General features: G+C 41.1%; 1 protein-coding gene across 1 annotated transcript; it reads left to right on the top strand.

Annotated features, from left to right (window-relative positions):
• The first annotated feature begins 52,502 nt into the window (after window positions 1–52,502).
• Window positions 52,503–133,757, top strand: znf385c (zinc finger protein 385C). Its single transcript, XM_062439159.1, has 9 exons — window positions 52,503–52,830; window positions 109,782–109,924; window positions 117,030–117,140; window positions 121,676–121,895; window positions 129,412–129,780; window positions 129,924–130,111; window positions 131,472–131,570; window positions 132,138–132,227; window positions 133,527–133,757. The coding sequence occupies exons 1-9, from the start codon at window positions 52,503–52,505 to the stop codon at window positions 133,755–133,757; spliced, it is 1,779 nt and encodes a 592-aa protein (XP_062295143.1).
• Window positions 133,758–136,086: the final 2,329 nt, after the last annotated feature.

Here is a 136,086-nt window from a genome sequence, read left to right as displayed (position 1 = left end):
TAAGAGAGAAACAACACTGAGTAAACCTTAGATAAATTAGCTTGAATGGATCCCAAAGTAATTTTTTTATCTGGACCATTCAATTATGTTTTTGTGTGCATCATTTCCCTGTTATTTCTTCCCCAACACACAAGCATGTGTACTTTTGCAGTCACATTCATTGCAGAACACGTGGTCAGGCTGTGGCATGAATCAATATGTTTTGTCAGTGTGAATACTAGTAGAAAACATACAAGGCTATGAAAAATGGTATTTTCAGTCTTTGGCGTGGCCTTGACACCCGTGATGTTTTATGTGAAGAGGGTAAGTTGTCTATTTTCAGGTATCATGCTGTACCTGTAATCCTTACATTTTGCTACGCTTTCCTCTCTTGAGTTTCAAGGCAGCGTGCACATGCCATCTGAACAGCTTTTCTTTGACTTTCTCAAAAAGAAAACGCTGAGAAAATGGAACCTCTGTGACAAGTGCACTGAAAGATGATGAGTTGTCCAAATACTGAGCAAGAATTGTGTGTGAATGATTTTTTTCTTTCCTCTTTTTTTTCTTTTTTTCCCGCTGATGCAAGCTATCAAACCCCTCATGTAGGCCTTTGATGTAGCTCTCCATTGTCTTGCAGAGCTGCAGGAAATTGAAAGGGAAGATCAGGGGACTGTAGGGGGAGTAGAGGTGGAGGACGGGAGTGACGCGCAGCACGTCAGGGTTTTCTGGGACACAGCACACGGAAATGAACTAGCCTTGCATGACCTGCAAGAGCTCGCTCTCAAAATGTGAAAATATACAGGGCAGAGACGCATGAAGAGTTGTTTTAGCAAACATAAGAGATCAAATAAGTGATTTTTAAAAAAAAATTCACATAGAAAGACTTGGAGAAGATATCCAGATTTATTATTTCTATAATATCCTTCCAAGCCCACGCTGCCTCTCACCACTGCATCCAAAGCTGTATTCTAATCCAGAGAAAACATTAAACCTTTGGAGAATTGCACAAAACACACTCACTCAGCCTTAAAAGAGCATCAGTCCCTTGAGTTTTAAGAGTAAAGTTTTAATGGAACCAAAAATGTATTTGAAGCTTTCGGTGGCATGAAGGAAGGAAAGAATCTTTTTTCTTTTTTTTTTACGCTGGCTCTTATTCTCCTCCTCACTGTAAGTGCTTTCTATGTGTCTGTCAATGAACGCACATTTTCAAATATTTCTACCTGGGCTGATAAATTATAATGACAGTATGAACCGCCTGTTTCAGGTTAGGGAATTGAAAGTGGTTTTAGGCAAGGTTAATAAGTCCATTTCTGCTCTTTTGTGAGACCTGAAAAGTGGAATTAGCATTTTATTTTAAACATGGCGGTTGCATATTTCTGTGAATATATTTGAATAATTCAACCATATTTCAAGGCGTGATTAATAGTAGCTTGGTCACCCATTAGAGGCTGTAAATACAGAACATTACAAGTCGCACAGTTTTCGTCTTGCTTTCATAGGTAATATATTTAATTAGCCTATTCAACTTCAGATGAAATTTCTGTCCTAATTAGTATTAGTATAGGCTAATCAGTACAGGAATGAGAGCAGTTTCATTTGAATTTATGTAGCGCAGCTTTAACCATCTGAGTGTAGGTTGTTTAAATGGAGAACATGGGGGAGATGAGTACAGAGGACAGTGGCAGAAGTCAGTTATATTAAAATGACGGACGCTCAGGTAGTGTAGAGAAGGAGTGGGAAGTGTGGTGTGCAACGTGGCAGGTCAGACCCGGGAAAGTGGGTTTGCTCTGGCGGGAAATGGCTATTTACGTAGCTAGAAAATGGAGTGGGCCTTTCTGACATTTTCATAGCCCTGCAGGCAAGAGTAACCTTCAGCAGAAAACAGAACGTTTAAAGAAAAGGGAGGGGGAGAGGCAGAGCAAGAGGTGGGGCAGAAAGCAGGGGATGTGATTGCATGGGAAAAATGAAAAATGACAGGAAACTGAGTTTGGGAGAAGGGACGGGAGAGAGAATAAAGATGGGTAGAATTACACTAAAATGGTTTGGAGGTCATGGAAAAGTGTGAGAGGAGAATGACAATATAAACAGTGATTGACAATAGAAAATAATGGGAATTATGGAGTTAAATGCTGGACAAGGGTAACAAAATATTAACATCTCATCTACAAGATTACAATAAACAACATGTATTTCAGCCTTTTTATAACAGCTTCACACCTTTTTTGCAACTCTTAATCACTGCTATCTAACCATGCAAATCATTCAACCGTGAAACTTCAACTGATGTGACATGTCAGAGAAATGATGCACATATAAATCCTAATAGCCTTGAGCAACAGCCTCAATTAATACTTCAGTCTTCAATAAATTTGACATGATAATGTGTACCATAAAGTGTCCTCTTCCCTGTTATTGTCTTGTGCGACTGAACAAGTGAATGCAACCAGTTATCTCCATCAATTACTTGCATCACTGGGCTGCACCAAGATTTTCAATCACAGGTGCTGTCAAGGATCGCGTATTTCTGTGGCACAAACTGAAAATGAAATATATTACAATAAAGCCACGTGAGATAGGAATCTTTAGGTGTGTCTCAAACAGAACCATAAAAATGACCACCTAGATGTATAAGTTATGATTGGTTTTCTATCTTTCACTCCCTAAGTAAAATGTTGAAAGCAACAATAAACAATATTATATAAGTAAAATACCCCCCCCCCCCCCCCCTCTAAATCAATGCTATTGGTCGCCCTTTATGTCTGTCTGCAGGTTTTACAAATATTTAACCAATGAAAAGTTTTAAAAATAGCTTGTGACTAAATCTTATTGCTCCATTGGATCCATTCGATTTCGTTTACTGAGAAGTAACAGTTTTGAACATACAAGGTTTGCGCTTGACAGCAATGCTATATTACATGTTCAGAATAATTATTTAAGCTCTCAGAACCAAATGCTATACCTGCTTTTTCCCTCTCAGGGACATGAAGGCTGATTTCTATCCTAGCATACAGTCAATGGAAAGCAAGGTTACACCATTGGCAGGTTGCTTGTCAATCACAGGACCTCCAATTAGACATATTTCACATTCACACCTACAGGCAATTTAGAGTTTTTACCTAATTGGGCCTGCATGTCCACAGACTGTGGAAGAAAATCCAAGCATAAAAGCACAAGTGTAACAACATCTATAAACCAGGCGAACTCCAGTCAGAAAGAACAAAAATATTCCAATTCTATTAAATGATAGGAACTCCAATTAAAGGCAGCATGCAGGGGTTTCTTTTTATGTTCTTTAGGCTTTCTATCTCTCATACATCTCCTCTGCTGATACAGTAGCTAGTTTCCTGATGAAAATTGTAACAATTATTACTGTACTATAATATATATGGCTGTGTCGCTTATCAGAGGGTCATCAGACGGGAAAAATTCAGGAGAAAGTACATTTTTTCCATGTGATTGTGTTGCCAAGGAGGGATGATTATATCAGTAGATGCAGCTAATAGACCCTGATTATGAGCAGTTTCATTTCCTATAAATGACTCATTTGCTTAACCACGAGGAGAGTGGGAATATATTATTTTATTATAGTCACTCTTTCTTTCACAGCATAACAATGATACTGTATTGAGAGACCTGGAAAAGACACACATTCAACTAATCTCTGCATTTTCCTTCCTATAACTTTGTCTCTCTGGTGTAATTAAGTGAGGCGGTGGGCTCGTGAGCTCTAACTTTTTCATTACTTTTGAATAGGTGAAGCTGTGCTGATATTGATGGGAATAAGATATCAGTGTGTCCACTGTTACTCAAGTCTTTATTCATTTTATTCTACCATTCACTTCATCCTTCACCTTCAGTATCCTCCCAAGGCTATGCAGAGATAGAAAATATTTTTACGTGACTATCATTTGGCGGAGCTTTGGTTTATCTAAAGCTCTATAGCCAGGTATGCATTTTCTGTTGGATTAAAATAAATATACATGTATCATCATATTGAAATCAATATACAGTGATCTAATAACGACGGAGCACAAATACAAACTTTTGATGGTATATTGGTCCAGAGTGAAGGCTAAAATTCTGAATTTCTTCCTCTCAGTGCTGCAGAAAGCTTCAGACAAGAGGTGTATGGATGGTTCCTGCATGTCACTTTAACAATTAATCCATCTGAGACCTGGTAGGCAATCATCTATGATAATTTTGGTTCAAGAGTAAAAAAGCCTCAGTTTCAACACAGTGAAGTGCTTTTCTGGACTCTCAGGCAGGGTTATTCCCGAGACCCAACAGATGAGAAATTCTTTGCTGCATTTAAATTATTATTCTCAGCAGACTGTGTACAATAAACTATTTTTAGAGGTTGCCCATAGAAATATACTCACATAAGTTATACATGCCAGAGGGTGAGCGTCCTGGTAAACTGACAGTGGTTCAACTCAGCGGCAGATTCCTCTGTGTAAAAGGTGGGGAATAGGCATTTCTACTTATTAATATGTATAGCTTTTTCTTCCTCGTCCTCCCTGTGGAATAAAAATCTGATGGTGTGTGGTAGTGTGAGAGCTGGGAGGCTTTGTTCCTCAGCTGGTGCTGTGTCTCCTTCACAGGGAAAAATGCCATGAAAGTCACTAACAGCCCTGGGAGGCTAATTGCAATGTTATAATAACACAGAACTGTTAGATTATTGATGTTGTTAGCATATTGCTACAGTTACTTGGGTTTTGGCTAAAAACTCTCCTGCTGTATGCCCAGTTTGCCGTTAAATAGCACAATATTAATGTCCCTTTTGATTTGTAATATTCCAGGTAAACAGAAGTTGCATGTCACAACAAGTACTGAAGACATTTTTTGTTGAGTCATTTTAATCACAATGTGACCCTCATCTGACGTGTGAAGGTTTGCACTGTGCATACTAATCCAATCAGTGCACATTTTGATTGGTGTTCAAAGATTTAATCAAGTGATTTCAATCACACTCATTCCAAAACATTGTTGAGTTTGCGAAAGGTGCTCATCACAAATTCATTACGTGACATTTCAGAAATGTTGAGTCACTCTATCAGAAAAAAATGAAACTCTGTGTATAGAAACCATTAATAACTGATGCATCATTCTTTTTGTTCATCATGTGTCACTAAGACAAGCAGTTGTTACCCACAATAACTGTTTAATGCTAGGAAAAATGTTGGCTGACATTGCCTTCAAATTATGTCTTCATTTATAAAAACATCAATTGAAATAAAAATAAAATTCACACTTGCTGACCCATTTGATATTTTCTGATAGGCCAACAGTGACCTAATATCACCATAACTAGTAATGTAGATCTAACCATTTATATTATGCTGCACTCTTCATCTTTAGCAAAGATTCTTCCTTTAGTAACTGACAGTCACATATGAATCCGTCCCAGTGTGATCATCAGGAAAATTGATTGAGCTACGATGGGAAACCAAAGTCTGACTGACAGTGTCTGTGGTGCAGATTATTAAGCAATGTGTCTCTCTCAGGAAGTCCATAAATGTCTGAGAAAATGCCAACGCAGGGTCTTCTCCACTGAAACTTATGAGTTGTGATGTGCCTTTGCCTTATATACCCTCACCTAAGTCAATGTGCTGCCCTCTAATTTGTACCAGCCATTTGCCATTAGTGCCTAGATGGCCGGCCAGCATAATTAGCTCTATGGTTATCCCATTGGGCCGTTCTAATTATAAGCAACGCCAAGGGCAAGTGACCACAGACGGGGCAGCAACGTGCCCCCGCTGTGGAGAAGCAGTGCAAGTAAACCAAAACTCATGTTGCACTGGGTTATGGGATTTTAAGTGGCATCCTATTTCTTTTATACAGGGCACATTAAAACTATGACTTATTTCCCGGGGAGCGCAGTGTCATTACAGTGCAGCAGCTAGGTATACAACAGTCACACTGAAGTGTGAACAAAATCATGAAATATCATTGAGAAATGCCTTCATTTACAAGATTGAAAAATTAAATGTGTTAAAAAAAAGTTCCTTACAGTGGAGCGTCTTTGAAAGCAAAGATATTTCATTATGAAAAAAAAAAGAAAATCCATCCTTAGATACTGTCAAAAGAAAGCACATAACACAGTGTGAAATGATCCCTGAGTGAACTTATGCTTAAAAATTCATGAATGAACAAAATGAGCTTTGAAACTGGAGTTTGTATTCCTTTCATACTTAAAGATGACAAAAACCATCTCTAACAGAATATGTATATATTTTTGTGCAACCTTTTCAGAGCTACATATTGTGTTGGAGAGCGACAGGTGTTATGGATTGTGAACACAAATGTCCATGAAAAGACTCGAAATGGAACCACTCAGGAGACTTTTCATGCATTGCTCTCTTGTCAGCACCCTTTTAAAACCTTTTTTTAATTTCTTTACTCTTCTTTTTTTTTCTCCTTCATACTCATACTTCATACTCAGCTGCACTGAAGCTGAAGTTAATCAACTGCCTGAAGTGCCATCGCTCCTTTACCCACCCTCCTCTTGTTTTGCTCGTTTCCGACTCCACTCTCTCTGGTCCATCAAAGGGTCCATTTAAAGATGGGTTTTTTAAAGTTCACGTTGGATGGACACAGCTTGCCACTGTGGTTGCTGTGGAAACCAGGTTGACGCATGGACAGGTTCTTGAGTGTGAGTCTGAGAGGCTATAGATGCCTGTCAAGATTTATGGATTGTACTGTACAGTTCAACATTAGCGATTTATCCACTAGGAGGAGAAATATTTCACAATTGCATGCAGATAAAAGAAGAAATAGAAGTCCAGAGAAAATACATTTAATAATAGGGAATCAGTTAATCTTAGTTTAGTGTACAGAATAGACTGATTTACCTTTTTATTCTGATATAAATCTTGATGACAGAATTTTTATTTGTGTAATTATTTTCCAATATGGAATTTTGTGGCATAAATTAAAAGAACATAGCTGTGATTTTGCATTTTTAAGTGTAATAACTACTATCCACTTATACCTCCTGTTAGTTCCAATGATTTACAAAAATATACAGCTATATCTTAGCTTTAAGTTCTGTGCTTCATCTTACAAAATTAAAACAAAAAGACAAATTATTAGCATTCTCTGTTGAGTGTTCAAACATCATAGCTTTTGAATGCAATGCTATGTTTCAGCTGAATGGAGAGGTTCTGTTATCAGACTTTCATTACAAAACTTGAATGCACCACCGGGAAGAATTCACGGATCACTCGTTTTAAACGTTAAATCACTTTAACACTATACAAATTGTAAAATTAAGAAATTTGAAAGGAAACCAGGGCGGATGTGTGTTTCATTATGTTTCATTAGTTATGTTGAGTAAGTTTCAAGTCTCTGAGAACTGATTTTGATAGTATACCAAAATGAACAGAAACCAGTGGACCCCTGGAAGGAAGGAAAAGCTCTTAAAAAATTACACAGTCACATTCATAATTTGGGAAATGGCTATTGGTAAAAGGTAAGTTATAAGCCCAAAGAATTTACTGAGCTGAACTGCAAAACCGCTTGAATGGTCCTTTTAATGCTTATCTTATTATTATTTCTCTTTATATTAGACAGTGTTCTTTAATGATGACCACCAAACAAAGGTCACAGTTTACCCACCTCTAGTCTATAATCGGTACTGTCAGCATGGAAAGGGCAAGTTGCACCAATAGTGTGGTCTGGGGCCTCGTGAGGCAGGTGCATACTGGTTTGATGGGGTGCAGGGTTTGGACAGTGACTTGTCAGATACCTCTTGAGGCTCTGAATTTGGCTTACATCCTGCTCTGTGTGCAGGTGGACGGGACTAATACTGGGGCCATGAGAAATGAGCCATGCTGTTGGCACATGTGATCCTTTTGAAGGCAGAACACCACTGTAAAACTGACACACACAAAAAAAACTACAATTGATGGATTGAAGACATCTTGTTTTGGACATGGTTCTTTGTAGTGTTAGGCGTCAGCGGGGAGAGACAGCGGTGTAGTGTTTCACTCACACCGTGGTCCCCATGTTCTTGCCTGTGGGTTATTTTTGTGATCACTACTTGTTTGAGTGCCAGGACATTTGCATGAAGAAGGACATATCTAGTGCTCATAAATAGGAGAGCCGAAAGTATCCATCACCTCACTGCTGACAACCCCTTCTTTGCATCTCTCTGTTAGAGTCACGCTAGTGTAAAGGAACCCAGCACATGTTATTCAGGGCAGTTGGCCTCTCTGATAATCACAACATGTGAGATTATAATCAGTATGCAAGCCAGTAGGAAAATAGAATTTAGTGGAACAAATGAACAATAAAAAGGCCCTAAAAGTGGTGAGTATTTAAATCACATCTTCAGCAAACTCAGCAAACTAAACAATGTTTTCTTTGGATGAGAGGAACAAGGCTGGCACTATGGGGTATTTATTGTTCCTGCAGTCACTATTTTTGAGTCTAGGAAACTGTTCAAAACTGCCAGAATAAACACTTCATTGAATAGACTATACACAGTCGGTCACATTAGATTTGACCGATAGCACTTTTGAAGCAGATCAACATGAAAGTACGGTATGGTGTCAAACGGTGACATTAACAGTCTGTGAGGGGCAGCGACATGAATGGGGATGACTTAAGTAACATAATACTGATGAATCTCTGTGGCTCATATTTAACTATTCATTTGTGGTGGCAAATATTAAAGTCATATTACATTAAAGTGACTAATATGATGGCATAAACCAGCACACAAATCCACACAAGAGTCTGGAGAGAAATAGAGAGACTTCTTTTGATGCTAAAAATGTAATAATATAGATGTTGTCATTGGTAAAATCACAAGTGAAACTAACAGTTCGGATCCACGGTGGGTCGATGCACCGTTGGGTCAGTGTGAACTTAGAATCAAGCAGAGTCAAGATATACTCAGAAACAGTGTTGCCAGATGGGAAATGTTGAAAATGATCATATTTTGAAGAAAATTATCATATGTAAGTCATAGCCAAGAGAACAAATAGGTGTAAATATTTAATTTTAGAAAACATATTTATTGAAACAAACAACTTTTTGGCACCGCCTACAAATCTTACAAAGCCACGTTTAAAAAAAAAAAAAAAATACTGAAGTAATCATATGATGAGTGAAAAGTCTCTCAGGACTCACTCATATAAAAATGTCCCAACATTGAAAATAAAAATCATAGCAAAAGTAACACATTTTTGCATCAGAAAGACAGCTGTGCTCGTGAGTCACGATCATCACAGCAAGCATGATTGGCTGGAAAGATATAATGTGAGAAGAGATGCGTAAACACCATTGACTGCATATAAATATGGCCGTTATGACAGCTCCCCAAAAATGAAGCCAAAACATATCGATCGCCCCCTGGTGGCTGGCTGCAGTATAGGTCATACATTCCGTCGCCTCCATGTTAGCAGATTGGACATAAAAAAAAACGTCAAAGCACTTTCTTACTGATTTCTGTCATTTTAGGTAGTTATTATCATGCTGATGTTTGTCCAAGTGTTCATGTTTCTAATACGTTTGTTTTTAATGAATACATAAAGGTTAAAAATAGTTTTCTCACATTTCCAGTGTCAGAAAAAAACAACGAAAGCCTTCAGTCAGACCTTTTTATGTATTTGGTGTAGTCTGAAGTATGTCTGGCCTCCAATGTTGAGTGTCTATGTAATCAAATAATATAATCATGATCATCATCATAGCCATCCAGGAAGTGAGTGAAACTAAGCCAAGGGTGGTGAAGGGGCAGTGGGGGTAGGGGTGGGGGGGTGCCTTTTTCCAAACTTTGTCTGAGGGGAGGCCCGCAGTGTCAGACTTTGAAATCCCCTTGCCTAGACTGATCACAACTACCAAGTGTCACAAAATGATCAAATTATCATTCATTATGGTAATTTTGACATTATTGATTGTGCAAAAAGATCATACAAATAGGCTATAATTATTGTACATTTGGCCATATATTTCAAAATGAAAGTCTGATTTTGGGTTATAAAGTAGACTCATTTCAAAAAGTCAACAAAGCATGTTTTCTGACCTACTTTTGACCTTGGTATGGTTTACTCAAGGGTACCAGAAACTCAAACTGAGCTTCTAGGCATTTATAGAGCAGTGGTTCTTAAGTGAGGTCTGGGGACCCCCAGGGGGACTTATTGGTTCCAGAGGGTCCCCAGCAGAAAGGGGAATAATTTATTTCCACTGTAATTCCCTCCATAACTAACACAATGACAGAATGTAGGACTGGTTTGGACATGGGTCTCATACACTTTTTGTGATAAAACATCTAAAAGCAAAAATCAGATGGGGGGACCCTGGGAAAAAATCTTACCAGATGGGAGTCCGTGGTTTAATTTGTGTCAGTTTAGGGGTCCTTGACGTGAAAAAGATTAAGTCCACTGACATGTGCAGCTGTGCAGCCACGTTTTACTCTTTTATTATGAAGGGGCACTTCCAGCAGTATCCAGCCTGTCTGTGTCTGAGCTGACAAACCGCTGCACAGGAGAGCTCTGCTTTTTTGCGTTGGCAGCCAGTATTTACCAATCTGTTTCCACTGTTGCTGGGCACGGACGAGCGCCGGGAAAGTCGGAAACGGAACAGGACCGGTAAGACGAAGCGCTTTCAGAGGTTTTGATTTGGCTTGATAAATGAATGTGGATATAGTTTGACGCGTACAGTTGTGTTGACAGGCTGGAGTATTTAAAACATGCGGTGCTGTAAAGTTTTATTTCGCTCATCGCTTTCGCTGGATTTGTGGATTAACTGTATGGTTCAGATAAAGACTAATTGCGCATCAGCAGCACCAGACGTCTAATCCCGTTTTTTCACACTTGTCACCCCATAGGAACAATAGGCTACTGTAAAGTGTTTCATGAGTCAGAAAGTAAACTAATATCACAAAAAGATAAATGAATGAAAGCCAAATAACACAATAGAATAGCTTTGAAACAACAAAGTGGGATAGATCTTAAATAGAGGTGCTGTATCATTGTAACATGGATTTATGGATTTTCCTTTTGGACATTGATAGTAATACTCTTACCAAAGAAAAGGTTGGATATGAAAATTGTATAGTCAGCTGCAAGTCGATACTGGCAATATTTCCTTTACTCATGTCTTCCTCTGTACCCAACATTATGCCCCCATCCCAATTTATGACTTAATAGTATTTTTCCACTGAAAATGGTCAATAAGTTCCTTGTTATGCACTTTCTGCTCTGCTGCAACCATGATATTACATTTTGTGTAAATATGGCAAATAGAATATTCACTTTACTCTAAAGGGAAATGACTTTAATGTGCTGACATTTTTTTTTACACTTACATTACATATGGAACTTATTAATGAAAATGACAGTGCCCTTATCAGACTTTGCAGTGTTTCTCTCACATTTGCTAGCAGGAGGTAGTGCTGAGGAGATTATATTAAATTAAGACATTCAGCTTTACTTTAATAATCATTGTCAAATGTCCCATTACATCGTCATACTGATGAGCGTAAAGTTACATTTTTATAACAGACTGGACACTGCAGGGTTCATTACCTTTGAAGTAGGCATACATTGTACTTTGCATGTAAGACATGTTTCCACTATTAGTATTAATTCTGCACACACGCACACTCTGAATCAGATCTGGTCTACTGGGACCAATATTGACAGATTTAACAGCCTTCTGCTCATGGAGGAATTCTTGAAGTTTGACATCAATGCTGGCAGTGCTCTCGTGAAAAAAAAAAACAGCCAGTAAGTACATATTATAATTATAACTATATAGAGAGAAGGATGTTGGAATGGACTTCAGGCTTCCTAAAGAAAGGCTCAGAGTGTGTGAAACTGTCACTTTAGTATGTTGAATTTCTACTGAACACCACTTTTGCTGTAGTGTTGGTGCTCAGTAGTGGTTGTAACAAGAAAGAGCTCTGATAAATCAAGTCAAATATCACAGGGTTGATTTAGAGAAAGTACGGCTGCTCTATACAGACTTTATTTATGGACGGCACATTTTGAGTTGGCTTCTCCTGCTGAATGGCCCTGGCTGATAAATGCTGCAATCTGTCTTGCTGTTATGATAAAGTGTGCTGTAAGTTTCTCATAGTCATTTGTGTTTTACTGTTTTGTATTGTTTGCTGCAGGGAAATTTGTATTTTGAGACCTTTTTTTTTAACCCAGACTACATGAAGTAGAGCAACAGATCCTTGTATTTAATGTTACATATTGGTAACGAGCTGCTCCGTACAAGACCTTTGCTTCCAGGGATACAGTATAGTAATTACAGTCTGGGTGGATATGTGGTGCATAAATTCAAAAGTGCAAATTCAATGCTGAAATCTTTGGCATTGTATCAGTTGTTGGCTGTTAGATAAACCATACTAGTTAGGTTTACCCATGTACACAATTATGGTGAACACAAATGAAAAACCAAAGATGGAACAGCTCCCAGAACACTTAGATCCCCTGTTATCACTGTTGTTAACACTGAGTAGTAGTGCAGATGAAAACTGTGCTTCAACATTTTCATGGAGAACATGAAATGCTCAAGCTTTACTCTCATGCTCATTAGGGCTGATTCTCACTGTGCACGATGTTTCAGTAGTGACATACATATTTCCTTTCTTTACTGACTGTATCCAAAAGTTTGAGTGCCTTAAATTTTTGGTGCATCACTAACACGCTGTAGAAAAAGCTCAACTCGCACTACAAATTCATGTTTAGTAGGCTACTTCTTCACAAGGGGGAGCTGTTAGCTGTCAAGTTTGTTTTTCTTTGCATTACTTGCGTCATTAGCTACAAACATAAGAAGAAGAAAAACCAGCCACGCAATTCCAGGGTAATTTGCAGTAACTGATTGCATTTACTGTATACCAAATGGGTAACCTTGCATGTGTTTTTCCACCGCAGTGGAAAACAAATATTTGTTGTTTACAGAGTGTACAGGTATATCCTCACTTCCTTGATTTGTAACTTGAAATTGGGTGATGTGGATTCTTTTTGCAGGAGTGTGTACAGTAAAAAGTTTCATATACATTAACTATTCTACATTTTCCATTATATTGTAGAGTGTCATCTCTCAATAATATTATGTATATAATATTTATGGTTATTTTCAATTAACAATTTCACTAAAGAATAATTTCAGTTGCTTCAGGAATTCAGTTTGTGTGTGACAGAGATAGAGAGACAGAAAAGGAAGTGTTGGCACTCATGATAAACCACAGTGAGGACAGGTGAAGCACTGACAGAATAACACTACTAGGGTTATGCAAACCTTTCGTCAAGTCTTTTGCTGAACCATGATAATATTCCACCTACGTGCGCCTATGTAGATGACCACATTCACAGCAACAGGGTAGGATGTGGCCATGTTACACCACAAATTATGGCCCATGAGCTACTGTCTAAATGTATCTCTCCATATTATACAGAAAACATATCGAAATGCAAAATCATATTGAAGGGCGAGTTTTGCGTTCTGTTACACCCCGAGGAGTTGTAGGTTGTATGTGTGTGAGTCAGTGTTATTGCTTAGGTTTAAATCATTTAATGCTGGCAGCAGGGAGGCAGAGTGGCAAGGAACCAACAGCTTGTCTGCTACTATGTAATGTTAGAAGCGGATACTTGTGTTAACTTCCACCTCAGAAAGCCCACACTGAAGCATGTCCTGGTAGATGCATTAAAATGGCTTCATCCTCAGTAGTGCTCAATGCTGAAGACACTCATTCATCTCACAGGGTTATTTGAGGGTGAGCATTAATGTTAGATGTGAGACCGGTTGTACTGGGGAGAAGCACTTCTGCCAATACTGTCAAACTTGGGATATTGAAGGGAACAGTTCTTTTCTGGAGACTGGTAGTGTTACTTAATGGAGAAGATGGTGTTGGAGTGCACCAAACAAGGAGAAGGAAATGTAAACATTGTTAATTATTCAAGTTACTAGAGAGACAGAATAGGATTTATCTTAAAGAGAGAATCATCCCAGCCCTCATATCTTGATGAAGACAAGTTTAAATTGTTTCTGACAGACCGAGTGAAAGAGTCATCATAACGCTGAGTGGTTTACAGTCACATTCTCATTATGACCACAATGCAAGGCGAAGCAGAGTGTTACCGTCTGGGTGTCTTGACCTCAGAGCCTTCCAGCCTTCCCCTCCTCACCCACAGATGGATTACTTGGGCATCAGGCTGGCTCGTGGCTCACACACATATCTCCATGTATGAGCACAAACTCACTATTTGTATGCTAAGGATGTTACTTGCACTGTTTGCGAAGGCTTTCTTCATAAATATACCCACGTGCAAGGCAGCCTTATTCAAACATATTTAACTGCTATGTATGTTTATCCTTTCAGAGCAGGATAGAGCTTTTTTTATGAAATATATTTACAGGGTTTTTCTGTCTATCATTTGCACTTATATTGCTGCCTCTCACCTTGTAATCTGTGATTTTGCTCATCTGCAGTTGAAATGGCCTCTCGCTATTTTGCTTTGACCTTCTGTTGATCCTCCTCCTTACTGCTGTTATCTATGGTATCATCACCTGCTGAGCCAAGGTGACCAGCCCGTTCACACTGATCAAAACACACAGCTTGAGCCTGCAATGTCCAAGACTGAATTTAGAGACTTTTGGATGTTTATTGACCTCTTTCTCTTTCTCTCTCTCTGTCTTTCATTCTCTTTCTCTCTGTGTGACTGCTACTCTTGATTTCATCCTAGCACAGTGACCTTCAGTTGGAATCCATGAAAAGTTTTGTGCTAAAATGGTGACGTACTTGCTGGTCTCTTTTCCAATTGCCAATACAAATATACAGTTAATTCCCAATTAGCCAGAGAAAGCTTGGCACCAGAGCACATTGCTGTCCTGTCATGGCTAGGCAGAGCGGCATTTTCTTACTGCACAATAGCTGATAGTTGCTCATGTGAAACACACACACACACGCGCACACACACACACACACACACACACACACACACACACACACACACAAACACGAAATTCCAAGTGATATCAAAACATGGCTTCACATGTTTTACAATGATTTTGAGATATCACTTGGGAACTGATCTGGATAAACTGGGGATAAATCCATTCCCACATATCATATTTATACAGATTACAGTTGCGTCACAAATTACTTTAACAAAAAAGTTTGATAAATTATAAATTCCCTCATTACACCACACTCCAGGGGTTGGTTGAGGAGAGAGGCCAGATAACATGCTGTGATTTTCTGGGCTTTGCATGACAGGTGAAATAAAAAGGAAAACTCTCTAAAAGGCATTAACACCGACCCTTCTAGCCATGCTGTCTCTCTCTGCTAGAAGGAGCAGTGGAGTTGTGGTACCCTTCCACCCCTGAGTCCCTCCGTTGGCCAGGGTTGGTGCCCTGTGTGAGCCTGGAGGTGGCAACGACAGGGTGGGGGTCAGAGATTCTGACAGCTGCACAGAGTCTGCCTCGGGGCATGCAGGCTGCCCTTTTCCCGTTGTTAGCCCCCTCCCTCCCTTAGCCCCCTGCCTGGCTGACTGGCAGGTCCGACCAGAGGTGCGCAGCCTGGAGATAGACTCAGCAGAGGCTGCCTTACGCCTCAGCGGGGAGCTGGAGAACCGACACTGTTGACCCCAAGGGAGGCCAGGCTTAGGTTTCAATTTCTCCCTGTCTGTGTCTCTATGTAATCCCCCTCACCCATCCTCTCTTGGCACCTTTCACACCTCAACCTCCCCTCTTAGCCCGGTGCCCAAACAGGAGGTAATCTGGCAGCAAGAGGTTATAACAGAGAAGAACAGAGAATGGTGGGTTGTAGGGGAGGAGGGGTAGTCAGTTTTTTCACCTACAGTAGAAGCGGGGGGCAGAATCCCCTCTGTGGCACATTCAGCGTCTGTGTTGAACTTCATTTGATCTCGTTTGATTCGTTGTTATGAAATCATTATCCTCATTAACAGAAAGCACCAGAAGTCTGCCTCACTGCCACGAGCCATAGATGAATGCACACGCACACTCGCACATGTGTAACGACTCGCGTGGACAGTGGCCCCAGTGTTAGAGCGGCGCATTCATTTAGACAAACACATGCACACACACAGTGGTGCGTTTATGCTGCTGAGCTTCTGGTGAGTGACGGTGCTCTGGGGTTGAACACTGGCTCAGTGTGTTGGGCCAGGTAAACCTCCTCAACTACTCTGCACAACAACAAACACTAAATAGACCTCTTGTTTGGGTCCAGCTGCACTCAGCAGGAAGGGTGTCGGCTAAAATCATTTGATCAGAAATATTATTATAGGTTGCTTTCATGAATATGCAGTGTGTGTGGGTGTGGGTGTGGGTGTGTGTGTGTGTGTGTGTGTGTGTGTTTGTGTGTGTGTGTGTGTGTGTGTGTGTGTGTGTGTGTGTGTGTGGGTGTGGGTGTGTGTGTGTGTGTGTGTGTGTGTGTGTGTGTGTGTGTGTGTGTGTGTGTGTGTGTGTTGTGTGTGTGTGTGTGTGTGTGTGTGTGTGTGTGTGTGTGTGTGTGTGTGTGTGTGTGTGTGTGTGTGTGTGTGCTATCTGGTATTGAATTTTTAACATTTATTTATGTAGGAATGGCTTGATGAGCATGCATGGCTTTTTTCAACAACGCTCCGCTTCATACAGTTATTCATTCAGTTACACACATTCACACCTGGTGGCTGCCCAGTACAACCAGTCTTTCACACACTGGTGTTCTGCTGATGCTGCCGTGGGTTAATTGCCTTGCTCAAGGGCATAATCGTCATCAATACTGACAGAAGGGAAAGTATTACTTGTTTGCTTTCCCTGCCAAGAATTATTTATAGCTGAAAGAAGACTAGTTTTTCAGTCTTGATGGTGTGTGTTGAGCCCTTGTCCTCATAGCTTTGCAGACTTTCCGCCGTCAGGATTATGATACTGTAGCAACATTCATGAAGGCTTTTCATGTGGTATGTTTCGATAGAAAGTTTACTTTACTGAGACATCGCAGCCACTGCCGCAGAAAAAAATAATAATGATTTTCTCACAGGCTTTTTTTGTTTTTTTTGGTGACTAAATCTGAATGAATAAAATGCATTATTTTAAGTAAAAGATACTCAACTGCCAGGGATTACTCAGAGGCTAAATTTTCGAATAGCTCTGCACTCTAAAAGATTTAAAAAACATAATATTATTTTGATGCCACAATACTGTATCTGTCATTTAATGGTGGGGTGGGAATTCTCAAGTTTAATCAGGTATGCTGAGGTTTGCACTGACTTTACTGTCACTCTGGCTTAAACAAAATCTAGTTTAGTATCATAATAATTATGAATAATAGTCTGTCGTTTGTTTGAATATGCTCTCACTAGCTTGCTCCATTTCTTCACACTGAAATGGGTATTTGCTGTCATTGGAAATATTCAGATGTAGTTTGGAATAGAAGCAATATAAACATAGCATATTGTAACATTAATGTATGAGCAAGGTAAAATATTTGAGGAAAATAATATCTGAAAAGACACATTTTTTAACAGCAGGTCTATGACATTTTGCAGTCACTGCTGTCACCCGAATGTGAAATACTGGCAAATGATGAATATGTAACTCTAGCAGCCGTCAGGTAAGACTAGCATCCCGCAGATATTTGGATCAGCATCTATTTGGATCAGCATCTATTTTGAATTCAGCTATCAGAGCAGCTTGGGGTGAAATTAACATTTTGTTCTAACTAGTGAGCCTTGTCATTCGATCACAGTGACAACTGTGTTTAACAATATGTACTATTTATGAAATACTGTTGAAAAAGAAAACAAGCCCACAGTATTTTTCATGAGTATGAAATGTTAACAGGTTCTATTTTCAAGTATTTGCTCTGAAAATGACATGACTAATAAGTTAGAAGAGCTTGTTGTTATGCAGAAAAGCTTCATAGCTTTGTTAATGAAGCAGATGTGTGATTTTTGTGTGTCACACTCAGATTCCACTTGACCCGAGTCTTTTTGATTAAACACAGTGAGCTCCGGAGAAAATTATGCCTGACAAAAATCTGTTACATTGCTGATGATCTAAATTCATTTTTTATTTGCGTTTGAAAATAATACTTAAAAATTTTTTTTTTTCACTTCATCATTTATATATATTACAGTGCTTTCACTAATCTAACTACATAATCTGGCACCATGTGTGTATGAATGAGAGACTGTGTTGCTGTGGTTTTTCTGCTTACATTCAAACGCTTGTCCTTTGAGAGCAGCATTTGTTTTATCTCCTGCACAGCAAACAGCTTCTCTTCTGCCTGCCACAGCTACAGATATCAGCTATCAGAGTCATTACTGCCCGCAGGAGGTGGTACCAAAGCTTCCTCCACCCCACAAAGCCACCAACCCCCCACCTCCATCTCTCATTGATCAAGCTGGAAAGACATCTAATCCATGCTGATCACAGTAACATCCACAGTCTGTGGCACACACTCTTGTCTTACTGTGTCTCTTATTGAACCGTGCAGGCTGTGAGGAGAGGAGGCTGGATATTGATGGGTGTGGCTCAGGTCGCCTCAGATAGCCTGCATCCGTGATGCTGAAGATAGGCCTGTGATGCCACCATTGACGTAGCGGCTGACTCAGAATTGCTTATATCATGCAGGTCTGCCGGCTTCTTAGAATGAAGTGCGGCTTAGCAAACCTATCACTGTTGTCCTGGCCTTTGATTAAAAGTCAGATTATCACCCCCTTACCATTTGTTGACTAAGCAGCTCTAGGAAACTGAGCTTGTTTATGTATCTGAATTCTTTCCACAGTATTTCTTCACATTTTTCAGTTAGTTTAGCTTTCTTTATCTCCATCCTCTCATTTATAGCTGAGGTGTTTTTCATTTCTGTGTAGCACAAGTCTGTGTGGGTGATGTGCTTTTGCACTCTGCTTGGGGCCTCTTATCATCTGTGTGAAACTGGTGGGCTGAGAGTAGATGAAGAAAGCAAGGCCACCTCTCTACTCTTCAAATCCCACATTAACTCCACTTCCTCCAGTTTAAAATCCCTCTTAGCCCTGCAGCAGTAGCCGAGACATCAGCTCTTAACTCACACGGCTGACGCACACATTGACTCACTGATCCGCTAAATCACTTCTGTTAACTGCATTGATTCAGTGTGTGTCTGTCCATTCCTTACCTGTTCAGTGAGTCAGTGCTTTTACAGTACATCCGGCATATCCTGAGTCGACTGGCTAAGTTGAATAAGACTGCTCGGACCTGAGATTCATTGCATATTTTTCACAGTTTCAATTTATTAATTTCTCCTTTTGTTTGCCAGTCTGACTTTTAAACAAAGTTGTGTTGAATGAGGCAGGAAAAGCTGAACCCACAAAGAGCTCCTTTTGTACTACATAATAAACGGCTTGACTTTATCTTCCCCTAGCTCAGTTCAAGCCATCACAAACTCATACTGGCCTGACAGACCCTGTAATTGAACCATATATTTTTTTCCTCTCAGTAAAAAGAAGAAGGAGCATATTTCAGTGCTCGGCTCCTGGGAGCGTTTTTGCTGACAGAACGGGCTGCTGGGATTGGGTTAACAATCGTAACGACGCTGCTATCACAGAAGGAGCACAGCGAAAGATAAAGGGTGGAGAAATGGATGCACCTGCTCTCTGGAAGAGCCTCATATAGCCAACATTTAGTTTGTTCAGCCAAACCTTGAGACACAGGGCAGAGAGGAAAGTATAGAAAGCAACTTTAAAAGGCTTCCTGAAACAACAATATTGTATTAGAAAATGCTTTCAGATAGACCACCTCCACTTTGCACTAATAACTGTCTGCTGCACTCTTGGACAAAAGCATAATGCCGCCATTTCTTTACGATAATGGACATGATTTGGAAACCTTGAACCAGACTATCTTTAAAATGAAAGTTCTCATATAAAGCTTTTTATTGTTAGTGTATCGGGGTTGTTTCACCCAATTTTTGTCAGCAACGTTCTTCCAGATATTGTTCTTGTATACATAATGCAACATCTGTTTGATATATTTACATACTTTATATTAAGAAGATTATGTACTTACTGCTCAAAGTACAAGTTTTTCTTATCTGTAGTTCTTACAGTTAACAGACTGACATACAGTATACTGAAAAGTCTAGAGGAACCTGAGTGGGGAGCTTATTGCGTCTTAATTCTCCTTTTGGTGTGAACAGGGTGGTGCAAGATCTGCCATCCAGGTACGCCTCAGTAACTCTGTTCTAAGAAACAAGGCACAAGGCACTCTCTCATAATCAAAACAAGGCACTCTTCTTCTTCAAAGCCAAATTGAACTACAAAAGTCTGCAGGAAATCAATCACTGTACTGAAAGAGAACACGCTCGCTCTGGGCTCTGCTAATGTTTTCTGACGGTAAAGAAAACACAGGAGGGGAATGTCTGTCTGAACAGGAGGATGTGAGAGAACCTTTCATGCTCCACTTTTCTCTTTTTCTCTTTTTCTCTCACATATATATATATATTTATATACAGTAGATGCACATACAGTATATCCCCAGACATATGGAGTTGTGTGGGGCATGAACATACACACATAATACGCTGAATTTAGTCGACGTTGCACATTCTGGCGTAAGGAATTGAAATAAATGCCAGTGGAATTTCTTCAGTGAGGTGGTCAAAATTAAATCTCACATGTAGTATGTAGATTGCTTGTCACCTGTGTATCCTCATGTTGCCAGAAAAAAAAAATACATTCTGTGTTTCGATAGAGGAGACATCAATTATTAAAATAAAATAGTGTAAATGCCATCTGAGGTAGGAAGCAGCAATGAAATGCTGTGTTGTAGCAGAGTTACAGCTGCTTGTTTGATTACATCACCTTGTTACATCCTCTTGAGCACATTTACATGCCTCCTACTGATGTAAACACACACTTACTCACATTTTACTTTGCTGATTTTTTTTTTTTTCAAGCACATTTGGGTGGAAACATAAGTTGGACTGTGTACACTTTGCTTTGCCTAACCCTACAGTATATTGCCAAGCACTTTTCCTCGGATATCTCCAGACACTGAAAACTATGCTAGCATTATAGCTGACAAAAAAGGACAATTAATACCAATGATACCAATAAATTCTCCAAAGATTTCTCCCTGCATGTTTTGTACTGAAGCCATGTTGAATAGAGGAATGATATTTCGCTTAAATTCCTCTTCACAGCAGGATGGAAACGTGTAGTAGAGTTCAAGGAATTTGTTTAATATTCGTAACACTGTGCTCAGTCATTGCCTCTGCTGGATCTCGACAGCCTGCCCACTTCACAGCCTGTATCAAGGTACTCCTCCTTGAATGTAAACTTTTCTGTGGCACATGAACACACAGCCCTCCTCGCCCCGGGCTCACATCTAACCCCAAAAGCACACAGTAAACGCTGCTTACAGGGAGACTGACCCCTCACAAGATACAGAAAACACAGAGAGCAGCCCTGTTCCCCCTCTGGCCAGGGACATAGGGGCACACTGGAGCCTTTAGATGGATGAAGGCAGAAGGACAGCACTTGTAGGAAGGACATATATTGGAGCACTGTATTTCTGTATTTAATTTCTTCCTCCACCTCTGGCACAGCCCTTTCCGCCCCGTCCAATTTCCCTTCTGTCCACACATACGCTTTTGAGACACCCTGCCCCAGTGTAGAGTCTGATTTTGGCGGCTGCTATACCTTCTGCTTTCTTGCCTGTTTTTCTTGTCTGCTCTGTGATCTCCCAAGCCCATAAATCCCAGCCAGGTTAATCCAACTCCCTCAGTACCAGCTAGCAAAAGTCTTCCTAACAGCCTGGACATACAGTGATGTATACCATAGAGAGAGAGTGAGACATGAGAGGGAAGCCTGTCTCTCAAAGAGAGGAGTAATGGGCTCTGAGGGCACTTCTCAGCTCCCATGTAAGCCCGCTGGCCCTTGTTTTTTCTACATGCCAAGAGAGGTGTTACATAAATGACAGAATATCCTCGATGGCCACTTTTTGTATGCTAAAAGCCTTCTCCCAGGTTGGTGTTTATGTTAATGACTTTAGTCAGGGTTTTGAAGTGCCTGGATGATGAGCATCTAGCCTAGAAACGAAGGAGTGCCTCTGACCTTGGCCCACTTCAGGGAAACGCTCCGGTTTCTGACTAATAGACTATGCCCTATTCTTTCTCCCACAACATGCACTCAGAATAGCTCTGGCATGCCCCATTAAGCAGCATTTTAATTGTTAACACGGCATACTCTGTCCTTGGCACACATTAACTACTTCATTTAAATGTCAATCCCAATTAAAGAGGGACTGTGGAGACGATCATTTAACCAGGAATAAGCATGGCGCAATAGCCATTATCAGCTTTTAATGGTGTTTGGGTGCAACCTCAAATATTAGCCATCAGCTTTTTGGTCCTTACCTGATGACTGACAGATCACTAGAGGGAGTCAATCATGAAATAGATAAATATAGAGGAACTCTGCATATTTTACAAATTCAGATCAGTTTAATACTCTGCAAAACACTTTTTTTAAGTCTTTTGAGGTTGAGAAAATATATCAGCTGTAGGACTTCAAGACTTACTGACCCTGCTTACACCACAAGTGGACAGCCAAGACATATTGCCGTTCACACCTGTCTTTATAATGCATCTCGAGCTGTCCAGGTTTTGTTTCTGCCCATGTCACTTCTGCTAGAAGGTCAAAAGGCCCTGCTCATAGTTAATACGCCCGTCAGACAAGCGTCAGATTTGTTTTTAGAGCGAGTGTTTCATGAACTAAAATATACATGCACTGGTTATTCAAGGCCCTTCCTGTTCAGATTACTCCAGCCACGTACATCTGTGCTCATCTCCATTTTTATTCAACCATTGTCACGTTTCTACCAAAACAACTGCCACGTCCTGCAGTGAGGACATATTTTACTGTTATGTATAAGGACACAGGAAGTAACATTTACGCTACAAAATATATGTGGTCAAATGTGTCTCACACTATGTCAGCAAGTTGTTTGAGTGATTGGATCACAATGCGTCTTGGTGGTTGTTTACACTTGTATTTAGCGCTGATGTCCACTAGTGATCAGATCACCTAAGACACATGTTAATGCCGGGTGCAAACAAGGTAATTGTAATGGAAAGACAACAGAAATACTGTATTACAACCTCGGGGATGGGAGTTTGAAAGACATATGAATTTACCAGGTAAAGAAGGTTTAACGAAGAGGAACTATTATTATTTTTATACATCATGGGAATTATAGGATCCAGTCAGTTTGACTGAAGCCTTGGCAAATATCTTTTTTGACCATTGAAGGTCTTTGTTTTGTTTGCGTCATGCACCAGCACAACAATGCTCATGTAATCATACGTGCATGCGGTACCAATTATTTCAAACTATTCCACCGATCTACAGGTCGCTGAAATGTGCTAAGAAATACAGCAATGCACCAACAAAGGCAGAGGAGAAAAAAAACTAAAAAACATGCAAATATTTTATCAGGAAGGGAATGAATTCAACATTTTACTCAAGTTATGGTGAGTATTATAATTTGTTTGTTTACAAGAAAACCCCACAGGGCACCATTAAAATCTGTCTCTTTTAAGTCCCCCTACTTAATAGAAGTGCAATATTAAATGGCTGGAGTACTCTTTTAAATGAAACAGGGGTTAATGGGGTAAATGTTATTCATGTCATCACTTAGTCCCAGACTTCTGCGCTGCATGGCTATAGAGGAGTAGTTTCTTATTTGTCGTAATGCAGTGACTAAGCAGAAGCCTGTGACGGATGTTTGTTTCCCAGTGTGTACAGTTCCTCCCTTCCTTCCTCTTACTGTTGCCCTAGGACCTACCCTCAGTGAAAACGTCTGTGGTTGGCAACCCCCTCTTTCAACCCTCCAGCCTTACCCCTCATGGTCTACCCCCACCCCCTTCAGCCGCCAGCCTGCTCAGCTGTGCTGGGACACAAACCCCTTTTACCCTGGAGAGCAATAATGCTAGCATTAGGTTCTGCACAGAGTGGTGCCAGCCCAGGGCCCTGGCATGCAATCGTCCACTGCTGCAAACAGAAGCACACATCCACTGAATCCATTCCCAGCACTGCAGTACCAGATGGATGGCAAACAGGGATGCTCCCAGGTCCAAATCACCTCCTGCAGCTGGGTGATAGAGTCCCACATAAGGGAGATGGGGTAGGCAGGGATTGGGACCTATTGAGTCTGTATCTGCTGTTTTGTTGTCGCACTCCCATTGGCTGCCATGTAGGTCTTTAAATTTTGGATCATCACCACAGTGTTGTGATTGTTTCAGAGTGTATTTGTATTGCTTTGTTGTTTTTGGTGCGTATTTTTTTCAATGAGGGACTAGCTGCTTGTTATGCACCATCTGATAATGGCTAATGCATCGGTGGCTGCCTGCCTAATGAGTTAGATAGGTAGAGGTGCTCATATTGGCAAGCAAGCGTAGTGTTGTCATGGGGATGATGTGTGGGCCTCTTCTCCTCTACTGGAGTGAACCGGTGAGCGGTACTTGACCACCCACCACCAAAAGGCACAAAAAAAGGCTAATACACACATGCTTGCACACACAAGTACACATGTAGAAGCACCAACATTGCAGTACTAGCAAAGTGGATGAATCAGTGAGTTCTCTAGTGTCTCAAAGTGGAGGAGGTGGTGGTGGAGGAGGAAGAGGAGGAGGAGGAAGGGTTGTCTAGGTTGATCTCGTCACATAGTGCGAGCAACAATGAATCACAGTGTTACCTTCGTGTTAATCAACACACTTAGGCTACAAATGACTCACTTGTGGAAACACGCATCATTTGCATTGCTGGTTGTTTGCTATTTTAATGCTAATGTGTTCTCCAGTGCCCACCAGCCTACTTGAACACACTTCATCATTCAGTCTTTCTTTTTATAGCATAACTCTTTTCTATATCTGTCTATCTCTTGCGCTATCAACCCCTCCACCCACTCATCTATTCCTTTCCTGTCCCACAGTCCCCCATTTCTGTCTGCTGCCATGCTCACATATCTCCCATTAGGAAAGGAAATGAGGCGAGGTACCGATGCAAATATCTTGGACCCCTTGCTGCTCCCTGACTCATCATCCACAGACAGAAACAAGGATGGAGTGAGGAAGACAGCAGGAAAATGGATGGAGGAAGAGGTGGAAGGGGGCACGCCGATTAGACAGAGGAAAAAGAGGGACACAAAACATGCAGATGATACAGAATGGAAAAACGGGGGAAGGGGTGGCTCTCTGTGAAGGAGTTTATTATCATGCAGAAAGGTTTCTCCAGCAAATACAAGGAAGAGAACATAAACTACCAAACACGCTGCAATATTTCTCTCTTTCTCTATCCCTCCTTCTTCTTTTGTGGTGTGGCTATTCTATCATTGAGCCTGCACTGCTATTTCAGCAGTTCTAAGAGGTCATTTCTTCTCGCTGCCTCTTGCCTTGTCTATATCTCTAGCTTGCTAGATTGTTTTGCAGATTGTATTGTGGAGTGCTCAGCAATGAAGGCTTTCCTGTTGAGAGCACAGTTTTGCTATTTATTAGGATCTTACTTTGTTTTATGGCCAGAGGAGGTCAAAAGAAGGGCATATTAAGATTATGCATTAGTGATAGACAGAGTAATAGGGAGGAAAATAATGTAATGAATTAGACAAAAGAGTGTGGGACATAAAAATGTATTAATGTCACAATTGGCACAGAGCTGGCAGCCTACGCAAACTCCAAAAAGTGCTGTCAGTCTGGGCTCCACTAACCAGCTGTAGGTGGAACACTGTTCAGCACAATAACTGTGTGGTTATAAGAAACTGCTATTGTAACAATGTTCAGTCAGGATGTGAAATCTGTCATGCTCTTCTCAGGGATATCAATCACCTTCCTTATCTGTAGGATTATGGAAATGTAGGTATTGCCGTGTCATATCACATTCACAATCACAATATGTAACTGTAAAAATAAATATGAGGTTTTACTTGCCCCAAATAGACATCAGTATTTTCACTACAGTAAACTAAAATATTTGTAAAGTGACTGCTACAGCTGTATTTTTGGTTTGATCTCAGTGATATTTGTGGATACAGGAACAACAGTGAAAAATGTTCAGTGAATTACACGAGGCAGGTTGGAAATAAATCCTCAATGTGCCCCAAACATAATGCTTCCAAAGCGTTATGGTTGGAATTGAAACTGAATATGAAATCAAAAGTTATCACCAAACCAAATGAATATTTATTACATTTCGTAGCTCTGCTTCATCGTTCAACTTTGATCTCCATACTAGCTCAGTGTTGTGCATACAGACATGTTTTAGTACTGTAATGAGCATATTGGGGGTGTGTTCATTTCCATTTTCACCTTATTAATAATAAATATAGGGTTTGTCCTATATTAGATGATAAGTGGTCTATTGCAATGTTGTTCAGTCCTCAAATATCAGAAGTTAGTCAGTAACATGTTATCACTTTGCATAAGAAATATAACATTACAAAATCAAAACACAACACTACAAAAGTAGGACTGAGTTTGTAAGTAAAATTGGAATTATTCTTTAAGCTTTTTTTTGTTGTTGTTGTTTTTTGTTCCATCAGTAAAATGAGACAATGCTCTGCCATGTGAAGACATTTGTCCCAGCTGGATGGCTGGCCCACAAGGCTTGACCATGCTTCCAGCATGACAGTTTTGCTATAATGGCATGGGGTGCCCAATGATTTGAAGAGAGCGCAGTGGAATCCTAATGAGTGTAATGATTATCTCTGTGGCCAGCTGAGCCATTTGCCCGGCTGGACTCTGGCTTTGCTGGATCTCCTGCGCCATCCATGCTGTTTGACAAGTTATATGTGAACAGAGAAAACAGCATTTCTCTTTGTCCTTAAAGGGAAAATATATATCATCCAGACAAGAGCTGAAGGGAAGAACACTCATCTTTTCATTCCAGTGCCTCCTGGTAGTCCAAGCTTTGTGTGTGTTTGTTTGTGTGTGTCTGTGTGTGTACTTTTGTGTGGTTACCCATGCTGTGTAGACTGCAATACACTTTATCTCAAGTGTCAACTCCAGCTATGTTGTTACCTGGTCATACATTTTGTGAGAATGCTCTCTCTCTCTGTGTGTGTGTTTGACACTTCTAATATTAGTTAGGTCTAATTGCTGTGTTGAGTGCTAACTAAGAAGTTAATTAGGCAGTGATCTCTGGTCAAGGAGGAGGAGGAGGAAAGTGAAGAGAGAGTTGTTATTAAGAGGATTCTCCACTTAGACTCTGACAGGGTGTTTTTTGACCTCATACTTATTGCTACAACCAAATTATCACAGGAAAAGATTTTTTGTTTTCTCAACAATTTATTGGATTAATTGTTTGATCTCTTTCGCACCCACACATAGAAATGTTGGCTCAGTCAGTACATTATTGTGACTGTCAAAGTTGCACTCAAGCAATTTGGAAAAAGTTGCCACAGAGAGATTGGTTGAAGAGTGTATTCCACAGTAACAGCAACAGCAACATTTCCACTACAATGTATTCCAATTAAATTTAAACTTCTGCCTGTAAACTCTTTTCGTTTGCTGAGGAGTTATCTCTGCCTCCATTTCAAACATGTTCCCTGAATCTGCAGGCATAGTGTGCTCAGTATGGTGTGTATGAGTGTGTTTCCAGGTAAATTGAACCGAGGAACAAGAGGACTAATTAGCTCCAGAGTATGGAGGTGTCACTGCCAGTCTGCATGTATAAAAATGATGTGTGATATCTTAACCCACTCATACCTCACACTGAAAGTGAATGCAATAAAAATGTAATGGATTTTCATAACCATTGTCAAAAAAAAATATAAATCTTGTTAAGATCATATCTGCCTTGACCTTTTGTTAGTTCATGAATGTTCCTCCCTGCTTTCTCTCCTTTTTTTTTTTTTTTTTTTTAAAGTACAGGCAACGTGAACAAATTAAGACCTAGCTTATTAAACAAGTGAGCCTTTAAATTACAACAGACTGGCCTTGCATGCATGGGTGAGTGTCAAAGCCCTTTCCCCTCCACCTCCAGCGAAAAACAAACACAACAGGGAGGGGCTGTGCTTCTCTGTCCCTTATGTTATGTCCATTCTCAGAGAGTGGCCTGATCTAACACTAATGTTTTTTAGGGTGCTGTAAGGGTGATTTAACATGATGTTGATGAACCGAGTGTATGAGTGTTTGTGTGTGTGTGTGTTTGTTTGTTTGTGTGTGTGTGTGTGTGTGCGTGTGTGTGTGCTTGCATGCCTCCTGTTTTTTTTTGTTTTGGGGGGGGGGGGGGGGGGGGGGTTGTCTTTTTCATAAGAGAGAGGGTAATGAAGCTAAATGTTGATGCAATCTCAAAAGCCTTCCTTCATGCAGGGGAAAGTAGTTTTTGTTTGGCTTGATTGAGTTTGAATCCTGACAAAATCTTGATGCTCAGTTCGGTCTTTCCTAAGTAGCTGATTGCTGTTGATGTTGAACACATATTATGTCTTGGTCTGTGTATTGCAAGGATGTTTTTGAATGTGGAAAGAAGATATATATTGTTTTATTTTGAACACCAGGCTCAGAGGATGTGGCTGTAGTTGCAGAGATTTGTCTTTTCTGACTACTATATGGTTTAATGTAGTGACTGAGTCTTGTGTATATTTTGTCTCAATGAGCCTTTTATATGGGACATTATATTCTTATTCTCCTTTTCATGTGTATACTTCAACATTTCCTACTTTCGTGTATGACTGTGCGGATGTGATATTCACACTGCTAAATCACTGTAAACACCTTAATTGTGTTTTCATAATCAAGACAAGCAGTTCAGTTAAAGCTGAGATAGTGTATTTGCAGCGTGAAAAAACAATTTACGCTACAGCTAAAAGGGGTTTAGAGAATGATGTGAAGACTTTTATCACAAAGCACTGACTGTATTTAATAGCTAAGAATAAGTTGGAGCAATTAGGCTTTGGGTTTGAGTGTAGAAGAAGCAACATTGACTCAGATATATATCCTTCTTTATTAGTAGTGACTGGAAATACTTTGAGGTGTCTTTTTCAGGAGTGCACACCCTTAGCATTTCTTAAAGCTGAATGAGTAACACATTTACTTCACACTTAAAAATAGAGTCTTTTGCCAGAAGATATTATAGAAATAAATTCAGGGGAGCATACAAACATCATTAATCCCAACATTATGTATACAAGTATGGAAAGGTGTGTGACTATTAACCCCTTCACCCTCAATCCCCCTCCTTCAAGGGTTTATGCCTCCAATAACTGGTGAATAAGACAGGTTTTGTCATGGAAATGCTGTTGTCACATTTTGCTGCCTCTGTGTACAACATGTATTTGGCTGAGCATCCAAGTACATTTTGGTATCTGTTATAAAAGCGTGACTTTCTTTCTCAGTTACACCATGATACGGCCCGACCAACGTTGGATTTTTGGGTCCGATGCCGATACTGATATTATTGAGAAAAAAAATTCAGATATTGTATATATTGGCCGATAATGTTATATTTACAGATTTCTTTTTGTTGTTTTGTTGCAATGATCCCTCAAATGTAGTTATCAAACACTTGTGACAAAGATAGGTAACGGAGGCATCATATTTCCCAGTTTAGCAATAAACTTTATTCTATAAAATGACATCAATGCAGCGAAACAGTAAACTTATAGAGGCACATATAAGACAACATATACTACAATACCAGTATATCTGAGAAAGGTCGGGCTCTACACCGTGACTTCTCCACATCTTTAAATTTGCTTTTAAAAACTCCTTACAATATAATGGTGACATGTCTTTTGAGGTACCAGGTCACAGAGCTAAAAAAAATGTCTTTGATGTAATCTGTTGCCTCTGTCTCAATCCTGCAGTATTTGTGAAGAGTAGTATGCTTCTTACAAAACTCACCTTGGACAGAAAAAAAAAAAAGATTTGTATGAATGTTCTGACTTTCACTTCGAGGACCGTAGAAGGGGTTTGAAACACTCGCCTTTGACAGCAGAGTGTGGGTTGACTCGGCGAAGTGTTACTGTCTAATTTGAAAAGGAGAAGGAGGCACAAGAGGAAAATTAGTGTGAGAGGTGTAAAACCAGCTCTCAGGTATGTGCTGGGGTTGGGATCAGCAGTTTAATGATGTGTATTAAACATGCAATTAAATCAATTACCTTTGCAAGTTTACTTTTGTAACAAATTCATATAACCGACTCTTTGTAAGGCACATAGACTGAGAACACAATTCTGAGAGGCAACCGAGCATTGATTGTGCTAATCAGTTGTGTTAAATCACATATCAGCTACTGACATCTAAAAACACAGTGCTGGTGTTTGCCAAAATCTTGTAGCAGATTAATCGTAAAGCATAATATAAATGCAGACAATATGTTTTATTGAGATAAAACGTTCTAGATTGAGATGTTTGTGAACTGTAATATTCTCTGCACCATCTTCCAGACACATTCATGTCTAAATGTTAAGATTTGACGTGCTTGTCATGTTGTTACAGCTACTGTCGCCAGATTCCTGCCATAATACAACCAGTTGCCTTTTGACCTTTTTATTGTTGCCATCTTTCCTTATGTGAAATGACTATTATCTGATGGGGGTCATACAGCCCCAGCTGCAGCCCTAAGCCCTTTATACTGAAGATGAAAAGTAAGCTGAAGCCGTGGAGACATATTGGAGGAGGCTCTGTCTGTGCACAATTTCCCAGAAAGTCCTTCCCATCTTGTATGAAAGATAATCACTGGCTCTGGTATGTATATATAGAGACCATTCGTGTAATAAAACCAGAAAAATGACTTCCTAAAATATAGTCAGACTCATCCAGGGATGTCAGCAGGCTTGCAGAGTCTGACATTGTACTTTGATTTGATCTGATTTTGCCACATTCTCAGACTGTAATAACTGAAAACGATTGGAGTGACGCACTCCTTATTTAATCCCTTGTGTGCGTTTGTGTGTGTGCGTGCGTGTGCGTGTGTGTGCGTGTGTGTGTGCGTGTGTGTGCGTGTGTGTGTGTGTGTGTGTGTGTGTGTGTGTGTGTGTGTGTGTGTGTGTGTGTGTAAAAAAACAACTAAATAATCCACCAGTAAATGCTTGGCTGCAGGGGTTTGAAGGTGTGGAGGAGTTGAGAGCAACCATGAGGCACAGATGTTGTTGGGATGTAGGTGGGACATAGAAAAGTGTGAATAAATACTCAGTATTTTATCCCTTACAGTTGTGTGATTTAGTCTGCTGGTGTGTTAAAATGAGAAAGGCATAAAGAACATGATAAAGGGCATACTGTATATAGTAAATTCATTTTCTGGCATAAGATACTGTTCCTCAGATGTGGCAAACCCTTGTATGTGTGCGTGTGTGTGTGTCACTGTTTATTTCCGATCAGCATCCCTCCACACTGACGGCCTAGTCAGTACAGCAGGTGCCCTCTCCATTGACTGGCATGTTAATCAGGTGGGATTAGGCCACAAGAGAGTACAAATGTGATGGAAAATGGTTTGAATTACATGCTAAACCCCGACTGGCCTGTAATCCACCACCCCTTCACTTGGAAAAGTCATACACCGTGTGTGTGTGTGTGTGTGAATGTCCACGTGCAACCATGTACCTCTGTGCCACACACTCTCTCATGATACAGCCTCACATGAACCAAATACTAATTAATTACACTCTTAGCAAAGTTTGTGCCCTGGCAGTGACATCATCTGTTTTTTCTGGCTCTCCTGAACAGACACATTAGTTAATAAGAAGGCATGTAACTGATGTGTGCAGGGGATGGAGGGAGTGAGAGAAGAGGAAAAACATGGAGGCAGGGATGGCCTGACAGGCTCAAGTGAGACATCCCCTGTTTTTTTTGGAGCGACATCTAATCAACGTGTTTGTCCCCCCTGAGCCACAGAAGGTCTGGATTGAGATAGTCTTGCCAGCAAAGCAATAGATCAGTATCTCAAGGACAGTTTACCCCCATCACACAGTAAATAGGGCATTGGCTTTGGGACAGTTGTGTTTACCCTTTTCCTGTCACTCAGACCTCATACCACCTCTTAACCCTCTCCAAAACAGCGTGGTGAAAAATCTATCTGACCCTCCCCCCTTGTTGCTTATTGCCTCTCTGCCAGGTGGTCGAGGTTACATTATCATCATGATTAACAGATGGTAAATAATCTGCGCAGAGAGGACTAAAATCCCTTCAGTGGATGGGAGAAAGGTGAAATCTTTCAAAGGCAGCACAGTCCAAGAACAGTTTGTGCTTGGAAGGTGAGCGTAAGTAAATTAAATGAGGAACATTGCAACAGCTGTCATTGAGATGCCTTTGAGGAAGATACTGATTCCATATAGCTGCTCAAATGATGTTGGTAAATATAGTTTGACAGAAATGTTGCTGTTGCCAGAAACTAGGTAGCTTACCTTAGCACAAAGACAGGAAACAGAGGGAAACAGCTAGCCCAGTTCTCTGAGCACTATCAATCTACTCATGTACCTCTTCACAAAGTAGCAAATACACACATTTTCCAAAATGATAAACTATTCCTTTAAAGGTCAGTTCACCCAAACTATGAAAAACATAGTCCCCCCCAGTGGCAATTTAGCCATTAAGCTAGTTTCAGATATCATTGCCAAAAGTTTGGAGACAGTTTCCCATTCCCTTGAATAAATGTGTCTTTTAACTGGTACTGTATGTGCTGTAACATTTCACACAGGATGTGTATGTTTTTTTATTTACCTCCATTATATTGTGATTTATGTGTATATATGTTGAAAAAATCTAATATTCTAATCATCCACACTTTCTACTGAAACTCACTATTTCTGTCAAGAGATTTTGCCTTTGAATTTTTCTGCCATTTTTAATACAAAAAATAAAAACTGTTAACCTCTCAAAGATCAATCTTGAAACGTGCAAATATGAACAAAGCTGCATGTGGAAATGAGTAAATATAGTCTTTTATAATTTGGGTGAACTGAAAAAGAGTAACTGTGCATAGTTGACATTCCTTTACTTAATAAAGGTCAAAATATTTTTTTTTCACAAGCTAAGATACAGATCTTTATTGCTGTGTGTGTGTGTGTGTGTGTGTGTGTGTGTGTGTGTGGGGGGGGGGGTGGGTGGAGTCATTCATGGGCTGTTCACCCTAGAGATGCATCAAGGCAGATACGAGCACAAAGGGACCTGAACACACACACACACACACACACACACACACACACACACACACACACACACACACACACACACACACACACACACACACACACACACACACACACAGATGCCTCATGAATAGATAGTAGGGTCATTTGAAATAAGTGTTGTCCATGCGACAAGCAGAGTGACTGTCCTCTGTGGAGGAGAGGGGTAATTCTCTTTCACGCATTATTAGCTCTCATCATCTGTGTGTGTGTGTGTGTGTGTGTGTGTGTGTGTGTGTGTTCAGCATCTGCCACAGCCAATCAGAGCTGCTCATCAGTCTTGGACCACTCCAACTCCAAATTACTCTATGATGGCATCTTGTTTCTGTCTCATCTATTCCAGGGACCGGCCCTCATTTCTTCATTTTTCTCTCTCTCTTTATGTAGCTTTCTCTTTTCCTTCTCCCGTTCTCCCTCATTGTCTCTTTTTCCGCCTCTTTTTCTCAGTGATGGAGAGACACAATCAGAGTTGCTCCTGGTTTTAGCTGACAGTCCATTTAGTGTTGGAAAAGTGATTTCATTTCGCTCCTCGCATTCAGCAACCTTCGCCGTTGTTATCATTTGTAGTGCAAAATAGGTTGTAATGGCTGCACACTGCCATTCTCCTACCTGGGATAATAATTGAATGGGATCATAAGTAATGGGGTGATAATGGCATAATTGGTTGACAAAAATTTGCATGTGCTCACTTTTTTTGCACAGATTTTTTGTGAGCGAGGTAGTTGTGGTGAACACGTGGACATCTTTTCATTTCTATTTGGCTGTAGAGGTGCCGAGAGCAGGGGGGGCTTCCAAGATGGCTACAGACTAAGGTTGATATTGCCGAGCTCCTGCATTAAAATGTATTAAAACAGTGAAAGGTCCTCCATTTGACTAATTTTGATGACAGTTGCACAAGCTTCTTCGTTGAAAGCAACCGAATGTTGAGTTGTGAATGAAAAATAATACAAAAGAGCAAAAATCAACCTCCTTGTGCCATGATTATGCTAGCATTATATCAACAGTCGCAGTCTCTATGTCAGAGGAAGAATTTCATCCGCTACCTTTGACTTTGTGTAAATCCCTTGCTGCAAAACAAGGCTCTTTATGGGATGGAGCATGAGCCCACATCCAAAAAAAAACACATCGACGTGTCTACTCTCTCTCAGCTCATAAATGAGTGAGCAGAATCTACTGAAAAGTTAAAAACTCCTTGAAAAAGCACAGAAGCAAATGGAGAAAAAGCTTGCTAAAGTTTGTATTAAAGAGGAAGAACACAAAATGTACCACTTCAAGTGTTCAAGAAAATCGGAGAAAAAGGACAAGCTTCCAGATGCTATTGAGGTTGTACATGTGGGCACTGTGGACCAGCTTGGGTTAACTTGGTCTATCCAATGTGCTCGTTTGATGGCTGGGATGGGAGCGAGAGTATCACTTAACTAAAGTGGCTAATGTGAACCATTTTCCCTTTTTTAATTTACTGTAGGTCAAGCTGTCTTCAATCTGTTAGCAAACCTATAAGACGATGTGTCCTCACAGTGTGGATTGTACGTTCTGCACAACCAAATTACTCTTCGTATTTTTTATGTGCTTCATTTGGGGAAGTGCATGAGGGATTTGTGGGAGGTGTTAAGATGTCTTATCTTTAATCAGTGGCTTTTACGCAACTTATCTTTGAGAGGCAGGATTTTATTCTCAAAGGCCGAAGGAATATCTACAATATCTACACTGTTGCTATATGTAGATTATCACGCGTGTAAAAGGAAAAGTTTGATATTGTGTGGAAAAACAGCTGATTATCTAAAATAATCTGTTTTGTTGATGAGCAAGTTACGTAAAGGTCTTGATTTTCTAAACTAAACACTAAATTACACCTTCAAAATTAATTTGATCAGGTGTTACTTCAACAGTCTATGTCCTCTCCTCAGTTGGGGGTTTTAAGTTTATGTTGTTATAACATTGAGAACATTTCTCTCAAACTTTCTTTATTCCATAAACAAATGCTATTGGCATGGTGTTTAATTGACAAGCATAACTTAACTCCTCACAGTATTTTTTTTCTTTTTCTGGAAGAATAACCCATAGTTTGTATAAAAGTAAATATTTTTTCAACAGTGGTTTAGTAATAATATTTTACTGTTAGGTCAGTCAATTAAATCAACATGGTGAACTCGATAATGTTGAATTTCTTCAACACTATGGAATCCCTATTTTACCAAAGGACCTCCCAGTTGTTTTTGCTGTCCCTTTGAGTATTATTTCACTTTTTTAAGGTTATATGGAAATGACAATCACACTGTACTGTCAGATACAACTGAAACAACTAGTCATTATTTGAAGAAACTCAAGAAAGACATTGATGTAAGTTGTACCTTTTATGGGAAGCTCAGAGAAATGCTGGTACATTTATTTTGGTCTTGCCTATAAACAAAACAACTGTGGAGTAAATTGTCACGATTTATTGCTGATCATATCTACTCTCAAGTCAAATTGCTTTAGAAAATGTATTGTTTGCATTCACTAAATATCTGTTTTCTTACTATTTTGACCAAATTTTGTATTCACAAATCCACATTCTTATGCAAAAACCAAAGTTTTCAGAGCTGACTGTCCATATCAAACAATATCTGAATGTACAAACAAAAAAGCTCTTAAAACATATAACCATTGTAAGCTTTACAAGATATTAAACTTTTTTTTGTTTTATTATTACAGCCTTTAGTCCACCTGGCGTGTTTGTGATTGTAGACTCAAGTTGTAAACACCAGGTGCTGTAAACCTGATGTATACTCCTCCACAGTCATCATCATCATTATTCTGCTAGTTGTATATCAATAGTCACGCTCCATAACCTTCCCCCGTCTTTTCTTTGGGATCTATGTAACTGTATTGATCAACACTGATATGTTGATCATTAAAGCTGTGGATAAATCGAGTGAAGGCAGCGAGCCAGCTCTGGTAAACACCTTTCGTCAGACGCAGCGTATTAAGTCATATTTTGACAGAATAATGACTTTGTTTGGGACACTTCCAATGTTCAGCGACATCAGACAGAACAGAGCTTTTACTGTAAAAATATCACAAATCACATCTAAACGTCCATTTTGGAAATTTCCTTTAGAAGACTTTAGAATATTATCAAGTTGATCACAAAAGTCCATTCTTCATTTGAAACTTTGATTATAAACTTTGATTATAGAAGATACAATCAGGGAAGTTTTTGCTTTTTCTTTGCAAAAAAAATTGATTCATTTTCTGTCAATCTACTAATCAATTTGTTGACTAGTTAATTCAGCTTTACACGTTTTAATAAAATATTGGTGGCTGATTTATAGTATATATATAGTAGTAGTTTAAGTTTAAGATGGAAAAGTCTAAAATATGATACTGTAGGTCCAAAGTTCCCACCTTTTTCTAATGCATGTTTTTCTGTAGTTTACCCTTGATAACACTAATACAAGAACAAGGAATATCAAAGTTGTCATCTCTGAGATGAAAATTATTGGGCAGAAAGATCATTACAGTCTCTGGAGTCTCTTTTACCAGCGTGTATTCAGACAGGTTAAGATTATCCTCTGTGATCAATCCCATTTTCTGTAGTCTGAGTATGAGCTGTTACCATCAGGCAGAAGATGCAGAGGTGTGAGCTGATGGAATAGAAGTTGGAATATTAAATAATAGCCTAAAATAAGTAGAGGTTACAGAAAGGGTGGCTGACAGTTCAATGTTGTTTGTCTCCTTTCAGGCGGAATCATGCCATGATGATTTTGTTTTGTTATACGCTGTTTTGGCGTTTCCGTTTTGGCTGCACTGGAGGTGTAATACAAACCTTAACTGACTGATGAACAGAATGTGTGTGTGTGTGTGTGTGTGTGTGTGTGTGTGTGTGTGTGTGTGTGTGTGTGTGTGTCTGCACTATTTTTACTAAATTGTTTTTTATTGTACCTTTTGTATACTCAGTTTCTTATGCGTGCTGTTGTTGTGCCCATATTTGCTGACAGGTTTAGCTTTGTAGAATCCAAGATAAATCTCCCCATGAGGACAATAAAGTATATATCTATCTATCTAAAAGACAGCCAGTGATGAAGCCATAATTTAGTTAAGCAATAAAACCAGACATCTCAGCTTAATCAAAAGACATTCAACATCTGTTATCATTAAAGCTGCTGTAGTTAACTTAAATGGATTGTCTGTTAATACAAAATAAATAGAAAATACGCACCTCAGTGTATTTGTTGAGGAGAAGCAAACAGGCTTGTACTTTTTGTCACAATACCATAAGCTCCTTTCCTCTGATGTTCCGTGTTTTAAAGTTTTACATGTTCAGATACTCTTTCAGCCAATAAGTTGAATCTTTATTAACCCCTCCACATCTCTATGTCGTGACTGTGCGTACCGTGGCTGCCCTAAATAAGAAAATGGGCCGTAGCGAAAAAGAAGTTGAAGGAGAAGCTCATAAAAAATGGAAAATGTACGGCAGGTGGAGAAATAGTTTGATACCTTTTTAGTATGGGCTGGAAAAAGGGTGGAGGACGCTCATACAAACATCTGGAGGGCCTAAACACCAGCCTTAATTTCATTGAACCTACACATGCTGGCTGATACGATGCTGTCACATGTCTGTCAAGACAGAAATCTTGTGGGATGGCTGAAATAGACTTTATGACCAGCTAATCCCAACAAAAGCTTTTAAAACAGCTTTGCTTACCGCTGGTTTTCCTGAGGGCTTGTGTTGGTTTGAATTTCCCAGGCCTCTGATATCTTTCTGTCGTTATGGTATTTACAGCAGCTTGAGCTCACCAGTGTTTGATATTAAATAAAAGGCAAACGTATACAGCTTTGGCCTTGTTGATATTCCACACATGGCAGGTGGCCTGGAGGGTTTAAGTCAGAGTTTTTCTGTGGTACCAAGGAGAGAGACTGAGATCTGTGGTAGTAAGGCAATGCTGAAGGCCCCCTGCCTCACTCTCTTAATGCCGGTCTGTCTTTACCGTCTGTCTGCTTCTTTGTGTGACCACTGGGACATGAAGTTTGTGCAGTCAGAATTGGATCAAACAATTGCATTTCTTTTCAAGCAAAAACCCCCAAGAATCGATCAAAGTAAACTGGACAGTAGGCGTGACAGACTCCCAGTACCAGACCAGAAGTTAATCAAGCAACAGCAGTGAGCCAAGGCCAAATTTCGGAGTGACCGTATATCCATATATCACACCGTATCTAAGTATAGGACTGCTGTTACACCCAGTGACATTCTCACTTGTCACCACTGCATCCACTGATCCATCACACTATTCTAAGAGCGTATCCTGTGTAATAGCCGGTGTGGAACAACAGCAGTAGCTCATCATTGTGTCACACTGACCCACTGAAGTGTTAAACTTCTGGTGGCCGGCCAGGTTGGAGAGATTACTCTGAACATGTATTTGATTACAAATGATTGTCAGAGTCTCAAACATGTGCTGTCAAAGTTGTAATTAGTAACATATAGCGAGCAAGGGGATTACCCAAGTCCTGTAATTAATCGGGTTATGTATTCAGTTACAGTACTTTGATATTAGAGGCTTATTATTTCAGTGAATGGAAAAATGAAGTCAGGCGATTTATAGGTGTTTTGTTTTAAAATAAGATATGAAGACATAATAAAATAACTTTGAATTGTACTTTCTTAATCAGAAGCTCATTGGTGATTTCTATCAGTTGTGTTACTGGAATCAAGTTTTTAATGTAACAAAGGGCTTATTACAAAATGTAGTGTTCAGTGTTCTCTTAGCAAGAAAAGTAACAATGTCTGGGTTAAAATTTGCTGTTTGTGTCAGTTTCACATCAGAGACCTTCAATGTTGTTGTTTTTTTCCCCCAATTTTACATTTATCTGTAATAAAAGGAAAATGGAAATACACATCTTAAATACAAAACATTTATTTAAGATGTATATTTCCACTTGTGAGCGTATACTTGAAGAAGGTCAGTGACCAAAATGTTGCATTTATTAAAAAGTATCTTTATTGAGCAAGTGAGCAAGTGTTGTATTTTTTGTGTTCACTCCACCAATGCACCTGTCAACAAGACTTCATAGGTTTTTTGACTTTTTTAAAACATTTATCTGTAATAGAATAATGTTCGATTATGTAACATAATACTTTTTTAATTTAAATATAACTACAACCTTTACCTACCTTCATTGGCCAATGAGTAAACCATTTAATTTAGGTCCTGTATTTTCGTGCCCTGGGCATACATTTGCTCATCGACACCTTCTACAGTTGCTCATCGACACCTCCTGGGATTTTCTCCGCCACTTGAAGTTGCTCCTCCACTTCTAAACAGCTGTTAGCATGTTCATTCCTCTGCAGAGGTTTAGCGCGTGATCGATGAGCACCAGTTGGCTCTGTCATTACTACTAAGACAGTGATGGAGAGAGCCCTTGATCCTTGCTGTTATCCCAAAATACATTAGGAAGCAGATACATAACCAACAGTGAATTGTCGTTCTAGCCATAAAGAGCATGCAAATTCTGTTTACTGCCAAGTGTTGAATAATTGATATGGTGATAAAACTATTTTCCTACAGGAGTCATTCCGGCTGTTAAGGCTGTTGTGGAGGCAACGGCGGAGTGTTTTTTTTATTAATAGCTTGTTAATTGTGAGTGGCAACCTGATTGATTCACTTCACTTCCTGTGAGAGCAATCGCCGATACACAGACGTTACCACACGCCATACACAATCAGGCAAATGCACGCTTAAATCTCACACATTCACATTTCATGCACACACACCGCTTGCACACACACACACTTTGTCAGTGTTAAAAAGTGTCTGCTACATAATTAGCCTATTAACAGTGTTAATAGGTTCCTCGGGGTCTTTCACGTGCTGATAGAAAAGGGGATGCCAGCAATTTAAGGGGGGGAGTGTGTGTGTGTGTGTGTGTGTGGGTGTTTGTGTTGGTGCATACAGGTGTCTGTTTTTTTATGTAGGCATACAGCTGGTTCTTGTAGCTCTGCATTGTTTCATTTAGCACATACACATATGGTTCAATGTTTTTCCACAAGACCCTGATCTTAGCAGGTCACTTGACCTTCTCACATCAGACAGGAAATTGGCAACATGCTTAAAAGCCCGAAAGGGCCTCAATAGGGCTAGTGTGTGCTGTGCCGAGTGAAGGGTAAGACGTGAGGTTTAGCGCTTTCAGAGACAGATCTGGTCACATCGGAGGGAGGGATGTTAAGGGGCAACTTAATTGGCCCACAGAGTTCAAAGGTCAGGCTAGTTTGTCTTTTATGACATTGTGACAGTTTGGTTTCCGATAGACATCACCAGTAGGACTAGAACGGGGTGTCTAGTGAGTTTACTGTGTGTGCATGTGTGTGTTAGCAAGTCTGTGTGTTATTGTTATTACACTGCATCAATCATGGCAATACTACAGTGTCCCCCAGACAAGCCACGTTTCTCTCTCCTAAAAGATTGCATGTGACCCAGATACCACACCGAGGTTACTGCAAGTTGATTTATGACTATGAATGTTTGAACGCGTCTATTCATTTGTCTGTTTTGCTACGCCTGCTCACTTTAGCCCATCAGCTCCCACCACGCTCATGCTTTCCGTTTTTTGGAAAGCGTCCAAAACACTGAATGCATCTGTAGTCTTTTTGTCAGTGTCTGAAGGTTAATAAAGCAGATACACTTTCTCATTGAAGCCTTGGCATGGATGTTGCTTGGAGTACAGGAGCGTGCCCGGCTCCATCCACCCTGCACCACTCACTCCCACTGCTCTCCATCTCTGCCTTGACTTTTGGAGTCTCTGCAGGGGCAGCGGAGTGCAGCCTCGCTCTGATTACTGTGACTTTGTCGATCACAGCAAGGGGACAGGTCTGGCTCGACCACTTTGTGGCATAGGACCGTAGCCATGATTATAATCTCTTCCAATACATTTTGCAGAGTAGCACAATGCAGATACACTTTCTGTTTTTTTCAGAGATGGAGAGTTAAAAAATGTGCCCTGAAAACAGACACCTAAATGAAGCAAAGTGTTTTTGAATGGATATGAAGTCATTGCAAAAAAATGGTAATACTTCTGCTAAATGGATAAGCTGTTGAATATGAATATGAATTAATTTGTTTTCTTTTACAAAATAGAAATCTACAATTATAAAATGACTCCTTTAATGTAACACAGCGCATGTGCTATTGCTACGAATACAAACCTGTAAATCCTTCACTAGCTTAAACAGATTTATGACTGCCAGCAGCTCATTTCTCACACTTGGACTCTCATATATCCTGACACCAAGGACTTGTTGACAAAAGATCTGGATTATGTAAACCTAGACTAAATTAAATTAGATTAGTGGCTTAGATTAAATCAGAGATGCAGACCTGGCAAAGCCCTGTGATCAAAGAAGTGCAGTACAGATGAACATTTCTATGAGTGACAAACAAGCAGGGACCTACATCTGGGCCGAGAGCTTTACGTGTGTCTTTATGGTAGGTGAGAGGCATGGGGATATACAGTAGTGTGTGCTGTGGGAGCTGTATGGCAGTGGCCAGTGTTAATGTGTTTATAGGTCCACTGAAATGAACTCAGCAGGGACTGCATGCGTCACTACCTATTATTCACAATGTCAGTCCTTTTACAGCATTGTCCTCCTTTCTCTTGATTTTCTCTCCTGGGTCCACTACAAAAAGGCAATTCAAAAACTCATGATATTTTTTTATATTTTAAGATGATTTAAATATTATTTTTGCTTTAGATATTAAACTGGTTTCAAAGTAAAAGTATGGGAGAAAGAAATAACACTGCTTTTTTTTCTTTTGTTAAATTGATGAATGGCTTTATACTCTTTTATTTAGATTTAAATGTAGTTGCATAAAGAAAAGCTTCATTTTAAGAGGACTCAGCTTTGTGTTGTCATCCAAGCTACACTATTTGAACTGAAGGGTTCAACCTGCATGGAAGGGTGTGTGATGATGTTAGCGGTCTGTATCTCTGGAGGAATTCATGTTTTAATGGATTCATATTCTAGTTTCAAGAATTTAATTTCAAATCAGGCGTTTTTCTACTAGTCACAATGTCTGATAGTGTTTTGTCTGCTAATTTGAAGACATTTCATTAAAGCCACACTCAGCGATAGTATTATGTTAAAGAATCCTTAAAATGTGTAATGTGAAAGGGGTTTTTCACAGTGACACACCCACAGAGTATCCTCATCCTACTATACAATTTCGATCTCCGCCCACTGCACTCTGTGCATTTCTTAGTGCTCAGTAGTTGCTCGAACGGCTGCTAACAAACCCCCTCACATTTTGTGACTACACCTAACATAAACGGCCACCCTAAAGACTTTGGATTGGTTCTTCAGTACAAGGTTTGTTATTTTAAAACTCTCTTATTTTTTCCACCCAGTTTAAAATCGAAAGCTGGGAGATTGTCCTCAGTCTCTATGAGCGAAGTGTTTAGCTTTGTGGTGTCTTTTTAGCGTCTTTCAGCTCACTGCTTTTTGAAATGTGTAAAAAACATGTTTGCTGTAACAACTTTTTAAGGTGATAAAAGGTCAGATTTGTGTTCTCATCTATTTCCCCTGCCCCCAAGTGGCAAAAAAAAAGCAACGTGTATTTTTTTTACTTTTGCTGACCTTATTGGCAGTTTTTTTTGTAGTGAACATAAAATGTACTGTATGTCTTTTCATCCTTTCATCCTTTTTGTCCTACACTTTATGTCCACGTACTCATCTTCCCTCCTATATACATATATATCCCTGTGTCCTCCAGTCATTTTTTTTTCCTTCTTTGTGTGTCCCTCTGAGTAGCATGGCAACATAAATAACGAGTGCTCGCAGTTCTGGGTAGGTAATCCTTCCTCTTGTCGGAGCTGGCACTGGGAGTGCGACAGCGACTGATGGATGCAGGAACAGCTTATTGGCAAGGACAGCTTGCATGCCAGCATCAACACCATAGCTGATCCCAGGATAATACGATTGGATACTTACTCTTTTTGGATACCACAACACACGCACACAGACAGACATACGCAGCTGAATCACACTCAACCCGCATGCTGAAACAGCATTTCAGCAGCAGAAGCAATGCTCTTTATCAACCTTTATTGGGACAGTTCTGCCTTTTTGTCTTTCCTCTGAGACCCCTTCTCGCAGCTCTGAGGGGGCGTGTGTGTCTGTGTGAATGTGAATATGTTAAGTGTATCAAACACACCTCCTTTATGTTCAGGCGGCCATTTTGCTTCATTACCTGTGCATTTGATGTCAGATGCTTTGAGCTGAAGTTGTTGGGTGTTTGTGTGCATTTTGCATAAGTACCCCGCTCAGTGAATTACATTTGTTTACAATGGAGCAGGCAATTTGTCTGTTTGTCTAACTACATGTGCGGGAGACCAACTCAGCTCTCTCTCTCTTTCTAATGAATTTCCTCCTACAGAACCGATGTCATTAATGACAGGTAGGGATGAGGCTAATGTAATCAAACCCTCGCAGTAATTACAACTCTCCCCAGCCAGGCCTAGGTACGCCACACAATGACTAGAAGCAGCTCATTAGGAGCGCTTGTAAGCAATACAGCATCAACGAAGGTGCCTCCTCCCGCGAAGTTGCCATCAGGAAGATCCAGTGAGAGAAAACGGTGAGCGCGAAATGAGTTGAAGCAGCTGAAAATCCAGTGGGAGTTTTTTTTTCTCCCCCTTTTTAATTGGGTGGGAATATATGAGGAAAACATTTTCAGTGTCAGCAGGTCATTGAGCAACATCTTACTCCCTCATTCTGAAAGTGTGTGTAATGTGTTTTCAGCATGTCAACAAGAAACAATAAATAAATTAGTTTATATCATCCTCTGTCTGTTTCATAGAATACACTGACTTTGGTCTTATTTATTTAACCATGTTTAGAATTACACTAGTGCCCTTTTAAGGTAAAAGCCGGTAGACAAAATGGAAGCGTAATATTTCAAATCTCAGCCAGCATAAGTCAAATAATACTTTGAAGATAGTTTGCAAATTGTTACAACATAAGCCTTTAAGGTGAGGCTGTCAACAGAGTGTGCAGTATAAAAGCATTACAGTGACAGTTTTTGAACCCATTGTGACAGATTTCAAGCGGAGCACTGACTTGTGCGGTGAAGTGTTGCTGGAAAAGAGGAACATGATTGCATTAATGTCATGACAGCAGGGGTCCTTACGTTCTCTCACTCTCTTTGCCAGCCGAGGTGTCTGATTCTGTTTAGGTCAGTCTTGTCTAAATAGTGTGTGGTCGGAGCGCTGTGGATTCCTCAGTTATATGTGGTTTATGAGAAGCTTTATGAAAGAATGTCTGGTATACACATCTTCTGTTCCCCTTGAAAAGAAACAGACCAGAAGCTATTCCTAGCCACAGATGCCAGCTGATTCACTGTGGTGTACTTTTTATTTAAAGAGTTACAGTCATCTACCCACTTAAAAAAGTATTAGAGGGATAACATGTTTTCATGAAGGGAGGAGTGTGGGCGTGTGGATGTGTTTGTCTTTGGGTGACGTGACGATACAGTGTGGTCTTTACACATGCAGGAATGTGCAAGCATGAAGGAAAGTTCCTCAAGAAGGGATTTTCAGTGCATAATCTCAACAGTATGAAACACACAGTGCTGCACCCGCGTCCAACTTCCATTCCTCTTCCTATGCTCTTGTCTCCCGAAGGCAATCTGTATCCACCCATCTCCATCAGTCATGCTATCCAAGCTCAGGCTCTCTGTTTTTCTGCAGAGTGCATGCAATACCTGTTTGCCACACAAGCTGTGTGGGGAGAATTACATGGTTCTGTTGCTGGAGTGTGGGAGCTTGTTTGGGCTCTGCAGATAGCTATTGGAGCGTATTAAACAATAATTGCATTGGTGTTTAGAGAAGGAGATGAGTTGATAGATGCACATCATTCTTACTTAGCATATTAAAGTCTCTTATCTTAAAGCAAAAATCCGTCTTCTTTTCCTGCAAAATCCGTGCCCAACCAGAACTGAATTAATCCCATTCCCCAAACATATGACAGAGCACACAACACCACCTGGATATTGACTCTGATATAACTGGCTGTAAATTATTAGTTTAAATTAGAGGAAAAACTAGTATAAAGACTTCCCTCAGGGGATGTTGTACAGCTTTTTCTGGCATGATTTAAAATGAAAGTGAGTACAGGGAAATCCAGTGCTAGTCAGTACTAATAATTCTGAGTGATTCTCTGAACCTTTTATGTTTAAGCCAATGGTGGCAAAATGTCCTTGATGCTATTTCTGAATCTGGTCATCATCGGCACAGGCCAAACACCATTGGCATAGCTCTCAGACCACTAGCTTTTTGTGTAACACCTCAGCCAATGGATGCCTCCAGGGATGAATATGACCACTTATTAAGAAATTAATTAGATTAATTCCTGGCTGGGAAAAGCTCTTCTACACGTCTTCCAAATATTGCTATGACTTTGGCTGTAGCCCCTAACTGTCATGAGACATAGATAGATGTTACAGATTGTGACAGATGTTTGCTGAAGCAGGCAATAAATTGACAAAAGGTGGAAGGCAGTGGCCAAAGCAGTTTGTAAGATAAACACCTCTTAGATAGGCCTTGGCACAGATTGCCATCCAAAGTGTTTGCACTCTAGGACGGGAGAATAAAGATTGTGTCCTCTCAGCTGTGTGTGTATGTGTGTGTGTGTGTGTGTGTGTGTGTGTGTGTGTGTGTGTGTGTGTGTGTGTGTGTGTGTGTGTGTGTGTGTGTGTGTGTGTGTGTGTGTGTGTGTAGCTGTTTGACTGTGCAGTGTGTGTGTGTGTGTGTGTGTGTGTGTGTATGTGTGTTGTGACTGTGGCTGAGCCTGGGTTTGTCCATGTCTAAGTATATCTAGTGTTGTATGGAACCTCTCCCAGTGTCGGTGGTTACTCTTAGTGGGCAGTTCCCCAGTTGAGTTTGTGGTGAAATGTGAACAAGGCGAATATGGTCCTGTTTTCTTGCACAAGCTAACTTTAGCAGGCTTAAGGCAGATGTATGTTTGAATAGTGGTGCAAAATCTGGACCGGTCTGTTTTTTTGTGGTTGAAAAATGAATAGGGCTTCACTGAATGGAGTCAGTCAATGTAATGCAGTGGTTGTTGCAAATTGTGAAACCTGGACTGCTTGATGAAACACAAAAATAAATGTTATTCACTGAAGTTCAATAAAATGTTTTTTAGATATATTTTTCAGTTTGACAAACAACACCAAGCGTACGATTACATGCAAATGAGCAGATGTTTCCCCTCGTCCTTTGATGGGCTTTCTGCTCAATAACTCATACACAAGATCTATAAGGCTCCATTCATAACATCTTTTCTACATTGCTCTCCAAAGTAGTACTTAAATGTTGAGCAGTTTCAACAAGAACCTTAAAGAAAGGATTAAAAGGCACTTCAGAGAAAATATAAACAGATGAATAAAAGCAGAAGATTGCCCTCGCTATATTTTTCCTTAATCTGTTATATTTTTCACTACACAGAATTCATGTTTATGTTGACCAAGCCTCAGTGTATTTTAACCCTGCATTATTAGTTATAACAAAAGTGGGTCTGCAATTTAGTACAATTTTCAGGATGATATTTACAGGCTATTATACTGTATTATTGACCATGTTGTTAAGGATGCCTGCAATCCATACCAGCAAATGAAAAGGTAAAACACATAAATCCACAATTCTCTGTGTATCCACAGGCAACCACATTCAAAGAGTTAAAAAAAGAGGTCTGTCTTTCACTTAATTTGGGACCGCTCTGCAAATATTAATAGTTTATTTGTTCCCAGAGGCTGCATGTTGTAGATGAAATATGTCTGTCTGAGAACATGCAAAGTAGTGAGGGATGAACAAGACTCAGAAGGGCTACTTTAAATGCAGTATTTCATTATTTGCGTTACTGCAACTTTCACAGAAGGATCCTAGAAAGTAAGTGGAGTAAATTTAATAGTCTTGTATGATATTGGAGTCTAAGCTTAGTGTGCCAAGCTGGTACACTGAGCTTTGCTGTTGTAAAAGAAGAACTGTGCATGTATCTCCAATTCCAGTTAAAGAATCTCCAGCTGCCACCAGTTACAGCTGTGCTGGTAGCTGCTGTAGTCAGTCATTTGATCTATTTAGACAGCATTTTTGTTCAGTGTGAAAGAGTGAAAAAATGTTTGAATGGATTTCCATGACAAGATACTTTAAATACTAAACTCTGGAGTCTGATGGCACATCTAAAACCTAAATTATAAGATGGTCTTTCATTTGACTGCAGTTCTGACAGTTTATAGTGTAATTTATATCACTTAAAAATCCCATAGAAGGTATCAGTATCCCAAATGAATATACAATATTAATACACCACTTATTAATGGAGATCACAATTGATTTGTGTCTAGTTGATTCTATGTTGCAACAGAGTCAGTCAGACTCCACTTACATGTCTTCAGCTGGTACAAAATGCGGCTGCACGTTTGCAAGCTAAACCCAAAAAAATCATGTTGCATTACTTCCAATTTTAGCATCACTGACCTGGTTACCAATTTGAGTTTTGTTTTTGAAGCTTTGAACAGGCCAGCTCCAGCATATCTTAGTGACCTTTTACATTCCCACTGAAATCATCTGATAAGCTGCTGCTTTCCATCCCAGATAGTCGTTTGAGACTTAAAGGTGGCCGAGCATTTTCTGTGACCGGGTCAAAGTTGTGGAACAGCCTTCCTCTACTTCTTCAATCAGCCTCCACCATCAATCATTTGTCATTTTGGGTCATTTGTCAATTTCTGTACTTTCCTTTATTGTGTAAGAGCATTTTGGTCAGCCTCTGGTTGTTTTTAAATTGTGCTTTATAAATAAACTGACTAGCTCTCAATATTTGGAACAAAATGGCACCCACTGACTAATATGCAGTTGCATTTTAATGTTCAAACTGTATCAAATTACTAATTGTGCATTTATGGTATAAATTATGCATGCTCTCCACCATAACCTATTGGTATAACATGTATTGTTTTTGTGTGTGTGCGTGCGTGCGTGTTAGCTCCAAACAGGGACAAAATGAAAATCCTTTAAAATGTCAACCTTTTCATGTTTGCTTGCTTTTTAAATGAGCTATCTTGTCTTATCTCTGTCTGATGTGTGTCCCAACTTGCACACATACACACATATACGAAGGCACACACAATACAGCTTTAGTGATAGGATCAGTGTGACGCTGTATAAATTTCCCCCTGGTGAAACACTTTTTTTTCCTAGGACACACCGTGCACAAGTAAATACACACACGCACGGTGAACGAATGCCCTCCCTGTGCGCTGCCAAAGAACTGCTGCAAACAAAGATTAGAGAAAACACATCAATTTATGTGCCACTGCTTTTTTATTTACTCTTACGCTCGGGCCGGGGGTGACAGGGTCTGCAAACACTTGGTTCTAGCTTTTCGACTCCCAAGCCCGACCCGCCATAGTTGAAGCTTCTTTTTCAATAAGCGCCAAACTCATTGCTGCGTAATAACACTCATTAGATAATTGTAGTCTGGACTTTTAATAATCAACACTGATGCACAGGACACAAAGACATGGAGCTTCAAAGACCTCAGGCCCGTTCTGTAGTTGCAGTGATGACAATACAGCAGTAATGATACTTTGATTATGCCAATTATACAAGGGCCTTTGTGTTCCCTTTACAAGTCTCTTTCTCTTTCTGTTTCTCCATCTGTCTCTCTTCCATCACTGAATTGATGTAGTGAAGTGCCCCAAGCTCCAGTTGATTGTCAGGAGAATTTTGATCCTTATCCATCTGATAAATGTCAAACAGGGAAACATAACATACTCGACCGCAGTCATAGTGAGGAATGCTAACTATTAATGTTTTTGCCTCCAACTGTTTACTCAAGAGTCATTTTTACTACTGTTTCCTTTTTATTTCATGCATGTGTATCCGTGTCTCCTGGGAACCGGGATATGTTTGTGTGCTCTGGCTGCCGCAATTGGCTTCATCGTAATATAATTATTTTTGTTGATTGTGTTTGTTTATATTGCTGAGGTCAGTCCGTGTGCTCTGGGCAGCAGAGGATATATTTAGTCAAGTTTAAATACCTCTGTTTATTTCTGCATGTTTGTTGAATTGCTTCCTCCTCATTCTCAGAATCCGATCAACTTATGTTTGTGCCTGTAACTCTACACATGCATGTGTGTATGTCAGCAGTGTGCGCATAAGCTTGTGTCTTGCCGGCAGTTTGAATTGCATGTGGTCATGTGGCCTTTATGAGAATCTCTCCGTCTCATTGGCTTACACTCGCTTTCGGTGTCCCCCTCTTATCAGGGTGATTTAGGAGCTGCTAACATGCCTGCAGTGTTTTCACTGGTCCATCTGGAGGCCAGTTTCTGCCTGCAGCAGGAAGAACCGACGCCCCCGTACTAACTGCGGCCACAGTGGTTGGGTGGGGGTGCTCTTCGAGGTGGGCCCTTGGTTAGAGCTGGTGAGAGCTGGGGAAAGTGCGATAGTATTTCAGGATCAGTGAGCAGCAGACACAAGATCATAAATAGAGTTTTTATTGCTGGGCTGCTATGCTGGGTGAGCTTGGGTCTTTCAGCAAGATCACAGCAGTGATTGATGGTTCCCATGTGCCGCGGCAGGAGGGTGTGCGGTGTAAGCAGGGGGCGGGGGCACATCAGACAGCGGAAACAGCGGACATGGCAAAGCTGGCAAAGCCCCCTGCCCTTCTTCTCCTCCCTCAGGGTTACCCCCTGACAATCTCCTGTCCTGTGTTAGCCTACAGATCTCTGTGCCTAGCCACAGCATGGGATCCTGTCTCACACAGCTTCAGTCTAGAGCTGAAAGAGTCTCTGCGATCGCACTGACATATGCACAGGTGAAAGCTGTGAAACTCTTTTGGTCCTAGTGAGCCTCCATTTAGCAGGTGGATATATAGCTACTGTTCTTAAAAACAGCATGTCCCCTTAACTCTCCATGTACTAGACTGCACAGAGAAGTGTGGACCACCTGGGGTATTGGTTTATAGTCCTCAGATGTGACATATATTTCTTTCTGTATTTAGAAATATCCATCAGTACCATACACATAATGCATTATGGCACAGGAGTATAAACTTGTGAGATTTTGAGAGTACAGCAGTCTGCACATGCCATTTTTATAACCAAATTATACCAGACAGAGTGCAAAATGGCAAATTCATGCTTTCATGATTTATTCGTGTCCTGTTGCCCACAGTATGTATCACGTGCCCAATTATATGTTATTAAAACACCTCTTACTGTTTAAAAAGCTAAGTTCAAACATGTTTTCATTTTCTAATAGATTTAAAATATGCAATCCTTGTTAAAAAAAAGTTTTCCTGTTGCTCCATAACAACATAACTCACATTCAAAATGCAGATGGTGTACAGGGTAAAAATACTCTCCTCTCTGCAATCTGCCCAGTTTTGTATCATGCTGCATAAATATCCATGGAGGCTCTAAGGTTAGTGTTGGGTAGTGTACCAATTTGTAGGGGAAAAAAATCACTGTTAGCATTCAAAGCTAAATGTACTGTTTTTGCAGCAAGAAGATTTGTCAGAGCTGTGCTAGTTTGGTCACTATGGTAACGGGTAACGGGTATACTCATTTAATCTCTGCAGGAGGTTAAGACCAACTTTTGCAGGATAGATCCTGGACTTGCTTTTTATCTTCAAATCATTATTGATCTTTGAGATTCTAGTCTGCTTTATCTGAATGTCGTGATGGAGGACAGAGGGATGTAATATGCCCTGTATGTTATATTCTATAGGTCGTTATTGAGGGTTTTGTTTTTACTACCATGCTAATTTGGGGTGGCTTGCTGAGTAGTTTGGCAGGAGTGTGAGGAGTTTGTGTGGTTAAGGACCACAGAGATTTTTTCATTCAGTGCCAGGGAGCAGCATTGCTCAAAGCTTTCGAGAAAACATCTGATGGAGCCTCTTGAGTGCTCCCAGATTGGCGACGTGAATGGCAGCTTTCATGGAGACTGCTTGCCCTAATGTGTTTTTGAGCGCTGTATGTGTGAGTGTGTGTGTGTGAGAGAGAAAGAGAGAGAGAAGAGAGAGAGAACACATTTGTGTGTGTTTTTTCATGCATTCAGGTATGTATGCATCATAGACTTCACTTTACTTTGGTCTCTGTGTATGTGTGTGTGTCTAAGCGGGTTTGGGTGTTTACACAAATAACTCGAGCGGGATGTATTTCAGGGACTTTTCCGATGTTGATGTCTCAATCCTTTGCAGAGCTACTGTAGACCTATCTTTTCATTTATTTATAGAGAGAGACAGTAGCTGAATATGAAACAAACAGCTCCTTTCTCTGACTGTCTAACCTGGGAAGGCTTCTCTTCTGACCACAGAGTCCTCCTCGGAAAAACTGAGGTGTTTAAGCAGCAGCTGTTTTTTGACAGAACTGTCACTTTGCTTCTTTTTCTCCTTCTACATCACTGTCTTGTTTTCTCTTTTAACCCCCCATATATCCAGCCCTCAGGAGGTTTTCAGACATTTTTACAGCTAGATGTTTCTTGTGGTCACAGGAATGATTTGTGCTTCCCCGGTGACTTCTTCGAGTTTCCAGTTTAAGCTCATACAGTTGTATATTTAATGCAGTTTCGGTTGTATCTGTAACTAATTTGAATTTAATGCATTTCCATGGTAGGATAGAGGCAGTGTAGCTACTCCTGCAGCATTTTGGCTTGCAGGAGTACACAAACAGTGAGCAGGCATGGAGTTATCATCATAACTGAAACAGATTGTCATAGGGTCCTCACTAGTCATCAGAAAGCCACACTGCAAGCACTCTGTCTCCCCCAAGTGGTGCCTCATTGCACCCCAGGACCACCAACACATGGTCTTACCATTTGAAGTATAGTACAGTATGATCATGTGTGCATTTGTGCCCAGTCTTCTCTTTTCACTGTGTTTCCTGATATCTTCATGAGTGTGTTTGTGTACACTGAGGGTGTATCTGTGTTTTGAAGGTGCTGACAAGCATGACTTACATTGGACAGGAAAGGGGTCGGATTCCACACACTCCACTACAAAGCTTTGGGAATCTGGGGTATTTTTGCTTGTGTGTGCTCTGTACATATCAGGTTTTATCAGGGTGGCTTTGTATGCTGGCTGAGCTAGGTCAGACTAGGCTGGGGGAAATGATACCTCCATCCGCTGGAGACAGGATACACTCTGTTGCACACTGTGTTCCACATGCTAACACTGGAGTGTTTTAGGAAAGGAGGGAGCAGCATCAGACATGTGGTCTATGACAACCTCTAAAAAGATATTGTCCAAGCAATACTACTCTTTTTGCATTTTCGTTATGTCTTTTAATTGAACTATGTCTGCTGTTGTTTATGCTGTCACTCTGTATGTCCTTTCTTATGTATTCATCATCTTCTCCCTCTGTTCTCTTCTTCTGTTACAGGTATGAAACGTCCGTTCAGCCAATCAGCCCTGCCCAGCACCCAGCTGGACAGGACTGGGTTTGATGCTGGGTTGGGAGAGCAGATGGACAGTGACACTTGCAGTGATACCCAGAATGAGGCTGCTGTACCAGATGAGCAGTCACCAGGGGGCGCCCTGCCTTCTGCACTCTACAGAGCCAAAAGGGAGAGGAAGCAGCGGAGCTACACATTGTGTGAGGTTTGCAACATCCAACTCAACTCAGCCGCACAGGCCCAGATCCACTACAACGGCAAATCCCACCAGAAAAGGCTCAAGCAGATAAGCAATGGCAAGATGCCAAGTAACACAGGTAGGCCTGAGGTGCTGCTTGACTGACCATTTGTTTGTTTATTGTTGCAAATTTAGATGTAAAAGCAGAACACTGGATATAATGCTCTGCCACTGGATTTGGGAACATTGTCTCGCACAATAGGGCCATGCAGATTAACAGAATCCCACACACTGTTCACAGCACACTGTCATGAGTCTCTCTGTGCCAATCCCCCCTACTTGTATTCAATACAAGTTAAACAAATGGGATTCAATTTGCTGAAATGTGTTCAGATGCAGCCTTAGGCTGAGAACACACACACACACACACACACACACACACACACACACACACACACACACACACACACACACACACACACACACACACACACACACACACACACACACACACAAGTAGAGCTGAGCTGAGTGAAGTCAGCAAGTGAGAAGCTAATTAAGTGTCGGTTGTGTTTGATGGTTGTGTTCCTGGGAGTGGTGCGGCTGGAGTGAAGTTGGATATTTTGTGATTCTAGTCACAGCCTCGATTAGGACTGTGCTCCAGGGGAATCAGTCTCTCAGTTAAGTTTGACTCTTTCACACTCATGGTCTGTCTTTTGCTCTTTTCCTCACTCTTGTCAAAAGGATGCACACACACCCAATACTCACACAAAACAAAAGTTTCCTGAGCTGGAAGATGTCTAAATTAGCCAATCACATGACTTACATGTACCCTCCAAAAATGCAAATGAGGTAGAAAAAGGCTAAAAGTGTGGTGGCCAACTTCTTCATGTATAACCAAAAAGACCCTGATGATGACGGTGAGTAATTTGTTGTCAAGGATGATGATCAATCAGAGATCTGAGTCGCTCTCTGTATCAATGCCCAACCTTTGCAGGAGATGGTTGCTTTTCTAACTCTCTCCCACTGTACTCTTAGTGAAGGATAAATGAATTACATTAACTGCACTCTAATTCAGTGCAATTAAGATTACATGTCTTCTCGGGATTAGTTTAGTTTAGGCTTTGTCATCCGTTCTCAATTAAGGGTTATACAAGAGCCTCAGGAATCATATTTTGTGACTAATGTGTATTATGTTTGAATCAAATTGAGACTATTTGATTGACAGGTATGCAACTCTTCAGTATACTTATGTTTTGTCTTTTGTCATATGCAAGACACCATGTTTTTTTTAAAGCTAAACTTCTTTTTTTTTTTTTTTTTACAAACATGACTAACATACAGCACACCAGCTAACATTGCAATGTTAAAAAGCCAACTTTTGGTGACTGTGATTCTTGCTGCGATCAATGTGCGTATCCTTGTCATTTTGTCAGACATCTGCACAAGTTCAAAATGTAAATTTAATTCAAGGTTTTCTATGCAGTAAGGAATTACTTTTCTTAGGCAGCAGTTGTGACAGTCTGTCAAATCAACATTTCATATGCTGTGCCTCATCTGACAGCAGACAAACAGAATATATATATAAGAGCACATGGCCCTATGGAAACAGGAAGCTCATTACAGAGGAAACAAGTACGTAATCAACGCTGTTTGTTGAAAGTAAAGCAAACATCAGTCAATGTGGACAGCAAATCTTTTGGAAACTTGTTCTGTAAATGCCAGTGCTGAAAGAGAGCCATCGACAGTGAACAGTGTTTTCAGATTTATCTTCATTAGCGTGTTTAAAGCCTGAGAGCAGCACAATAGAATGCCACTTATTTTTAGCTGAAATTGGTTTCAGCGTTTATATACAAAGTGCATACATCCGAGTTTTTGGTGAGAATTTTTCAGCCATTAAAAACCAATGAGTCTAGTAATTCTGTGATTTTGTATTGTATGCTGATGGGCCAAGATAAATATGGATCCATAGAAGTATGTTTTGTCTTATGCTGTATGTTCATGTTAGCCATGCACAGGTAGACAAATAACCCATCAGACTGGGTGTTTCCTTAAAAAAAGACATAAATAACATACACACACTATAAAAAGGGCTGCATGGTCCTTTTTACATGACATGAAAAATGTGATTCATTTACACATACAGAGACACACAGCAAGCCCTGGCAGCGTTGACTCTCATCGGCCCTTATCAACGACTTTTTACCTTACTCAGCATGTTGAAGCTGCAGCAGGGGTGAGATGGAGCTGTCTGACTGACTGTGCAGCCCAGCGAATCAGCGAGTTTACCAATTACGTGGAGTAGCTCCTTAATTTTCACCTTCACATTTGCTTTAGCTGTTTTGCCTGGAAAACACTACAAAACTGACTACATCAATTCAAAACAAAACAAAATATAACTTTATATCGCTGAGACTTTTTTTTTATCATCAGACATATTTTTAACTGTTGAAAATGATTCACTAGTGTTGCTGTTGGCTGTAATCTTTGCTGCATGTTTAAGTGCAACCTTTAACAGAAGACATGAAGTGTTTGATCATTCGGCCTTTGTTGTCACTGGCTCTTTGAGGTCGTCTTGGTGTGTCAGGCCACTTACATGCAGCCAAACATGAAACAAACTTAATACATTCTATATTATACCAGAAACTTTGTCAAACAGGGCACAGTGCACATGTTGTCTAGTCTAAATCCCCCGTTTTGGTACACTGCTGCAGGTGATGCAGACTGCATATATAAAAGTTTGTGTGTGTGTGTGTGTGTGTGTGTGTGTGTGTGTGTGTGTGTGTGTGTGTGTGTGTGTGTGTGTGTGTGTGTGTGTTGTGTTGCACAGGGCATGCTGAACTGTTGTGGTGTGCAGATTCTCTCTGACATGCAGTCACAATCACACAGCCTTATCTCTGCTCACCTTCTGCTGACTCCCCCAGGCAGCCAGCTCCACCACAGCTTCTCTGCCCTGTGTGTGTGTGTGTGTGTGTGTGTGTGTGTGTGTGTGTGGGTGTGTGTCTGTATGCATGTGCGCATCTTGCATGTCTGGTTCAGATATTTTTAGAATTTCTTAAATGCTGCAGTGTCTCTAACTTGTGCTGTGGAAACATAAATATGCGGTTCGTTACATCTGTGTCAGCTCACATATGTACAGTAAAGGCATCGGTATGGATGTTTATAGGTTCATAGTTTACAAGAATAAAGAGTAGAGCACATTTTTATCTCGTAAAACTCTGTGTGTATTTCTCGCCGTCGCTGTGTCGGCGTGTGTTTCCTTCCCTATCTGCTTCACTGAGCTGACAGTGGGTCCAGGCTCTTTTTTCTCTCTCCTGTCTTCTCTCCTTCCTCCTCTTCTCTCCCTCCTTCTGGCATGGATGCTGGACATGTGGCGCAGCCAGTCTTACTAAAAGATGAATGTGTCAGTGATTAAGTGATTTCACTCTGTTATCATGGAGAATAATATGTAGAATAGCTTGCTGACAGACCTGGAGTGAGAGAAGAAGTCCAGATGTTTGGATGACAGTATGAATTCAGGTGTTAATTTATGCTGTTTAAATCTATAATGTTTCACATCGAATAATATTAAAAATTCACTGTGAATTCCCGACACCGCTTTTAATACAGTATACAGTATTTGTATAAGTGTCTTTAAAGCAAGTTGGTAATAACATGATGTGGCAGTACATCAATACAAAACAAAAAAATCCTATTCAAATTAGGTGTTTTCCATCAACTAAGCCGAAGAAAACAGGTTTACTGAATATAAAATATATAATCTTAATATAATCCAGAGCGGAGAAGCTCAGAGTTGATCAAAATGTTAATATAATCATCGGAGTCACAGTCAGTTATTAAAGTATTCCGTATTAAAGTGTGCTCACTTCAGTGAAGTTTTTGGCCCTGGGTATCACCTGTCATGCAGCATACACATTGCTCTATTATCTTAGGGTCTGTCCCTGTCCCAATCACTTAAGTGCAATGTGACCCGATACTTGATGCTCACTTTTCTTAATAATGCTTTAAAGTCCTATTCAGAGCCAAGTGTATCCCACAATTCCTTGCAGTATATAGACAACATCAATCTAGTTGTTGGCAGTAGTGTGCTTATAAACTGGCTTCAGGACCAACATTAACAGAGAAGAAATTAGAGATAATGGCCTTTTGGATTATTAGTGATAATACTATTAATATTCAAACTCCCAAGTTAGGGCAGAACCTCCGCAGATGGTTATCGCATAATATTATCTGTTCTTCTTGATGAGACTGATAAGAGATTTTAAGAAAACAAAAATGTTATTAGAGAAAAAATAACCCTTTTAGCCTAACTCTATTGAATGCCTTAGTATTTCTCCCTTTTAGGTCCTGAATGTGTCTAATTGGACTGTAACTTTAATACCATTCAGTTGATCCTCCTCCAACAAATCATCTGAGCTAGATTGAAACAAGCACAGTATTTGTATTTGCATGAGTGTCCTTATTAATCAAGAATGAACCAGTGAGATCCGGCAAGCCTTCACAGTCTTGCGCTCTTAACAAACACTTGGGCACCGTGACAGTTACCAGAAATAAGTCACACAAGGACCCACTAGACTATTGGGACAGACCCTTCATCAAAACCATTGGAGCTGAATGAAAGACACTACTCAGGGCTGAAAAGTCTCCAATCACCTCTGCATTTTCAGCTGAAATAATAATATAAACTCTAATAATTTACAGATAATTCTCTTAAAAGGACGATAGAACTGATCATTAATCAAAGATGAGGCTGTAAAATAAGCCCTTAATGCTGGCTATATTTTATCCTATGTATATTTCACCCATTTGCAATAGTAGCATTTTTACATGTTTAACCTGAACAAGAGCTGGTAGTGGATAGATAAAATTTTACAGATACTGATGTGTTCATTTGATAAATGTGTTGACATCACTTGCCTAATTTGCTCAACAATAGAAAAAAAACCAAAACCACACCTCTTTATCTCAATTCTGGAGAAACTTGACAGTAGTGATGAAAATTAGGACAAATTTTCCATTCAGTCTTTGTTCATCATTTTTTGCATAAAAATACAAGGAGAACAGCCCAGGTTTTAAGGGTGACTCATCGCTCGAGTATTGCTCACATTTTTCTAACTTTAAGCTGAAAACAGAAATTGGGTCCACATGCTATTTCTCATTCTCCTTATCTCATTATGTCTGTCTCGGGGAGCGTCTCGCTTGAGATTTTACCCTCACAGTACGATCCATGTCACTGAGTCATACAATTATGTGTGATGTGAAGCTGCAGATAGATACATGTTTACAGTACACCTTCAAAAGACCTGTGTTTTGTTTGTATTCGGGTTTCCTGATTTACATCTCGTCTTTTCACGATCAAGGCTACTGTATGTCTGCAAAGTTTGATTGTTGTTGAACTGGTTATTGCAAGCATGCCTTTTATATACTTTTACAATGATTAACATCCCCATGGATTTTATGTACGACACATTACTTGACTGACAGCAGTTCTGTATTTTACTCAAGGACACTTTGAGAAGAAAGGCACATCCATTACGGTGCAGAAATCAAACCTTTTCAATTCTCAAGGCAGTCAAGGTAAATCCAAAGCAAGTTCTCATATGTTGGCAAAGGGAGCCTCAAGGGAAGGCCTTAGAAGACCTGAGAGCACGTCTGAATGGTGTCGATTAAAAATAACATGACATTTGAGTATATTTGAGTTAACATTAATAGTGTTTTTGTATAGCTGACACCGAGTCTTTTCATTGCAGGCCTTAAAATAAATAAAAAAATCTAGGTGCTTCATTGTGCAAGAACTTCAGGTGGGATAGTAATTCTTATTGATCATCACTGCGTGTGATCTTTATATAAGACTTAAGATTTTCTGTAAACAGCAGGCAGCCCTACTCATATAAACTATTTTTTTACTTCATTATTTGCATGTGTATGGTAGTAAGTGTGATGATGCATGTGAACGTGTTAGCATGTGAGCATGAAACCCCATCTACTTCCCTTTTTCCTCCAGTGCTGCTGTTGTCAGTGGTGAGGCTGGGAGGGCTCAGACCTCCTCTGACCCAGCAGTAAACAGCAAAGAGTCCAGTCTTCACAGGGAGACAGGCTGTCATCCTTTATAATTAGCATTGTTATTAATTCTGGACAAGGTCACACGCACAGACACACCAAAATATGGAGACAGGCAATTAAAACATACCATGCCACTGATGGAAATGCATCTCACACGTGCACTCACACACTCTTTGTCTCTCCCCTTCTCACTCACACATGGCTGGACTGTGCCGTAAATCACCCTCCTCCTTTTCAGAGCAGATGATCAAATGATGATGGAAGGGTGTGGAGAGAGAGACACGGAGAGAGAGAGGGAAGGTTTGGAGAGAGTGGACAGCGGCCTCGCCTAATATGACCCAGCAGAGGCACCTGTGCATCTATAAATCAGTCTGACAACACATTGTTTGCGTGTTTGTGTATGCGTGTGTGTGTGTGTGTGTGTGTGTGTGTGTGTGTGTGTGTGTGTGTGTGTGAGTGTGTGTGCGTGCGTGCGTGTGTGTGTGTGCGTGTGCGTGTGCGTGTGTGTGCCCTTACAGTAGCTTTGTAAGCAAGCATAAATGTATCATGTGTTTTCTGAGAGTGAGAGTCTGAGCGAGAGAGAATTTGCATTTGTTTTTTTTCATGGTCCTCCTTATCTCATTTTCCTTTGATTTGTGCTTTTTCGTTTTTCTTTTTTCTTTTTGCAGTGCATGTGTATGCACACGTTTGTGTATGTTTGTGTTCTATGTGAGCCTCCTCTTCATGGTTAGTCTCTTCATCATGGTCCCTTTCTGACGCTATCTCTCTGGCTCTGTTTTAATAAAGCGTGAGGAATTGGATTAAAGGCAAGGATTTTCTGCATGAATGCATTTGCGCATCTGCGTTTTATTTTTGTGCTGCCTTGCCATTTTCCTATTTTTTCTCCCAACGGAGCAAAATGACTTCTCCTCCCTCCCCTGCCACATCTATGGACATGCATGTATGTGTGAGGTGTGTGCGTAACGGCCTTAGCGGTCTATCCTGATTCTTATATATTATAAAGTGTTGCTAGGACTGGTTGTTTGATGTTTTTATCAGTTCATCTTTTCATATAGTATGAAAGCCGATAAATTACCATGTAGCTGCTGGTTGGCGGCTGTGTCTAATTCCAGAAAACAATTGCTCCCACTTGATGTAATTTCATAGTGTGGAATAACATTAAAATCTCCACTGACAGTAGCATCTATAATTACAAAACCATCTATCTTTAAATAAATACATACTGTGTATACAAATCACTCTAAATCCAGTGAAGGCATATAGCTGATTGCAGTGACCTATTTTATTTATACACAAGTTAATCATGCTTTCAATTACTTTTACTAACGAAATAACCTTTTCTTATCATCAGTGTCTTTTCCTGGCGTTGGCAAGTGCTTAAAATTCTCCTCAAATGCAATGTGGCGGTGGAGTTCTGCACTTGTGACGGGGGCGAGGGGGGGCTCTCCCGCCCTCTTGCTCCTCTACGCTTTGCCCCAGGTGACGGCAGTTCAAACTCTGGGAAAAGGTCGATGGGCATACCGGGTCGTCACACAGGGCCCACTGGAGCGAGAAACATGAGGAACAGCGCTTATAAGGCCACGGGGAAAGGGGAGCATCTCTCAGAAATCATCCGATGTCTGTGTTTAGCTGAGCTCTGACAGGTCGAGCGGCTTTGTCTGTGGAGAAGGCCAGGCGAGTCTCACTATAAGCCCTTATCTGGCCTGTCTGATACATAAAACCCACATTGCCACAGCTGCTGCACACATATCTGCTAAATGAAATGAGCTGTTTGCCAGTTTGCTAAATGTCAGAAAATATCAGCCAGTTTCAACAGTATTTTGTCAATTTGGTCACCTAGTATGACCCTCCCTTTCTCTTTCTCAATCAGTGTTGCCCTCATTCCTTTTTATTCAGTTTCTTTTTCTATCTACATATAGATTTTAACTCATTGTACTTCAGTGGCTTCAACACTTTATATCAGTGTGTGTGTGTGTGTGTGTGTGTGTGTGTGTGTGTGTGTGTGTGTGTGTGTGTGTGTGTGTGTGTGTGTGTGTGTGTGTGTGTGTGTGTGTGTGTGTGTGTGTGTGCACTTCTTTGAGAAAATTATATTTATTCTGCTCCTCCAACACACACTAAGCATCAGTGGATATCTTGTACATTTGATATATAAACAACAAAGGCACAATGTGACCTGATGAGCTTCCTCTCACACTCTCTCTCATTTGGCCAATTTTGCCCTCTTCCCCCTGTGGCTTATTGCAGAAAGCCCCATGAAAGGCTTTCTTTCTGGGCAAAGAAGAGTCCCTTTAACCCCCCTCATCTCACCTCCACCTTAGCCATCCTCTAAGCCCAATCATTACAGGCCTCCTAGAAGGGCAAAATTACAGCAGAGTGACTTATTACCAGCCGTATCCAGGGACAGGGATGGAGGTTAGAGAGGGAAAAGGTAGGCAGGAATAAAAAGGGAGATAAAGATTGATAAAGATGAGGCAGAGTGACAAGGAAGATGGAGGTTCTAAGAGGGGAAGGATCACATCGTGTGAGACTCAGCTAGAGGGAAAGGGGTAAAGATTAGAAAAGAGATTGAGAGGCTTGCTTGAATAGAGAGAGTGTGGTGTGTGTGTGTTGAGAGAGAGAGAGAGAGAGAGAGAGAGAGAGAGAGAGAGAGAGAGAGAGAGAGAGAGAGAGAGAGAGAGAGAGAGAGAGAGAGAGAGAGAGAGAGAGAGAGAGAGAGAGAGGAGAGAGAGAGAGAGAGAGAGAGAGAGAGAGAGAGAAGCAGACGTAGACAAACACTGTCATTTACTCAGCTAGGCAGAGCTGTCTGCTAATGGATACATGATATATGGCCCCTGAAAGTTTCCACTGCCTCACAGTTCCTAAAGTTCACACATACCTCCCATCCTTCACATCCACTGCCTTGCCAACGGATGCAGTACACTATGGGATGCCAAAACCAAATCTGTGGTGGGTCACTGAGTTTCGTCTCCCAGCGTTGGGACGTTAGAGCATTTTTATTTATTTATTGTAATTTGATCTAATCTCATGAGAGTACTCGTATCACATCGAATAAGCAGTATCAGCAGCAAAGTAGTCTGACAGTGTCGGAGTGTGCTACTACACGGCGTGGTGGACCTCCAGAGACCTTCGCTGTGTTGTACATGGAACTGAAGTCGACAAGCTTTAGTAAACAGATGTAACCTAGCTGGAGTGGGACGAGAATGAAAGTTGGAGGAGGGCATGTATGGCACGCTAACAGACAATAGCTTTTTGCCTAACACGCCCACTAAGAAAAATACACAATCACATCCTTATGTCTTTATTTTACTCATCTGTGTTTACACCAAACTCTTAACGACATTGCACAATAATACATATTTAAGTAGGTGTTAACACAATACAGTACACTGTGAACTAAATCATGTTTCTGCTAATCTAGTTTTATTCCAACAGCAATGCAAATTTACACCATATAAATATACATGATAGTAGTTTTAAACTGTTGTTAGTTGTATAAAAATAGAATGTATAAGAAACAGATTTATTTGTATAGAATTGTTCAAAGTGCAATATGGATTTGAACATTTAAAAGCACAATTAAAGTGAGACCATTTAAATTAGATCAAATTAATGAAAGTAGTCCAGTAAGTTATATTTATATAGCCCCAAATCACAAATTAGTGCCACATAAGACACACTCCTTAGACCCCTGAATTGCAAAGTAAAAACTGCAACAACAAAAAGAAAAAGAAAACCTTCTAACCAGAAAAAGTTCAAATAAATTAAATATTGACAAAAAGAAAAAAAAAAGATAAGAAATACAGTTTATGTGCAGTTACAGTGTTGTAGTTACTCCAGATAAAGAAAATCAATCCATCGAATGTACAGAGAAACAAAAGTGAACACTGAACAATATTTTCAGGATAATGTAGATTTTGGGTTTCAGTTCCTAATAACTATGATCATTTATATCAGTGCACAGAATATGATGTTTCTCAGGACATCAGTGGCCTGGAACCAGTTTGTGTCCTGACATCCCATTGCCACCTGACTTGTGATCTTTACCTACTGTACAGCAGGTATGTCTGTTCTTAAGAGGTTTATGCAAATACAGTACGTCCAGTTCCCTGGTGAGCACAGGCTAAAAGAGAGCAACTGCATCTCCTCCTGACTCTCACAGACACACACACACATACACATGCACACACAATGCCATTTAGACAGCAAGCGAGGCAACTCATGGATGATTTTCATTGTTATTCATGTATTAATTTATTCGCTCATGGCAGACGTGAAACAGGGCTGTATTATGCAGATGTGGGTTTGTTTCTCGATGGAAATTTTCCGGTCCACTGCCTCTGGCTGCCACTAATAATAAAGACAGGCAAGGAAGGTAGAGGAGGAAAGAGGAGGTGCAGGGGATGGAAAGAAAGAGAGAGAGAGGGAGAAAGAGAGGAAGAAATGGAGTTGAAGAGGATGGTTGGAGTTTTTAAGATGCCTCCAGTCAGACACCAGCCCTCAAACAAATCCCCCCCCCCCCCCCCCCCCCCCCCCCCCCCCCACACACACACCACACACACACACACACACACACACACACACAGGCAGTGACCAGGTGTGATCTAACTGTGAATGATCTTGTCCTTGACATGAAGGTGAGCATGTACAGTTGTCCTCTCGCTATTGTTGACAAGACGCCTGAGCAGCTGCAGGCTCTTGCTCCTCTGTCTTTAGATCAGCGTTAGTGGCGGATTGTAAAGTGGAAACACTCGGTAATTGCAACACATTAAGATATCAAGCAAACACACACATAACCCCCCGCTACCCATGAGACAATTAAAACAAAAGATGTCAGCGGTGCTATTTACCCACAGTGATCCGTAAAAGACACGAGTATGTACTTCTTGACCCTCGTGAACATCAGCTTTTGTTAACTCATAAAACAAAATCTCTGTTATGCAGCTGCTAAAAAGCTAATTCATTTTTATGTGCTACTTTATTGAAATACGTGCGGCCTTGGTAGGTTGAATAAACTGACTGTGTCACTACCCGAGACACAAATAGCCAAGGACTGTAAGACACCCTGTAGGCAATTGGCTGTGAGACATGTTGTTTTCTGTGCGTGTTGTTGTGGTGTGGCACCGGGGGTTAGTTCCTGCGGGAGGGTCATAGGCATAGAGCATTGCCGTGCTGGAGGAGTAATGATGTCAAGCAGAAGATGCTAACAGGCAGCGAAAGATTCTCTTTATTTTCTCTCCCTTGCTGCATTCGTAAAGGATGTTAACCCTCTCCTGTCTGTGTGATTGAGTGGTGAAGTGCCAGCTTTAGGAGGAGAGGAAGGGAATGAGGTCCTGGGGGAGTTTATATAGAGATGGATGAAAGACAACGCCACTCAAACAATGATGTAAGTCACATGTTGAGCTATTCAGAATTAAAGAGGGAGGGAAGTAGGAAAGACATGACATCAAAAAGGAGGAGAGACAAGTGGAATAAACAATGTAATATATAATGCTTATACTATGTTGAACATGTTACTATCTGACATGCTAGGTTTAAAGTGGTAATCAATAAAATAGCAACTTAATTAAAAGGAATTTAACTTTGTAAAAGCTTAATTACAATGGTATAGCAATTTTATAGACATTCATTGTGATGAAAAGTCTCAACAAGTTTTGGATGAAATATCATAAAATGTCATTCACACATTCATGTTCCCGTCAAGAAGAATTTAACTAACTTTGATTATCCGTATAACTACTTGTTCAATCTGTCAAAGACTTTGGTTTATGATAAAACACATGCAAAAGTATTGACATTGCCATCAGCTTCAGCTGTACTTTGTGTTTAGAGCTAATTACAACATGTTAGCATGCTAAACGCTACACTGAGATGGTGATCATAGTAGAGATTACACCATTTAGTATCAGCATGTTAGTACAGTATTGTCATTGTGAGCATGCTGGTGTTAGCATTTAGCTCCAAACACTAATGTGCCAAAGTACAACCTCACAGAGCTGCCAGCATGGCTGTAGACTCATCTTGTTTCATGATGTGGTTGTTATTTTATCTATTAGGTTTTCTGCCAAGACTTCTGGGTATAGTCTACTCATGAAAAAACAAAAAGTGGGTAGGTTTACCCTTGACTATAACCAAAACACATCCCATAAACTTAAAGTAGAAATGTTAAAAGCAAAATAAAGTCTTGGAGGTAAAAGCAATCATAATGTAATGATCCCTAGCAGAGTTTATTACCTTATTTTATATTATTGTACAATTATACTGAAGCATAAACAAGTAGGAAGCATTTTAATGTTGCAGCAGTCGGGGTAGATACATTTATTTTGTTAGTAATCTATAAAAATGTATACTTTATAAACTGATAAAGTTTTTATCTTAGTAACTTAAACTATAGATTTCAAATACTTGGTGTAAAAACCAGAATATTTCTTGAGGAGGAGTAGCAGTATAAGGTTGTATAAAATGGTCGTCCTCTAGCAAAATACATGTATCACAAAATTGTACCTAAGTGCAGTATTTGTAAATGGGCTTTTACATTTCACTGCTGCTATAAACATAACCTCACAGCATTCATCCTGCATCCTGACGTCTTGTTCCGCTCAGATTTGTAGACACACGCGCATGGCTATCTGGAGCTGAAGCCCACAGGCATGCACCCAGGCCGGTGTCCAAGCCGTGTCAAATCAGCAGAGTCTTCACCAGAGGCCAAATCTGTAGCATATAATTAGCTTTTAATCAGCACCCTCATTCAGGCGAGCAGTAAAGATTAGCCCAGCTTGGGCTCTGCTTAAAATAAGCATTCATAAATGCGTGTGAAAGCCTCTGACCCATCGCATCCAATCATACACACACAATACAAAGCTCTCTCCCTAACTCTCCTCTCTCTTCTTGCTTTCCCTGCTCATGCCCATAAAGTTCCTCTTTATTTTCCCCACTGACTGCTTGTCTCTTCTCTGAATATGTCAGTATTTCCAGAGATGTTGGTGTGTCCATTCTCATTCTTTTAAGGAAATGTATACATTAACACCTGCTGTTCCAATCTATTCAATCGTTTGCATGTGTACAAGGCCACAAGTACATAAACCTACACTCAAGCCTATACATAACATAACATAACTAGCCTGACCTTCACGACACCTTCTATACTGGAGGGTCTATTTGGATAATCCAATATGGAGATTTTAAAGTGAGTGTCTTTATTAAAAAAGCTGCTGGGGTTCGAGAGCGTAACATTTTAGATGAGCTCGTCTCGTCTAATCCCTGCCTCTCTCTGGGGTGAGCCGCAGCATTTATGCCAGTAATGAAGTGCAGTGAGATGAAAGCCTTTTTAATGGGATTTAGTTAAACTGGGACACAAACCAGAAAGTCAGGGAGAGGGGAGGAAAACGCTTCCGCATCATCACAGCCAACGTCATTTTTATTTCTGCTCTCTTGCGTGACACGCATACATGTCTCATTTAATGAACGTGCGTATCACCTCTCTCTTCTATTGGCTATGAGAAATGTCAGGTCCAGATTGCTCCTGTTGTTTTTATTTTCCTGCAGTTTATTTTTCCAATCGACGTGGTAATATTTCTTTCCTCCTTGCTCTTTGCTCACATGACTCATCCTCTGTTGGTTGACAGTGAACAAGGAGGGACTGTAGTGTTTGTTGCAGGTTGAGTCGGCACACAGTGTGAGTGCATATGACACGTAGAGTGTCTAGCTAGTTTAGGTAAAGTCTGGCAGTCTCTAACAGCCACATGTGTTTGGATACAGATCTGCATTGTGTGTGTGTGCGTAAGTGTATGACACAATCACCTGCTACACATATTTGCAAAGTGTGTGTGTGTGTGTGTGTGTGTGTGTGTGTTAGAGCTTGTTTCTCATACTTTACTATATCTCTCTTACATCGAGGCATTATGTTGTGTGCAGCAGACAGTCAGTGTGCAGAAGAAAGGATGCTTTGCTAGAAGTTGAGACACAAAAGCTAGCAGCCCCAGGCAGTCTCTTTCTTCTGTGATCTGGAAGAAAACACAGACACACACACACATACACACATACACACACCACAGCTTTATTAAAGCACCAAGGGACCCAAACTAGAGTAAAAGATGCATAACTACCCACAAAACTGCGTATACTTTGTTCCAAAAGCATCAGCAGCAAACGTATAGTAAAGGTGTTGACTTACAGATATGGATTGATGGTGTATTGAGGTGTTGAATGACATTTGTAGTTGGTATAGTAATACTGCACATGAACAGTGGCATGTAAATAAATAAATAATTTCACATGCCCAATGATGGCAGCTAATCAGTCTTAAATATTGTACAGTAGATAAATATTGCTCGTGCCCAATGATGGCAGCATATTAGTGTTGTTCAGGCTGAGGAAATGTCTTAGTTCAATAGTGCCACAGCTTTTGGGAAGTAGCTATTTTTCAGTCTATTTGTGTGTGTCTGCGGATTGTTTTGTAGCGTCTGCCTTAAACAGATGGTGTCCAGGGTTTGTAATATCTTTTTATGATGTTCTTAGCTGTCCTTACGTAGAAGCTGGGCTATAAAGTTGTTCTATAGTGATGGCAGCTCAATGCTAACAGTATGCTGTGCTGTTTTCACAACATGCTGGAGAAGTTGACACCGGGTAGAAAAATCAAACTGTGTGTGATGTTTAAGTATTTGTATATTTGGCCTTCTAGTCCAGTTGTCGCCACTCTTTCCAGTTTTATTGACCTTGTTTTAGTTTTATGACAGGAATCAGGGCTTCTGGTGTGACAAATGTGAGTAGAGAGTAGAGAAATAACATAAAAAAATGCTTGAAAAAAGAAAACAGAGACAGTGGTATTGTGTGAGTTACAGTCCTTGTTGCACACATTGCTCCATTTATACCATGTCACCTAAATTAGTTTTTTCTGTTCTGTTTTTTCACCTCGTCTCCCAAAATTGTATTTAAATTGTTGCAAATGCATTGACTTTCAGACCTCTACATGTTTCATTGTGTTGTCTGATCTACTCTGTTGTTCAATGTGTGCCTCTCTTTGACTGGTTATGTGTATTGAGTGTCTGGGTTCTGTATTATTTTTTAGCATTCTTCAGGTCAGTACCCAGCTTTAGAAGTACCACACTCTGCACCCTCTAACACTGCAGACAAAGCAAAATGGGATTTGCATACCACGAAACAAATCACTGTGAACGGCTGTCGCAGTGAGGCGTTCAGCCTGCGAGAGCCAGTGTGTGTGACTAGCGCGGAGTCCAGCTAGCTCCAGCCAGCCAGCGATCCTGCTGCTGCTGTGATGAGTTTGGCTCATGACCTCCTCGGGGCCGCGCTGCCGTATTGGCCCCCCGCTTATTGTTCTGTCAACAGCATCTGTTGGGCCTGATAACAGGATTAGACCAGCCCCCTATAGGGCTGCTGGAGCTAGCCTGGATTAGCCAGCAAGGCCTATCTTTTTCATACATGTGAGTGTGTACTATAGTGTAGTATAGTTTGATGTGTGTGTGTGTGTGTGTGTGTGTGTGTGTGTGTGTGTGTGTGTGTGTGTGTGTGTGTGTGTGTGTGTGTGTGTGTGTGTGTGTGTGTGTGTGTGTGTGTGTGTGTCATTTTAACTCATTCAATCCCTTCCATCCTGTCAGTGAACCTACACCAGTGCAAACGAGGTCTGAAACCGGCTCTCTTTCTCTCTCACATCCAGGAAATACAGCCCAGTTTAATCTTTCCTATCATATTTTCCAATTATAAACACTGACTTTTCCAGAGCTCTTATAGCGCAAAGAACCTATATAATGTGTTCACTACAAAGACGGACATTTGCATTAAGAATGGGCTCTGAAGTGCAAAATAAATCGAGCATGATAATCCTGACCAACGGATTGAAGGTCATGCCAAGGTTCAGTCGTGTTTTACTCATGAATATTATATGTGTCTCTCCAACTTCATTACACGCCGTCCTGGTTTTCCAGGTAATAAACAGTTTCGCGGGTCAGAAAAGCAGGAATCCATGCTCTTCTTCGTGAGCAGGGATGATTCCCTGGATTACAATAACCATGAAAAGACAGCATTAGTCTGTTTCGAACGGTGGTCTTGTTTGTTGTGGCACCTTTCGGAGTATCAGGAAATCAGTACAAAAGACAGGCCAACAATAGCTCACACACAGGTCGATAATGGCCTTGGCATCTGATAGGGATGTGAGAGGCACACAGGAAGGGCACAGTCCCAGAATACACAGTGGGAATCTCACAGGAGCGCGGCAACAACGTCCCCAGCCACCTCTACTTCCCCCTGGGATACACAAATCCCACCACCCACCTCCTCCCCATTTTTTTTTTTCTTCCCGTTAATTTCCCAGTGAGAATATACCTGCCAAAGTGCTCGTGCTCCTGTGACATTCCTGCCAAGCCCCGCACCGGCTGATGTGTTTGGTTCCACTCGACCCAGGAATTTGGCAGTATTTTAGATGAAATGAGGAAGGGGAAGACCTGGTTTGCCATGTGTATTTTTCACATGTCTGTGTGTTTCTGTGTCAAACAAACAGGCAAGACCTTTGGTGAAAAAATAAATAAATCAGAGCTTCTCTCAGTGGCTCAGAACAGTGTGGTGACTGTGGAAAAGAAGCTGAGGCAAAGAGTAAATAAACTAGTTGTCAGTCACGTACCACTCCCCATCCTCTCTTCTCCACACTGCCTGTCTAATCTCCATCCTGCTTTCCTTCCAGAGCTGTAATCAGGGAAAGGACTTCCAGTTGCTTAAAAGATGAAGTTATTGTGCAGCTTCATGTCATGACACCACAATTTTCTGCCATCGCCAGCCCGCCATCTTTCCCTGGTCAAACTGACATGCATGTTCCCTATGAAAATGATTAAGACATTTCACAGTAAAGCCGCTTCTTTTTATTTCCTCTCCCATCCTTGCTTGTCAAGAGCTGCATTTCAAATGGCTGGCAGATGCCACGCTGCAGTGTGGTGATTGTTTAGTGTGTCACCACGACTCTACGTGTCAGACTGCACCATTCATTTCCGACCAGTCAGATTAATCAGACACTCTTCAGAAGAGGCCAGTGGCCATCGAGCCTTCATCTCATGCTTTCTAACAGAAGCCGAGCTGAAGAATAGACTGAGAAAACTAGTGGAGAGATGCAGTTTTAATCTCAGCTGGCCTCCCGCTCCAACTCCAACCGGTCACTCTCCACTCTGAACACACATTTCAGTATACACAGCTGGCAGAATACAAAGCATATTTATATTATTTATATTTTAATCTATAAATCATCAATCCTCAGTCTAATAAAAGATGCACGGTGTGTATATACTTTGAGCTCACAAACATTTTAATGTCAAAGCCCTGAAAATACGTAAACAGATTAAATTCTATCTGATCCGGATCTGAGAAAATGATGGATATCCTTTTACACAGACTAAAACAGCAGGATAAGAAGGAGAAAGACCCTATCAGGCTTATTTCCAGTTTTTAAACTGCCTGATCAAATACTTATGTTTACTCATAGGCTGCAAATGTAACCTTATCTTAGGAAATGTGTTTATATAATTCTACAAGTCACGATTTACATCCAGTGCCAACATTCAGTGCTAATAATGACTTTCATGCAGTAGACATTTTTAACTGTGAGACAGTCTGTGACCACACCTTTCCCTTATCTTAACCAGGTGATGTCCGTCCACAGTATACAGTATACTGTACCAGCAATGTTTCTTTTCCATACTTATTAATATTGTAAAAAAACAAGAAATACCTAATTGTTTGAGAAGAATTGTCATTGGACATTAACAAAAATTGTGATTGAATATAATCTGCAGAATTGTCCATTTTTAAAGTTCTGTCTGGATATAGGGTTGTGACAAATGATTTTCTTTGTTCAGGGGATCAATATGTGGAGGTTACTTTCACACTTCAGAACTCAAAATGGATCGTTTTAAACTCAAGTTGAAACTAGAGAGGGAGATTCAAATAAGCTTTCAAATAAGCTTTACTTGCATGAATGATCAGAAACCAATACTGCCAAAGCAGTACAGAAAACGATTTACATTGACAAATGATTAGCAATAAATACTACAATATACAAACAAACATCAACAAACATATAAAATGAAATATAATATTGCATTATTTTTGAAGAGATGTAATCATACAGAAATATACTGCAGAGCTTGTTTCTCACACAGTATGACAATATTTAACATATATTGCAGCTATTACTGCACGTTGACTTCACTATGCATATAGATAGGGCAGTTTCTGTGGGTCGGGGAGATGAATGAACATAGGACATATATTATTTATTTTTTCAAAGAAAAGCTCTCTCAAATGGTTATATTTCTCTCAGTATAATAGGAAGTGAGATTCTGTCTCAGACTCTCTTTTATGACTAAATGAAAACAGTCTGGCATCCCTGGATAGCCTTTTCTGAATTTGAATTTAAGAGGGAGATGCTGTGGTTGTAGCATGTTGATGTGCCCATAAAATTAAACATTATTTAAAGCAGCCATGTTAGAGTATTCACTTGTAGTGATGAACCTGCAGAGAATTATCAACAACTCTGCAGCTCCTCGTGGCTTTACAGAGCTTTGTAGTGAGTTTCAGCTCATTGTTCACAGCTGTACGGCTGCAACTTCCAATATTATATATATATATATATATATAAATATATATATATATATATAAATATATATAACAGTCCAATATTCACTCTCCTTCAGCTCTGTTTCTTGTTCACTCTCAACACTCTCATAGTGTCATTTTCAGCACCAGATATTTCCCTGAGGTGTTTATAGAAACCAAAAACAGAGCTGAAGGAGAGTGACTATTGGACTTTCATTCACCAGGTAGACAGAAACATGACTCTAAACGAATGCTAATGTTGTTCCCATAACTTCTGGATGTCAGACAAGTTCGACATATCAACTTAAAAATGAATGCAAGTGATATGTTCACAATTTTCCACTGCCCACAAAGTGGCTAAAAAATCAGTTAATTCACGTTTAAACAAATAAACAGGACTTGCAGTGTATCGAAAGGATGGATGGATGAATAAGTGAGAATGAGGACCATTGTTGGTGTCTGTCCATCTAAGCAAAGCAGGATGTCCTTGTGCACAGCCCGAGAGATTGCACTGAGGTGATGGAAAGAGTGAAAGCTAATCAATACAGACACTCCAACATCATTCTCTCATTGCCCTCTCTTCAAGCCAATTAATCAATAATCAATGATAGTGAATGACTGAGCCATTATGAAGGGAGGGTGGGAGAGGGTGATGGCATTGTATAGACTAAAGGGAGCTTAAATTGCTTCTCTCTCTCCAGTGTAGTAGGATATGAATATTGTAAGGGCAGACAGAGTCCTTCAGACGCTCCGTTTTGCAACATTCAACAAAAAGCTGCCGCTTCTTTCCGCCCGCCTCGCTCCTCTCCCTCCATCTGGCTCCCCTGACAAAACCAGTCGATCTGTCTATTGTCTTGGCATCACATTGACTGCCTCTATCTATTATTTCGAACTCTTCTGTCTGTCAGTCTCTCCTGCGCTCTCTTCCTCTGTTCACTGTTAGCCTGTTTCTGTCAAACAGTTTTTCATTCCCTGTCTTCGCGGCGGCCCCTGCTCTTCATCCCGACACTTGCTCTGTTTCTTTGTAACAGGCCTTTTATCATATATAACCACGTCTGTCTATGTACATGCACACACTGCAGGCGTGTGTTGGCCCCGGATCATCTTGATGATGAGTTCACACATGTAGGTACAGGCACATACTCAAACAGGTCCACGTTTGCATCCACACATGCACACACACACACACACACACACACACACACACACACACACACACACACACACACACACACACACACACACACACACACACACAGTTGCAGTTGCACACAAATACACAGATGGTGTACAGGTGTAAGATGTGACATAGTCCAGATATAAGGCCCTCACCTCTTCCAGTCCACATCGCAATATCTAACAGCCGAGGCTGGATTCCAGTGGCGCAGCTCATTCCCCCTGGTTGCTTCTTGCTGTTCCTGCTTTGTGGATCTGTGTTTTGTTTTTTTTCCTTGTCCTTCCTCAGATATACTTGATTTGTGTCTATCTGCTTGTGGGCCTTGTGTTGTCCCTGGTGATCATCAGTCACATTTTGTCCAATTTTTGACCCGTAGCAAGGTTACAAGGCAGTCTGCACCATCAAAACAAAATGAAATACAATGCTTTTACTGGTTTTATGTTTGTCTGTTAGCCTGCAAATATTATATTATGATGTCTTAAATAGTTATCATTCATAACTGTTTCTGCAAAAATACAGTTGGCTTTATAAAGCTCCTAATACCTTCTGGTATGACTCATATTTGTACTGTAGTGACACAGTTCCACATGCATACACACTGGATTTGCACAGTGGTGCTCACACACTGTTGCTATGTTGTTTTTTTCCCTACTTTATATGTGTGTGTGTGTGTTTGTTTGTTTGTGTGTTTGTGCATGCATGTTTGTGTTTGTGTTTGCCCGCGGAGGGAGGGGGTGGCAGTTGCAGATTGTGCTTGGTCCAGTAGACCCCTCCCAGTCAGAGTGGAGCTGTCTCAGCTCGTCAGCATTAGACTCGCGTGGCACCCTGATCCGCCCCGACAGTCAGCCACAGGAAATGATGGGACGTGAAACCGCCCACAGCACCCATGTGACCCCGCATGCAGGGGCGGGCGGGGAGCTGTTGGATGGGATGGAAAAACATGAAGGCAGCGAGGCGATGTGTCCTCACTGTTGCCGTGGCAGAAACCATAGCACTGCCTGGCACGACGCAGACAAGACGCACAACACCTTGGCGTGACACACGTACATCCACAAACCGACAAAACTCACACACATGCACACAAATAGGCACACAGACAGACCCGGGCACATTACGACATTGGGTGCAGGCCACAACTGCTGTGATATTTTATCCGGTTGAATGGCAGTGAAATGAATCTCAGCATGCTTGGCTCTAGACCTTTAGGATTGTGCCATTGTCTTTCTCTCCACATGCCTCAGCTGCTTCAACCAAACACAGACACAGACACCGGCACATACACACAAGCACAAATACACACACTTGGGTCCAACCAACTTATGTAAAAGACACAGAAATCAATTCCCCCTGCAAGAATAGATTTAGTCAAAAATGAAGTGTCTTACATGCATGAAATCTCACGTTTTTTAAAAATGTATTCATTCATATTTTAATGAATCACATGCTAACTCAGGTGTGGTCAGCCAATGCTAAAAAAAAAGTGATATTTTTATCAATATGCTAACATGTTAGGTTGAATAAAAATTGCTTTTCATAGGAAGGAAGGAAGTTGTAAATTGTTTTTATTGGGAGATTTTTGTTACACTTGGCGCAGCTTTTTGGCTTTTTGAGCACAGCTTTCTGATTCATTGAAATGTCAGAATATCCTTGTATTTTCCGATTTTAGATTAGTCTTTGAAATAAAATACTGTCCAACCAAAAGCTCAGTTTTTACCTACGGTGCATGACAAATAATTAAGATCAGATTAGGTGATTTTTTTTTTCTTCCCATACAGTGTCATGCAGCGTCTCTCCATGCAGAGTAATTCCTCCCAGCAGGCCTTCATGGTCAGAGGAGAGTGATGTTATGGGCTGGGTGGGGCTGTAACTTGGCCTAGATGTGGAGGAAGAGGACAGGGAGATACAGCATGCGTATGTGGGGATTTTCCAAGGCGCAAACCCTATAGCCTTTCACATTTATAGGCCCTTTTTTACAGATTTTCCAGGCCTTCCATCAGGTGCGTCAGACGCTGTCATATTTCCAGAGCCGAGTGTTTCCACTGGGCCGTGCGTGGCTCAGTGCATACCTCTCTGTGGATTTCTTTCCCCTCTCACCTTCAATATCCTCTCTCATCCCTTTAGATTGAACTGCATCTCAGATCATAGCTGTTTCTTCTCTCTGTGCCTCTCTTTCCGTCGACCGTATGATGGTCTGCTTCCATACTGTCATATTGTGTAAATCTGACAGAGACTGAAGGAGCCCCTTTGATTCTTTCTTTTTCTCTGTTTTCACTGTCACTCTTGCTGCAGCTTTGATGTGTGGCACGCGGTAACCACACTACAGCTATAATGGCTCTCCATGGCTGTTTCATGTGTGTGATATTTGCTCTAAAGCAGAAAGCCTTGTTCAACATGTGCACGCCACCCACGTCATGTATCGCTAAACTTACGGACAAAGAGATAAAAATGGTAAACATGGCTTAGCTGTTATATTTTAGTGTCTGAGGCATTTCATATCGCCCCTTTTGTTACTTTCACTTCACCTGGATAAATGTTAAGTTGACCTTGCTCCCTGTGAGGACAGTCACTAGTCACATTTATAATGTGAAGGCCCTTGCTTTCAACTAGCCTTATCTTCAGTGTACAAAGCAGCATTCTGCCACTGCGATGACTCTTTTTCCCTTTATCTGAGTCAACGAGCAGACTTGCATCCACAGACTGCCTTATTGTATTATTTATCGAAGTCAAAGACACAAGCTCTTTCAAGGTCAACCAAAAATGGACAAACATCTTTGAGTCGTTCATATTTATACACGCATGTACTCACACAACCAACAGAACATCATCAGAAATGACTAGCTCTTTATTTTTTACCTTGAATTTACTGTTATTACCATACCCAAATTAAAGTGAAAAAAATGTTTTAATGGGTTTTCCATTTGCTGCACAATAAAACTTAAAAACATTTGAAAGCATGTGTAGACATTTTTCTTTTTAATACTAGGTTAGGGCGCTCTCATCGGTATGTGTGAACATGAGCAACCCTGCAAACACAAGAGAACAAAAGTCTAAAACGTGGTAATGTACAGCTCGAAACCACTCCACTGGTAATGAATAAGAGATTGATTTTTGGCTGCAAATAATGTTTGTCTGTTATAGTAGAGCACTAAAGCAGCAGATGACGCATTTATTCAACATCAGTCATGTTGTCACTGTAATCGTTTCCATATTTTATGATATATAAGTGACTCACATAGGAGCTGTACATCAATCTGACAATACAAAGTAAATCTGCTTTCCATTTCTGCCTTTAAGAAATAGCCATCAAATATACAGTCTGAACAGTCCTAAAACATCATAATAATACATTACAAGGTGAAAAATCAGCACTTCTCAATTTCAAATTCTTATATTTTGTGGCAGCAGCAAAGTAGAAGTCACTCTGAAAATATTTTTTAAATGTATAACCCTCTTTAATTACAGTCTGCAGTGCCAGGGCAGCCATTAAGGAATAAAAGTACAATCCAGCATTATTCATTCATTGTACAGCCTTAGTCACTCTCAGTGGCCTAGAAGATAAAACAGTGTCTGCACTGAGTCAGACATAAAAATATGTTAAAAAATGAAAGTAAAGAATGATCCTCACTTAAGGTTGATGGAAAAACACGCCAAACTATTGTGATACCACGTGGAGACTGCAAGAACTTGCTACCTGTATGGCTGTTGGTGGTTTCTCCTAGTAATGTATAATAATTGCACAGATTGTTGAGAATGATGTGAACATGAAGTTGCTGTTATTGGAAAAACTAAACAAATAACATTTCCTTTTTCAAATCAAATCTGTAGGGAATATAATAAAAGCACAATAAAGTACCTTACGTCCATCCAGTGTTGCAGTGGTGATGTCATGTCATATAAAATTCAAGGTTGAGCTATAAATCAAAACTTGCAACAATCACAAATCTGATTTTAGAGGAAAAGTAAAAGATAAAGAACTTGTGTATTTGGAATAGAACCTGTACAATGTAAGATTATCGTCAATATACTGAGAATTGACTCTATTGTTGGGGAAAACATTTGCCCTTGAAGGTAGGCAGAGGAAAGACCATTAGGTCACTAAAATTGAAATGGGTTAATCAAATCAAATTTTATCAAATTTCATGGCAATCTGTCTTTTAGATCTTTGGATATTGTGCAGTAATTATTGCCTGAAGGAAAGGTCAGAGAGTCATTAAGAAAATGTTAGGATTCATCTGTTGGGTTAACGTGAATATTCACAGCCAATTTCATAGAAATCAAATTATTTTTCTAATGATTCTTTGTCATGAATCAAAGGTCGATCCCAGAGACATTTTGACCCAATGGCAGACGGTGAATATTCATAATGAATTTCATGATAAAGTGACCAGTGGTTGAAAAATAATCACAATGCAACTAAACTACATGTAACACAGTAACCTTCCAAGGAGGACAACAGCAGCAAGTATTTCAAATACAGTAAAGCGTGGGACGAGGTTAAGTTAAACATAACCAATAACTGTGTGCATGAGTGTGTATCTATCTACTTGGCAGTAATTATGTCAGTTTGACTGCAGACGATACTGTTTGCTTTTTTAAATTCCATTTGAAGTATGAAACAGACATTAGGATTCCCACCTGCCTTTCTTTCCCCTCAGCCGGTAGTTTCCCTCTCCACCTGATCTGTTTCACTCTCCCTCACCACCTCCTCATCCTGCTCCTCTCCTTCATCTTCTTCCACGTGTGAACCCAGCCAAGGCGATGAAACACATTGATGATTTATTTATGTTAGGGAACCATCTTTCCCCTCTTTCCTTACAACTCTGTCTGTCTCTCTCTCTCTCACACACACACATACACACACACACACATACATGCACACACACTTTTTCACTCTGTCTCTTCTTGTGTTTGTCTGTCTGTGAAACCGTATGTGACGGTGATGCTAAATGGGGCGTCCTCTCTCCCGTTGTGATGAGATAGAATGTGCAGGTGGCAGAGCTTACAAGCACAACACACACACACACACAAACACACACACACACACATACACAAACATATCTCTCCTCTGCAGCGTCATGCTGAGAGCATCACCCTGCTCTGAGGTTAACTCATGATTTTATCATTTGACACTATCTGCTCCACTTTTTAAAGAAACACACCTGAAGAAGCCCATATGTCGAGTGACATTAGGCAATGACGTCATTTGATATAAGAGGACCAGATGTTACAGTTTTAATCATATTTCCATTAGTTAAAGCGTTTCTAAGATTCAAATTCATCAACTCCACAAATCTCTTGCACCCCAGGTTTATTTTTGGAACAGTTTACATCTTCATTCCCTGCACAGTGAGTGTTTGCTGCATACAGTCTCGCCAGCCATCGCCCACGACAGTCATGTCTTATGTAAACAGGGGAATGCTGTTGGCACAAAACATTATGTTTTCTGTTCATGTAAAAATCTTACTGATGAGCAAAACTGACAGGTCTGGCCATTTGAAGATCCTCACTGTGCCATGTTACTATTTCCCAGGCAGCATACTTTGCAAAGAGTTTAATAATTTATAACTAATAGCTTTTATTTAATAGTTTATTAATGTCTTTTGGATCCATTATAAGAACAAGTTTTGGGTTGCCAGGTTGTGAAAAATCCCTTTAGCCTGCTGTACTCCACCACGAATATGCTTTTTCTTTTATACAGCTCTTTAATTCATCAGTATGACCTTTTTGTAAAAGATTTGCAAACCATTGCACCAAACTTCATCTATTAACAACTTATTCCTGCAACATTTGCAGCGTAAGACGTGATGAATTATTGGAGTGAGGTATTTGAAAAAGACAAAGGAGGAGGATGTACACCTGAGTTCTAAATGTTGCAGTATTAGGTTGTTAATCAATGCACTCTGACTTGATGCTCTACAGCTCTTTTAAGTTAAGGTGAATTAAATGATGCATTAGCCAAGCATGTTATGCTGGAGGAGGACACCATACAAATGGGTTTTTATAACCTGGAAACCAAAAACGTCTTACTTCTTATCATTGATCTTTAAAGTATTAAGTTATTCAATCAATAAATCCATTAGGTACATGGAGGTAATAGAATAATGATTTATTAGAAATTAGTGCCTAAAGGATATGGCTGGTGATTTTCAATGGTTTTCTTATTGTCGACAAATCTCATATCCAGAGGTCACTAAAGTCTGTGTGCTGTAGTCTTCTGTTGTTCCTTCTCCTGGAAAATTACGGTCACAGTGGTTGTTTAGAAATGGCTACAAAGACTAATAACTGATCACATTTTTTTTGTCTCATGCACGGAAACTTGGTTCAGTCTGCAGAGCTTCACTAGCTTGTTGTGCTAAATATCACAACAGAGATCTACGACACGGAAGAATAAGATACAACGGGCTTTGGATACACATACAATACTTGTACATGTTGGTTTGGATATACACATAAGCTTTGTTGACAAAGTAGAAACATATAGAAAATCTCCAGCCATATCCTTTAATATTAAGCAAGCTGTGTTTTTTTCTCACTTCTGAAATACTGCAAAGTGACTTATTGGATTCAAGTCAGTATACCTATGAGCAAGCAACACAAGGATATTTTGTCATGAATAAGTTTACCGACAAGCTAATTACCTAAATCGGGGTCTGTTCCCTGTAACACACACTGAAAGTGTTTCCTTCAGGTGCTCTCATGGTCCGATCCACCCCCAAACCTTATGTCACACATCAGCATATTTCTTTCTTTTCTACCCATCTTCAAATTACTTTAGCTTCTCACAGTCAACCCTCTCAGTGCTTCTCCAGCCTCCTGTCAGTCTTTCTGTCACTTAGTTAGTCTGTCTGTCAGTCAGTCAGGTAGCTGGCCGGGTTGTTACGCTCTGAGGGTGTTCCTTCCCGATGCTCTTCAATTAATTTGTTTGTTTGTCAGAGAAAGAGGGTGAGAGAGGTGCACGGGAGACGGAAAGAGAGAGATCGCCGTCTTGAGAGAGATAGTGAAAAGGGGAAAAAATATGCCAAAGAAGTAAACAAAGTGAGAGATTGAGAAAGAGATAGGGAGATGTCAATTTAGAAAGTGAGAGCTTAGCGTAAGACTTTGAGAAAGAAGAGAGTCTGAGAGAGAGAGAGAGAGAGAGAGAGAGAGAGAGAGAGAGAGAGAGAGAGAGAGAGAGAGAGAGAGAGAGAGAGAGAGAGAGAAGTAACAGGAGAAAAGAGTGAAAGCTGTTCATTTGGAAGGGGGGTGGGGGTTAGGGGTTGAGAGAGCAAGAAAGGAAAATTGTTATTTAAGAGAGATAGAATGAGGGTGAAAGATAGACGGCTGCTTGCCTCCTCTGCTGCTGCCAGTCATTACCTAGTCTGGCCTTGGCAGCAGGTTGGCAGAGCCAGCTCTAATTGAGGAGGCCGGTGGCTCGGAACATCGGAGGGAGTGAGAGAGACAGAAAGAGAGAGGGGGGGGCTGGCTTTCCTCTTTGCTTGTTCTTAAATTAGCCTGTCACTCATTACCTCCTGGCATATGGTTGAGATCACAAAACACGTTTACATTTGTCGCTAGTTTCTACACTATAAAACACAAGCTCATAAATTCTTGATGAATACTTGGTTGTGTTTATGGTCAGCACCATTTGCGTACGCTGTGAACTACCCAGCAAATTTCTTCTGCACAATAATGTTACCAGATGAATAAAGAAGACAATATCTATATCTATTATAACTGTGAGGACTGGCAACAGCATCTTGTCAAGCTACAAAACTCCCAAACCCATATTCCTGTACTATCACACTCACAAACACCTGTCACTGCATCACACTCTTGCATGTCTGTTGCATATTGGAAAGCAAAAAGGTGCACATTATGACGCTTTCTCGCCTTGACAGGTATTGATCAGGCTGCTACTGAGACAGAGCTAGATGAACTTCACATAAGCACCAACGAGAGGCTTTCTAGGGGGTTTGTTGCCATCTGTTAATGACTAATGCAAGTTGAGATATGTGAGGAGAATGTGCGGAAGAGAGGAAGGGGAGGCGACTGGAAGGATGTTGTAGAGATGCCCAGATGCCACCACTAAAAAGATGTCACATGGTATTAGGCTTGCAGGAGGCGTTACGCCGCTGTCATCCTCTCAGGTGACAGCAACTGTCTCCATATTTCATGCTTCCTCTTCTTCCCTCCACTCAGGTCTCGTGCCCTCACTGTCACACTGTCCCAGAGCCACCAAAGCCCTGCCAATCCCTCCCACCCTATCTCCACCGCCACCCACAACACAGCCCATCCACCCTGAACCAACTCGGCCCATTGTGGCGACAGCGCCGGCATGCTGCAGCGCACACACAGACTGCATGATAATTACGAGCCACTCACCTCTTCGGTAGCTTCCACCTTACCTTCCCATCCTTAAAATCACACATACAACGCAAAAAGACAACAGTGCACATTCACCATTTTTATACATCTGTAGACCTTTATCACGAATCTTCTGTTCAAACATGTAGGATATAAATGAGGCCTGATTAGTATTTGCAGACGCTAATTCCCCCATACGATCACAGAAATGTAATTTGCTTATGTAAAGAAAGAATAACGTGCGTGCTCATCCCTGCTGTGCACACTCATCTTACCCAAACATGCTACTGTAGCACAAGGAAAGAAATAACAGTTGTAGAATGACAAGACAATTTCATGTAGACGTGATTGTGACAGCCTGACCTTCTCCTCTCTCCAGGGTCCATCACCCATCATCATAGATATTCAGCTCCCAGCAACCCAGTAAATACTATGAATATTAACATTGCGCATCACCATTATTAAATGCAGATTCACCACCCTATCCACTCATAGAAAGTAACAATCATGTGAGAAATTATTTGAAAACCGATGCTACATTTTGCTGTAGTGTTATTTTAACCTGTGTCAAATTATCATGTTGATATAATGTTGGACAGTGTGAGCAATATGATGCTGAGGAACAACATCCTCCCCATCTCGGCATATGCACTGCAATTATTTTCATCCTGGCAAGTCAGTAAATCTACTATTACATCTTAAAAGACTGTCTACTAGTGAATTGAGGGGAGCATGGCTACGTTCCCATAGCCCTGCATTCCCACAGCCCTATGTTCCCTCAATTTAATAAAAAAAACAGAATTTCACCTGTCTTTTAAGCATCTTCATAGATGAAAACACAGGTTAAGTGGGAGGCAAAAACACGTTATGTGCATTAGGGAATGGCCATACCTGTGCTGTGGGAATGCAGGCCTGAGGAAGCATATGGCCTAATTTGGTTGAAAATCCTTGAGGGAAAATAAGGCTGGGGGAACATAGGGATGACCCCGAATTGAGCTAACATGTTGTAAGGATGTTTGTCATGGTTTGTCAAGTCAGAACCGTAAAGCAGATCACTCTACTAGGCTGATGGTTGGCATGTGGCAGCTCAGCTACTCCTGTGTCCGCCACTTTGCCCCAGGGAAGCGTTTGTGGGTCCACTGCTGCCTCTGTGAATGGCGAAGAACAGAAACCTGGATCAGAGGGGAAAGGTAGCTCACACCCCACATAACACTTTGTCAGAGGCAATATTTCAAGTTTAAAGGGAACTCTCCATCAGCAATCTGACCCCCCCCCCCCCCCCCCCCCCCCCCCCCGGGCCCTGCCACGTGCCACTTTCATACTTGCAATGTTACTCAGTGGAGCAGTACTCCAACTACACCATACACCATCACTGAATTACCCAGCAAACAAATTTCGGTTCTCTAAACGTTATGTTGCAACACAACGTAGTATACTGGTATAAACGGCAAGTTTTTCTGACGTAACCAGAAGGTTATTTTGATGTTCCCAGAACGTTTTGAGAAGGTTATTAGAACGTTTTAAGAAGGTTACCAGAATGTTTTCTCTCAAACGTTCGTTCTAAGTTAAAACTGCAAGTTTTCCTGACGTTACCAGAAGGTTATTATGATGTTCCCAGAACGTTTTGAGAAGGTTATTAGAACTCAAATGGTAAATGGACTGTACTTATATAGCGCCTTTCTAGTCTTTTCAACCACTCAAAGCGCTTTACACTACAACTCATTCACCGCATTCACACAGATTCATACACTGATGGCAGGAGCTACCATGCAGGGTGCCAAGCTGCACATCAGGAGGAATCTAACCATTCACTCGCATTCATACACCGTTGGCACAGCAACGGGAGCAACTAGGGGTTAAGTGTCTTGCCCAAGGACACATCAACATGTAGACTGGAGGAGCCGGGAATCGAACCGCCTCTTCTCACCGAATCTTCCAATTGGAGGATGACCGCTCTACCTCCTGAGCCACAGCCGCCCCAAGAGTGACCACCTTGCTGTGCATTATCCATTACATGGCAACCTGTCCATTAAAGCTAAAACAAACAAAATATTACCAGAGGGCTGGCAAAAACATTGTTGTGCTGCCCCCATCCACCCTCAGGGATCACGTACAACCCAAATCACATTCATTACATAGAGTATCAGCTGATGCCATTGGGTGGAAGTTACATGTTGCCGTATACTGAATAGGTAACAATTCTCTTTTACTTTTTCAATCAAACTGCTACAATGATGATGTGTGTGTGAGGTGGGGGGGAAGAGGAATTAATAGAATATAATAGAATAGAACTTATTGATTCTCGAAGGCAAATTCAATTGCTTTGTAGCTCAACAAAACAAATGATGTATTCTGATGGCAGTTCGTATGAAACATTTCCAGAATCTTTCAGCAACGTAGCTGGATCAGTGGATCTCTGCCTCATCCCTTTCATTCCACTAAGGCGCTATGAAGAGGATGGTCAGAGTTCCGAAAAGATGGTTTCCAACTTCCTTTGTGTGTGCATTGCTCCACCACATCCTGTCAAGCTGTCTTTCATCTTTCTGTTTTATGTTACCTCCCCTGCAGCATAGAACAGTACAATTGGTAAAAACATCTGCAGCATATTTTTGTAGATGTCTAAGGATATGATGCCTCCTTAAGAAAAAGAGGAGCTCTGTCCTTTTCTGTAGAGTGTATCTATGTTAGGGGACCAGTACAACTTGTTGTCCAGGTGAACTCCCAGATATTTGTAGGTTAGCATTACCTCAATATCCACCCCACGAATTGGCTGAAAAAGGAGCTTGGACTTTTGGAAATCCACTATCATTTCCTTTGTCTTTGTGGTGTTCAGTTGGAGGCAATTGTAAATATGATTATATTGTGGGGAATGGTGCAATATTTGTATTATTATTATTTTTGTATGGCATATGTGCAATAACTTCTCTTGGTGCAGGAACCTCTGGGGAAAGTTAGAAAATTACCCTCAAATAACTTTACAACTATCATTTTATTAGAACGTTTTGGGAATGTTATATGAAAACCGTCATTTATAGAACTTTCTTAGAACGTTGTGGGAAGGTTACCCAAAATTCTACCAAATGGGAACTTTAGGGGAACATTCTAAAAATTACTTTATAAAAACGTTATTTCATCTGGTTATTAGAACGTTTTAGGAATGTTATATAAAAACCGTCATTTATAGAACTTTCTTAGAACGTTGTTGGAAGGTTACCCAAAATTCTACCAAATGGGAACTTTAGGGGAACATTCTAAAAATTACTTTATAAAAACGTTATTTCATCTGGTTATTAGAACGTTTTAGGAATGTTATATAAAAACCGTCATTTATAGAACTTTCTTAGAACGTTGTTGGAAGGTTACCCAAAATTCTACCAAATGGGAACTGTAGGGGAACATTCTAAAAATTACTTTATAAAAACGTTATTTCATCTGGTTATTAGAACGTTTTAGGAATGTTATATAAAAACCGTCATTTATAGAACTTTCTTAGAACGTTGTGGGAAGGTTACCCAAAATTCTACCAAATTGGAACTTTAAGGGAACATACTAAAAATTACTTTATAAAAACGTTATTTCATCTGGTTATTAGAACGTTTTGGGAATGTTACGTTAGACACTAACATTTATACAACGTTCTTAAAATGTTCTTTAGGGAATGTTCAATAGAAAACTTGTTGGGAACGTTTTGGGAAGGTCACCGGAACGTTATGTGTTTGCTGGGTAGTGGTATACAAGTGTGAAATTAAAGATTTTAAAAGTGCAAAAGAGAAAGCCTATGAACCTTTATGATATCCAGCCGCACAGTGGATGTCAGGAACAATCAAGACACGTTTAAGGCTTTTCCCCTCAGTGATGATTAACACAGCAGTACAGTACCAGCAGGCATTTTTTGTGTGACCAGCCAGTGCAAGAAGGAAAGAGGGAAAGCAGAGAAGACAGAGAAAAAGAGCAACAAGAGATATAGAGAGAGACACAGTTTGAGGAGAAGCTCAGAGACAGAGAAAAAGAGAGCAGGAAGGGGGAGAAAAGAGGAAAGAAGGGGGAAGTGAACTGAGAGCGGGAGCGAGGCGGAGAGGGAGCAATTTAATGCTGTAATTAAGTTCCTGATAGCACCCTGGGAGATGTGCTTTGGCATAGCTCCAGGACAGCTTAGCATTGCACCAAGGCTCTTCAACCCACAACCTATGTCTTCACACACACACACGAACGCGCACACACCATTTGAACAAACAGAAATTTAATACGAGCAGGCTCTCTGTGCTCTCGAGCCAATTCCGAATCCCTGAATATGTGTCAGCTTCACCAAATGATGCATCGACAAGAACAGACACAAAGGAGGAGCAGACTGGCAAGAGAGATGGCTGTGAGAAACCATCACTTGCAGTCACTCTCATGTCGCTCTCCCTCACACACTGTCATTGCACACAAGGCAGCTGCCTTGACAAGTGCACACAATTATTCTTATGGGGGCAGCAATGGGAACCTGTCTCAGAACATATTCTTTTCATTCTCTTAATGTTTACATCATGCTTCTGCTACCCAAAGCTGTTCAGTGCCTCCCATTCCACCTGGTGCTTTTTCCTTTTTCTTTTATTCCTTTTTTTCCCCCACTCTCCTCTTTGGATGTATGACAGGACATATGATCGAAACATATCAGTAACTGACCTGTAAAACAATAAGTTTGACAAGAAAGCCAATGAAGTGTCAAGTTGTACAGGCTTCAAAACTATGAGTACAATACCAGCTAATTTCCCCATCTGTGCAGTCCTGTCAAGTTAAAAGGTGCGCACTGAGTGGAGGAGAGAGAGACAGAAAGGTAGAGGACCACAGAGAGGAAAGGATGACAAGGAGCAGACTCAGAGAGAGAGCTAGAGCGCAGAGAGAGAGAGAGGGAGAGAGGGAGAGAGAGCGAGAGAAGGAACAGGCAATTACACCCAGCTCCTCTCCAACAGCCCCATTCCTCGCCTCCTTCAGGCCGAACGGAGCAGCAGCACGAGCAAGAGGATTTTAACTGAGGATAACGCGCATCAATAGGATCTGAGATTTCTCTGGGATCAGTCACCAAAGACTGGGAGGCAAAGGATACAGTATCGCAAAGAAAGAGTTGTCATTTACAGACACAAGAGAAGGGAACGAGTCCATAGAAATCGGACTCCAGTTCATTTCGAAGCTTTCTTTTTTTTCTTTTTTTTTTACAACTACAGCACGCTTCTAGTTCGCACCTGTGCGTCGTGCATGTCCTCTTTCTCTGGGGATAAAAGTGCGTAAATCTTGCCGTTTTTACGCACGGTGACACGCCGAGCTGGAGAGACGCGTATACGGTCCTGGACGCACGATGCTGATCGGTAAGTGTAAAATACCATCAGTACTCCACTGTTTACCGGTGAGGATGTGGCTGCATAACTATGTAGTAACCCGTCTGACAAATGTATGACGGATCCCAGAAATATCACGACTTTACGTACATATGGATATTATGGAAGTATCGCAACGGCAGCCTACTTTTGGAGATGCAATTATCTTAAAGTAAGCTCTGCGTTAATGTCACTCAAAACGCATTACTGAGTGACAGAGGCGCACTGAAATTCGCTGTAATGGATTTTTTTGAAATACTGAGATCTGTTTTAAGAGTGAATCTACTCGTTCATTGTAACGCTGTTACTGTTTACAGCATAATTGAGTCAATCATGAATCAAGTAGTAGGTTATATGGAGTTAAAAAATATAGCCCCAAAAAACAAAATCTGTGCGTACTGACTGATGCGGAGTTACGGATACCTCGGCATGGTAGAAGTTTCTTAAGCGGGGGGAAAATAAATGTGTACTAATGCTGTAAATTAATAGTGATGTTAACGACGTGTCTCGTTTTAGAAGTGAGAAAGTCAGAGGGCATCCTGAGTATTTGGAAATAGGCCTACAGTAACCTGACCTGCCCCCTCAAACATCAATCTGTCACCAGTTATCCAAATTAAAATTCTCTCAATCAACAAATACATTTTCTTTAAAGATTTATTGCGCAGGAATTATTGGCTATGTATTTTTAAAGTATTGATTTGACTGTGAAACATGGTTATGGGAAGTGAACTGCGTCTTCTTTCTTTTTTTTTTTTTAGAAAAATAAAATAAAAATAAATGTTTAAATATATTTTGTCTGAGAATAATAATACACAGAGTAAGATATGCATCTATAATAATCAATAAACATGTTTTTTTTTATGTTTCCAGGTGAGGCTTCAGACAATTTGTTGTTCATTTATTTTTTTATAGGCTATTGAACACATTGTCTTTAATTATCATAGAAGAGAGGTTGAAATAGAATTAGTGGATTTATTTTTTTAAGGGTTGAAAAGATGTATAAAACCTTGAGTATGTTTGATACTTTTGATTGGAATTGATTCTGGCATACCTGGCAATGAAAAAAAATGACCCACTAAATCCAGGAGAGAACTTCTTTAGTTCATTTGCATAATGAACTCATCATATTTCTGATTATATCAGAGAATGAAGGTGTACATTTCTTTTGTGTGAGCTGAACTGGGGGAAAACTAATGGACCTGCGATACTGTGCTCCCTGCTTCACCTGAAATGCTTATTTATACCCATGGCTCAATCTTTTCTTCCTTTCTTCTGCCACAGTGCAACGATTCTCAGGTATCTACATTTCACTTGCTTGGATTGAGCTTTGAGCCCTTCCCTCCATTTCAGAGACGAAGAAAGAGAATACGAAAGAGAGCGTGGAAGTCAAAAGGATGAGATTATCCCGAAGATCCGAAAGAAACGCGCTGATAGTCTTGTTTACTGTATTGGATTTAATGGTTGTATATTCACACATGGGCACACCGGGCCTCTGGTTGTGATCGATCTCGCTATAAGTGAGATTGTGGGGGGGCTCTGAAATCTCAGTGCTCTTAAAATGGCTTCGGAGCACATGGGCCAATGACTCATGCAAATGGATGCCACATTAGCATTTCTCCAGATATTTACTTCCTCCTCCCAAACGCCACCTCCTAATCTTTCCACTAGTAAAGATGGAGGTCACCAAAGACTCCAGCTTTGAGATGTTTGACCATAATGCTGTTTTTCTCCCGCTCATGACAAAGAGCGTGCCCTTTCTCTTTTCTCGTCAGCTCATAAAAGAGCAGCCCTACTGTCAAGTGGAGCCCTAACTGCTCAGGTCTTGTCTTGTGATGATTTCACCTCAACCATTATGTCGTCTTAAAAGCTGTTTGGTGGGTCACAGGGGAGCTCTGTGGTCACAGCAGCTTCTTCTCAGTTCCAGAGAACAGCTGTTACCTGACAATGGACATGATTATTCACTATGTTGTTGCCTTCTGAGAGGCAAGGCTCTGTTTTTCTTTGAGTAATGCCTAGAAGAGTTGAGGAGGAAAAGAGCTGGTGCTGGGGAGGGGGTTTGACCTTGTTTCACTTTACCCATCCATCTGCAACCCCCCCCCTCCCATCCCCCCCAGGCAGGGGACAGGTTGTGGGGCTGCGGGAGGGCTGATTACAGGGCTGGCCCTCTGGGAGTGGGTGCTATTCTTCCTCTCCCACTCCTTTTTATCTGCAGGATCTGTGGTGGGGGTTCTGGGAATGCATGGGAAGCAGGGTTAATCTGCGCTAAACAGGGTCTCAAGCTTGATCAGGGCTAATTACATGAGGTTAGAGTTACAGGCTGTGGCCCCTCAATGGGGGTTGACCACACCCTGAAAGCTGTGAGAGATTGATGGAATGGCACTAAAAATTTGGTTTTGTCAGCAGATATTTTCATAAAGATAGCATACTCCCAAATTTGGAGCCCACATCTTACATATATTCATCTTTTAATATATAGCCCAACTGGCAGTCCTTGACCTTGAGATGTGTGGGTGTCCACTTGCCCCTCAGCTCCAGCTTTAATGTGCAGAGGCTGGAGGGCTTCCCGAGCAGCAGGGAGCAATAGCACGTCTGTTTTGAAGTGGTCGTGCAGGTGGAGGGGGTTGTAAATCAGGGGGAGGTTAATGAAAAGGCAGCACTGTTTCTTCTGAGGGCTTTGGTCCACTTCCCACCAACTCCACATCTCTCAGAGAAACCAGCTCCTCCTCTAGCGTGTGTTTTTCTAAACGTTCATGTCTTTTTCGGTGAAAGCAGCTGTGCACCGCTGTCTGGACCGGCTGTCTCCTAGTGAGAGGGGAACAGACGAGTGTGTGTGTGTGGGTGGGTGGTGGCGGGGGGCGTGTGTGTGTGTACATGCATGCTAAAGCAAAGTGTGAGGCATTGAGACATGATGATGGATGGATCTCCTGAGCCTCCCGTCTCTTTTCGTTCATCCCTTGCGGGCCAGAGGGATGAAGGTGGCAGCTCTCCAACTCCTGTTCAACCCACTTCTACCTACTCTGTCTGTCTCTGTCTCACTCACACACACACACACACACACACACACACACACACACAGAAAGAGAGAGAAGAGACAAATAACCCACCGCTCTATTAGCTCAACAAACACCTCAGCTCAAATGACAAATCTGCAGTCAAACTGACTTTTTATATTTCATTACCTCAGCTCCTATTAGTCTGTGTCATTTCAGTAAAGACTCCTGTGAGAATGAAAGGAAAGTCTAGTGTGATCACAAACTGTATGATATATTATTTCGTAGTCATTATTTCTCATCTTGCTGCATTTGTCGTCCCGCTGCAGTAACGTTCCCTCTCCCACTTTTATTCAGTATAGTCAATGTATGTGTGTGGCTCTTTTTCACTTTAATGTGCCAGTCAGCCAGTGCTTCCAGGTACAGGAACAATGGGTTGTGTTATCACTCCAAAAATCTTTCTCTCTATCCTTTATTTTTTTCCGGCATTGCCGTAGTCACTATTCTTGATCTTGTTTTATCTTTCCCTGCAGAGATCAGTCCAGGAGGTGATGTGAGTTTAGTAGAGGATTCTATTCAGGGAAGCTCTCACAGTCTTGTATATCATCAACCTCTGATCTTCAGCGCTTTTCAGGAGCTGTTTTGTGATCAAATGCTGGTGTTCGAGAATGAGTCACGCTTTCTAGACGTAATACAGTGTGCCATGTGGCATTGTACTCTGTCTTTTGAGGCGATTGTGGAAAATAGGAATTTTGGCTCTTCTTTGATTGATTTCTCACTGTATTATTAGTCCATAATGAGGCCTAGAGCTGTTTCTGAAGCTTTATATTCATCTCTTATGTTGTATTTATTCACTTTCTTTTTTGTGTCCAAGATTTTTTTTTTAAATGTTCTCTTACTGTACTGTATCTCTTAAACCAGCTCAACCTTTAGCAACACAGTACAAGAATAATACACTTCATGCTGTATAGATTGGCTTTTTATGCTTGTGTGTGAATCATATTCAGAAGTGGGGTCAGAGAGCAGAGTGTTGTGTGTGTGTGGGGGTAGACATGGCTCCAACCTTAATGATTAGACCTGTCTACGTGTACCTGCAGGTGCTTTTAAGACAGGTCAAAGGTCAGAGCCCAGAGCATAGGTCACAAGTCAGTGTAGTTACTGAAACGTTACCTATTTCATGCTAGTTTTCCCCGACCCCCATCTTTCCCATCGATATTAATGAGTTTGTAGCTCAGTCTATTAATATGTAAGTGTGCAATTTGTATTGTGACAGAAATGACATGGCTGCTTTTGCACATAGAGCGTTTGTATGCACGGTTCATATGTGCCCCTTCCTGGCCCCGGGGCCTCCCTGTAGAGATAATGTCTGTGTGTGAGTGACAGTTCGAGTCATTTCATTGAAGTGGCAGCATGGGTTTGATTGGCCCGCCTGCTGAAGTGATGGCTTCTTGATGCTGAGAGCTGTAGGCATATGCGAGACCCAGCGGGAGCTCTGACAACATGAGAAATGGTCCCACGCTACACATAGCACCAAAACCTCACTACTTACCCTCTCATTCCCTGGGTGCTGCTAAGGCTAAAGATGCGGACCTTGAAGGGAAACAGCAACACATCACCTCTCAGTGCTGAATACGTGTTTGTGTGTTTTTCTGTGTGTGTGAATTCATCAGTCTCCGGCAGGAAAAGCACGTTCCAACTGAAGTGGGTGACTCGGTGTCTACTTGATGCTTTAACCTTGACTTAAATGAGCAAGAGAATAGTTGCATGTCTTCAAGAGCTATAGACTAAGGGATTAGAAGAAGCAAAAAGAAGCAGACAAAGAGAGAAATAGCTAAAAAACTGAGAGAGAGAGAGAGAGAGAGAGAGAGAGAGAGAGAGAGAGAGAGAGAGAGAGAGAGAGAGAGAGAGAGAGAGAGAGAGAGAGAGAGAGAGAGAGAGAGAGAGAGAGAGAGAGAGAGAGAGAGAGAGAGAGAGAGAGAGAGAGAGATAGAGAATTGAAACATTAAGTGAATATAACCTAAAAAGAGGATGGAGCTCTTATTCTCCTCTGTGTTTCTCAATTCTCTCTCTGTCTCAAGTGTATTTCCAAGTCATCAAACCAGTCTGTGTGTATAACTGCCCAGCTCTCCAAGCACTAGGATCAGCGGCTCAGAAGGTAACAAAGGCCATCGATTTTACAGTCAACTCCAGCCATCAAAACCTGGTGCCCTGACCACCGATCTGCAATACTCCGGGGTCCAATGCATATAATGGAGTGCAGCTAGTGTGTAAACGGTGGTAAGTGTAAAAAGAAGACACAGTGATCCAGCTCTAATGGTTGTCTTTGCTCCAGCTCTCTGTTAGCAGTTGGGCTGCTGATCTCCACCTGTACTGCACGCCATCTCATGAGTGTTTAACAGCCGGATTAATTACAGTGGCAGGGAATTAATGTTCAATCCTTGTCCTAAATGCACACGAGCAAAAGCACAAATAATATGAAAAATACTGGATGCAGAAAAAGGACTGCACACACACACACATAGGACATTTCTTCTAATAGACAGAATAACACTAGACAACTGCTAAATCTGAGTTATTAATGTTTTCTGGTGAATCACAATTTTTTGTAAAAATGGTCAGTTGAGAAACACAAATAGATGGTCGAAACATGAAGAATTAGGTTTCTAATCATTGGAGAAATGCAATTGCAATACATAAATTATAGTATATGGTTGTTATAGACACATGCAGAAGGTAGAGCTCTGGATTGCTGTTCCTAACAAGATAAATCAAATGGAAAAACACAATCACCAGAACATACAGTTTGCACTTTTCTGCACACACACACACACACACACACACACACACACACACACACACACACACACACACACACACACACACACACACACACACACACACACACAAGATTCAATCACCAATATATATAGTAAGCAATTTCTGTGCACAAAACACACAGCTAAACATGCAAGGACACATACAAATAGTCAGAGCTCAGTGCACACAGGACCGCACTTTGGCAATTTATGACATACATAAATCACATGAAAACACAAATAACATCCTATTCTACCAAGCCTTTTTGTTCACACACCCACACACTTAAATGCAATCAACTGTTAGTATGGATTTGTTGTGTAATTGGACTGCAATGAGTGCACACGAAAGTATATGAATATACATAAATGAGCAGATAAAAAGGCAATTTCAAATACACAAATACAGTGGGTGTTATTGGGAACACAAATGTAATTATATATAAACATGTGGAGTATGAACAAGCAATGTACATAAATACATCTTTAGTCATCTAAAGCCTGCTGTAGTTCAGCTGTCTCACTTCAACATGTCGATATTTTGCACTACAAAGGTGTCTGTGTGTAGTTGTGTTTCTGTGTGTGCATGTGTGTGTGTGTTGGCTTGCATCTCTAACAGGAATTGGCATTCTCACTTCTTTTCGTCAGTGCCGAGCTTGTGTGGAGAGAGCCTGACTGAGAATGATCAGCTCTAATGATTTTATGAGAGTCTACATGATTAATGTTGGCACGGCAGTGTTTTTGTGAACAAACCTCTTTCTCTGCTTCTCTGTCTCTCTCTCTCTCTTTCTCTCTCTCTTTCTCTCTCTCTCTCTCTCTCTCTCTCTCTCTCTCTCTCTCTCTCTCTCTCTCTCTCTCTCTCTCTCTTTCTCTCACCCCTTCATCCCCTCCCACGCCACCCTTCCTTCCCCATCCTAAAGACTCAGAGGGAATATCCAGTCTCAGTGTGTGCTGATTTCTGTGGCGCTAGTTGCCATTCGCCACATTAGTGTGTGACAATGGGTCTCTTTGAAGTGGGTTATTCTAGCGCGGCTCACAGCACAGCGGAGAAGATGTGCCAGCTCGCTGTGCAGACAGGGCCAGCTACGAGCACAGGGATAGACAGAAGGTACAGAGGCGCACGTGCACACCCGCGCAGACAAAATACCGGGGTCAACACAATAGCTTTGACACCCACATCCTCTAAATACACTTTATATAAGCACTTTCATCACAGGCAAAAGCCAAGACTGCTCATCTGTATGCATGCATCTGCCTTAAAGCACAACACAGCACCAAATAAGAGTCGGCACCATCTTCCCATCACTTCATCAACAGTCCACCCATCTATCATCTGTCCATCCTCTCCCTCTCTGTTTTTTCCCATCCTCCTCTGTTCCCTCTGCAGGCCCAGTCCAATCTGAAAGCTTAGTTGAGCTCCGTCTCTCTCTGCTTATCTCCAAAAGCTGCCTCTTTCATTTGAGTAAATGCCTTCATTCCCAGCTCCTCTATGAGGAAGCTGATAAGGGATGTCTTTTATCCACAGCAGATAGCCCCCCCCCTACCCCCCAGCCCAGTGTGGGTGCTCGTGTGTATTTATACGCCTGCATCACATATGCAAAATTATGTGGGAGAGATTATATTTGTGAGTCTTGGGTGAATGTTTTTTTATGTATGAGAATAGCTGTTGATTCTATAATGTAAATATGCAGCACATCATGTTTAGATCCGCCCTCTCATACCGGTTATCATTCAAATGTGACATTTCTTTGATTGCACATAATCGCACAAGACTTCTGAAACCTTGCAGGTGCCTCTAATAGGAAGTGATTAAGTGGAACAAGCTAATCATCACAGTGCCTCACTCACGTGTATGCATGTATGTGTTCAAGAAGAGGCTGTCTAACGAATTGATTAGGGCTGCAGAGTGGATTTGTCGGCAGCCATGGAGAGATTAGTTTTGTCTGTTTGACTCAGTCTAAGCCGTTGCCAAATGCCGCACCTCTGCGCCCCCCCACCCCCTGAACACAACAAATGTATAGATTGGCATCTGATGCCGCAAATGTCACTGCGTCATTGAAGAAATTTTGTGCTCACGAGACTTACTGCAGACGTCTAAGCTGAACCAGCTTTTGACCGTCTTGATTTTTGAGTAATAAGTCTACATCCGTTCTGTATTTTCTACTAATTGTCTTCGATCTGTCTTTACTGTCTTCTTGCTTCTGTATCTCTCTGATTTTACTCCCAGTGGTCACATCCTGCTGTGCCTTGTAGTAATGTGTCTAGTAATGGCACTACACTGCTTTTCTCTGATCTGGGTGTAAATCTCTCTTCCTGTAGTAGTAGTGAGCCAGAGGAGCTGCCCCAAATCACTTGAAACCTCGGTGGAAGTCGCAGCTTGTCTCCTTGGATCTGCCTTTTCCAACATTGCCTTGCCTGTTTGGAGTTCCTGCCCTCCCCTCCAGCACAAGCACTCTGCAGCTGGTTCTCTCGAGGGACATATGAATAAAATTTGTAAAGCTATTGGAGCCAACACCAGGAAAATAGTCCTCACTGCTCACTGCTCCCTGCGGAGATCCTCAACCTCATTGACTTGGATTTGTTTGCTTGAGGCCAACAATTGTGCTCCGGCTGATCTTAACGGAATGGCAAACGCAGAGTCAGTCAATGAGAATGATGCATTAGCAGTCCTGCATCTATAAATCTCTAAAGCTACTTGCTTTGGTTAAATCCAGACACCCCTTTGCAGGGATTTATCAAGCCGTTTACCAAAGAGAGGTTATTGAATTCATTTGCTTACTAATGAGAAGGGATTGCGAATTGTACACTTCCCCAGCTACACTTCCACCTGTTAAAACCATTTGCTCATTACTGCTATCAAATCCAATGTTTGTTCTCTATTACAATCAAACCCCTTTTTATCACCTCATCAGACGCTTTTGTGCCTTTTTGGTGCTCAAACCCATTTCATGTGTGTTGATTTTGTAGGCTTGTGTAGTTGGGGGTGTGAGTAACTCTTTTGCAGCAAATTGAGTGGCAGAATTCATATCTTACGCCAACATGTTCATGTTTTTCAGTGGAAACCCTGACTAATTCATGTTGTTTGAGGAATTTTCTAGAAATTAATCTGACTATCTTGAAACACAGCTGAAATTATGAGCTCATTTACATTAAAAAGAGGCTGAAATTAGCTCCTGCCAGGGTTATTTTTTATTTAACACAAACTCTTTTTTTTCTTTTCTTTGCATGATCCTTTACAAAACACTCAAGTGTAATCAAGTCAAATCAAATCTCTGTGTCATCGCTTGCTCCTCTAGTCAATCAGCAAAATTGATTTCATTAGAGGTAATTGTTCCCTGTTTGATGTTTCATGATGTCTTGATTAGTCCTATTCTCTGGAGTGTTGTTGTGGAGGGTATGCTCTCCTGCTGTTGTTAAGGCCAGATTAACGTTAAATCCTCTTTGTCTCAGCAGACAGCAACAGACAGACTATAGTGAGTCAGCTGAGGCCCACACGGTCAGCTGAGGTTACAGTGTGTTAGCCAAAGGTCAATAAAGCGTTATGTTTGCATCAATTGTATATGACAAGGAGGAGTAATACCAGTGAAGCAGTGGGATTCTTCATGTTCAGTTGATGAAATGAATATTATTCACTTTTCATGTTTATAACAACACTTAACGTTATATTTGACATAATACTTGCAGCAGTTATTGAATTTTAATGTATTTTATATATATTTATATGTGATATAGCAATATGTGATTATACAATTATGACTGCGGAAATGATATAAAAAAGTGTAAAGAAGCTAAGACGGTTAATTAGGCCTTGCAAACACATTTAGATGTAAAATCAAGTTCTTCACTCTTACCAATTATAGGCAATAGGCAAAGGTATAGATTTCACAATTGAAGACACATCCCACAAACCTGTCAGTGAGTAATGAATAGTATTTTCATGTATTGATGTTTGCAGGAGGAAAAGAGAACAGGTTTCTCCCTCACAACAGATAATGGTACCTCTACCTCAGGGAAGCACGGCAGTGAATTAATTGATGTGAGCTGTCCATGATGACAAAATTAATTAAAGTTATTAGGAATATTCACACTATTATAATGAAGGCTTCTTAAAAATCCCAGTGAAGTCTTATTATAAAAGATATGAAATGATGATAAATTAAGGAATATTCTTATAGTCTGACAAGTTGCAGAAAAAGATCTTGAGCTATTCTTTCTATTATATTCTACAAATATAATGTCAGTGTGGTATTTGGTTGCCTTTTCCCTTGCATGTCTGTTTACTTTTAGGATGAAAAAATGCTAACGCTGCGCCGTTTTCTTTAATGTCATTCTCATCATATCACATCTAAGCTTGTAAATAAAACATAACAGAATATCCTAAATCCTAAAAGCCATGAAAAACATCTCAAATTAGTTGGGTTACAGTTTTACCCAAAATATGTTGAATTTTGCTACACAAAATATTACATAGTAGGAATAGATACTACAATCTCTAATTGCACTAACTTCTAGTGAGTGAAAAATCAATCAGCTGCCTATTGACCTCCAACTAATGAAGAGTTTAGGCAGTGTTGCACAGTGAACCGGTAACAGTACAGCTAGAGTAACTCATTAAAATCATGTCCATGTGAGAGGAACATCTTTTTTTTTTCAGCAGCCAAAACTGTGATGATGTGATGCTGATATGAGCAGAGGAAACATCAGATCCATGCAGCTCTGACAGCAGCAGTCCAAGGCTTATTACAGGCAGGTAGACAGGCAGGAAAATCAAGATTTCAAATGATGAGGGCTTAATCCAGTGTGTGTGTGTGTGTGTGTGTGTGTGTGTGTGTGTGTGTGTGTGTGTGTGTGTGTGTGTGTGTGTGTGTGTGTGTGTGTGTGTGTGTGTGTACACTTTACAGTTTTGACTGCTTTGTGGGTGTTCGTCCATCCCAAATGACCCCGGAGCTTATTTTCCGTCTTTTCATTGGCTCGTCTCCACCGCACCCTCTCGATAAGTAGTAATGCTTTGTCGCTTGAGGACACTTCAGTAACTTTCAATCGAGATTAATCTGTCTTTGAGATCTGCCAAGGTCTCTGTGGATGCACAGCTGAGACAGCGACAGAGAAAGAGATGGCGGTTATAGAGATGGGCCATTTGTAGCTGCTGTCTCAGAGATGTGGTTCCATCCCCACTTTGCAACCTGAGGGGACAGCTCACTATATCATTCAGCCGTTTGTTATTTTGTCTGAAGCAGGAGTTGGCCAAAGGGAAGAAATGTCTGTCTTTTCCCCTTGTTGCCCGAAGGTGAAACCCATGCATCACTCCGCAGCGAGAGCGTGCACGCCTGTTTGCTTTTGCATGCATTCTTGTGCGTGCGTGTGTGATCATGCAGATGTCCACATCAATATGGGTGCATAAATGGGAGGCTTATTCTTCAACTATCAGGTGTCAGAGACTATTGTTCAGGCTGAGTGAATCAGATTGAATTCCTGTGATTCAGGTTGGTATTTCATTGGTGTTAAACTAAACAAACGCGACGGGTTGCCTGTGTTTTTTTGACAACATCTGCTTATTTCCAGCCTGCTCTCTCTATTTATCTATCCCACCTTGTTTGCTTTCAGCTGTGCCTCTCTTCTTTTATTTGCTGCTGTACCTCTCTGCTATTACATCTCATTTGTGGATTTCTTTTTGTTCGTTTGTTTTTTTGTTTTGTTTTTTAATGGAGCTGACACTCAACTGCAGCCAGTGAACATTAGACTTCACCAGTCCATTCTGGGTGTTTATGTGCTCGGTGTGGCCACGAGCGGTGGGGGATCTGTTTGCAATTCCCCATGCTCCCGAATGAATCGCAGTGATCCGTGTTTCTGGTGTTTCTGCACTGGTTATTAAAAGCCAGGGGAAAGGTTACAGTAAATGCCACTCAGCTGATGTGCAGTTGAAGCTTGGCAGACCTCCCCAACCCCCACACCACCCAGAGTTACCCACTAACATTTTGTGTATATTTTTTTCCTGCTACACCCCAAAATGTGGTACCTGCATCCCCACTTTCTGTCCAAAAATCTGTTTCTCCCTTTGTATCTTCAACTAAAAGTCTGCTAAATGTTGTATTTCAAGCCACAGAATTCAAAGTAATATCATGAAAAGCAAAATCAGCACCTGAGTCTGACAACCTGGCTGTTTCCTTTGAATCCTCCCTCCCTCCCTCCCTCCCTCCCTCCCTCCCTCCCTCCCTCCCTCCCTCCCTCCCTCCTCCTTTCGTCTCCTGTAATGTCCCTGCTAGGCCCCCCACTTCCCCCTCCTCCTTCCCTTCCCTTGTCACCACTTCTCCCAGACACCCATGGGCACTCATCACAGAGGTCACGCACCTGTTCCCTGCTGTAAACAGGAAATGAATAATTCAAGAGTCTGCGCTGGTTGACTGCAACAGCTGATGGTCTCTTCGTGACGAGCAAAGATTCATCCCAAGGATTCACATTATAATCCTCAGCTGGAATCACACTAATTAGAAAACACTCTGCGGAGAGTCTGAGGACCCACTTGGAGCCAGACTGCATGTCCTTGACCTCTGTGGGTGATAAAGTTAGTTTGAAATGACAACATGTAGTGGCACAAGAAACTTGCTACACACACTGCTCTGCATTTTTCAGATTTTCTGGACTGTGCCGACATACAGTAGGGCCAGCTGTGAAGAATGGAAGAGCATCTCTCATGGCCTTTAGTATTTCCTCCTCTCCCCTCGATTCCCATCCTCTCCTCTCCGAGGTGTCGGCCCCGCAGAGGGAGTTGACCTATAACAGAGAACCAGTTATATTTGTAGCAGATTGAGAGGCAGAAAGATGCCAGTTGGAGCTGCCGGGTAGCTGGAGAGATTGCTTTTCACTTCTTATCACCACACCAGCAGGTGTCTAAGATGTGCTGTACTGCGGCACTCTCAGGGGATTCACAATTATAACACCCTGGCCACCAGCCACCCATCACCCCCATACACACAACTCCCATCCCCACCTCTACACATTCGTCCTTTTTGCGATTTTTTTCTCTCTACTCTCTTCTCATCAGGTGAAATCCCGCTGTCCAATTGTAACTTAAGAATCCTGTTATGGCCTCACTCCGCCAAACACCTGCACAGGCTCTGATAAGAATCCTTATCTGCTCAGGTCCATGTCTCTTCTCTGCACCCAAGCAGAGCAGGAGGGCCCTACAGCTGGAGTAGAGCATATATAACATCACCATGGGTGGTCACGTTGATTGTTTTTTAACCACATTATACTGTGTGGTGCGTCATGTGAGGAAGTAGGCAGCTGCAGCAAAGGAGCGATGTGTTAAATCCTTTACTGTGGTGAAGTTTTCCTATTTAAAAACATGCTGGCTTCCCGGCTTGGGTGTGCCGCCTACAGTACAATGCCTCATATGAAGAATCATCTCTTTATGTCACTCTTGCATCTTTGTAATTACACATGAGGAATGAGAGGCGACATCTGCATGCCAGCACTTTGAGGAGAGGAGGAAGGAGACAACAAAGGACAGCCCGGCATCTCACAAAGGCTTTTCAATTTGCGGCTTGCAGCTGTTTCTCTTCAGAGAGCTTTTCTCTCAGCCTGAAAGTGGCTCACAATCCAAATGCTGATTTCTTAGTCGCTGCTGACTGGAGGCCAATGTTTGGCAAACAATGACACGTTTCCTCCTTCGTAAGAATTGGTTGACTGTGTCTGCGCCTGACTCTTCTCCTCCATTAACAGGTGTTTAGATTTGGAAGTGATAAGAGACAAATCAGGGAGGGAAGAGAGGAGGGAGGGGAGTTAGTGGGATGACAGTTTTTCACAGCTACACTACCTGATCCTGTCTGCACTGCGGGTTAATATACTCAAATAAAACTCACACATGCATCACCCACTGTTCATGAACCGAAGTCTTTCTCCATCTGTCTTCATTACACACTATCTATGCATGTATTGACACATAGTGTGGGAAACCGTGCACATGTGAGTGTGTACAAACATTGAGCAGTTTGTGCATTGTGTTTGCTTGTTTCCTGGCATTTGCCCGCCATTATTTCCACTTTATTTAGCTGCATATGCTGTACAGGATTGAAAACCAAATGAGTTTAATGGATCCACAAGGCATGGCACCGCGACCCGTAAATTAAGTCCCACAGATGTGCTTCTGTAGATTAATCTTCCCGCTCATGAGCAATTATTGTGGCAGTGACGCTGAGGCATGAGGCTGATTTGAAACAATTACAGCCCAGGTTGGGCAAAATTAGCTCGTTCATTTCCCAAGGCCGCTGCTGATTGAGAGTGAGGACATTCTGAAAAGCAGCCAAGGGGTAATTGGTTTTTAACATCAGCATGTCCTTCAGCCATTCCTTTAACCCAAGCATGAACAGTTAGGGTTAAATCCTTTTCAAGAAATTATCAGTTTTATTTTCAGTCCACCAAGATATTACTCAGGATTTTGTAAGCACATGCTGCTAATTAAAATGATCATTGTATTGCTACTGTATTTGTTTTGTATTTTTCATCAAGCGTTATCTACATTATAGAAAGTGAGGTAATTTATGCATTACCACTGTACTAACCTTCACAACTGGAGGACTTTTTATTATCGCAGTTGTTCCTATGCTATAATTCTCATATGAGAGTATTTCTGTTCTTCAAATAATATAAAAGCTGTCTTCTACTTCCCTGCTATGTGCATGTATTAAAAGGTTGGGGGAAGAAAGTGATTTGGGCCTAGAGCTAGGACTTAAAAAGAACATGAGAATGCTATCTTTTTATAACTAGTACACATTTCCATTAAGAGTTTTAATTGGCCATAGACACATGCCTAACAGCAGAATTAAAATGAGGTGTGTTATAAGAAAAGTGTAAAACAAAGATCCTGGAATAGAGGAAATGAGTGAGGGAAAGAGACATTTGGGGGAAAAACAAATTCAGGTAGATGATCAGGAAGCCATTTGATAACAAGAATAAAAATGTGCTCTGAGAGGCAATTTACTGGCTCGCTGCAAACTCAACTTAGCAGGAGTTCTTTTGCATAACAATGAATGTAATAATACACACATAACGTACAGTACAATTCTCTCTGCAAGCATTTTGCCAGTGTCGTTTATATAAATAAAGTGAACGCTCTCGCCTGCAATACCGAAGAATCTCAGAGAATATTTGCAACTTTGTAAATGAACCATTAATAGTAAAAAGCTTTTGTGCTCTGCGCGTGTCGTGACGCAGTGTTCATCTCCGACGAGGAAATTCAGGAATGAATAGTTCCACTTGCATTCAAAACGGCTGCAACTTCATTTTCATTTTACATTCGTCACAGCCTCATAACCACCTTTATGTCTGTCTCCCAGTGTCTGAGCGAGCATTTTCATCTCTTGCTCTTCTCATCTCATCAGCTGAGGAGTTAAAATTAGAAAGCAATCTCTGTCTTATGCTTATTTTCTTCTCCTGTATGCCACATCCTCTTCCTCGAAGATACAACCGGCCTGGCTCACCCACCATATCTAATCAATTTATAATGAGTTGTCACAGTTGGCATGACGGCTGTGTGATGCTTGGTTGACCAGCCTGATATTTATTCATGTAAAAAACGATGTTGCACTTAATGCCACTTCCACAAATGACTCAATTTGCTGAGGAAATGAACCTCATCTGAGTTCCTGTCAATCTTCCAGAATTCCTAGACGTAGCTTTTTGCATATGTGTGAGAATGGCACAACTTCGAATGTGTTTATTGTGCCCTATTTGCTTTTTGATGTACCACTAAGGCAGACAGCGTATCAGCAAGATGCTAATGCTACTTATGATAATGATGATGGAGGTGACGCCAACATTAATTCTCTCCGACAGATGTTTAAACTGTTCGTCATATTTTACCTCTGATCATTCTTTACCTTTTCAGCAGCATTTGTGTTATAGAAGTTCATTTTGTTTTACCTCAAGGGAAAGGTCCGACAGCTGTCCTTATCTTTGTAAAGAGAACGGAGGAGATTAGGAAAAGTGCAGGAGACTTATTAAAGCTCCTCACCCTAAGGCTTGAAAGTGAAACCTAACAATAACAAATCTTGAGTTTTTTATTTTACTTTTTTTTATTTAGCTGTTTATCGTCATGCTGAAGTTCTGTGTGCAGCTGCTGCAGAGCAATGACTGGCCATCGGCACCATCTGCATAGATTAATGTGTTTGATATTTCCCTTCTCTGCCGCCTTTTCCCTAACATCAGGAGTCAGTAGCTTCTCTGTTGCCCGCTTGTAGCCGACTGCCTAGTAGGGCTTCACAGTGGGGAAGCTGAGCAATTTGTTTCTGTATGGCTCTAGGCTTATCGTCTCTGCTTGACAGATGGGCCTTGCCTCTGCTCAGGTTGGGTTCGGTTGCAACGTGCTGCTTGCTGCTTGCCTGACAGAACTCATTATAGACACTCCCCGGGAGAAGAAGCATCTCCACGAGGTCCTGTTACCACTGCGCGACTGCCACAACTCACTTCCACGTCGTACACCCACACATACTGCTGAAAGCTACTGTCTAGTTTGAGATAATGTGTTAAATTTAGGAATGACTCATTCAAATGTTAAACACGTTTGCTACTGTATGAGTCAGCAGTCATCAAATATTACATTTCATTTAAAAAAATATCTTAAATGTCAACAGTTTTGCTCTGATTATTATCTCCTTCCAGCTATTAATGTTATCATGTAAAATGTATTATTTAAAAAGAGAGAAAAGATGAATAAACTAAGGTAATTTAAGGAACGTATAATCCCGACGTCCCTCATTGTACAGCTCTTAATTAAATTTGAACCTTGTTGTTTGTCAATGCCAGTAAACACAGGCAAAGGTTGATATCTTAGTCTGACGAGGGAACATCTTTGCCGAAGCCAGAGGCTGTGTATTGATTGTATTTAAATTTCAATGTCAGGTCATATTTTATTTATTGACGGTAAATTAGCTTCCATATACCTTTATGTGTATGTATGTACACTGTGATGGAGCTGCCTGAGGTCTAAATCTCTTTATAAATCCCTGCGCATTTACTCAACTCATACTTCTTTTCATTTTGTGTCCTCTAATTAATAAAGCACTAAACCAATCCTAATGACATAACTGTACCCCTGCTTACAAGAGAGCTGAAGCATCACTGAGTACAGGGGAGGTTTTAGGATCGACAGAGAGGTAAACTCAACAAATTCAGTGTCTGACTTTGTATAATTTCTCTAAATTTTGCATGTGAGAGAAAAGTTATGAAGTCATCTCCCTTCCTGGGGGTGCTCTATTTTCAGTCGTGGGTCAAACTGTGCTTAGCCTTGCATATAATCAGGCCACATGGAGCAGTCTGCCACCTCCTGCAATCCAGGGAAAAGAAGGAGAAAAGAGGACAGAACTACACATGAGAGATTTTTTTTTAAAGGACAAAAGAGGACAGAAGTATACGTAAGAGATTTTTTTTTTTTTTTTTTTTAAAGAGCGGATTACCTTAAAATAGTGTGCTAGGAAGGAGATAACAGTGCTGAGATTATATTTAATCCTCATAAGAGAAATCTTCACAACCTTATTAGAGCTAAACTCCAGTATCTCTGCTGGAAATATCTCAGCCGACTGTGAGCTCAGTGGACAGGCAGAGACTTGAATGTCCAGACGTCAGACGGGGTGAAGTTGAAGTTCAGTTGTGCTCAAATATTCCTTGTGCATATTTACAGCATAAACTGTATCTTGCCAGCTGCACACACACACTGGAATACAAACTGTCATGTGCCGCTCACACAGTCATCAACTCACACACTCCACTACACAATATACAGTTGCAGTGTAGCCGGAATGGCGAGTGACCCAGAAAAAAAAAAGAGAGAGAGAGGCAATGTAATTCACATCAACAACTTTAAAAGGCTTACAGTTAAAGGTCAGAAAATGACACACAGAAAGGAGGGGGGATAAAATTGGAGGCGGCTTTGTAGATTTTTTTTAATTGCGTGCCATTGAGGATAGTTTACATTTCTCTACTGAAACAGAAAAGAAGCTCGCAGACATAAGTCTTCAAAAAGGTCAATTTGTATGCAAAAGCATACATAGAGTCATATTTTTATTTGGCCACTTTCCAGGTTTGTGTCTCATATTTATAATAATGCTGCACGCATCATCAGCAGCGATCTCATCTGCAGCTGTGGCGAAAACATATCATTTTTGCCGGTTTCATGCAACTGAGCCAATCAAACTGACTTAATTTAGGGATAATAGAAGTTCCTTCATCATCTCTGTACTGTGTCATCTAATCAGTCCAGTCACATCCTGTCTTAAACCCAAGTTTGCAGATTATCATCATACTTGAAGGAGGACGTGGAGAATGGAAGTGAGGGAGGAATGGCTTGGGATGGAGAGGAATTTTTAAAAAGTGGCAGTCTTTAATTAAAACTGATTGTGGTTAATGCTCTCCATCTAAGCTGTAATGTTAAGGTTCCCACAGTGGCCCTCACACCACCTCCTGATCAAGCAGAAGCTAATTGGCTGTTAAGAGTCCTTTATTTCCTCTCCCTTTCTCTCTCTCTTTCTCCCTCTCTATATTGTCTTTCACTGTAGTATATTCGGACATCCAGGAGCAGTGCAATGTCATTTCATGCCCTCAAATGGCCGTGAGCCTCTTATACGCCATGGGGCCAATTTACAATTTCCAGGCACACCGTGTGGGAGTCATTTGTATGCATGGCATGCATGTGGGTTATTTCATATCTTGGTTAAAAAAAAGGCTGTGTTGGTTGGGTTATTCTGACTAAAGAGCTCCAGTTTTTTACTCATGTGGAGAGTAGTAGTTGCTGACTCTTCCCGTGCTGTCAGATCCAGTCCCATCAGCCCATGGTCTGAGGCAGGGCAACAACTGCTGGGGAGTTGGCAGGGCGGCTGGGGGATGGTGAAACAGTGTGGCAACAGTGTGGCAGATGCCCAATGAGCAACATCGTGTTAGCATGACTCTGACTGAGTGTGTCGTGACTCGACTGTGTGCACATTTAGTACGTGACCGCTAAGATCACTGACTGTATACGAGCACTGACTGGTTACGAGCACTGTGCCATACATCATATAAAAATGAGAGCTTATTACGTATACTCGCAAATGCCGAAAGAATCATCCACATGGTGCAGAGTAATTATGCTCATATTGTGCATAATTTTGCCAGTCGATCATCTCCCTTGCAAATTCTCCCATTCAAGTTTAGATGTGGAGGGTTTTTTTTTTTTTTTATTATCACAGCTGGGTGATCAGATCAGAGGCCTGATGGCGAAGGTCTAACTGACAGTCCAACTGTTACTCAGCAGGCTGAGCTCAGCAGCAGAGATGTGGGAGCATAGTGCCCTTAAATTTTGCTGAAATCAACCCAGTAATTTTTAAGCCAGTGATTCCACAATCACTGGGTTCACACTCTACAAAGAACAAAACATAAAACCATAGACAAAAGCCAACTCCATCTCTGGCAATGTGTTCTTACACAAGGATTTTCATCATGTTTTCATTTCTGCCAGGCAGGCTAGGAAACTGCATAATAGAAGTAATTCTTTTTCTGAGCTTCTTCTCTCTTCTGCGGTTGTTAAAGGGCTTTGCAAAGTATAAGTCTTGTACATTATTTTACCTCACCAAGCAGATTTTTGTTTCTTTTTGTATGAGCACCACAGTCAAACCTCAGGGGTGTACAAGGGTGCATCACTAACACCACTGCAGTGTCCTTGTGGTTTATGTCTCTGAGGGCTGCAAAATCACAGTGAACTGAGTTCGGCCAGACTGTTACCTGCATTGAGAACAGCTAACCTCACAGAGCCAGAATACATCTAGTTGGCTCCATTTTGCAAGATTTAATTTTGGGAAATATCCACTGAAAGGTTACCATGTCTAAACTCATCTGATTGGTATGAATCTGCAAACTATGAGAGCATTCAATAATGCATTTACACCTCTTGAAACTCCTAAATTAATTTAACATCGATTGAAACTAGGCATAAAAAAAATAAAATGAAGCATAGCAGAACAAGAACATTGAGTGTGATTTTTCCTCTTTGAAAGTTAGCAGCAAAAACCACTGACAGTCCAATGAATGGTTGTTTGTCTGTCAATCATGTTTTACTGCTTACTTGAAATGGCAACTATTTAAACTTCACCTGAGGCAAAATCGTGGTTTGTCTTTGAGTGGTGAGCCGACAGGAGGCAGAAGTAAAAGAGGGTTGAGATCTACTCACCCAACTCCAGGACCCTGCTGTGCCAGCATCTATCCCACATAATTACACTGGGCCACAAATAGAAAGGCACTTTTCTCTCCTCCCAGACCCTCTCCTTTTCTCCTTTATTTGCCACTCAGCAGCAGTTTGCAATGATATGCAGAGCATGGAGGCGGGATGGGGATATTTAGATGTGAGAAAAGGTAGTTTGTCAGAAATGTTTGGAGCGCTGGAGTGATGACAAGAGAATTACAGTAGAAGGACTAAAGGGTTGAACAGCTAATTCTGTGATAGGGGAAGAGGAATGAGAAGGGAAGGCACAGTACATTTGCCTGTGTATGTATGTTAGAATCCATTATGTTTATTCACATGAGCAAGTGGAAAATAATTGAAAAATCAATGTTTGAATTCTACGGCTTGGATGCACCGCACAAGCACACACTCATCCGAGTAGATGCGATGTGACGGTGGCTGTTGTGTAACCAAGCCCAGTGAGTCATGAGAGGGAGGAATGCGTTGTTGTGATGGTCGGAGGAAGAGGAGGAGGAGGTCTGCCCGGGGAAAGGCTGGAGGAGACAGTCAGATCCGTTAGCAAAGTCATCTGGGAGAGAGAGAAAGAGGATGGACATTTGGTTTCAGGCCTTGCCTCAACTGCCAGTGGTTGTCTGGACCCCAGACCACAAGTGAGGCGTTAATAAATCAGAGCCTTGATGCAGACATGACTTCGGACAGAAAGAGCATATGTGCACATAACCACATTCACATGCAAACACATGCATATGTGCAGGCATTAAATGAGTGGAAAATGACGCAGTGTGATAGAAGGAGGTTATCAGGGGCTGCAGGCTGAAACAAGTCAACCATCTTCCTTACACACACACACACACACACACACAGAAGCAGATACAAAAATATAAGAAATTGGCTGTAACACTCAAAAACATATGTTGTTTTGCTTTAAAGTGTACTCAGGAGCTACTAGAATCACACACAATACATGCCAAGTGCGAAATTATACCTTGTTTGATGTTGTGTGTCTGTGTGTGCATGCGCATGTTGTGTGACTGTATGTTTATATTGACTTCCCCCTCGCCCCGGGAGCTATTTGTTTTCAGAGGAGCGTAGGCAGTTCTGTTTGTATGTGTTTTTGTGTGCATGTGATACTCGTCTCGTTCATGCGAGCCGAACACACACACTGCTACGTGCGTTGTCATACATGCCTGAATTCGGGCTCTGCTTCCGTGGCAGTGTTATCATCCAAAGAGGAAAACAGCCAGCCCCTGATTTAATAAGTTGCCTAGAGAGTCACAAAGAGGTGAGGAAGTACTATCAGCTGATAACTGTCCTCCCTGCAAGCCCAGCTTTTTCTCTGATAACCCTGCCAAGAGAAGACTCAGCTTCTCTCCTCATTTTCTGTGTGTGAATGTGTGTGTGTGTGTGTGTGTGTGTGTGCGTGTGTGTTGCCTATGTGAGCGATCTCCCGCCGGCTGCTGCCCACGTGTCTGAAGGCTGCGTCCGTCCCGGGCTGCATCTCTCTGGGTGTCAGACGGACAGCAGTGGAGAGCCCACACATGGCAAAGGCAGGCTCGAGCGTAGCGCTAAGGAGCATATGCTCAGAGCTTGAGTCTCTCAGCCCCTCTCTACCCAGCAACCACACACCCCCCACATCATGGCTGCCAATCCTGCCAAGCCACAGAAAGCCATGGGCCAAAGTACTGACAGATTCCCCATCTATCACTCTGTTCTGTACCTCAGAGGCCATACAGAAGTATTACCATCATACCAGAACCTTGACACCAATGCTAATTGAAAAAACATGACTAACATGCAACAGCAAAAACTGAAAAAAACACACACAGGAAAAACTGTTGAGCATTATTTTGACAGTTTTTTTTATTTTGTTGAAGGTGATAGCTTTGCCATGGCAGCAGTTGTAGGTGGAACTGTACCATATACTGTATGGCTGGGCAGTCGTTCTTGGCATTATGTTCAGAGCCAATTCAGGAGGCAGTGTGTCCTGAAGCATGGTTTTTCCTTGTTTGAAGCAAGGAAAAACAGAAGGGGAGAGGTGGTGGGTGATTGTGTAGCGTGTTTGGTTTTCAAGCTGGAGATTTGGAGTTTGCATCCCATCGCAGGCTTCCACTTCATGCTGGCTTTTATTAAGCATAACCACAATCTTTCCTGAACTGTGTTAGTTTTTAACACCCTTGACTATGCTGCAGTATTGTTGGAGTGATGAATGTAAGAAGCTTGGCACTAAATCTCAAAAAGACCATCACTGAACATTATCTAGGTTTTGCAGATTTAGCAAATATTAACTTTCTGTCTGGGGAGTGGGTTGTTTTTGTCAACAATTTTAGGTGGACGAGGATTCAGCTAATGCAGGTGTTTGTTTTCCAGATATATTTAAAGTTTTGAATGTCATGCACCACACAGTTTATCATTTCATATTAAACATCTAAAATTTTCATGATTGAATTCTATTTTTACACATACATAGTGATGAAGCATTTTTATTTCAACACATTGTATTAATTTGTAATATATTACTGATTTTTCACTGTAGCACCAGTGTTTTCGTCTTTCACCTCTCGCCTTCTGTAATTCTACCATCTGTCTTTGCAATCCTGCTCAATTTCCTTCCTATACTTTGAGACTGAGCTTTTTCTTGACCAATCTTTTACTATTTCTAAGAATGCCAATGTTGTTATTGTAAGGTCAGTGGGTTTTTTTTCCTGTGGTGTGCGCCATCACACACCAGTCCAACTTCCTCACAATGTATGTGTGTGTGTGTGTGTGTGTGTGTGTGTGTGTGTGTGTGTGTGTGTGTGTGTGTGTGTGTGTGTGTGTGTGTGTGTGTGTGTGTGTGTGTGTGTGTGTGTGTGCTGCACAAGGGCTCACACGATAGGCATACTTCGGGGTGGCCATGGTGACCCACAGCTGACACCGATGATTGATCCTGGTGCTGGGATAAGTGCCTGCACACCGCTGAGCGCACTGGTCCACTGAAACTCAGCCAGGCGGAAAATTAGAAATCTCTTCATCCCTGGTCCATTTGAAATGCGATATCGCCCATCTTCCTCTCGCGCAGCGCCTTTCTTCAGCCAATAAATCAGTAATTAAATGATGTGGTTGTGGGTGTGTATGTACATGAGGCAGGGGGCGCGTGTCCTTGGGGATCAGACAACTCAGGTGATGGGGGTATTCAGTCTCCAGCAAGACTGCCCATCCCCCACAAACATGTACACCTCCTTACGTCTGCATAAAAGAAGAAACACATACTGTTGTCCCAGATACGTGCACATGCCCTTTTGAAACCACAAGCGTACACACACACACACACACACACACACACACACACACACACCTGAGTCGTACAAAGTGTGTTGGATGTCAGCTGGAGCCGTAATGGTGCCTCTGGTATCAAATGAATCAAAGTCAGACCTCCTCCAAGTGCTGCACCTGAACTCTTAGAAGCCATAAGCGCAGCTCCGCTCCGACAGTCACAGCGGGACAGAATTGTTAACATTTCTCCTTGCTTCCTAACGTCCAACATCTATCTCGTTGTGCTTTCCAGGTACATCAGCCCAGGGCAGCCCCCTTCTGGCTTCCCTCCCTGTCCCAGGACGGCCACTACAGCCTCAGATCGACCTCAAACATCTCCTGCCCTTCAGACTCAATGGATCCTCCCCGCTCAGCCTCTTCCCTAACTTTAACACAGTAAGTCCAATGGCAGACGCCTGTCTTTCTGTTGCCGCTATAATGAAAGTCTCATGTGTATTAGATTTGATGTAAAAAAAAAACAACAAAAAAAAACTAGATAAACAGGGATGTAATGGTTGGAAACAATTAATCTATTATTTTATCAACAAAGAATTTCAAAGTCTCTGCCAGAGCCTGGTATGCCTGTAAATGACAAAAATATGTGTAATACGGTAGCTAATTAGAGCTGAAATCCAGCAGAAATATTGTGTAAATAGGTGACTCATCTCACTGAGGAAAATATATTGTGATTATACAGTTTGGTAACATGCTTTTTTGAGAACAAAATGTCTTTTATTATTTTGTCATCCTTGAAAATACAAGGTGTTAGGCAACATTAGGCAGGGAGAGTGAGAGTGAAAAACTGAAGCACCTGGGAAAAATATCACTCAATTGCTGAGCACTGTATCGATCAGGAACCCCCAACAGACATATTATATTAACATAAGTTTATACTCTAGCAAGGCAAGTGTACCCCTTTATGGGGTAATGGTCAATACTGTGATCTACATACTTCATACATTTTGTGGTTGTATTCCACATCATGCTGGTTTTTGTTAAAAGACAGGTCTATAAAATCTTGCCTTTAATTTTAAATACACTGCCTTTCACCATATCTCTGTGCCTTACGCTTGGGATGCTTATCTTTATTCAAGCAGTGTTTTACCCCTGAGCCATGCTGTTGTCACCTCACTATCAGCATTTCTACACACGCGTCTCTTATAACTTTGTTTCGAACGTCAGCAACAAACTGTTCAGTTTTCAAGCTTCTTAGCTCTGTTGCTTAACTTACCTCAGTGCTTGGAATTAAAGGCTTGAATCTTTGATCCTTTACTTACTAGAGCTATACCCATTGTCATTGTGTGTGTGTGTGTAGGCACCTCTGATTTCTTTGATCCTAGTTTTACGGTGTGTGTGTGTTTGTGTGTGTGTGTGTGTGTGTGTGTGTGTGTGTGTGTGTGTGTGTGTGTGTGTGTGTGTGTGTGTGTGTGTGTGTGTGTGTGCGTGTGTGTGTGAGTTCACTTTCCTCATCCGCACAGTGAAACTGTCTCCAGTTCTGTGGTCTGTAAATGAAACATAAGCCAGAGCTTTCGCTCCAGCATATACTTAACACCTTTTCAAACCAAGCATAAAAAGGTAGGATGAGATAGGGAGGGAGAGAGAGAGAGAGAGAGAGAGAGAGAGAGAGAGAGAGAGAGAGAGAGAGAGAGAGAGAGAGAGAGAGAGAGAGAGAGAGAGAGAGAGAGAGAGAGAGAGACACAGTCATCTGGCTGGCTGGTTTTTACAGTGGAGGACATGTGTGAGGGGGTGGATGAGACATAAACGTGCACTGTACGATGTGCATGTGTGTATGTAGGGGGTCTCAAACCTGCAATGTGAAAAGTGCTGTTTATTCATTCGTTCAGCCACCCACTGTTTTGGGTCACGGTGTCGCTTATACTGCCTTATGGAGGACTGAGCCTGCCTAGCAGCTAATTCCTCAAACACTCTTGTGTATTTATATTAGTGGTGGAGGCAGTAGGACAAGGTCTCTGGTCACTGTTTTGTCTATGTTTTGCTTATGTTTCAATTGCTGTTTCTATTCTCAAGCCAACGTCTGTGACTCAAAGCTCGGTTCAAGCCTTTCGTTGTCTGATAAAAATAAGAATAATTTGTGGAAACTCACAGGAAACATATTTTGCTTCTTATTTAGAAGAAAAGTCAAGGTAGAAACATTAGTAACAGTTATTGTCGAAGAAAACTGCAGCAGATTAATAATAAATGCAGCAAGCTCATACAGAAGAAATCATATTTATGTAGTTGTAAAGATATTCAGTCAGCCATTGTTAAGTAGAATGCAAATCGCAGTAGAACGTGGAGTCTACTGCAGCCAGAATGCAGAAATTATGATAACCGCGGAAATAACATCAAATCAGTGTCGCTTCAGTCCCAGGAGGAGATGATTAGCCTCTATAACACACAGTCTGACAGCGCTGCTCTGGCATTAATCACAAAGTCCATTCAACAGGGAGCCCCAGGTTCTCTCAGCCCTGATAAGGCACACGTTGTTCAGGACGTGTGCAGGCGGGAAGATGAATGCACCTGTCTCCAAAACTAAATATCCTCCGGTTCCCCCTGGTGCCTCTTCTTACATTCCCCTCCCTCCCCCCACACCTCACTCTCTCCTTGTCTCTTGTTGTGGCTCCTTCTCCATCTCTCTCTCTCTCTCTCTCTCTCTCTCTCTCTCTCTCTCTCTCTCTCTCTCTCTCTTGCCCTCTCTCTCTTGCCCTCTCTCTCTTGCCCTCTCTCTCTCTGTCTACCTTGAAACCCCATCACGGACTCAGCTGCCTGGCGCAGGATAAGTTCTGTCTGCACTAGGATGGCGGGGGAGGACGGTGGGCTTGGACAAAAGACGCATTTATAGCAGTCGGTTCAGGATGGCTGCGGACAGACAATGGGCACATTCTTCAGCTCCTAAAACAAATAGCTGTGTGCAGCCTGCCCTGCTAAGGTGGACAGAGGCCGGCAGGAGTGGGAGTGCTAGGTTTCCATGATCGGGCTTCGACTTGTGAAGGGAAAAGTCAGTTGCTCCCAGAGGTAGAGTTGAGTCATGTAGAAGAGACCAAAATAAAACAACAAAGGCAAAGAAAACCCTTAGGGAGAGATGTACCTCCAGTGTGGAGGTTTCAGTGTCAGGTGTGTTTATATTCCCTCTCACACCTGGCCTTGAGGAGTCCGTAGTAAACAGACTCCAGTCTTGCAGAGGATTCGGCTGCCTGGACATGGTGCAGCTTGTTTTGTGTGTTTGTGTGTGTGTGTGTGTGTGTGTGTTTGTGTGGTATGGAAGGAGCGTGTATCAGACAGAAAGCAAAGCAGTGTGCCATCCTCACCATCATCAATATACCAACACCCCTTGATCTCTAGGCAACTGGGACTGTCAGCACTGCCGCTGGCTCCAGCAAATGTATTTGTCTTATACTCGGTATGGGAAGAGTGATCTCTCCAGCAGTCCTGTGACCCTTCTCTCATGCAAGCAGAGTTGTGGACTGAGCCAGGCCTTGTGCCAGCCTGGGGAGAAATCCTAGGTGATTGTTATATGTGATACCATACTGAAGGCTGCTGCAGTGAGATCAGCTGTCATCATGAATGCAGACCTTCTAATGAAGCCTTGGCTTTCATTCTGCTGTTTATAGTTTGCCGTTCAGGGACTCTCTGCAGTCTCTTCGCAGACAGTTAAAACTGTAGCCTATTAGTCTATTCAAAACCCTTTTCAGAAACACTTCGCCATGGGCTGCAATGACTCCCAGTGTCATTCTCTACCTGCAGTAAAATACTCGACCTGCATTAAAATACAGGCTGTAGCTCAGCTTGTAACAAGATGATGGTGTTGTAATATGACCAAACTGTTGGAGATTGACATGGAGACTTTCAGCTGAAACACACAAGGCACAGACGAGATGTGTCACATAGGCAGGGTTTTCTACCTGCTACACCACCTCTGTTTCCATCACTACATCCATATTGAGTTTGATATGCAGGGTTTAGAAGTGTAGGCTATATTAACTGGCACCAAATGAATTAACTAGATCATTTTAACCACACGATCATGAATACACATTGATTTGATTTATTTTTAATGTGCAATGTAAAAAACAAAAACAAAAACACAAGGTTACATTGCTGCATTGCATTGCCTCAGGTACAATGAGATTTATTGAAATTCTTTTTAAACAGTTTTGCTCATTTTTTGCTCAGTTCTATTTAGTTTTTACTTGTTGGAGGGCTGCATAGCCACACATAGAGAAAGATAAACAGTTCAGACGCATTAAAATAATTGATATGAATATCAAACTCTAAAGTTAAAACTTAAAATGTACAATTAATTAACACTTCAAACTGTTACTTAATAATGTCTACATACTGATAGCTGGAAGAAAAACACCAGATAACTGTACCGTCATTATTATTTGGTTATCTATAGCAACGTCTGGCTGTCACAGAATAAAACACAATTGAATTGTTAATTATTGAAAGAACAGAACTGTCAAAAAGGAGCAATAAAAAGACCCGCAGCCTGCAGAATATGTTTAAATAAAATATTGCTTATTTAGTTTGTGAATGTCTGATGTCTTTTTCAGGCTCAGGATGATTTTATAGGAGACACACAGCTGTGTCATATTCTCCAGAAGGAGCTGAGACGTACTGAAAAGCCTGTTAGTGCCATTGTTCCTGTTCTACAGGTAGTTTTCCTGATCTGTTGTATTACAACTAAAACTGTTTATTGTCTTATAAGATCAGATGAATCAATAATCACATTTGGTTAAAGGGGTGTTGCCATCCAACAGAGGATACACCTGTCGTTCCTCATTCTAAGCTCCTCCATGATCCTCCTCTCTCCTCACTCCTCTGAGGTGCATCTAAGGGATTAGAAGGCCTTCGATGATGATGTGGGGGGATCGATATCCGGGTCACAGCCGGAGGACAGAGGAGACAGGATGCGAGGAAGCATTAGCTTAATGAAAAGCATCCCACGTATCTCAAGAGACTTCCTGGTTAAATAAAAGCCGAGAAAAAGCTGAAAAATAATTTAACGCTTTTAAAAAATTAAACATCAAGGTTATCACTCCTGGAAAATATGACTTGAAAAGTGAGTGAGGAGTAGGCCTAATATGAAAAACATGCAACTATCAGTGTTTTTTATATAAAGATGCATGAAGAGATTTGCTGCTCAGGTTAAAGTGGGGCGGAGCTGTGCTGTGAATAAACTCAGGTCACCAATCTGAATGCATCATTAGGAATATTTTCCTGCCCTAACAGGTGAAACTACAGACTGAGGCAGATGTCAATGAAGCACATTTTGTACACACCTCTGCTATCCTGAGAAGTCACCTAATCAGGCAAATTAGTGAAAACACCTGTGTGGGGTGGGACATTCGTTTAGAAGATTGACATTGTCATTAAAAGCTAACTAAATCTTTTAGTCCGTATTTCAAGCACTGTTTTTTAAGGTGTTACTTATAGTTAGCTCTTCTGTAGTCATGTAAATATCAGTGCTGTTGTAATACTACTAACAGTTATTCAGCTATAAAGTGAACTCAAACCATGACTGTAGGACTGAGGAAAGTGTGATTCACCTTTGATTTTAATCTCAGTTTTTGTTCGCCTGAGTCACTGTAGTACTGCAAACTATAATAAAGCAGCAAAGGGGCTGTATTTTGAGATTTTCTATTTAGTGCTGGTTATCTTTTCAGTTATCCACCACACAATGGGAGCATTGTGTGGTGGATGACTGAAAAGATGACCTTGATTCATCCATTCTCACTAACAGTTTTCTGAAGGCTTAAAGACACATTTTGTATCCTTCAGTAGCCATCCTCTGCTTAAAAATATAAATACAGCTGAATTTATTTCCTTATAGTCGCATTACTTTTGAGCATTGTTGTGGAAGTGCACCGGCAGCACAAGTACGATAATTAGCTGGCACACTGTATAGTTTGATAAGAACCAAAACCGAAGTACGGGAGCTCGTCATGTTGCTTCATGCATGTAGATGAAACAGCCACTGATATCAGCAAAGTCATGCACAAAGCTCAGAGTCTATCACACAATGTCCTTGTAGGCAGAAACTGAGATATTCCCTTCACATCACAACCTCATGATAATTTAAAGTGAACTTTTCTATTGTTTCATATTTATGCTGCAAACCTGCTCAGCTGTCACACTTGTCTCTTTGTTCTTATTTTTTATTATAAGGTTTTGTTTTAATACACCATAAGGAGCAGAGCACCCCTTGAGCAGATATGGGGACTCTTTTTGATAATAACATCGTATTAAGTGTGTTATTCAGTGCACTCCTGGAGTTATTTGATGATTTCTGAATGTTTCAATTTACCTGTGTGCCCTACTTTCATTTTCCCTCAATGACATTTAACAACTTTCATAGAGACTATATGAGCATACAGTAGTTATGATGTGTTTAAATATCACTTTGAATGGCTTCATGTATTGATGAATCGAGCAATTCAGACACATCACCGGAGGGTCAAAGGTGACTGTGACTGACACGCTGGTCAGTACACACAGTCTCATCTACATCAAAACTTCTTCATTCTGTTTTCATGATTTACTTTTTGGTGTCAATACATTTCTCAGCAATGGTGTCAGTGTTGAAAATGCCCCCACTAATTACTAGTTTTTCTTGATTGCTAAAACACATTTCTTGAAATGATGCTCCATTTCCCAAACACCATAAATACAAATGCATAACTTCAAACTCCCATGTGAAAATCAAACTCTCCACCCAAAACCATGTAATCTTACATTTAAACCAAACTTTTCCTTCAGATATCACACAAAAGCAATCAAGCACTACAAAAGAGCTATTACACACTGGTGAGATCAATTCCAAACACTAGCATAAAATCCTGTTACTGCAGTGAATATTCAATTTTTTAAATTCCTCAACTGAAACTGACTGAAAAAGAAAGTGTACTGTAAAAATATGCAACACATAAAGAAAGTAGAATTTTTTTTTAGAATATTTACCAATATAAACCAATGAAAAAACAGTTTGCACATGACCCATGGCCCTGTTATCTATCTATCCTGAGGCTCTGATATGTGTGTGAACAATTTGTGACTTGAGTTAATGATATGAGCACATGAATGAAAAAAGGGGAACAGTGTTTAAAGTTTTGGGAAATGGGTCTGTCGTTTGGTAGATGGTGTCATGGTTTGGGAAGTTTAGTTAATAGACCCAGTTATAGTGTGTAAGCAACTCAGGGAAAAACTGAGCCAAACACCAAAATATGATATTTGCCACTAACAGCTGAAATGATATCCCCTGTTACACTCTTCTGTTGCTGCTGGACATATCTGGATGTGATGTTGTTTTATCCTCTGATGTATTAGAGGACACTTTATAACAAGAATGACCGAACTGAAGATTGAATCTCTGCCTAGCTGGGGAGCAACTTCACCTCACCTCTGAGGCGAGGTTGTTCTGTTGTCATTTGGGAGAATAAAATTGTATAGAACTAATATTGTTTGTACTGGTCTTTTTTTTCTTCTTTCTGTCTCTCAGATGGATCCTGTCCAGAAGGCAGTGATCAACCACACATTTGGTGTCCCGCAGCCCCTCAAGAAGAAACAGATTATATCCTGCAACATTTGCCACCTGCGCTTTAACTCAACGGTAAGAAATGTTTTAGTGGCTTTATGCCGTGGTATTTATGAAGAAGATGGAGAAATTGATGGACAATAAGAGCGAGAAAGAGATGGCACACAGTAATTTACGACATGAAAGCAATCTATAGCAAAAAGTGAGTCAAGCCTCATAGAATAACATCTCTTTGTTTTGTGCCTCTGCTATCATTTTGAATGTTGGTTTTTAAAAATATGGTCTACAATTACCACAGCTCCTATCATCCACACTGACACTTTGTGTTTGTGTCTACTGTGCACAGCTTTGTATGCATCTTTGTGTATATATGCAAAGCCTAAACTCTAAGTGTACCCCTCACTGCAAATGTATGTACCTTTTTAAATCAAAAGTTAGGGTTTTTTTCGTTTGCAGTTTTGTGTGTGTAAAAGTTTGGTTGGTTTCCTTTTAGTGAAATCTTTGTGTGTGTGTGTGTGTGTGTGTGTGTGTGTGTGTGTGTGTGTGTGTGTGTGTGTGTGTGTGTGTGTGTGTGTGTGTGTGTGTGTGTGTGTGTGTGTGTGTGTGTGTGTGTGTTGTTTTGGTATGAGGGATTAGACAGCAGGGAGAGCTGCCATTTATCAGCAAAGAGCAGAAACAATCAGCAGCCCCAACAGGAAGCAGCTCTCGGCTTCTCGTTCCATTTCTCCCATCCTTGCCACCTCTATCACACTCACACAAACACACACACACACACACACACACACACACACACACAAACACACACACACACACACACACACACACACACACACACATAGTGTACGCATTCAAACATGCAGACTATCTCTCTCTCTCTCTCTCTCTCTCTCTCTCTCTCTCTCTCTCTCTCTCTCTCTCTCTCTCTCTCTCTCTCTCTCTCTCTCACACAAACGCAAATATCTCATGACATGTCATGCATATTCACATAAACAAATAGATAATAGTCCAGAATGCCTTAAAACATCTCAGGTCTGGGCACAGTAAAACAAACATACACACACACACACACACACACACACACACACACTCACAGGCACACACATTTTTTGGACTCCATCTTCAAAGAAGGGCTGAGGCACAGGAGACAGGGAGCTGAGGGGGGAATAGGAGACGCAGACGTGCTCTTCACACACTAGAGCAAATCCCATTCCCTGCCTCCACACATTGACTTAAAGAGGAATGTCAGTTCTGACTGTAGCTTTATCTCCCTCTCTGAGAGTATGAATACCTTCCATGCACCCTCCTCAGAGTTTGCTCAGATATTATACCAAGTTATCCTATAATGCTCAAATGGGAAATAAGTAAGGGTCCTCTTCTGCTCAGTATAGAACAAATTGGCCTTAAAGAGCTATTTAGGATGAGATATAATTTTACTGAACTTCAGCAGATTAAATCTCACAGCCACAGTGGCGTAGAGATGTACTCCAGGGTGTTAGAAAGATCACCGCTGTGGTATGTGCCTGCAGGTGCACAAGAGCCCATTTGAGACCATACATGTATGTGTGCCCTAATGGGGACAGATCTGTGCTTCATTTTTGTGTTCTGACTAATAATAGCCCTGTACAAAAAAGGTTGCCCCTACGTTTGTTTGAATGAAACTCATCTGTCGACACTCAGGCAAAAAACAAGGTGTTGTCCGGTTAAAAACTTGAACAAGGTTCATTTTTCGCTGGAACTCAACATGTCATCCAGCAAGGCACTGCATCTGCCAATCAAATCCATGCAGATGCAGCTTCTTGGAAGAGTACTTTGTAACGTGAGCGCCATATCTCAAGTGTTTATCTTGTAATCGTCCCAACGAATGATAAAATTATTGCTGCTGTAATCATTTTCCAAAGCAGTTAAAATCCATAATATTGTGAACAGCTGTGCAGCGTTTTGGTGTCTGATTATCCTTCAGAGTCATGGGTCTGTGACTCTCAACTGTACTTGCTGCATTTTATTTGATGTCTCCCTTACAGTGATTTAATGCAGGGCTGTTTTCAGTCTAAACACCAATTTAATATCACACCATAACTTGGTGGCAATGTTTGGTAATGGTCCAAATGCCCTCTGGTTGTCCCTAGAAGCTGTTCAGCCTTTCTGACATGAAACATAAGTACCCTGTTTAAACAAAACAAAAAAGGAAAGGTAATGTGGACCATCAAATATTGTTGTCGGATACTTTATTTATTGTTTATTTCAATGATGGTTTCTGTTCCTCGGATGACTCACAACACTATAGGATACTCACTTAAAAATATTCTTCTTTATTACATATAAGATAATGTTTTGAGCCCCAGTTGGTTCTCTGTACCAAGAGGTTGTTTAAATGTTGTTGCGATTCCTAGAGGCTAATAGATTGTCCTTTTAATATGAATTATCGTATAAAGGGAAGAAATCTAAAATGACTACATGTTATAGGTCCATTTTTAGGACTTGCATCTGTGAAAGCAAGAGAAAAGTCCACACACTGCAGCTCCCATTGCAGGTAAATTTCATTGGACGTTTCAAGCTTACTGCTCTTCTTCACTTGCATCTGGAAATAATCATTAATTAAAGCGGGGGATTCTTAAACTCTTGCACCTGCTAAAATGTTTTACCATACTACACATTTTACATTATCGTAACAGATTAGAACATAATTGAACTGTTTTGCAGTGAAAAATATCCTAGACACATCTGCGACCGGCAATTTTGGTAAAGACCATATTCTTTTTTTTTTACATCCATCCATATTGTTAGTGACTCTAGGCCTGCTGTTCATCAGCTTGCACAATCAACAGAGGCAGCTCAATGATTGTTAAATTAAGCAAACCACCTGGCAGATCCACTCAATTTTTATGTCCTTGTTGTTATTTTTGCTTCAAGCTAGTAGTTATTGGAAGAGACGATTCAACATCATATCATTGCACTCGGGGAGGGGGCGGGGGGCGGTTTCCACAGCCCCTCAGTGTTTACTTTGATCACTGGACAAACAGGAATCCCCTTAGAAGAGAACTGTATCTCCCCGTAGTCCTGCTGCTTGAGGTGGTGATGTGAAAACCAAAGCTCATTTCACACCTTGTCCTTCTGCTTCCACTGAGACTCAGTTGGATGGAGGGCCTGGTGGTGGGGGAAGGCGTTGGCTGAATTCGTCACATCACGCAAATCTCTGAAGCCTTTTCACAGCAGATCAGTCACATGATGCACTGAGGTATTAGAGTTGTTTTCACAGATGCTTTGACAGCCACATTATTTATAGGCTTCCATTATATTGCACCATTAGGCTCGCTAATGTGAAGTGTACATGTTTAACTCCTGCTGGTGTTTACAGAGAGCTAACACATGAGACTGGTGCCAGCAATGTACTGTAAAGTGGCTGTAACCTTTTATCTTCACACTAAACAACGCACCAGCAGTCATCTTTTTATTGCTTATGGGACTTAATGTATTGTTGATGCTCAGATAATCAGAGAAATCCATATTGCGCTTTCAATAAAAGAGTCTTGCAATGTTTGCAACTCCCTTTGTCATCTCTGCAAGGATGTATTCCTCACTTCAGAGTCCTCAAAGAATGGTCCAGTCTCTTTGCTCAGGTTGTTTGGTGCCTGAGGATTTGCATGATTTATTTCTCGAAGAAGCTTTAACAGGATGAGAGCTCGGAAATAAACATTGTTGTCCCGAAGCAATAACTGCACCACATCTTACTCTACATATCAAAACAAACATAAAACCTAATTTAATCTTAATCATTATTTCTTAATCGTCCCATTTGTAAAATATCGAGGGTACATTCTTTAGAAATTGCCAGTCTTACTTAGTATTGTGGACATGTATGTTTTTCCCACTTTGGATATGATTTAAAACAAAACTCTTTATTTAAACACAGCTCTTCTGTTTTTATTTAATGTATCTTTGTTCTACTTATGCTCCTTCCCCCTATAACTGTCTTATCCAGACCGGGAGTTGATGAAAGCTGATCCCCGGAGGTTGTTTTACCTTTTAATGAGTGATCTCTGTATTGATTTCCTTGCTATTTCTATGTATCAACGCTTGCTCCGACAACAGGGGCTTTGTTCTTGGATTTGAACGGGGCCGTGAGAATGATGAGAACGTTAAAGGTACATCCTGATCCACCCAGACGGAAATTTGCTCAAATGTGTTTAATTGCTGCATCGCAATCAGTCAGAATGTTTTGATTGTGATATGTGGGTTTGTGTGCTCGTGAATGCGCTCTGAGTGCTCAAATGTGTGTGACATTAGTATGTATTGCCATGTGTGTCTAGGATTTGCAGAGGCTGACTCTCACAGTGCACAATAATTGGGTAGTTGTGGAGATGGGATCCTCTCTCTTGTAGCATATTACACATGCAATTATACCTCTGGACTCCCAATGTGCCAGCGCTGTTATCAGGTGGAAACAGACTCTCCTCTTTGCAGCTTGTGTATGTCTGCGAGAGAGCAAATATTCAGGCGCACATTTTAACATTTAATGCACGTGGGCTCGTCTTTCCTGCAGATAATGTGTTGAGTGAAACACTCCTTTCTGCTTTTCTATGCTAACCTGGTTTCCTCTCATTTTCCTGCAGAACCAAGCAGAGGCCCACTATAAAGGCCACAAGCACGCCCGGAAGCTTAAAGCCATGGAGGCCCAGAAGAACAGGCAACGACGAGCCGGGGAAGCCTTATCCGCAGGAAGGGAGCGAGAACGAGATAGAGAGCGGGAACGAGAGCGGGACAGGAGCAAGACGGTTACGTCTGAGGCGGCTCTCCCTGCACTCATGGATACAAGCTTAGTGGAGGGAACAAGTACGTAAACTGACAGAGAGATTGGAGGAAGGTTATTGCACAAGCATGCTATTTGTAGCCAATCCGTCTCCGCCCCTCAACACCTTCTTGATGATTACTCTATCGCACTGTGGTTCCTTACGTCCTCTAATTCCCCCTTTCACTCCATATCATCTTTATAAAACCCCCCTCCACCAATCCTTCTCTTCACTCTCACATCACTGACAGCTTGCACTGTCCTCCATTATCTTTCTCTCTCTCTCTGCCATTATGTTATACTTTGAGATTACATCTTCTGTACACCTTATCCCTTACTCTCTCTCCCTCCTATCCCCGCCGTGTTTCTGTGCATTCAAACCTCAGCAGTATAAACCCACATATCCTCCCCCAAACCTATCTGACCCGGCCTTCTGTCCCTGCCCTTTGTGATGGATTGAGGGCTCCAAAGGTTATGGGATTGTGGGATGTCTAGGAGGAAGAAATGTTGTGTAAATAAAGAGACTAGCTGAGATCAATTGGAGCCTCTTTGGGGGAATTTTTACCCCCTTTGCCTCTTAATTTCCACTGCTTGACTCCCCCTTGCTCCCTGTTGCTCTCTGCTATCTATCTCGGTTGGAGAGGGTAGTTGCAGAACCTGAATTGGTGTATTTGTGCAGCATGAAAAGAATGACACATCTTGCTGGCTGAATTGAGAGGGAGCAAAATAGTAGTGAGAGAGTTTTCATTTGTGCAGCTGTCAAATAAAGTTGAAAGAAATCAAAGGCAGTCATCTCCCCTTACAAGAAGTTGGAATGTTTTCCCATTTATGGTGTAAATATAGACATTTTATAAAGAAAGAGAGAGTGCACTGGTTTTCTTTCAGCTGAACATGAATGTTGACTTTTCCATGAGTCAGGGCTGCAACCTTAGCTTAAAGAGTTGAATTGGTCCAATGGCATTTTGACGGCAGACTGAACCCATTACCTTCTCATGTTGCATTTGTCTGGGTCCACACTTTTCATTTATCCATCCAAAGTGATGGGAGTAGAGGAGCGGCAGAGCAGTCCACCCCCCATCCCTGCCCCCCTTTTCTCTCTGCGACTTTCTTACTTCATCCTCCTCTTCACTTCCTCTGCCCCAGAGAAGATCACTATCTGAGCAGAATTTCAAAATCCGCTTGGATGCTAGACGGAATATCAGAGAAGAGATATGACGGTTTGGGGAAAGGGGGGGGGGGACAGTCTGTACTTTATCCCCGCTCATAGACATAATCATGTGCACGTGGACACATTCACACACGCGCGCACTTTTCTGCCTTGAGCGCTAAGAGTCTCCTTCAGAAAGGAGAAAGTGGACAAAAGACTGGGAGCCTGATAACGCTCTCATCAAATCTCATTTTAATATTCCGCTGTTGCAAAGGAGAGCTCTGAAAGGGGGAAGCAGCAGCAGAGACGAAACGAGATGATGAATGGAAAATGAAAGATAAGATTAAATGAATGAAGGAGACAGACAGGGAGAGAGAGAGGAATAGGGGGGAAGGAGCATGGCGGAGGGGGTCAGTGGGGAGTAGATAAGTCATAGCTAGTTTTTGTGCTGTGAATAATTTTACAGTTCCAAGGCAATTTTGTGAGGAGGAACACTCTTTAATAAGCCCAATTGTGTGATTGGCCTAATGTGAAATTGAAATGCAGCAGTGCGAGCCAGTGGTGGCACGCACCACAATGCCAACCTGTAATGGAATAGCGCTCCAAATTAACACTCTATGAAATGAGTTATGTCTGCCATGAAGCTGAAGGCTGGTGGGGAGCTGTCTGAGGGTAATGCCCACATTGTCTGCCATCAGGAACCAATAACGCACCTGGCGGCTCTTCCTGTAAACAATCTGTCTGGCTCAGAATAAACAGACTTTCTCTAGGCCCACAAGGTCAGCCTCCACAAGTCCATTACAATACCTGCTAATGCACATTTAGACGCAGGAGGCCGCTGCCAATCATACACCACCTTTTGACTGTGAGGTCCTGGAGGGAGTTCGAAGTGCACTTTTTCTAATATACACAAGAACAAATGGCTCACACAATGGCTTTCCAAGTGTATTTATGTGGGGAATGATCGAAGTAATGCAACAGATGATAACAAAATGAAGAAAACTAGCAAAACACACTATAGATTTAATAGCAATATGGCAGGCTGGAAACAAACAAAATACTTTAAAGGGGACATTTCTTCTGGAACCGGTATATTTTTGTATGATTTACAGCTCAAAAAACTCTTTATTTATCTTATACTGGCTCATTATGCAGTCCCTCAGTTCAGGCTCTGTCTGAAACAACCTGTTTAATCTCCTGTCTCTTTAAGGCCCCCAATGAAGAACCCACTCTGTTCTGATTGGTTAGCTCCCCAAAACTGCATCTCGGCCAACTTCCAGCAGCTCCGGAGGCTACGTAAACAAACAGTATTAGTTGGATTTCACTACTTTTTCTCATCTTTTAACCCAAAATGGAGATTTTTTAAATACATCTGAGCCCAAATATGATCCGAAACATGTTACTACACTGTAAAATTTTTCACCGTAAATTTACAGTAAATTACTGGCTAATAGTTGAATTACTTTCACAGTAATTTTACAGTAATTTATTGTAAATATTTCACAGTAATTTACTGCACTTGTTTCACAGTAATGTACTGTAAATATTTCAAAGTAAAATACAATGCAACTACAACTGTATACTGTAACTTCACAGTATCTTGCTGTATGTAAATTACAGTAATTGCCTGTATTTTGTAATTTTTACTGTAAAAGTAATGCAACTCAGTAGCCAGTAATTTACTGTAAATTTACAATTTAAATAATACTGTAAATATTGCAAATTTGACTTGTTAACTGTGATTTTACCACACTAACATACTTTGGATTTGCTAAATTAAAAGTCAAAACAGGAACAAAGAAAACAAAGACAATACTCATTTGAACTTTTTAATAATTATACAACTATTAAATTCAACAGTTTACCATAGCTGTCTCTGAACATAAAGCCCTACACATACAACACACGTCAATTTACAACAACTTTTAACAAACACTACACATACAACACACGTCAATTTACAACAACTTTTAACAAATACTACACGTACAACACACGTCAATTTACAACTTTTAACAAATACAACAATACAGTATAAAAAATTTACAACTTCTGAACATATTTACGTAAACTATATAACAATTTCATATTTACATTTTACACTGACCACTCAAAGTCAACAAGTTTTCTTTGCAGTGTGCTCACATGTTGATTGATGGCTCCACGTTTGTTCATCGACTTGGAGCCCATCTCAGGGATAATGCCCAAGAAGCACCTGTAAACAATAAGCAAAGACAACTTTCAGTTTTACAGATTTATTGCATTGTTATATTGCATTGTTAACGTTAGCTCACTTTAACTTTGACTTTCGCGCTAATTCGCGGCGAAAACACCGCATATTCTCGGTCGAATAACTCACACACTATCCCTCCAAAGGCAAAGCTTCGCGGAGAAAAATGGCTTTGAAATGACTTAACAGCCAAAAAAGTTGAGCATAAAATGACATTACCTTGATCCAAAAGATGGTTCATTTACTAACTCACACAACTAATAGAAAGTTGTGACAAACTGTCTAATATTTTAGGCTAATGATGTTAACCTTACCTTTGAGCTCTTCGGTATATGACCTTATCCACCTGTTGTCTCTTCTTGATCCCACAATGCAGCGCGGTTCAAGCGCAATTCAAGTTTTACAGTAAAGTGTTGTGTTATCACAGAGGATGGTTTGAATAGAGTATTTTACTGTGAAATAATACAGCAAAATGTTGTGAAATCCTGGTATCAGTTTTTTCACAGTAATTTACTGTAAATACTAAATTACAGTATTATATTGTGATTATTACAGTTAAAGCCTGTAAAGTAATAATACAGTAATTTATTGTGAAATATTACAGTTAAATATTGTAAAATCCTGGTAACATTTTACAGTGTAGACAATTCAAACAATCCATGGAATAACCTTAACAATAAAGACTACAAACGGATGGCCATTTGTGGGCATGTGCGAACAATATAGTGTCATCACGAGGTCCTGGCTTTTGAATTGCATGGGAGCATTTATACACCTTATTTATATCACCTCAAGTTTTGGAAGTTTTGACCATGTTTTACATAGACATCTGACATCATAACAGCTCCTGAAGTACCAACACAACCTCTACACCAAGGAGGATATCAGTAATACTACTTTTCTTAATTCCATTAAGTGTCCCGTGTTGCTTGGCACAAACCTTTTTGCCCATTTATTCTATCACATTGCAGTAAAACTGTCTTGCTTTTTAGAGGTGTTCTGTTTTTCAGGTCAAATAATTTGTACATAAAGTGAAGGACGAGCAGAGATAACATTTTCAATCTTACAAAGGGACTAATCGATGCTTGTAAACCATGTCCCAGGCCAACAAAGGAGTAGGCAGAGAGTGAACGAGCAAGTGAGAGAGACAGAGCCAGAGCAGAACTCTATCAGTCATGACAATCATCACTCACCCTTGGCTTTGATCGACTCTGCTGTTGAAACCGTCTTCGCAGGAACTCTTTTTTCACCACAGCAATGATGATTTGAAGCAAGACATTTTTTTTCTCCTAGGGAAGTTGTTTATGTTCCAAGGCTTCCTTGGATCAGTGCTGGGTGTGCATACGTGTATGTGAGTGTGATTCATATTAATTTGCTTTTTAGCTGCGGTTAAAGTTCTCAGTAGATCAAGCTGATTAATAGTAATCTCTTCAGATATGTTCACTCTCTAAAAGCCTGTCAGATTTAATTGGATTGTTAAAGGGACACTTTGCTGATTTTCAACCAGCATTGCATCAATACAATGGGGGTAGAATATGCAAATTAACAATGTTTAACTTCCCTCCATATTGCCTGAACCCAGAGCTCCCCACTCAAGTTTAACTTTGGACTTTGGAGATCTGCCTTTGACCACAAACTATGCTTCTGTATTTTCTGTAGTGATGCCTTCAAGGACGGTAAAATGTGAGTCTCCCAGAACACTACCGTCTTCAATGTTACGCTAGAGATAGGGAAAAGCAGACACAAAATATCATATTGCTAAATATTTTAAAGTATCAGAATATTTGAATAAAACTTGTTTCATGATACAAGGCCAAATATCATGCCATGCAGTCGGACACAAGAGAGTGTGGAGGACAAAGTGACCACTGAAGTTATGGCACAGCGGCAGCCGAGAAAGAGGCGGTGCAGCCGGTGAAGCTTTGCAGCATTGATTGGTTCTCATCCAGCGAGGATGATCTGAAAGGAAGAAAACTACTCCCTTCAACAAGTGAATTCAGGGTTACCAAAGCAACACAGAGTAGTATGTGTACTATGACTTAAACTCTGAATACAGTATAACACAACCGTGACTGTTTGTTACCTGTAACTGAGGCGGCTGCATTCAGCTTTTAGCACAATCTGATGCTAATTCCTCATTTTCCAAAATGATCAAAGAATCAATGTTTGGTTGCAGTTTGTCACCCCTTCATCTTTAATTCTTTCTCTACAGCTGTTGTGTGCAGCTCTCAGTAAAAGTTTGCAATGATGATGCAGAAATTTAGATAATAATTGCATACTTCTACTACATAGATGATCCAGTTTTAGGGAATCATCATATTCACAGTGATCTAGACATCCATAGTTTGCTGCTGTGTAGTTCTACTCCTCAGAGACCTCTGCTGGCATTGCCAATATGTCAACCTTTGGTCTGACAGTTTGCCAATCTCTGTGGCAGTGTCTGCCATCTTGTAGATGGTCTGAGGGACAACTGAATGATGGAAAGGAGGCATTTTTTAACAGGACAGATGCAGGGAGAGCCCCGACTTATGAAATATTGTATTTATTTTGCAAGATTTTTACTCCATTCTGCTTCAAATCACTAGCTCTTTCTACTACCTTTGATACAAACTGCAATTTAGGTTTATTTCCATGATCTCATCAACAAGGTCCCCCACTGACATGATATCTATCCTACACTACAAATTACAATCTTATAGTTGTACATCTGTGCACATCTAACATGGCACATTACATTAATGCAATTTGTATTATTATATTTATTAATATTAGTATTAGGATAAATATTAATATTAGTATTGTTACACAGTATGAACATTTGTACAATCCTGGTGAATATGTTTCATTCATTTAATCTTCTTCAATTAAATTCTAAACATATAGCTGCTCTTCTTACTTAAAATATATTTTAAACATTTGTAATTGTAAATGTATTGATATCTTTTTAGATGATTTACTTAATTTTCTGTATATTTTGACTGCTATGCACCACAACACTGAGGCAAATACCTTGTTTGTGCACACCTACTTGGCAATAAACCTGATTCTCATTCTGATGATCGATTCATGCAGTATGTGAGGGTTTATTATGATACATAATTTGCTCATTGAGTGTATTAAATTTTTTGCAAAAGAATTGCAAGTAACTAAAATAAATCACCATTACTGATAAACCCAGGCATTTGAAGAGTGAGAACCATAACATATTTGGCATTTTTGCTTGATGAGTTTTCTGTTGATCAACTTTCATTTTAGCACTACTTTCAGGAGGATTTACTGGTGATTTGGCTTTTCAAGTTTGAGGTGTGCTTAAAAAAAAAATGAAAATTAAGCTCACTGAAACTCAGCAGTCTTATCTGAAATTATTCTCTGCTGAATGTGGTCCTTCATGAGTCAAGCCTTTGGATTTGCAGCGGGCTTTGAATCCCACCAGCCTCTATGTCTTCCTGTGTAAGGTTAAATCCATTGATCAGTATCACTCCCCTCTAGAGACTTCTCAGGTGGCCCTGTCTTTCACATAAGCTCAGGATCATACCCAACCCAACCCCCTACAGAGTAGCTCCAATCCCCCAGGGGTCACTCTCATTACAGCGAGGGGACTGTCTAATCTTCCTCCCATATAGGTTCTTTTTCTTTAGCGGGAATGAGAGAGGAAGACCCTTATCTCCAATGATGAATTTACTCTGGGACGTAAAAGGGAAAATCAATGGAGCACAGTTGCATTGTGAGTGTGTGTGCGGGGAGAAATGGAGATATTCAGGGAGCGTAGCACACAGTGCTCAGGGGTGAAGTGTGTGACTCCCTTGGGAGGGCAATGGGGTGAAGGGGAGATGTGTAATGGAACTCCAGTGACTTATCGGCCGGGCCTGGCAGTCGATGGGTGTGTTTATATTGACTGAGACTACAGGTCCACTTGATATTTGAATAGTGAGGGAAAGTAAAGGGAGGGAGTTGATTTGCCTAAACCACTGCTAATCAAATATGTTCCACATGGTTTAAAACAAAGGCTGATAAATCAGAAAATGCCACAAAGTCAGCACTTGATTGCCTTTTTCAGATAACATCCTGCTCTGTTGGGTCTTATTGACTGTAATGAAAAAGCGTTACTTGTATCTACAATAAGCTACTGCTGAATGAACCACCGTTTGCTAACATTCTCCTTTATTGCTACCTTTTAATGCAGGTCTTCAGTCTGAACTTGAACCAGCCAACCTGGAGGTGAAGCTCGAGGAGAGTCCCAGGAGCTCAGTTATGCTGACGCCAGTATCCGAGATTTCCTCAGTGGAGCTGGTCACCCTCTCTCCTCCTCAGATTTCGCCTTCCTCACAGCTTTCTGAGGTTGCCTCTGACACCAGCGCTCCTGAAGTCCCAGAAGCCGCTGAGGCTGCGGGCCTGACCACTGAGTCAAGCAGCCATGCAGATTCATCTAGCACAAATGGAGATGCACGTCCAGATGACGACAAGGACCCCAAGAAGAGCAAAGCTCACCTCCATTGTCCTGTCTGTAAAGTCACAGTGAACTCAATCTCCCAACTGGAAGCACATAATACTGGTAAGAGGATAGCTTGACTCTTATCTTCACAACAGTAATTTTATATTTCCAGTTGATATTTGGTTGGTTGTAGTCAGATAAAGTCCTGCTATATTTAATTTGTACCTCAACAAACCTGCTAATTGTCTTGCTCTTCCCACCAGGTACAAAGCACAAACTGATGCTGGAAGGTCACAGTGTCCTGCCGCGACGCAGGGGGAAGGTGGTGGCAGCTCGTGCAGGCTGCAAGAGCAAGAGGCTTGGCAGCAAAGGCAGCGTCGGGGTGCCCAGCAAGAACTTCCAGTGTGAAGTGTGTGAGATCTTTGTGAACTCTGAGACCCAGCTGAGCCAGGTGAGGATCATATGCAACATGAATATTTAAGTGATACTGCACATAAAATATATTGATGACTGTTTGATGTATTATTTATATTGTGGATTTTGCCATATTTATATGTTCCGTTAGAAAATGTAAAGTACAAATTAATACATGTTGAGGAATTTTTCGACCTTTCACAAATGCCACAAATGCCATCAAGTTTTTCACTGTAAAGTAATAGAGCAGGAGTGCGAAACAGCAAGACCTATCACTCAGGGACCTCTTTATCCTTCTTGTGCTGTATGATATGAAAGATGAAGAGAGACGCGGGGGTTCGGAGAAGTTCTGCAGATTGGTCAAGGCATACTAAGTGAGAGTGTTTCTAACCTGACAGGGTTTTATTCAAAAGGGCACAGAAGTATTTTTGACTCTGCAGGGAAAAGTACTCAAGCCCAATCATGTCAGGTGGTGGAGAAAATGTTGCATATAATTACCTCACCTTCACAGACAGATGATGGCCACAGAATTAATCAGAAAACAGAACTGCCTGCACATAGTTAGCAATTAATTTACACATCAAGAGACTGATATTACACATTAAACCTTGACCAGACTGACCTCTGATGCCACAGTTATGAAAGTGAGCACGAATGATGTGCATTAAAGTGTTAAATGCGAATGATGAGATTTTAAAGACCTTAGTTAATCCAAAAGACCATTTTAACATCACCTTGACGGAAGAAATGTGTACGTGCTTAAATCAAAGCAGTAGTTTCATTTACAGCCACATGAATGAAGCCATTGAAAGCAGGTTGCGAGTGCAGAATATATTCAAACGGCAGCTATTTTTCCACATTAGTACAGATATCATCGGAGGCTTTAACTAACTGCAAAGCTCTTCACTGAGCAATGATGTATTTACCACTCATTATTGCAAGCTACTAATGCCTGCTGTATTTAATTTTCTGGTTACATTGGCATCAAACCATGTTGGGAAAGTCATTTCTCCCCCCTTTGATGTTCATTAAATACTACATCTGAGTGAAGGGATTGTCTTGGAAACTTTGCCTGTGCTGGAGTGGAATGTGGAAAAGATACAGGATATGCTGGCATGTGTGAGCAGTGAGCACCCAGGCTGCTTTAGCTTTAAATGCATTCCACCGGACTTATATAAACATCCCCTGTCCCAGGGGGATATAAGCCTGTTAGTACAGCAGCCAGAGAAGGAAATAGTGTGGCAGTGGTAGAAAGTAATGTGATGTAATTTCAGTGCACTTCAGTCATACTCAATGTGTATCCATTATTAATTCAGCAGATAACATTTGAAGTTGTTCCACTGTGGTACAACAGATGCTTGTTAGCTCACTAATGGTATTTCTACTGGTCTCGGCAGCACATGAATAGCAGAAGGCACAAGGATAGGCTGGCCGGAAAACCACCCAAACCCAAATTTACCCCCCACAGCAAGAGCCAGCCAAGCTCCAGCTTAGCGGTAAGTCTCAGCATAAAGACACAGACAAACAAAACACTGTCACACAAATATGCGTGCATACACACACTCAAGGAAGACAAACAAAACATAATTGCCTTTCTCTTACAGCGGATATGCTTGAAAATGCGGCGCACATGCGCCAACATTGGAATAAATTCAGTCTAGCTTGTAAACTAATGCATTTTTAAACACCCGTTTTAATTTATCCCTGTTACAGTTAAGTGATTTGACCCCATCCCTGACAGACATACAGTAAAACGCGCCGTCTCAGATCTCATTATATTACGCTTCGGGGCTTCTATGTCTCAGTGAGGCAGCATGTGTGTGTATGTGTGTGTGTTCCTGTGCTGTCACAGAGGTTAAGCACACTGTTGTACTCAGTGAGTCCCCTACCCCTGAGACAGGTCTAAAATAGTCCTGCTCTCCCCCACTGACCAGCTCTGACAACAGCAGCCTGAATCAGCATTCCAGATTAATCACTTCTCTGCTCCTGTCATATACAAACCTCCCCATCTCTCCCTCTCCTCCTCCTCCTCCTCCTCCTCCTCCTCCTCCTCCATCCTACAGAACGTGAGATGGAGTGGGTATGCAGGCGTGGCTGTGTCTGCCATGAAGAAAGCATTCAGCCAGTACAACCTCACCTCCCTCTCCTCGCAGGTCAGTGGTAGGAGAGGCAGAGACTGTGGTTATATTGGAGGGCGAGAGCTTCAGCTGGCTGAACTTTAGGCCTGGCCATGGGCAGGGGACTGAGCAGAAAAAAAGGAGAAGTCATGCTCATGTTAAAGTTTTACTCATTGGTGGCGTTATCGATGCATGGACCTGAGCTCAACATATACAACGTCCTCCTCCTACACCTCTCTGTATCATTGAACTATTTTGTTTATCGAATAGTTTTATGATGCAACCAGGTCTGAATTGAAGATTGCAAATTACACTTACAAGCAAAAAACTAATGTGTAGTTTTAGCCTTTATGGAAGAAGTAGTCTGCTTGGATTCATAACAGTTAACACTGAATTGAAGCTGGTGTTGGTGAGTAACAGCAAGTTTTGAAGCATTCATAAAAACTTTTTCCTCATTTTATGTTTATGTTCAGTAGGTAATACTGTTAAATACGCCACAAGAAGGCAACAGCGAACCACAGGAATGGTGTATTTACTTATGCTGTTAGGAAACTAACACCATTGCATCCAAGCTGAAAACAGCTGAAGCTCTGAATGACTAAACCAAAAACTAAGTAAACTTTCCAGAGGAACCTGCAGGCTTACAGGTGGTAAGTATTTGATTAAAAATTAGCTTGAGAGCAGCGATGTGGTTTTTGGCTGCTGACTGGCATCACAGGATCTGTAGACCAAGACAGGAATTGTGCATACGCAGTGATGTGATTCATAGGCGGCTACAGATTTCACAGAGAAGCCGACCCACACTGATCCAGCCGGTAAAGGAAAAACACGCTAACATATGAACAGAATGTAAAATGTACAAATGTAAAAGAAACAGTTATGTGAATGTTTCCAAAAGTTCCCCCTTGTGCAAATTTGCCTATGAGCAAATTTATTAGCTGCATGTTCCAGCCTTAAGCTGCATCATTATCATGGCCAGTGAGTAAATCTTACCCCAGGTTAGGTTAAAAAATCAGAGCTATCCTGTTAACATTACTGAGCTTTAGAGTAAATGCTTTCCATTTAACCCTGAATGAAATAGGATGAAGTATGTCCATGCCATAATTCTAACATATTCTATATTTCTGTCTGATGAGTGTTCAAGCTATTACAAATCCAGGTCTGTCTGGTATTTAGTGTGGAGCAATGTGTGAGCACACATTCCACCACAGACTATGTACTGCATCTATGTGTTGAAACAAGGGCCATGAGTTTGGGAAACATGTTTGCCCAGTAAACATGCCCTCATTATGTTCTTCTCTCACTTCTCACCGTTCACCCTCCTGTCTTCTCTAGACCAAACTGGCCTTGCAGAAGCAGCTGACCAAGAGCTTGACAACTGGCTTCCTGCCCAGCCCCCTCACCCAGCCAACTCTGTGCACAGTGGCAACTAACCCACTGGCTCTGCGCCACCCAGTGGGCACCACCACATTCATCCAGACCCCCTTCCTGGGCCCTGCACTGTTCCGGCCTGCCCCGGGGCCGCTGCGGGCCACACACACACCCATCATCTTCTCCCCCTACTAAAGACTTGACCCCCTTCCCATTTGAGCTCCACCCCTGTCCCTTTACCAAACCCCAGGCCCTCCTTTAGTGTGACCCATGTGACAAAAGCCACACGCAAACTATGCAGCCCACCTGACTTAAGATGGAGAGAGCGCACAAGTTCTGACGCTCAGTAGGCCACGAGGCCTGAGAGCTGTTCCTATCATAAAGGCCAAGATCCCCCATCATGCCTTCTTTCTGCTCTTCTTATCATGACCTAAGGAGCAGGACAGGCCTCCAGACAGTGACTGGTGCACAGAGGCCGCTTTTATAGCCATTTCATGGGTCAACATGGTTTGGATTCTGGATATTATTGTGTAATTTATTAGAGAACAAATATAGACAAGTCTAGATGTATGTTTAGTGTGGTTGCCACAAAATAAGGTCCCTTTACTTGATGCTCTTTTAAAACATTTTTAACTTATTGGTTTTGGGGGGTTTATGAAAGCTGGGATGATCATACATCATAGATCGTGGGTCATTGAGGCAACAACTCTCTAGACAAGTACACCTTCTCAACTTTAAACATTTTAAGGACAAATGTGAGTCCTCATTGTGAGCTGTATGTGGACCTATAACTACATATTGTATGTCCATTATGTTAAAACCCCATTAGCACCATTTTGCAACTCCAGCCCTCTCCGAAAAAAAACTGTTTCCCCAGGCTCTTAATTTGTGCGATTAAAACATTTCTTTCTCTCTTTCTGAGTCACAGCCACAGTCATAGCCCTCCAGATTTTTGTTCCTCCCCTGTATCCCCAGGATTAAGCACTCATTAAGGTCAAGAAAAGGTCAGCTTGTCAGCTTGACTCTGTTTCAATTTGCAAATCTGTCTTCAGACCGCTTTCTTTCTTTATTTTTTTGCTCCAGTACATCATTCATGCAATGCAGCTTGAACATTATGTTCTTGCCAAGCTAGTGGCACAAAAACATTTATGCAGCTATGGATGTCTTACATTGCAAAATGCCATTATTCTTTCCCCTTGTGACTTCTCTTTTTCTTTTTCCTCCTCCTTCACTTCACCCCGCTGTTGTCACCTCGCTGTTACCCTTGATTTACTCTGGTAAGCATGAGATGATGAGGAGCAGGGGAACTCCAGACACACGTGCACATAATCACATAATGAAAACATAATGATAACTTGAAGACTTGATGGTATTTCAAACTCATTGAAAACTTTGGATGACAGTGGGTGGGGAGGCTGCTCAGCCAGTACTTGATTGACATCCTGTTGCAGCGTCTGAGCACAGCGTGGGAGGGAACAAAGCACAGTGCCATGGCAACCACATTAAAAGCACCTTAAAACTGATTTACTTACAAAAGCAATGAAAATTGTGTTGATATTCATCTTTTTTTTCTTCTTCTTATTTTTGCTATAGGTGTATGTTTTTACAATCCCATGTCAATTACAGTGAGTTTTTTGCTTTGGGAAAGAAAAAAAAAACAATCAGGTGAGAATAATTACATTGTAGTTTATCAATGACTAAGACAAATCTCACATTTAAAGCAATACATTCAGTATGTTTATGTTTATGATGTGTTTTCAGTGTGTCAATGGCTTTATCTATTCTATACTGTACACGCCTGTAACAGTGTATTATGTACTCCGACACAACCAAGGGCCAACTCTGAATTGTCAGCAAAGAGTCATTTGAAATGATGGGCTGTCCTGACGGTTTTGCCCTTGATGTTTCATGCTCATGGTCAGTCTCCACATGTTGTGACTCTGGGCTGAGCTGTTCCATTTATAGCTGCTGCTCGTACTGCGGAGAGGGTGCTTCAGCGCCGTATGACATTGCTGTTTCACTCTTAAATGGAGCACGGGGGAACTTTTTTGTATGACTTCCACTGAGCAAAACAATGTTACACCAGAGACATAGAAGTGTTTGGGATAAGTGTCACAAGTGCAACATCAACTGTCATATTGCTATTCATGCCTGTGTGCTGTCTCAACCAACCGCCCACCCTCCTGGGACATCGACTGACATTCAACCCTCCCTCCACCATAACAGACTGCTGGGAAGGTCCCATAAGGACTCGGAGCCCACTCATCACCCTTCCCTCAACACTCATACCAAATCATATTCTCTTAAATTGCAGTAATGGAGCAATTCCTATGCATTTTTCATTGTGCAATATGTATAGTTGTCTGTGATGCAGCAGTGCCATCTGTCGTGAAAACCCTGTAATTGCCATCGAGTACTAGTGCTTCTATAAAACCTTTGATTCTATGTACATTTCTGTTTAAGGACCCCCTCCCTTCCCCCCTCCTCCTTCTCCTTAGTCTTTTTGGAATAAGCAAAACGGCCA

The sequence above is a fragment of the Scomber scombrus genome, chromosome 18 (genome assembly GCF_963691925.1).
Source record: "Scomber scombrus chromosome 18, fScoSco1.1, whole genome shotgun sequence".
NCBI lineage: Eukaryota > Metazoa > Chordata > Actinopteri > Scombriformes > Scombridae > Scomber > Scomber scombrus.
Note: the sequence above shows the minus strand (reverse complement) of the source record. Positions and strands in the feature narration are given on the sequence as shown.

What these genes read in the sequence shown, in the direction of transcription:
- znf385c (XM_062439159.1), top strand. Translation starts at nt 52,503, where the DNA reads ATGAAACGTCCGTTCAGCCAATCAGCCCTGCCCAGCACCCAGCTGGAC. An exon ending in ACTGGAAGCACATAATACTG is followed by an intron (nt 129,781 to 129,923) that starts GTAAGAGGATAG and finishes TCTTCCCACCAG; the next exon opens with GTACAAAGCACAAACTGATG. An exon ending in CTGAGACCCAGCTGAGCCAG is followed by an intron (nt 130,112 to 131,471) that starts GTGAGGATCATA and finishes TGGTCTCGGCAG; the next exon opens with CACATGAATAGCAGAAGGCA.